General features: G+C 41.6%; 1 protein-coding gene and 1 non-coding gene across 26 annotated transcripts; one reads left to right on the top strand and one right to left on the bottom strand.

Moving 5' to 3' along the window:
• Nucleotides 1-20,837: 20,837 nt before the first annotated feature.
• Nucleotides 20,838-69,519, bottom strand: LOC124721282 (myosin heavy chain, muscle). 25 transcript variants are annotated; one of them, XM_047246183.1, is made up of 40 exons: nt 69,256-69,519; nt 67,654-67,797; nt 65,761-65,917; nt 64,625-64,652; nt 63,820-63,925; nt 63,638-63,730; nt 63,483-63,546; nt 63,287-63,385; nt 61,678-61,781; nt 59,301-59,438; nt 58,814-58,933; nt 58,330-58,479; nt 57,099-57,269; nt 52,570-52,749; nt 52,330-52,489; nt 50,380-50,432; nt 49,282-49,369; nt 48,046-48,163; nt 46,729-46,852; nt 43,548-43,684; nt 42,661-42,787; nt 39,994-40,203; nt 35,456-35,584; nt 35,087-35,230; nt 34,905-35,005; nt 34,402-34,603; nt 34,254-34,310; nt 32,706-32,959; nt 31,117-31,195; nt 29,950-30,195; nt 29,666-29,862; nt 29,169-29,518; nt 28,838-29,078; nt 27,046-27,187; nt 26,595-26,906; nt 25,553-25,720; nt 23,718-23,990; nt 23,424-23,576; nt 22,357-22,410; nt 20,838-21,253 (listed from the first exon to the last, which is right to left on the bottom strand). In XM_047246183.1, exons 1-39 carry the CDS (start codon nt 69,463-69,465, stop codon nt 22,372-22,374), a joined length of 5,868 nt encoding a protein of 1,955 aa, XP_047102139.1. In that variant the 5' UTR covers nt 69,466-69,519; the 3' UTR covers nt 20,838-21,253; nt 22,357-22,371. The 25 variants fall into 25 exon arrangements, with proteins under 25 accessions (XP_047102139.1, XP_047102140.1, XP_047102148.1 ...); XM_047246184.1 differs by having other exon boundaries at nt 22,369-22,410; XM_047246192.1 differs by lacking the exons at nt 22,357-22,410; nt 46,729-46,852; nt 67,654-67,797 and adding exons at nt 47,355-47,472; nt 67,887-68,030.
• Nucleotides 69,520-110,585: 41,066 nt separating this feature from the next.
• Trnas-cga lies at nt 110,586-110,660 on the top strand. Its single transcript has one exon. It is a non-coding gene; the product is annotated as a tRNA-Ser (tRNA).
• The last annotated feature ends 28,459 nt before the right edge of the window (nt 110,661-139,119 follow it).

Below are 139,119 nucleotides of genomic sequence, written 5' to 3'. Positions count from 1 at the left end.
CTCATGTGTTATGATTGCTTTCTGAAAGCGACGTGTGTTTCAAGAGTGTGGAATAAGGCCCATGTCCGCTCACAAAATGATCATACCTCAGCTGAGGTTGACATGACGCAGCTGTAACTGCTCCCTGATACTGGGGAAAAAGAAATAGACTTGACAGCTCTCATCACTCTCCTCCCACTCTTTTTGCCAAGTGTTCACACGCCAATTTTTTAGTTGGAGCCTATCCTCTATGTGCTACCCAATGATCTGAAACTCTCTCTCAGGTCTACCCATCTTCAACCAGTATGTTGCAGCCCAATATCTGATGGTTATATTGATCCAGTATATTCCGAACATCACATACAGTGAATTGACTGATGTAGTGCTTAACTCCCCAGATAGTCTAAGTAACTCACTCCTTGGTCCATGCATAATAGTGATTCTGTTCATAATGAGAGGGAGTCTATGTGCCCATTTAGAAGCTGCAAAGTTCAATACTGACTCAAAAAGTGCACAGTTGTACATTCTTATGAGTGTGAGTTTTATGTCTGTATTGTTTATTTTAATTGCCAGGTGTCTTTGTAGTGCACCTTAAAGCATTTGTACACTGATTTTTGTGCTGCTATGGAATTATTTAACTATGCCTAAAAAGTCTACAGAACAAAATGGGATTTTTTGTAAATCTTCTAGAATCAATGGACAAAATTCACTGTTGCATGTGATACACTGGTGACCATTACTAGATTCAGGTGGTATGGTCTAGCTGTATTTGTTTCATAGTGCTCAGTAGGGTCAGCACTCTTTCTTTCCTAAACTGCAGATCACAGAGTACTTATTCGTTTTCTACCCATCTCTACTCATTGAAAGATGTTTCTGATAAATCTCTGAAAATTTAATCTCATGGTTCATTGCCTTGCCCTACATATTGGCTGTTATGCTGAATTTAGCTTTGTTTTTCTAGATGACTCAGCTCTTTAAAGAATGATTTTAGATTAGAAGAGGATTTCATTTCATGCATGTTGGAACAGTGGACACAGACACCTCACATTCATTTAATGACACTGTCATGTTTGTGATGCAAAGACATATCCTAATAAGCAACATTAAGTATTAAGTGTAATTTCATGTTGTTTAGATAAGAATGGCCTGTATAATTATGGCCTGTATGACACAGATAAAGCAAAATCCATTAAGAGCTGAATGTGACTTTAATTTCATGTAAAGACTGGCAGCTATGCGGAATACAGAGAAATGATCCTACAAAAGTAAAAGTAATCATATTTTATCATAATAGTGCCATTTCATAGCTGAAACAGTATAGATAATGAAAGGATAAAGGTAACAAGTCTCCATACAGTTGAAGTGCCAAGTTGTCAATAGAGACAAGACAGAGAACTTTGCTAGCTTTCAGATGAATCCTTCTACAGAGCATATAGAATACATCTACATCTGCACAGCTTTTCCTTCTTTTCCCCCCAATCGTACACTTGATTAAGGAGTAGGATGTCAGAAAATTGAAAAAGATTGTGTCTGGAGTGATCTTTGAGATGTTGAAGGACAAGAGTTTCAGTTTGGAAGATAGGGAATAGATAATTATGGTTGCACAGCAACAGTATCCTGTGAAAGGAGCAAGAGAGTGCTATGGAGATTTGTTTCTCCTGTATTTGGTCAATGAGAGATAGGGAAGATTAATAGAAGAGAATTTTTATTGTCTGTTTGTGTATGTGTATTCTGTTAGCTCTGAAGAAGGATTCCTCTGAAAGCAGCAACATTCTTAGTCTCATTTCTGTGCCTATTGATGACTAGACACCTCAACTACACACACTGTTGTTACCTTTACTCCTCCTGTTATTTATATCCCATTGACATATTTATAATGCTAATAGTATGAAGTTAAATTGTACGGTGGTTTGTTGGTGGAAGGTAGAGAAACAGTCTGCCTAGAAATAAGGCTCATTAGGAATCACTTGTGCAAACTGTCAGCATAGAAGAGCCTATTGTTTCTATTGCAAACCATAGTTTAGGACAAGGTACATTCTACACTCTCAATGATTACATATCTGATCTCTGCATAAAAGTGTTCTATATGTATGTATTGGCTATACCTTAATCTTTCTGTCAGTTGTTTTACTAAAGGATTGTATTACTTGTCTTTTACTCAGAATCTCAATTAATAATAAACTTCTCTCTAAATTTACATTTACATGTGTACTCTGCAAGACCAAAGTGAAGTGCATAGTAGAGGGTATTTAGTACTGTACCAAATGTTAGGGTTTCATCCTGTTGTGTTGGGCTCAGAAAGAACAATAATTTGAATGTCTCTGTGTGCACCGTAATTAGACTCATCATGTCTTCATGGTCCCTGTGGGAATGACATGTAGGGGGCTCAGGAATATCTCTATTTTCTTCACTTAATAATAATTCTTGAAAGTTGGGATATAAGCTTTTGTGGAATAGTTGACATCTATCTGCATTCATTTGCCAGATCGAGTTTTTCAGCATTTCTGTGAGACACTCCTACTCGCCAAATGAGCCTGTGCCCATTTGTGTTGACCTTTGAACACATTCAGTATACCCTGTTAGTCTATTTGGTATAGGTCCCACACACCTGAGCAATAGTTCAAGACTGAACACACACGTGTTTTGTAAGAAGTCTGTTTTATAGACTGACTGCCTTTGCACAGTATTTTGCCAAGGAAACAGTCTGCCATCTGGTTTTCCTGCAACTGAACCTGTGTGATAATTCTGTTTCACATCCATACAAATTATTAGACCCAGGTGAAACTTCCTGGCAGATTAAAACTGTGTGCTGGACCGAGACTCGAACTTGGGACCTTTGCCTTTCTTGGGCAAGTGCTCTACCAACTGAGCTACCCAAGCACGACTCACGCCCCGTTCTCACAGCTTTACTTCCTCCAGTACCTCGTATCCTACCTTCCAAACTTTACACAAGCTCTCCTGCGAACCTTGCAGTACTAGTACTCCTGAAAGAAAGGAGATTGCGGAGACATGGCCTAGCCACAACGTAGGAGATGTTTCCAGAATGAGAGTTGATGGTTGATGGTGATTTCAATGTAGATTTTCTTGAAGACTCTCCCAATAAGAACTTATTTGAGGTAATAACACTATCGTATAACTTAATTCCCACTGTAAAGTTCCCCACTAGGGTAGCCAATTGCTCACAAACACCCATTGATAATATCTTTATAGAAAAGTCCAATGAACAAAATTATATTACAAAACCAATAGTCAGTGGCCTCTCAGGCCATAACATGCAGTTCCTTCTGTTAAATGTTAATACTGAACAGGATATAAAATCTGTTAAATCTGAGCTCAAGAGGGTAATCAATTAGCCAACAATTGATTATTTTAGGGCACTCCACAGAGAAATTCACTGGACTGATGCTTACAGTGCTCATGGTTTGAATGGAAAATATAACACTTTTGCTAATAAAGTACTTACCTTATTAGAACACTGTTTTCCCCAATAACTAACCAAGGTTAGAGCAAAGTCTGCAAAGAAGCCATGGATTGCTCAAGGAATAGGGGTATCTTGTAAAACAAAAGGAAAACTGTATCTGTCAATCCAAAACAGTTCTGATGTTGATTCTATAGCACATTACAAGAAATACTGCTAAATACTAAAGAGTGTAATATGAACATCAAAGCAAATATAGTACAAGGAAAAGATAGTCATATCAGATAACAAAATAAAGACAATATGGGATGTAGTGAAGGAGGAGACGGGTAGAACCAGACATGAAGAGGGACAAATAGCATTAAGAGTAAATGATACATTGGTGACAGATGTGTATATTGTTGCAGAACTTTTTAACAAACATTTTATAACTGTTACTGAAAAGATGGGGTTTTCAGGTTCTGTAGGTGCTACTATGGAATACCTCAGACCAGACATTTTAACTAACTTCCATAATATGAATTTGACCCTCACTACCCCAGCAGAAATAATGTCATCATAAAATCTTTAAAATCAAAAACATCTAGTGGGTATGATGAAATATCATCAAAGTTAAATAAAGAACGTGATTCTGAGTTAAGTAACATATTAAGCTATCTGTGTAACCAGTCATTTATCGGTGGAATATTTCCTGAATGGTTGAAATATGCTGAAGTTAAGCCACTGTTTAAGAATGGAGATAGCATTAAATTTCCGTCCAATTTCACTTTTGCCAGCATTCTGAAAAATTTTAGAAAAAGTAATGTACAGTCGGCTTTATAACCATCTTATCTCAAATAACATACTGTCAAAGTCGCAGTTCAGATTTCTAAAGGGTTCTGATATTGAGAAGGCTATCTGCACTTACTGTGAAAATGTGCTTAATTCATTAGACAAAAAATTGCAGGCAACTGGTATATTTTGTGATCTGTCAAAGGCATTTGACTGTGTAAATCACAATATCCTTTTAAGTAAATTATAATATTATGGTGTAAGAGGAAATGCTACAAAAAGGTTCAAATCTTATATCTATAGCAGGAAACAAATGGTGTTATTAGGAAAGAGACACGATTAAGCTATCAGGCATCATCCAACTGGGAACTAATTACATGTGGGGTCCCACAAGGTTCCATTTTAGGGTCCTTACTTTTTCTTGTGTATATCAATGACCTTTCATCAGTAACATTACCAGATTCCAAGTTCGTTTCATTTGTCGATGGTACAAACATAGCAATAAATAGCAAATGAAGTGTAGTCTTAGAAAGAACAGATAATAAAATATTTTTGGACATTAATCACTGGTTCCTAACCAATTCCTTGTCGCTAAACTTGAAAAAAAACACACTACATGTAGTTTAGAACTTGTAAGGGGTGTCCCATGAGTATATGCCTAACATATGATGATAAGCAGACAGAAGAAGTGGACAGTGTTAAATTCTTGGGATTACAGCTTGATAATAAATTCAACTGGGAGGAGCACACCACAGAACTGCTGAAGCATCTTAACAAATCTCTATTTGCAATTCGAATTGTGTCAGACATAGGGGATATAAAAATGTAAAAGCGGACATACTATGCTTACTTTCATTCCATAATGTCATATGAGATTATTTTTTGGGGTAATTCATCAAGCCAAGCTAAAGTTTTCTGGGCGCAAAAATGTGCAGTAAGAGTTATATGTGGTGTGAACTCAAGAACATCCTGCAGAAGTCTGTTTAGCGAACTAGGGATTCTAACTATTGCTTCCCAATATATTTATTCATTAATGAAATTTGTCATTAAAAATATATCACTTTTTCAAGCCAACAGCTCAATTCATGGAATCAATACTAGAAATACGAATAATCTTCACAAGGATTTAAAGTCACTTAGTCATGTACAAAAAGGCATGCATTATTCAGGAACACACATTTTCAGTAACTTGCCAGCAGCCATAAAAAGCTTAACAACCAATGAAATTCAGTTTAAGAGAAGCCTAAAGGATTTATTGGTCGCCAACTCATTCTACTCCATTGATGAATTTCTCAGTAGAACCAACGAACCAACTGATTTTGTGTGTGTGTGTGTGTGTGTGTGTGTGTGTGTGTGTGTGTGTGTGTGTGTGTGTGTGTACAATATAACTTCTGCACCATTTCAGTGCAGTAATGTGTTCACTGTAAATAAGTGTGTGTGTGTGTGTGTGTGTGTGTGTGTGTGTGTGTGTGTGTGTGTGTGGAGAGAGAGAGAGAGAGAGAGAGAGAGAGAGAGAAAGAGAGAGATCCACCTTCTGCACCATTTCAGTGCAGTAATGTGTTTCATTGTAAATAAGTATTGTAGTAGTTCTATTACATGTTTATTACCTTATAACCTTATAAATAAAAAGAAACTTTTGTATTTTAAATTCATTGCATTAGTGTTTGCAAAATGATTCTTTCATATAGTGTTCATTATGGAAGGTACATTAGCTTATTTGTTTCAGTTGTAAATATTTGTCATGTATTATTGTTTTTCTGACATGTTCTACATCCTGGAGGACCTCCTCACTGTGGATCAGTTGGAATGAAAGTAAATCTAATCTAATCTAATCTTAACTGACAATAATAAATATGCATCTGAAAGCAAGGTAGAGGCAGAAAGCTGTTACTAGTATAAAGCTAAACACTTCAAAGGTACATAAAATATACTAAATGTAGAGTATATTACTTTGAAATAAGTTACGTCAGCTTTACATAAAATTAAAGAATTCCATGATTAGTACAGATAATGGAACACACATATGTAATAGTCTTCAAGAGAAAAATAATTGACAGGCACAGAATTTACAGCTTGCAGAAGTTACAGCTTGTGCTGTACTTAATACTCTCACTCCACCATTTACTGCTCAATTCATCCTGTGCTTTTAACTTTTGAGAGAGTGGTGTTGTTATGATTTTTGGGGAAGCAGGAAACATGTTTCTCATGCTGGAGAGTTTCCAGTAGAGACACAGATGAGCCATGCATCTAAAAATAGTGTAGCAGAGCGCTCTCATTCGTATTCTGTATTAATAGTTCAGTGAGGGGCATTAATCGTAGCTGAATTCCTTAATAAAATGCCACATACAAAGACAGTAGAGCTTTCAGAAAGCAAGTAATTACTGAAAGAAGTGGACAGCTGAGCAACTTTGAGTGTTCCTCATTCTTAGCAACTGTTCATAGCACTGAATTTTGATAATATGTGGCCACAAATCCGGGTCATGAAATAGTATATTATTCTGATATGTGAATAAGAATCAAAGTTATGAGAGTGACATGTATTTATGACCTGTATTGACAGAGGCTGGGGCCTAGCTTGAGAGACATTATGTAGACTTCAGTGGGTCACAGAAACATGAATAACTCATTGGTGAACAGATCTTCTGAGGTGGCAGGAACAGCTAGTTGCATAGCATGTTTCTACCTGTTGGTGTCACTACAATGGTAGGCAGTAATGAGTCTATGACACTTTAGTTGTCTACATACCGTTAGTATTACTGTAAGTAGCAGTGGTTAGCTCCCTGGAAGTTTAGCAACCAGGTTGGTGCTAATGCCACTTATGATTGTCTCCAGATGTTTCCCAGAGACATTAGTTCTGTAGCAGGAAAAATGTTCCAAAATTGTCATTTCCTAGACTGATAGTGCATTGATTGGAAACATAGTCTACAATTCACCTCCAAAACATAATTGCGAATGGCAGATAGCAACCCAAGCAAAGTGGTGCAGTGGTTAGCACACTGAACTCCCATATGGGAGGAGGACAGTTCAAACCTGCATCTGGCCATCCGGATTTAAGTTTTTTGTGATTTCCCTAAATTGCTTCAGGGAAATGATGGGATGGTTCCTTTGAAAGGGCACAGCTGACTTCCTTGCCCATCCTTTCTAATCTGACAGGACTGATGACCTCGCTGATTGGTTCCCTCCCCTAAATCAACGAACCAATGGCAGATAGCAACATGAAATGTACAGATTGGGATATTTTTCTGCTACGGTCACTTGACACTTATGGTGTTAGGGCTAGGGGAGGAGGTGATGGGTTTTCATGAGTGAGACAGAATCTCAGGAATAGTTTGGGGGACTAAATTTTTGCAGGTACAGGTCAAATTTCTATGAAATATTGCAGACAGAAGAAGAAAAAACTGTGACAAGACTTTGGGTGCAAAGGAGAACAGTAGTATAAAGAGGTACTGGAATATAAAGAAAAAGTAGTGTGATTTATTTTTGGGAATTAGAAATCAAGAGAAAATAGTAATCATGAGTGCATAATAATAATAATAACAATAATGATTTGATAAGTTTAAAGTGCACTCAAGATATTGACACAAAAGGAGTTGGATGCCAACCCATGAAGTCAGCTAATTGTACAGTCAGTATTCTTGATCAATGGACAATATGTTGTGGTGTCACCGCCAGACACCACACTTGCTAGGTGGTAGCCTTTAAATCGGCCGCGGTCCGTTAGTATACGTCGGACCTGTGTGTCGCCACTATCAGTGATTGCAGACCGAGTGCCGCCACACGGCAGGTCCAGTCTAGACACCCTAGCACTCGCCCCAGTTGTACAGCCGACTTTGCTAGTGATGGTTCACTGACTCCATACGCTCTCATTTGCAGAGACGACAGTTTAGTATAGCCTTCAGCTACATCATTTGCTACGACCTAGCAAGGCGCCATATTCTTCAAGAATGTATTATTAACAGATAATGTTGTGAATCATGTACTGTCAAGAGCGACGTTCATCATTAATGGATTAAAGTTAAGTATCAAACTACTTACGTCCGTTTTCTGAACTCTTATTCCTTGTCATGTTCCAGACCTCAGGTCAGTATAGTTCTTCCCTCCTCACGCCAGCCTGCGTGAGCTAAAACGCGTGCATTTCAGCCTCCAGTTGTAACATGGTGTTGGCTGTTCTCCCAACACAACATATGTGAATTACAGTTGTAATATGAAATGTGAGTTAAGGAACTAGTTACAATGAAGAAATATGAGCAGAAGATCACTATGGTTCCAGACCAAAATACATGTATGGCACATAATCTGAAGGAAATGATACTTGAAACAATAACAAGATAAAAAATTAAAGTATAGCTGAATTTACTCCAATTAAAAATAATACTGTGATATAGCACTGCAGTGAAGGGAAAATAATTTAAATTTTAATTCAAATTAAACAATTGTTGCAAATAATGAGAATATTAACAGATGCTTCAGGAGAGCTTAAGAAATCTGGAAACTAACATGTTGTGTTGAAATAATTATAAGACATAAGAAGAAGCCATGCAAGGAAGACATAATGGATTAATCAACAATTAATTTATTCATTTCTAAATTAATAAATGACTGGAAATTGTAACAAAATATGAAAACAATCACAACCTAGTTGTTGAATTTTGCTGCTAACAAAGCTGCAAAGTACTGTAGAATGTCATAATATAGGCTAAGCAAAGCATTAAATCAAGAAAATAGTGGCTCTCAGAAAAAAAGCCATTATGTTGTTCATAATGTAACAAGTTTCAGGACAGAAAGTAGGTGCTCCAAATATTTCACCTTGTCCATGTGAAAATGAAACTATTAGTGCACGGTACCATTAGAGTTGTACAAATTATTTAATGACCACTTTGTGTTAATCCCTTGCAGCTTAAATAAAAATTTTCTTGGAAAGACAAGTTTAAAATATTATGATCCAACAGAGTTATGTCACATGCAGTTGCAGGAAACGTGCAGTTGCAAGAAACAAACTGGAAGGGCGACATTGACTCAATTACTAAATCATCAAAGAGTAAATATCTGAAGAGGTCGGATATACACTAATGGAAAAAATCACAATACCAAAAAAAAAAAATTAATGTAGAGTAATGAAGTTTTGGGAATACATTTTTCTCAGTAACATATTTCAGTGGTTAAGCTGGCAAGATCACAGTTTAATGTAATTGTGACATAAGCCATTGCAAATGTGAAATGCTAGTACATTAATAACTGGTGTAACCATGAGAATGTAGAGTGCAAATGGGCATGCATTATGTCGTACAGGTGGCGGATGTCAAGTTTGTGGGATGGAGTTCCATGACTGTTGCACTTGGATTGGTCAATACAGGGATGATTTATGCTGTTTGTGGCTGATGCTGGAGCTGTCATCCGATGATGTCCCATATGTGCTCAATTGGAGACAGAGCTGGTGATCAAGCAGATCAAGGCAACATGTTAACTCTCTGCAGAGCAAGTTGGTTACAACAGTGGTATGTGGGTAGGTGTTATCCTGTTGGGAAAAACTCCCCAGAATGATGGTCATGAATAGCAGTGCAATAGGTCGAATCACCAGACTAACATACAAATCTGCAGTCAGGATGCATGGGATAACCGTGAGAGTGCTTCTATTGTCATACAAAGTTGTTCCCCGGACCATAACTCCAGGTGTGGTCCAGTGTGTCTAGCATGCAGACAGATTGGGTACAGGTCTTCAACTGGCCTCCTTCCAACCTACATACAGCCATCACTGGCACCAAGGCAGAACTAGCTTTCATCAGAAAACACAACAAACCTCCACCCTGACCTGTAATGAGCTCTTGCTTCACACCACTGAGGTCACAAATGGTGGTTTTTGGGTCAGTAGAATGCACATTTCAGGGCATCTGGCTCAGAGCTGTCCTCAAAGTAGCCAATTAGTAATAGTTCGTTGTGTCACGGTGGTGCCAACCACTGCTCAGATTGCTGCTGCAGATGCAGTATAATTGACACAGCTGTATGCCAATTATGACAGCCTTCCCTCTCGATAGTGCCAGTTGGCTGTCCAGAGCCTGGTCTTCTGGCGACCAGGTATAGGTCACGTGACCACCACTCCGAGCAACTGTATGCAGTGGCTACATTCCTGCCAAGTTTTTCTCCAGTATCACAGAAGGAACATCTGGCTTCTCATAGCCCTATTACATGGCCTCATTCAAACTCAGTGAAGTGTCGATAATGGCATCTCTGTCACCTTAAAGGCTTTCTTGTCTGACATCAACTCACCATATCCAGTCTGAAAGATAACTAACTCTCATGACCATTACAGCACGTATTTAAAGGAACCTGATTTTCACCCTCATAGTGGTGTTAGTAGCACCACTTTTATGTGACTGGCATGACATTTAAATTGACATCATCTTTCAGGTGTAGATACATGCCCACCAGCTTTCATTTATTATTGCACAACTCCTTCTCAGTGCAGAAAAAATTTTTCCATCAGTGTATTATCAAGTAGCTTTATTGTGATCAGCACATCATACATTTGTGATGTAGTTAGTTACCTGTTCAATGTGTCTTTCAGGTCTAATCAGCTTCTAGACAGATTAATATATTCTATAGTGGTAAAGCTCTGTAATTTGGTTGCATGGCTGAACTGACCAACCACCATGTGATCCACTGCCAGTGGTGTCACTGGATGCAGAATGGAGGGGCGTGGGGTCAGCTCACTGTTCTCCTCATCATTGACAGCTTTTGTGACCTTGGAGTCACTATTTCTCACTCAAGCAGCTCCTCAATTGTCGTCACAAGGCTGAGTGCAAGCTGTTCCAGTCTGGCCACCAAGGAAAAACCTTTACAGTACTGGGAACAGAATATCGTTCCTCCAAATATCAGCTGACCACTGATCTATGGAGGCAGATTAATTTTTAGTATAATTACTTTATCAAATGAGGTAGTGTGACCAGTTACAGGTCACTTTCATTACTTCATTTTTTTAAGAATACATTTTGTAAATGAGTCATAATGTACCACAGCGTCAATTACTAATGTTAGATTTACAACATCGCTTTCAGAAAGGGGCAGCAACAGAAAATGCAATTTATTTTTCTCTTTGTGTGAAGTACTTTCAAGATTGAATGAGAAGTGGAGAATAATTTGTATCTCCATTGATTTAGGAAGACCTTAAATTACATTGGCTGTACTAGTATTTTTCCTGTGAGATGGAGTATTATGGACTTGTGTTTCTTTCATATATGGAAAGTAGAATGCTTTAAGGGCATTTTCCTGTTCAAGGAACAAGAAAGAAATATGAATCTGAGTGGGATGTTGCAAAAGGGGCCACATAGTTTCTTTAGGTTTCTGTTCTTGGTTCACTGTGTAGATATACATATCAATGATCTGTCAGCACCATAACATAGGATACAAATATTTCTTTCATTTGAGATTCAGACAACTGTCATTATGAAAGACATGGAACAGAAAGAATGTAAATTGTTTAGCAAATAGGGTGATTAGTAACATTAACAGGTGGCTTACTGAAAATGGATTGTCATTTATCTCCAATAAAACATGGTGCATAAAATGTTTGCTGAAGAACTCTCATTATAGTGATATTTCATTATGACTAGATGAAAGATTACTCAGTGGAACCAAATATTTGAAATCCTAATGGGAAAAAAATCCAAAGGTAAGTAGGTAGGTTACTGCAGTGCATATCACATCTGTGTTTATAAAGAGCACTGGTTTCATTCAGGTTTAGAACACTTTCAGATATGTTATGGCATTAAGTCAAATACCGGCACATGAGTTGAGAAAGATAGGACAGAGAGGGCTGTGACAAGATGTCAGCCAATTGCATGCTGACAGAACCCCTCTCCAGGACGACAATGCGACAGCCATGGCCTCTATGCAAAGAGGACATAAGCGCTGCACCGAACTGGTTGCGGCCCAGTCAAAGAGAAGCTTCAAGACTAGCAACCTGAATAGAAGCATCAACTGTATTACTTCACTTGTATTACGATTGTTCATACTGAAGAACTTTGCTTATTTTGCATATCACCCTTTGCTTGCGACACATCTGTGTAACACAAAGTTAAGTATTATAATTGCTCATTTTGTAATAAAATTCATTAATATGATTTGTTTGAATGCAGGTTTCCTAGACACCCCATTTTTGATGACTAGGCAGGATTTAATAAGATTTATTATGAAACTTCCTGGCAGATTAAAACTGTGTGCCCGACCGAGACTCGAACTCGGGACCTTTGCCTACTGGCAGAAGTAAAGCTGTGAGTACCGGGCGTGAGTCATGCTTCGGTAGCTCAGATGGTAGAGCACTTGCCCGCGAAAGGCAAAGGTCCCGAGTTTGAGTCTTGGTCGGGCACACAGTTTTAATCTGCCAGGAAGTTTCATATCAGCGCACACTCCGCTGCAGAGTGAAAATCTCATTCTGGTAAGATTTATTATAGTTGCAGCGCAACCCCTCAGTTGTGTGTGTCATGCTCAGCCTTCATCAGTCTCAATGAGGTAACCTGCAGAGGCTGTCACAGAACATATAACTGATGAGCTGCTGTGCAGCAACAATACATCTGAATATGTTCTATATGTGGATGAACCTGGCAGTTATTATAAACACAAATGGGACACTGAACTGCAATAAATAAATATTAGACTAGTAGTTGTCACACATGTATATCTTCACTTGACATTTTATCAAGTTGTAACAAAGATTAGGATTTTACATCCTGTTGATGGTGTCATTCGCCTGTGGGCTGAGGATGACATGGTGGCTGGTTGGTACTTTTGGGTCTTCATGGTCTGTTTGGGAAGAGATTGGTTTTAGTTAGTGATGGTGTCATTAGTAGAAATGGAAGAGAAATTTGAATATTACTAAAAGGGAGAACTAACTGGTCATGTATGTTAAAATAATTATACTGATGATACTTTAATTAATGTAGGGAAACCACAGGAAATGTAAACATGGATGGACAGATCGGGATTTGAACTGTGTTCCTCTTGAAGGTATCGCGTTTTGAAGCAACATTCATAAATGATATTCTCAGACCAGAAAAAGATGCTCAGAATGATCTGCAATCCCCAACAATTAATCTTTCCTTCCCATCCCATCTGATAAGTCTCCCCTGACCTGCAGTTCTGGGTGACTTTTCTGATTTTTACCCATTTTCCTAAACCTGACCAGTCCTTTTCCTTCACCCCTCTTCTTTCCTCTTCAGTCCTTCTGCCAGAAGAAGCAGTCACTGGTTCTGAAAGCTTGCAAACTTTTGTTACCTTTTATATGTGTGTTTTCCTGCCGCTGTTTGGTGAGTAGATATTTTACCTATCCATTATGTTAACCCTTGGATGCATGATGGGGGCCTTGCAGGCCTGGGAGTTAATTAATCACCCATTTAATTATATTAAAATCACATATAATTGAACCTTACTTTATGTAATCCTTAATAATAAATTTATGATTAAGAAACGCAATAAAGTTGTATTTAATGTTGCAAAGATTTTATGAAATCAGTGTTTTCTTAATGCTGTGCGCATAATGCATGAAGGGGACTGTTCAGGCCTGATGTAATCTAATGCTTGAGTGAGCACTGGCATTTGTTGCACAGGTCAGAATCCAGCAACAAAAATAATGGACTTACTACTCATTGTAGAAGCTGACCTTAAATGTGAAAGAAGTCGCTCTCATAGCTGATGTAAGTAATTGTGTTTGTTATTCTCTCTGTTTTCCTTTCTTCTCTCTTCCTCTGACAATGTAATTATTTGGACTCTCTTTCTAATCAAGGAACGTTTTTTTCTTACAGTATGGAATCATGCTGTACATCTCGAAAGATAGACCGTAATTCTGCTGTAAATACAGATGATCCAAATGCTTCAATGATTATTTCTGAATGGTTGGACAAATGTGAATCTAGTATTACTTCCTAAGATGAAACTGATCCTCCATATACACCTTCGTCAGACAGCTCAGTATCTGAAGAAAGTAGTAATGAATATTCTGATGTAAATGAAGTAAGCTTATCAACAAAAATCTGGCCCAGTAACAGACAGCAAATTCAAATGATGTAGCAAGTACACAACTGCCTGCAAACATTTTTATTGGGTGTGATGGGACTCAGTGGAGCAAAACACTGCCTCCTTCTAGCAGAACACTTATGCATAATATAATGAAAATTTTTCCAGGTCCTGTTAGGGGAAGTCACACACAAATACCAAAAGATGCTTGGAGTTACTTCATCACAAATAATATTGTGGATGAAATAGTTCATTGCACAAATCTGCAAGTACAATGCTCAGCAGCTAGAAAAGGTCAAACATGGCAGAAGCTGAGATGTTCCTATAAGCGAATTATTTCATGACTTCTGGCAACCCTGTTTATATGGCAACTTTTTCTATAAACAGGTTTGAAGAAATAAAGAGAGCCATAAGGTTCGATGATAGATGCCCTCCACAATCTAGGAGCCACGGCGATAATATGGCAGCTTTTTGCAATGTGTGGGAACTATTCATAAGCAACTGCAGGCAAAAGTTTCATCCAGGAGAGAGCTGCATAATACGAGGGCGGTTCAGAAAGTAACCTCCGATTGGTCACAGTGCGGGTTGTGGGGGGAGTAGCGACGCCATCTGTGCGTTCACGCACTCAACAGGTCAGTCGGCATCAAGCCGTGGTCGAGTGAACATCGTACCTGCGCTAGTTTAGTTTTTGTGGCAGTTTGAAATGTGTGCTGCAATAGAAAACCCCGCCAAATGTGAAGTGCGTGCTGTCATAAGGTTTTTTACAGCCAAAGGATATTCTGCAGCAGCTATTCATCGTGAGCTTTGTGCCGTGTACGGACCAAGAGTTATGAGTGAAGGAGTTGTCCGTGAATGGGTACGTTTATTTAAAAGTGGACGAGAAAACGTTCATGATGAAGAGAGGAGTGGTAGACCATCATTGGTGACTGACGAACTCGTTCAGACAGTTGATGCAAAAGTTCGTGAAAATCGACGTTTCTCAATGTCGGAGTTGTCTACTGGTTTTCCACAGATTTCTAAGACTCTCTTGTACGAGATAGTGACAGCAAGATTGGGTTACTGTAAGTTCTGTGCATGATGGGTGCCCAAAATTCTTACCGACCACCACAAAACTCAAAGAATGGCCTCTGCATTAGACTTTCTGTCACGTTATGAGGACGAAGGAGAACCATTGTTAAACAGAATCATGACGAAACCTGGATTAAGTACGTGAACCCTGAGACAAAAGAACAATCAAAGATGTGGGCACATTCAAATTCGCCTACCAAACCAAGAAAAGCCTCGCAAGATTTTTCTGCCAGAAAACTGATGGCAACGGTGTTTTGGGATGCCAAAGGGGTGTTGTTGGTTGAATTCATGGAACGTGGTACGACCATTAATCAAGACGTATACTGTGAAACAATAAAAAAGTTACGACGGGCTGTACAGAACAAACGCCGTGGTATGCTGACTTCCGGTATCGTTTTTTTGCACGATAACGCCTGTCCTCACTCTGCTCGCAGAACAACGGCCCTTCTTGAGTCCTTCAAGTGGGACGTTATCAACCATCCACCTTACAGCCCAGACCTGGCGCCAAGTGATTATCACCTCTTCATGCATTTGAAGAAATGGCTTGGGTCACAGCGGTTTGATGACGACGAAGAGCTCAAAGATGCGGTCACAGGCTGGCTCCAGGCACAAGCGGGTGATTTTTATGCAGAAGGAATTTCAAAGCTTGTGAAGAGATACGATAAGTGCCTGAATTGCTATGGAGACTATGTAGAAAAATAGTGCAAAGATGTAGTTGTAAGATGTATATATTAAAATATTTTTATTTAACTTGGTGTATTTTTTTAAATCAACCGGAGGTTACTTTCTGAACGGCCCTCGTAGATGAACAGCTAGTGTCTTTCAGAGGGCATTGTAAATTCCTACAGTTTTTTTCCAGCAAACCAGGAAAATATGGAATAAAGATATTCTGGCTCTGTGACTCTTTGACATCATATGCTATAGATTGGCTAGTGTACTCAGGAAAAACTCTAGATCACCCTTGTGCTAATAATTGCATCTCGTGTGGCCTGGCAAAGACACTCAGAGGGAGCTCAACCAACATCACAATGGACAACTACTTTACCAGAGTTTCTCTGTTTCAAAATATATTGAAGGATAAAATTACAGGAGTTGGCACTCTTCTTCATAACAAACCACAAATTCCACCTGAAATGAAATCATGTAAGACACAAGAGGTTTTATCTTCAACATTTGGATTCAGAGATGATTTGACTATTGTGAGCTACGTACCAAAGAAGAATAAGAGTGTGGTGCTGCTGCTAAGTTCCATGCATCATGACACCACAATTGACGAGATTCATAAAAAGAAGACACCAGAAATGATTCTATTTTATAACGAAACAAAATCAGTTTTAGATTCTCTTGATCAAAAGGTTTGTACATACACTTGCAAAAGACAGACAAGGAGATGGCCATTTGTGTTATGAGATAATGTAATGGATGTAGCAGCAATAAATGCTTTCTGTTTATTCACAAAACAAGATCCTGAATACCACAATGGAAAATCACATAAAAGGAGGCTTTTCTTGAAAGACTTGCCCCTACAAATTATTTGTTCACATATGGAGTCCAGAGCCAAAACTTGAAATTTGCAAAGAAATGTCATACAAGCATTGGTTAGATGTGGCAGCAAAAGGTGCCAGGAAATGGATATCAACCACCAAAGAAAAAGGCCCAGAAGAAAATGCTTTTTGTGCCCACATGACCTGAAATGGAAAACTGCTCAGTGTTGTTCAAAATGTTCTAACAATGTGTGCAATGAACATAGTGTGCTTGTTTGTGAAGCTTGTTTCCAGTAATGTGTAAAACTTAGGGACAGGCAGCCTAATCTTTATATGCTGTGTATCTCAATTTTGGAGTGCCCATGTTATATGCAACTTAGCCATTTTCTTTCTTTCTATTTTGTATGTGGATGCTTTATGCATACTGATTTGCATTGTACCTCTCCAATGTATAGTATTCATAGTTTATTTGAATATCAATAAAAGTTATTGTATACAATAATAATAAAATTAGTAATCATAAAATTAAAACTTATTCTACTGAAATTATTGTCCACACCTTTTCTTTAATATTTTTTAACTAAACTACCTACAGACATGTTTTATAACAGTAAGATTTCATAATAAATAATGTAACAAAGCTGGGGAATAATCAGATTTGTGGAAATCTGAATGGGGGCTTCTGAGGCCCCCATTAACGCCAGTCCGAACGCTCATGCATCCAAGGGTTAAACAAACAATTTAGAATGAAATAAATCTTCTGTAACTGTTATACACTGCTCTGCAGGTTTCATTATCAACAGACTTTGGGTAGGACTTATAGATGGCAGTGATACATCAAAGATTGTCAATTTCAGTTTCAAAGGCTTACTTCCAGTACAGTTATATGTATATAGTCCTTCACGGTGCTATACTACACACACGTGTATACTATTACAAATTTCTTCTTTTTTAATCCCTCCTCTCTAAATTGTATATGTAGTAACACGGTCCATGACTTTGACACAAATGGTTGCCCAGAACCTAAATAAATAAATGAAAGTAGGTAGCATGATGACAATAATGTTGTTAACAATATGACAATTGATATCAATAAATGAGGCAAGCAGAGTTATGGTACAATTTAAATAATTTAGGAGTAAAACGGACCACTCCACCTCTTCCCATCCTTGCACATCACACATGTGCGTGCCTGCCCACACACACACACACACACACACACACACACACACACACACACACACACCTTTGCAGCTACACTGTGTCGACTGAACACACAATGCTAGGATTGCAGTTAGGTAGGTTGAGTGGGGTGTGGGGTAGTGTCAGATGAAGTAGGTTGTGACAGAAAGAGGCTGGAAGTGGGAGGATGGGTTGGGGAGTCATAGCTGGCAGCTCTGAGGGAGGCAGCAGATGCACAGGATAGGAATATGACACACAGGCACCGGTGTTGGTGCAGCACCCAACCATGATTACATGAAATCATGGTTTGGGAAGGTGTTACTGGACAGAGGAAGGGGAGACTGTTGGGTAGCTGGTGCTGAGGAAAGGGTCCAGATGGCTTGGCTGTGAAGCTGCCATTGGACTAGAGAATGTTGTGTTCAGCAGCATGTTCTGGCACTGGATGGTCAAGTCTGTTGACTCTATTTCCTCGTGTGTGTGTGTGTGTGTGTGTGTGTGTGTGTGTGTGTGTGTGTGTGTGTGTGTGTGTGTACAGACTGTAAAATTTAAAAACTTGCATAGCATGAATTAAGACAGCTCTCATACAGATTTTTTGTCAGGTACAAATTTGAGAATTTGTGAGAAGAGTATTGAACAGTATAATGTATATGGATTTTAAATTCGTGGATCTCCTTCTATGAGATATTTTGTATATTCCTTATGGGGGGCATTTCTTATATTTACCCTAAAATATTATCCAGTGGCAAGTGAAGTTCACAGCTACAGAATATAGATAATTAATAACACAAAGTAAGGGAGTAAGGGAGTAAATGGTTTTAAGTGAAGAAACACCTGTTCATGGATACTGAACAATGGAAAGTAAAAGGTAAGGTTGGAATTTAACATACCATTGTTATTGGTTTAAACAGAGATGAAGCACAGTCTTGTATTGGACTAGAATGGGGAAATTTGTCAGTTGTGTCCTTTTTAAGGAATTATTCTGGCATTTTTCTCATGCTCCTTAGAGAAACTATGGAAGAACTGAGTCAGATTACTCAGATAGGAATTTTATCGTTACATCTTATGAATATGAAGCCAAAGTCTTAATCATTGCACCACAACATCCAGTTACTGAAAAGTGCAAGAACATAGTTGTGTGTCATTTTCTTGAAATCCAGTATTACCTATACAGAATACAGTGATACACTGTATGTTGCCTATGCATGTACCATGCTGAGATGTGGATCATCACAGCAGAAACAATGAAACAGCAGTAGTGGTCAGATTGGTCCTTTGTATGAAGCTTCCGTCATTCCAACAGGGTCACATGGCATAGTGTAATAACTGTACATGCCTTTGTGAATAGTTAACAGTCATTTGTAACATACCAAAGGCTAAATTTATGCTGAAATCTACAGCTACATACATTCTCCACAAGCCACATTATGGTGTGCAGTGGAGAGTACCTTGTACAACTACTAGTCATTTCCTTTTCTGTTCCTCTCACAAACAGAGTACAGGGTCCTTATACAAAATGTATGTTGGCAGCAGAAGAATCATTCTGTAGTCAGCCTCAAATGTCGGTTCTCTAAATTTTCCCAATGATGCCCCTTGAAAAGAATGTCACCTTCCCTCCAGTAATTCCGATTTGAGTTCCCGAAGCATCTCCATAATACTTGCATGTTGTTTGAACCTTCTGGTAACAAATCTAGCAGCTAGCCTCTGTGATGCTTCAATGTCTTTCTTTAATCCTTCCTGGTACAGATCACAAACACTCAAAAGGAACTCAGCAATGGGTTGCACTAGTGTCCTACATGCTGTCTCCCTCACAGATAAACCACACTTTCCTAAAAGTCTCCCAATAAATCAAAGTTGACCAATCACCTTTCCTACTACAATCCTTATATGCTCATTCCATTTCAAATTGCTTTGCAACATTATGCCTAGATATTTAATCAATGTGATTGGATTGTTTGGGGGAAGAGACCAAACAGCGAGGTCATCGGTCTCATCGGATTAGGGAAGGATGGGGAAGGAAGTCGGCCGTGCCCTTTCAAAGGAACCATCCCAGCATTTGCCTGGAGCGAATTAGGGAAATCACGGAAAACCTAAATCAGGATGGCCGGACGCGGGATTGAACCGTCGTCCTCCCGAATGCGAGTCCAGTGTGCTACCACTGCGCCACCTCGCTCGGTCTAATCAATGTGACTTTGTCAAGCAGCACACTGCTAATACTGTACTTGAAGGTTATGGGTTTGTTTCTCCTACTCATCTGCATTAACTTACATTTTTCTACATTTATTGCTAACTGTGATTCATCTTGCTAACTAGAAATTTTGTCTAAGTCATCTTGTATCCTCCTACAGTCACTCAATGAGGACACCTTCCCATCCACCACATCATTAGCAGCCATAGACTGTTGCTTACCCTGTGTGCCTGCTCATTTATGTATATAGAAAATAAAAATGGTGGCCTGTTGATAGCCCAGAAGTGACCAGTCCAGTGCAGCTGTGTTAGCATAAATGTGTGTGTCTATTTTGGAAGAAGGCTTTCTCACCAAAAGCTTATGTGTTTAGTAGTCTTTTTTTTTGTGCCCATCTGCAACTCAACATCTTTGCTTTGGTGAACAGCAATCCATCCTTTTCATAATATTTCATTAACCTTGAAATATTCAAGACATATTGTATTTGTAGCTGGTTGTGGAATGAGTTTTGCATGTAAGACCTTAATAGAAAATGTTTCATTGTGTGTGTATTTGAATTTATTTTGAATTTATATTTACTGAAGTCTTCTGTCTTTCTTTGCATGTTTACTTTACTAAAAACCAACTGAGTGTGAATATAAGTTTTGATATTGGCACAGATAACTTTTGTCTTACACTCTTCAAAGTTAAGTTGCTACGATAAAGGGTACAGGTAGTGATAATTTTTCTACAAATAAGAATGCTCACAGAATAGCAAAATTAGTTCTTTATTGGTTCCTTGAGTAGCCACGTACATTAAGTGATCAGTCACACAAGTTAGTCGAGCCAGGGACCAGAATCGAACGAAGAATTAGGGCTGATTTGAACGTGTCTGCTTCTTTGGCAAAGGTCTGGCTCACTAGTATGACAATCTCACTTATCCCACGTGACACGATGATAATATGGAATAAGTATACATATACATATACGAGCAAGTATACATATATATAGCTTAAATATATTTATTGACAAACAAAATATAAAATAAAATATTTTCAAGCTTCCATCATATAACTGCATGGCACTCCCAAATGCTGGTCATTAGAATTCGCCTTCAGGATGGAGGTCGAATCGTGGTGGGAAGGCGTTGCCATCCAGTTGCGGCCTGATGGCGGGCCGGTGTGGCTGCAACATAAGACATCTACGTCAGCACTGCGTACACAACTTTCTATTTTATTAGTTGATGCTAGCATCATTTACGCTTTTTCATTGTACTGAGGGGAGCAACTTTCACTCCAGAAAGCAGAGTTGTGATACACAAATCTGTTGATTATTTGAAAGACTTTGTTTAAGATGTCAATGTATTTAATTTTGTAGACTTTCTGTATTTTACTGCAGAAGAAACTACTAACACACTGCAGCTATTTAAACTCTCATACACAATCAGTCTCTGCAAGACCTTACATCTTATGTCTTTCATCCATTAATGAACCACATTCTTGTGCTTTTGTATATTTGGTCATAAGTGTAAAACAGGAGCCCAGAAACAGCTTCCAAGAATGTCAAAATAAGGAACCAACAAACTGCACACCACAGCATACACTGTTACAAAAAGTCGTCAGGTTATAGGCATTCCGTGAAGGGATAAGTGTGGAGCAATATTCTCTGTAAAAATATAGCGTTTTTGGAAACTTTTTATTGGCTTCAGTAATTTGAAAGTAACAGGCATCTGGGACGAAAAAGAACTGAGAAACCAGTGAGTCAGTTCAAGAGAGTGAATGGTCAATGCCATTCCAAAAGAGAGAACGTTTTATATAGTTGTACTGAAGCCATTCTGTTCCAACGTATCACTGTACTGTTTAGGAAAACACCACTTTAAGCATTTCTGTACAAAGCAATCATTCACACCACACGTAAAACTATAGTCGCTTTCCAAGCAAACTCGAAGTCTCAGGTGTCCTCGAAGGCCATGCTTTATGTAAACCATTTTCAGGCAATATCGGTCATGCGAACGGGGAAGGCACAATTAAAACGACTGCGTAGCTCTCCGCAGCAATACCGAGTCTGAGGTATGCGAGAAATTTCTCAGTGAGTGCAAAAAATATAAGATTTTTCACTCGTGTTGAGATATTTGCAGAAGGATGATGCACGTCTCACGTGCGTATTGTGGGAAGACACGAGGAGTCATGCTGAGCCTGGGGAATGTCACTAGGGCCGCTTGCCTGATGCGTGACACGAGCATTCAGGAAGGACACACAACCAACACAAGAGCGCTTACAAGCACTTACAAGGTAGCCCACCGTTTACTCGGCAGCAGGAATCTTGCGACCCTTGGCCGCTGGCTGCAGAACAAAAACAAACTCCATTCTAGCACTTCCCAAAATACTGCATTTTTTATATATTACTAAATATGAAAAATAAAACGAGATGTTTACCGTTGATTTAAATTTTGTTTAAAGTAGTCTTAAGAGCATACAAGATTTTTTTATCTTAAAACATTGTGCAATCCTACGAAATATTTATAAAGTGCTGTATCTTCGATAATTTAGTAATGACTTAAGATACCACTATTACTTCTATTGCCACTGAAAGCTGTTCTTTCATTTTCTCTCCTGCCAAGTTTGGTTCCACGAGGAACAACATAACGTACAACTATTTTCTAATTCAGTAGCCTATTTGTAGATTTGAGGGCAGTAACCTGTTTACGAAAATTTCTAAGTTAGTTTCCACGAGATTTTACGGGTCTATTTGCTAGTGCCTATCAGTTTAGAATTTCCAAGACTATGCCTACAGTCGAGCTCCTGACGAAACTTCCCCCCTCTGCCTGCGGTGCAATTTCAAATAGATCCCACACAATTACTCGAGCAGTATTCTTTCAGTAAATCGAAGCCTGCCATTTTATTTATCTGCAACTTATTCTGTATGATTGACGACTGACGGCTTACACAGTTCTATGCTTCTAGATGTGTGATGACGATGATGATGATGAATCCCATACTCCTTTACCCATTGCTTTTCTCCGACCCTGATGGGGGTGAATGATGATGATGAAGACGACACAACACCCAGTCATCTCGAGGCAGGAAAAAAAAAAATCTATGACCACGGCGGGAACCGTACCCAGGACCCCCTAGTCGGGAATCGAGAACGCTACCGCGAGACCACACACTGCGCGCTCTGCCTGACTACTAAACTATATTACTTTGGTCTAAGTACTCGCTGCCGATGTTTTGATCGAAGTCTTACTGGATATTATTATAATGTTCTCAGGTAAATAACTGCGCCATCTGCATGCAATCTGAGATTGCGACGAATCTCCCTGAAGTCACTGATCAACGAAATGAAGTGTACTCACGGGTGGGCTGAGTGCACGAGCGGCGGAACCCCCGCGGCCCTTGGCACGGTACTTAGCGATGGCCTGCTCAGCCAAGTCTGCGCGCTCTTCCGCTTCCTCCAGTTCCTGCTGTGCCTTGCGGAACTTGGCCAAGTTCAGGGCTGCAATCTCCTCCTGCAACACACGTCACCGTCTCATACTCCTGCGTTTGGACAGCTGTTTGCAGGATAAGAAAATCTTTTCGTTTAAAATTAAGTTCGAGACAGTTGCGAGAGGCTAAACAGATTTGACAGGGTGTGCAAATTTGCTACTTACGGCTTCTTCTATCTGCCTCTTGTAGGTCTTGATCTTCTGCTGCAGCTTGTCGACCAGGTCCTGCATGCGCTCGTGGTTCTTGCGGTCCTCCTCTGCCTGGAAGCTGAGCTCCTTGATGCGGCGCTCGCTCTTGCGCAGGTTCTTCTGTGCGTCCGCGTGCCTCCTCTGTTCGCCGTCCAGTTCGTTCTCCAGTTCCCGTACGCGCTGTTCCAGTTTCTGGATTGCCTTCTTGCCACCCTTGAGAGCGTTCGCCTCGGCTTCGTCCAATCGTACCTGCAGACGAGTTCCACAACCTTTGTTAGTCTCCTCGGGAAAATTCTATAATGTCGAGAACGAGAACAATTTAAATTTGACTGCCTTAACGAACCTCAGGGAAGATCAGTTTGGATTCCGTGGAACACGTGACGCAATACTGAACCTACGACTTATCTTAGAAGAAAGATTAAGAAAAGGCAAACCTACGTTTCTAGCATTTGTAGACTTAGAGAAAGCTTTTGACAATGTTGATTGGAATACTCTCTTTGAAATTCTGAAGGTGGCAGGGATAAAATACAGGGAGCGGAAGGCTATTTACAATCTGTACAGAAACCAGATGGCAGTTATAAGAGTCGAGGGACATGAAAGGGGAGCAGTGGTTTGGAAGGGAGTGAGACAGGGTTGTAGCCTATCCCCGATGTTATTCAATCTGTATATTGAGCAAGCAGTAAAGGAAACAAAAGAAAAGTTCGGAGTAGGTATTAAAATTCATGGAGAAGAAATAAAAACTTTGAGGTTCGCCGATGACATTGTAATTCTGTCAGAGACAGCAAAGGACTTGGAAGACCAGTTGAACGGAATGGACAGTGTCTTGAAAGGAGGGTAAAAGATGAAAATCAACAAAAGCAAAACGAGGATAATGGAATGTAGTTGAATTAAGTCGGGTGAGGCTGAGGGAATTAGATTAGGAAATGAGACACTTAAAGTAGTGAAGGAGTTTCGCTATTTGGGGAGCAAAATAACTGATGATGGTCGAAGTAGAGAGGATATAAAATGTAGACTGGCAATGGCAAGGAAAGCGTTTCTCAAGAAGAGAAATTTATTAAGATTGAGTATAGATTTAAGTGTCAGGAAGTCATTTCTGAAAGTATTTGTATGGAGTGTAGCCATGTATGGAAGTGAAACATGGACGATAACTAGTATGGACAAGAAGAGAATAGAAGCTTTCGAAATGTGGTGCTACAGAAGAATGCTGAAGATTAGATGGGTAGATCACGTAACTAATGAGGAGGTATTGAATAGGATTGGGGAGAAGAGAAGTTTGTGGCACAACTTGACTAGAAGAAGGGATCGGTTGGTAGGACATGTTCTGAGGCATCAAGGGATCACAAATTTAGCATTGGAGGGCAGCGTGGAGGGTAAAAATCGTAGAGGGAGACCAAGAGATGAATACACTAAACAGATTCAGAAGGATGTAGGTTGCAGTAGGTACTGGAAGATGAAGAAACTTGCACCGGATAGGGTAGCATGGAGAGCTGCATCAAACCAGTCTCAGGACTGAAGACCACAACAACAACAACGGAGCTATTTACAATCGGAGAGGTGAGAAATGGAGTTGACGCCTAAAATGAAGTTGCTTTCTATATATCCGTATAAAAAAAAGAAAGAAAATTGGGAGCTTTCTCGTGAAACTCTAGTGATACATAGGGACAATATTTACGGAGTTCTGTTTGAGCAACAGAAAACGTCCACAAAAATACTGAAGCTATGTACAAGGAAGTTATGAAGGCAGACGCGGTTGGAGCTACCGCTGGACGGACAAACAGGTACCAGTGGGCCAGAGAGCCTGCGACTCGTACCTGGAGTTCCTTGATCTGCTGCTCGAGGGCTTTCCTCAGCTTCTCCTGCGTCTGCGCGTGGTCCTGTTCGGCACGGAGCTCGTCAGCCAATCGCGCTGCGTCCACCATCGCCTTCTTCGCCTTCTCCTCGGAGTTCTTGGCCTCGTTCAGCAGCTCGTCCAGGTCAGACTGCGGGCAAAAAATCCAGTCAATGTAGCTTCGTATTTCTTACAAGTCACTCAGCTCTTTCACGATTTACTAATGCACTCTTTTACAGGATATTCGAGAAAAGAATATACCCTCACGACTAGTTGCTTGGTTGGCAAAATATCTGTGTAGATCTCGGGGATATTTTTCTCGGAAAACAGTTTAACTGATGTCTCTGGTTAACTGAGATGCTCGATAGCCTAAGACAGGATAAGTTTGTCAAATGCTCGTACCAAAATTCTGAATTGCATTCAGTGTGTGTCGTTACTCTGTGTGTCGTTCCAACAAGTAGTACAGTAATAAGTTACGGCCTGTAGAAATCTTTCTTAGTTCTGAAGTACACCCCTGTAGTGAATTCTTTCTTTGGCTTGTGCCTTTTTCCCGCAATGACACAGGGTCGGCAAGGTTAATCGGATTTGCCGCCACCCTGTACCCCCCGGGACGGAATTAGTGTACCCCAACTGTCTGTGTCTAGTGCAGTCCATGGAATAGTGCGAATGTGTTCAGATGTTTGGGAGCCGTGTAACAGAGGCGGGACGTGGGGACCAGCCCGGTATTCACCGAGTAGGATGTGGAAAACCGCCTAAAAACCACATCCAGGCTGGCCGGCACACCGGCTGCCGGGCGAATTCGAGCCGGGGCCTGCGCGCCTACCCGAGTCCAGGAAGCAGCGAATTAGCGCTCTCGGCTAACCTGGCGGGTGCATCCCTGTAGTGAATATAAAGGTGAAAACAACGACAGTTCTTGGTGAGAGAAAAGTAGTACGATATCTGTAGGCGAAGGCAGTTTACTGTCTATGTAATATTCCACTGAAGATCGGTTGGCCAAGTTAATCTGTGTAGGCAGTGCTACTTACGTGCAGGGTCTGCAGCTCGGACTCGAGCTTGCGCTTGGCGGCGGAGATGGAGGTGTTCTGCGCGGACAGCTCGTTGAGCTGCTCGTGCGCGTCGCTGAGCTCCTGTTCGGCCTGTCGGCGGCCGCGGTCGGCCTGCTCCAGCAGAGTGCGTGACTCTTCCAGCTCGTTCTGCAGCGCATTGGCGCGCCTCTCAGAGATGCCCAGCAGCTCCCTGGCGTCGTCGCGGGCTCGCTGCTCCTCCTCCAGGGCGGTCTGGATGTCCTTCAGCTGCTGCTGGTATCTCTTGATGTTCTTCTGCGCCTCAGCGTTGGCCTACGGAAACGGACAGGCAGCGATGTACTAGCGCTCGACCCCGTAGCTAATGCAATGGCTCCCTGAACAATTTCTCTGATGCAGTACTCGATATTAGTGACATCTGCGTCGGGACGTTGGATAAAAGAGGTATAATTACCTTGTTGGCGTGGTCCAGAGCAATCTCCAGCTCATTGATGTCGGCCTCGAGCTTCTTCTTCATACGCAGAGCTTCAGCCTTGCCCTTTGCTTCAGCCTCCAAGCTGGCTTGCATGGAGTCGAGAGCACGCTGGTGGTTCTTCCTGTGGGAGAACATCGAACATCGAGTTTTCAGTACACCTGATCACTGATTCCCAAAAAAGTGGTCTATGGATAAGAGAGTGGGGTGTAAACAAAGGCATTTCTAGTGCTCTGTCGAGAAAGAGCAGAAGTATATATATATATATATATATATATATATATATATATATATATATATATATATATATATATATATATAGTAGCTGAATGCGAGAATATTCGATCACTGCAAAAAGTGGAGTACAGTCTAGATTGCGACGTCCAAGGGCGCTGCCGGGCGGTAAGCAGTCTGTTACCGAGAATTCGTAGGGGAAATTCTTAGATAGGATGCCGCCATACTGAGTTGGGCTGGGCTCGTTATCTTTAGATTAGATTAGTACTTGTTCCATAGATCATGAATACGACACTTCGTAATGATGTGGAACGTGTCAGATTAATAAAAGGTGTTTAGACAAGATATTACATTAGACAAAATATTACATGACACTCACCCACTTACTATATCCAGAAATTCATCTAATGAATAGAAGGAGTTGCCATTAAGAAATTCATTTAATTTCCTTTTAAATGCTATATGGCTATCTGTCAGGCTTTTGATGCTATTAGGTAAGTGACCAAAGACTTTTGTGGCAGCATTATTTACCCCCTTCTGAGCCAAAGTTAGATTTAACCTTGAGTAGTGAAGATCATCCTTTCTCCTAGTGTTGTAGCCATGTACACTGCTATTACTTTTGAATTCGTTCGAATTGTTAATAACAAATTTCATAAGTGAATATATATATTGTGAGGCTACAGTGAAGATTTCTAGCTCTTTAAATAAGTGTCTGCAGGATGATCTTGGATGAGCTCCAGCAACTATTCTGATTACACGCTTTTTTTGCAATGAACACTCTTTAACTCAGTGATGAGTTACCCCAGAATATGATGCCATACGAAAGCAGAGAATGAAAATAGGCGCGGTAAGCTAATTTACTCAGATGTATATCGCAAAAATTTGCAATAATCCTAATAGCATAAGTAGCTGAACTCAAACGTTTCAGTAGATCCTCAGTGTGTTTTTTCCAGTTCAACCCCTCATCTTATCTATAATGATGCCATAATCACCCCCACATTCCCATCTATCATTGCTAAACGACTCTAAGTAGCTCTACTCAGATCGATCTCTGCTATTCCTGTTGTTTTCACAACCGCCTGGACGTCCTCAGCTAAGAGTCATAATCACTTCCTTTTTCTGGCGTCCAGTTACGCTCTATTTCACTATAGCTAATTCAATACACCCGAGGCTCTACCGCAGCTGTGTTAATAGCATAGCATTACTTTTACAATTTGCAGTGCTCTGTCTGGATACAGCAGAATGAAGTACAAACTGTTAAAGAATATATACTTAGCCCCTTAATGGTTCAAAAATGGTTCAAATGGCTCTGAGCACTATGCGACTTAACTTCTGAGGTCATTCGCCTAGAACTTAGAACTAATTAAACCTGACTAACCTAGGACATCACACACATCCATGCCCGAGGCAGGATTCGAACCTGCGACTGGAGCGGTCGCTCGGCTCCAGACTGTAGCGCCTAGAACCGCGCGGCCACTCCGGCCGGCCCTTAATGGAATGGGCTTGGAAATTCGATATGCCTACGTGTTGCTAATATTACCTTGTGTTCTCGAATTCTTCCTCCTTCTCCTGGATGCGGCGGTCGATCTCTTGGCGCACCTGCGACAGTTCCAGCTGCGAGCGCAGCACCTTGTTCTCCTCCTGCTCCAGGGCGGCTTCGGCCTCCTCCAGAGCTGCCTGCAGCTCGTCCTTCTCGGCCTCCAGTCGCTTCCTTGCCTTCTCGATCTCGTGAATGTTGCGGCCACCCTCGCCGATCTGGTCCAGCAGATCTTTCACCTCGTCTGCAAGCAAGCACAGACAATGCCCGCGTTACGAAATGTAACGAGATTTTGAAAGTGATGGTGACGGTGCCGCATTCTGATGTCACTTACCGGCCAAGTTCTTGTTCTCGCGACGCACTGCCTCCAGCTGCTCCTGGCCCTCCTCGTACGCTCCCTTGAGACGGAAGAGTTCGGTCGAGTAGTTGCGGCATTCCTTCTGGCTGGCGTCCAGCTCGGCAGCCAAGTCATCGACCTTGAGCTTCCATTCGCCAATGATCTTGTCGAAGGCCTTCTGCTTCTTCTCGGCGGCGTTGGCCAGGGCAGTAGCGCGGTCGACCTCCAGTTGCAGGTCTTCGACCTCAGTGGACAGACGCTGCTTGGTCTTCTCGAGAGCGACGACCTTCTGGTTCAGTGACTCGATGGTCTCCTCGGCCTCAGCAAGACGGGCCTGCAGCTTACGCCTGCACAAATAGTTGTACAACGGTTAGCTACTCAGTAATGTGAATGTGTTGTAGTATTTACAGCATAACACTTTAGTAGTATCTCCCGAGGTCTGCTGGTTTCAAAATGGAGAGTTTCTGGCGATGGCAGCAGCTGTAGGTACTTACTTGGCTTCCTCGAGCTCTTCGGCGCGAGCCACACCTTCGGACTCGTACTTGGAGCGCCACAGTTGTGCCTCGGCGTTGGCCTTGGACAGCTGCCTCTGGATGTCAGCCTTGGCTTCGGCTTCCTCTTCCAGCTGCTCGCGTACGTTGTCCAGGTCGTGCTCCAGGTTGCGGAACTTGCCCAGCAGTGTAGCGCGCTCCTGTAAAGTATAAAAGGAGTTCTTGTAAATACCGACTGCTCGTCAGTAGAGGGCTGTTTCTTTGCTCGATTTAGTAAATGTGCTGACCCTAGATTCCTCGTCCGCCAGACGCTTGGTGTCCTCGAGCTGCGTGGTGAGCGAGATCTTCAGCTTGCTCAGCTGCGACACCTGCGACTCGGCTTCCTCCAACTGTCGCAGGAGGTCGGAGTTCTCGATGGACAGCTTCTTCTTGGCGGCATCGAAGTCGTTGAGCGTGCGGTTGGATTCGTCCAGCTTGCCCTGGACTTCGTTGAGCTGGTGCTGCAGTTGCTTGGCAACCTTCTCTGCGGCGGCCTGGGCAAATGTGAACACGGTGAGTTTCTACTGCTTCCTATTTCATATATTAACTGGTCAAGCTATATTGATTTTAAGCATATTAAAATGCCGCTTGAGAGTTTCGGTAAAACTGTGTCGAATAAAAAGCAGTATCAACCTTTCATACAGAAATGCTGTTAAGACACCTAGAGTAAACCAACAGCTGTGAGTGAGCAAGATGTTATCGCTCATCAAACTCCTTGTTATTGAACATATTTAGTTTTGTATAAAATTTTTATTAAATTATAGCTGCAACAATTGTTATGAAACACTCTTGTTACTTAGATTACGGCTTTGTGTTTTAACTGCGGCATTTGTTACGAAACGCTTTTGTTACAAACATCGTAATATTGTTCCTATAAAGTAGAGGTATGTCTGGAACATGTAAAAGATAAAGGATATTTAGCTGGTTATAAACATGTTAGTGACGACCACACAACACGTACACGAAATAGGACACAACAACAAACAAATGAGTCGCTTAATACACAGGTATTAGATAGGATGTTACCACATATGTTGTTGCATATCATAGCAAAGCCACTTGAGCGTCGTTCATTATTTTTTCAGTATTTAGCGGAATTAGCTTATTAATCAAATTTCAGCCGCTTTTTCGGTGTTTACATTTCCTTTGAGGCAGTAGCCGTAAAATTTTGTAATAACTTTTGTTTTCTGATACATTTAAGCAGTTCGCTTTTACACAAGGATTGTAACAAATAATACTGTGAAATTAATTGTTTAACCCTTCTGAGAGAGAATACGGGCTACTGCAGTAGAGTTGAAAGTTTCAGCCGTCTCAAAGGAAAGAAGCACGAAACGTGCGAAATTGTGCCGGCAACGATTAGCAATGGAAGCCTTTTGTTATAGCTTGCTTTCAGCCAACCGACATTGACTGGATACCTTCTCGTTGGACAAGTGGTCGACTCCCGCTCGTAGGTCGTTCAGCTCTGAGGCGAACTGAGCTTTGTCCTTTTCGGCTCTGCGGAGCATTAAGAACAAGAAGAAGAGGTCAGCACACTGCTAGGGAAAAGTTTTCGGGGCTGGGCGAGGGTCCGCGATTCACGGGGACACTCGCCCACCGCCGGGTCGGGAGGGGCTCCTAAGGGGACAGAACAGAACAGGGGACATGCTGGGCTCAGCGAAGGCAGGGGGTTTACCTTGTCACGGGCCAAGCCGTCAATGGCGCCGCGCACGTTGTTCAGCTCATTGATAGCTGCAGAGCGGTCATGCTCAGCCCTGTGGATTGAAAAGTCATCTTCATCTCATTCCTTACACTATTTCCCTCCAATACTCCAGTACAAGGCCACTTTATGCTGTTTTCTAACAGGCAATCTCAACGAAATTTTAAGACAGGAACATCCAAATTTTCTTTTAATATGTGTACCCATATACTTGTCTAATTGCAAAGAATATTGAAACTGATGCCAATTAAAAATTTTAACTTTTACATTACGGATGTTTCTAACTTATAGTCTGAAAAAACATTTGAAGTCCTGTCACGAAATATTTCTAGAACTATGAGGCCCTCATCCCGTGGAATTTCCTCCTTTGTAACAACACAAGTATTCCACAGTTCTGTTAAAATACATTTCTTAAGCGTGTTTTTTTTCTTAATTTTCAAATTTAATGTACTACTCTGAAATAATAATAACAAAGCTTTATATACGGCAAATGCAATTTACCTGTCTATGTAACAATATCTGATGCAAATTTTTTATTGTAATAATCCCCAACTTGTGTACTTCAGATGTGTATCATCATAAAAAAGTTCTGAGCACCGAAAGAATGTAAAATTTTTATCACAGGGCACTGAACAAAAAACTAGTATTAAATTTACATTTCGAGCCCCAGAAACTGTGGAGAACCGAGTAAAAGGAACGAACATGTTACACATATTTAGTCAATAATAGCAAGATATTGAAGTTACAAGTAAACTGAAACTTCCTAGCAGATTGAAACTGTGTGCCGGACCGAGACTCGAACTGGGGACCTTTGCCTTTCGCGGGCAAGTGCTCTACCGACTGAGCTACCCAAGCACGACTCACGCCCCGTCCTCACACCTTTAATTCCGCCAGTACCTCGTCCAGGCTGTGGCTAAGCCATGTCTCCGCAATATCCTTTCTTTCAGGAGTGCTAGTTCTGCAAGGTTCGCAGGAGAGCTTCTGTAAAGTTTGGAAGGTAGGAGACGAGGTACTGACGGAATTAAAGCTGTGAGGACGGGGCGTGAGTCATGCTTGGATAGCTCAGTCGGTAGAGCACTTGCCCGCGAAAGGCAAAGGTCCAGAGTTCTAGTCTCGGTCCGGCACACAGTTTTAATCTGCCAGGAAGTTTCATATCAGCGCACACCCCGCTGTAGAGTGAAAATTTCATTCTAGTTACAAGTAAACTGTTCTAGAGAATTATCTTGTACTCTCAAGGTGAGATAGTAAATGATGCTGTACTTCCAAGTAGGGAAATGATAAATGTACGAATGAGCTGAGTGTACTGACTTGGCCTTGAGCTTGTTGAGCTGGTCGATCTGCTCTCCCATCTCGGCGACGGCGTCGTTGTGCTTCTTGCGCAGGTTGGCGAGCGTGCCCTCGTGCTGGATGTTGGCCTCCTCCAGGTCGCGGCGCAGCTTGCTCAGCTCGGCTTCGCGCTTCTTGTTGAGCTCGATCTGCGCGGAGGTGGCACCGCCGGCTTCCTCGAGGCGTTCTCCCAGCTCCTCCAGTTCTCGGGCCAGGTCGGCGCGCTGCTTCTCAGCCTGCGCACGCCACAAACGCACTTTTCGTGGGCCAGATCGGGCTCTCGGGAACCATTGATAGAACAAAATTATAGTAACCGACGCGGTAGTACACTTGCACATCAAGGTACGTTGTCGTTTCTAGTTTTATGAGGCAGCTAAAAAAATTAAAAAATGAAAAAAATCGCGGAAGGTAGCGATGCGATAGGAGACTGCTGGCAGAGTATGACTTATCTACGAGGTATGAAACTTACAAAGTCTCATCACGTCCCATATTCGATTAATTCGAATATTCCGGATCCCCGAGAAAGCCAAAAGTATCTGCACACCTTTCTGCACGATTATTCTTTTAATACCAGTGTATTACATAGATGTCTAGAGAACTCGCCTGTAAGCTACTGCAGGGAGGTATTGCACGCGTAAAACGATTCCTGAAATTTGGAAACTCGTCTTCAGCGTGGAAAATTAAATGGTACTGCTGCTACCATTGTAAAGGCTCACTTCATGTTAACTGGAGTATAAAATACTAAAACGCGTTTGGAGATATTCGGCACGATGGTTCTTTTCCACTTTCAGTCCATGAAGGGAACATGCTACTGTTCCTTAATGAAATATGGAACTCTTGTCTGGAAGTTAGTACGAAGATAGATGTGCTGAGGAATTACACTTCTTTGCAATAACCAGCTTCACAATGCGTCTAATCTAAGAAATTTAAAGTGTGGTGTCACCGCCAGACACCACACTTGCTAGGTGGTAGCCTTTAAATCGGCCGCGGTCCGTTAGTATACGTCGGACCCGCGTGTCGCCACTGTCAGTGATTGCAGACCGAGCGCCGCCACACGGCAGGTCTAGAGAGACTTCCTAGCACTCGCCCCAGTTGTACAGCCGACTTTGCTAGCGATGGTTCACTGACAAATTACGCTCTCATTTGCCGAGACGATAGTTAGCATAGCCTTCAGCTACGTCATTTGCTACGACCTAGCAAGGCGCCATTATCTTTTGCTATTTATCTTGTGATGCATGTACCGTCAGACCGATGTTCACCAATTACGGATTAAAGTTAAGTATTCCAGAAGCTACGTACTTTTTTTACTAGACTCAACTCCTTTAACTGTTCCAGACCTCACGCCAGCCTGCGTGAGCTTAAACGCGTGCCTTTCGGTTATCTCATAGTGGCTTGGCTGTCTTGCCAAGTCACAACATAAAGCACCAATATTCGTTCTAAGACCATCGTCGGAACCATATCTATACTATCATTTTCTTAAAAGTGTTATTCGAATTCAAATAATAGCACGATGTAAGCGGCGCTACTCACCTTAGCTCTCGCTTGGCGTTCAGCTTCGACTTCTTCCTCGAGCTCCTCGATGCGGGCCTGCAACGAGAAATTTCAAATTGAACACCCACTCCGTTGGACGTCACTGTTATGCGCAGCGGAAATTGTGGTTGCATTCGCGAAGCTGTACCTGCAGTTCCTTGATCTGTTTCTGCAGTTTGGACACGAGAGACTGTTCATCTTCGAGCTTAGCAGCCAACGACGAGATCTCCTTGTCCTTGCGCTGGATGGTCTGCTCGAGTTCCTTCTTGTTACGCTCGAGGTCGGCCACGGCTTCCTGGGTCAGCTTCAGGTCACCCTCAACCTTTCGCTTGGCCTTCTCAACGTCGCCACTGTGAACACGTAGTGGTACAGGTTAAAAAAAATTCCTCAGGGCGCTGTAGCCTGCACGACTGAGTTTTGTTCTCAGATTCAGGTTTAGAACTGAAGTGACGGATTTCGGTTTAATTTGTGTTTCCTTACAGAAATGTAACACGAAAAACTGCTACGAATTCACATTACTATCATTTCTGGAATGCTAGTTTTTCGATTAATTTGGAATACTCGTCAGGCGCGGAGGAACGGCATAATTTTTGGCATGCAGACTAATCGTTACATAGTACTTGGAGAGCTGCTGATCGCTTTGCAACTCACCGAAGTTTCTTCTCACGCTCCAGAGAGTCCTCCAGTTCGTCCAGCGTCTGCTCGAGCTTGGCCTTCACCTTGTTCAAGTGGTTCACCTTGTCTTCAGCAGCCTACGGCAGAAAGCAGGCGGTTACTCGCAATGACTCGCACTCGGAAGCACCACTGTAGGCAGGACAGGCGTGGCCGCTTACCTGCAACTCCTCAGCAGTCTTCTGGTTGATGTCGCCCTGGTTCTTCTTCTCCTTGTTCAGCTTGTTGATCAGCTCGTCCTGGTGGGCGATCTCGTCGTTGAGGTTGCGGATCTGGTGGTCCTTGGTGGCCTTGTCTTGCTCAGACTGAAAGCGTCCACGTAATTTTTAGTGTATTCGCTCGAGTCCTACTCAGCTACTGTTGAAGCTTTAACAATGCTTTTGGAAAGTTGAATTCGGATTATTGAGAAAGCGTTAAAATTTGTTGTCGTTTGAATTTGAGTGCCTAAAGCGCGCAGTGATGTGATATCTGTTACAGAATGGAAACGTCGTCTAAATTGCAATAAAGTAGCTCAAGTACCGGACGATTACCTTTTGGACGGCGAGTTCGAGGTCCTCGACATCCTTCTTGAGGCCAGAGATCTCCTGCTCGAGCTTCTTCTTGGACTGGAAGAGCTGGTTGCGTGCATCTTCCTCCTGCTGGAGACGGTCTTGTGTGTCCTACGGCAGAGAAAAGCCAGTCAGGCCGAGCTTCACGGACCACCCTCCAAAGCAGTCCGCAACTGGACAATATTTTATAAGTATCGTACACATCTCAGCTGTTTTAATTACTAGTGCTAATTCGTGCTAGAGGTGCGTAACCATTTAAGACGAGGACAGCAGAGGCGTGGGTGATATTTCGCGAAGGTGGCCATTAAAAAAAATAGTTGAACCGATTCCAGGCACGCCTCGTGTGCTGGCGAGTCCTTCCCTCACATCGTTAACACTCCATCATAGATGACGCTCGTGGATCGCTTCCAGAGGACGTTTATAAACAGGGTGAAGGCGCGGCGGCGAGAATATCGTCCCATTTTCTTTGATTTGATATTTCCTGTCGTGCGAGGCAGTAGACGGAAGAGGCGCGCCTGCTGTGCTGGCACACGGCTGCCCCCGAGCTATTCCTAGCGCGCACTGGTTCCCGTCACTCATAACGGGCCTCGCAGTAGCTCCCTATCTCACATCTCACTGGCTCCCTCAACAATCAACTGTTGAGAATCCCCACCACATTGGTTGAGGTCCAAGGATTGCGTCTGATGTCCCTTTCTACTCACAGCCAGTCAATTGTTCTGCCTTGCGTTTCGCGTTTCATTTTTTTTTTTGCCCGTAGCTAAACCTCCTTCTCTCCTGTACGCTCCCTGCTACGTTTGTAACAATCGTGCCATTCTACTGCCGCATCGTGTTTTAATTTACTCCCGACAGACAGCCGCATACCTGAGCTATACCAGGCTGGAAGAAAATAAATATATGAACGACATAAATTCAGCCGGCGTGGAGGTGCAGCATTTACAGCACGGACTGGACTATTTCCGATGGAGCAGTGATTCACGACGGAGCTGTTTACGTGCGCTATTTCTGCTCCTGGAGCCGTGAGTCAGGGCGCGAGCGTCTCGTGCGGCCGCAGCGTCTAGACTTTGTTCTCCGGCACCCGCTCCTTTCACATAAATATTTGGAGCTTCATCAGACATGTGATACTGTACAAACTATTGTCGGCATTTGTCCGTATCCCTTCTTCTATTTTCAAGCGTAACGTCTCCGATTTCGCCGCTTCTGATAGACGCACACATATTTTTCATGTTTTTTTGATACCAGTTCACAGATGTAGTCCATATTAGCAGCGGCCCAGATTCGAACCCGGCTCATTTTCGGAAGGAACCAGGTGAATGCTCAGTGTTCAAATGGTTCAAATCGCTCTGATCACTATGCGACTTAACTTCTGAGGTCATCAGTCGCCTAGAACTTAGAACTAATTAAACCTAACTAACCTAAGGACATCACACACATCCATGCCCGAGGCGGGATTCGAACCTGCGACCGTAGCGGTCGCTCGGCTCCAGACTGTAGCGCCTAGAACCGCACGGCCACTCCGGCCGACAATGCTCAGTGTAATCCTGCTAGACCAGTGTAAGCGTAAAATGCCCCTTTTGATACAGTCAACGTCTACTTGAACACAAGCTACTCCTTTGTTAAAAAATGTATGTAAAAAATGTACAAGCTGAAAAGTTTCCTAATATTTCGGAAATTACACAATTACACAAAAACAGTTATGACTTCTGACTTCACGGAAAAGCTTATTCTTAAAATATCAGGAGTGGATGTTGCTAGAAGAGTCACCGAACATATTACTTCATCTCATATTTATGCTACGCAGTGACAAAGGGACTTAATGATACCCTACATGCCTTCAACCACACCCTGTACACTCGCTTGCGAACATAGGGTGTGGCATACACGAGCATTTTAGGAAGGAAAGAAAACTTTTAATGAAATTAACGTAGAATTGTGCAGGCGTACCGAGATACTGTAAAACACTTTACTCGAGACTAGTTTCACATTTAGAAAGCAATTTGTTACTGACCAGAAATCATAGCATAGGCTGGACAGAAATAAAGAATGCGGAAATTTTGTAGTTGGGATTTGCAGTATTGAGGACGCGATGGGAATTGTACGGTTACTTTATTTTTCTTAAGCTGATTATTTTATTCGTGTTTCGTGATAGTGGTTCCACCTTCCCAAATAACGTTATAGTGGGAACCGTTTCCGAGAGGCACAACCAGCGAACGGTCTAAGTGCTTATATCCGTTTCGACTGGCTGGCCGGTTCCGGTTTCCACCACGCTGCCACGCACTACTCAAGTGTAACCCGAGACTGACTCAGGTGCTTCTCGAAATAGCCAATGGCTGACGGCCAGCTTACCTACCCCAGTATCGAGTTTCACGTACCAAACAAAGTTTCTCTGAATACGACTTTTTAAATCAATTTTTCCCTCCATTTCCTCTTTTTTAAAAAAAGTGCGCATATTGTGGACTACTGACACGAATCTTCGGAAATACTAAACTGTAACTCCGATAACTCATACCCCGAAAGAATAATATTTCTTCCGCACTAACGTAGATTTACCTGAAGAGGCCTTTACGTTCTGGAGAAAATAAACTGTATATTTTCACAAGGCTGACACTTTGTTGAACGATGCCAGGATTGGAGCTTATCGCTTGGGCGCGGATTGTGTATTTCTGTTTGCCTGAAGGTCTGTTTGACGAGGGGGAGCTGGCACTGTCTAATGTCAGACGGTTCGTTTACCTTCTGAATGTATAAATCTGCTAGGAACAGGTTAAAAGGAAAGCACCTTACTAATTTTGTAAATCGGACACGCCCAGAAATTTTGCCTGAAGAAAGTGCACCAGTTCTGCTTAGAACTGCTTTTCAGTATTACAGTCGAAACAGAAGCTTTAAAGAGTTTGAGGCTTAGACTTGTGTCGTCCCTGGAAAGATGTCTCGTCGTCGATTTGACCACCTTCGCTGAAATACTGTTACATAGAACTGCTGTTTATTTAGCTACAGACGTTTTGCACTAATGCATGCGTTGTCAGATCCATTGAAGAATAGCAATGAATGAGGCAAAGACTGTAGCTATATGGCACTCTTATCCACCCTGTTGGCAAGCAATGGCTAGTCCTACTGCCAAGTAATTTAACAGCTGTTGTAAAGTCTACGGCTGAAAGGTGTCGCTGTCCACTTTACTTGTTGTTATTCTCACCAGTTAACTGAAAGTCATTTCACGAGATATAACATATAAAATTAATTTCTACAGTACTTTTGACGGCGGGTGCAGTTTTGAAAAAATATAGTTTCTAAACTACAGTTTGATTACAACATATCGTGAGTGTATGGTATAAATTGTCACATGTAATGCAACTAATGTAAAGGGAATACTTTCTGGAACTGTGGGATTCGTAGCTTCGACTCGAAACCGACTTCTCGGTGCCTTGTTCCGCACCTAAGATTGACATTTACAGATGCACTCTGATACGCCGTTGTTAGTAAGATTTTCATAGTGTCATATTGAGAGTTTGGTGCTGTTCGTATAACATGACGCTTCATTTACTCGACTGTTACTTAAGTGATTCTTGAATCTGTCTTTATGCCTGCATAATAGGTATCCAGAGGTTAACGACAGCGCCTTCTTCCCTACTGGACTTAAATCCCTTTTTATTTTTGTTGGAACAGAGACATTGCAGCTGCCTAATTGAACCTACCAGATTAGACGCATAATCGAATGAGCTATTAGAGTGCGTGTTCTGTTGCTGTTTCGAAATTATCCGAATTGCTATCACTCTTTTGAGAACTGAGACTCGGTTTCTCCTCTGGTGTTTTAAGAAAAATCTAATGAGTTGTATGATGTGTATGTGAAACACCAGGAGATTTCTGGAATCAAGTGGGCTTTTTATATTTGTTGGAACAGAGACATTGCAGCTGCCTGATTGAACCTACCAGATAAGACACTTAATCGAATGAGTAATTAGAGTTCGTGTTCTGTTGCTGTTTCGAAATTATCCGAATTGATCTCACTCTTTTGAGAACTGAGACTCGGTTTGTCCTCTAGTGTTATAAGAAAAATCTAGTGAGTTGTATGATGTGTACGTGAAACACCAGAAGATTTCTGGAATCGAGTGACCTGTCAGTTTCATAAAAATTCTCGACAAATGCTTTCTTACAGTAAATAAGTGACTAAATGCGCTTATTCCCTTCGGAGTGAAGAAAGTATCGCACCCCTTCATTTCCACTATTCTTAAAAATTGAGTTGAGCTTTATTGGTTTCTGCACAATGTCAGTCCTACCCGCTACTAATTTCGACTAGTGTGTGTGAATCTGAAGAAGATCGCAAAGTAACAGTGATATTCGTTGCTGTTTGATGACTGCTGTCTTGACGCCATGGCATACGGCCTGATGTTGTGTATCCAGCGTGAAGATTCGGATAAAAAAACATATTTGTTCCGAAAGCCTGTTCTGGAATATAACTCTTTCACCGGTGCAAGTGTAGTCGCCCTGTGTTCAGTGGGTCCCTGTGCCTACGAGAAAAGCGAAGTACTCACCCTGAGCTGAGACTCGAGGTCCGCCTTCTGGGCCTGCAGCTTGTTGGCGCGCTCCTGGACCTCACCCAGAGAGCCCTTCTCTCCTTCCAGCTGGGCGAGTAGCGCCGTCTTCTCCTCCAGCAGCTTGGCGTTGAGGGACTCAACTTCCTTGCGCGCCTTCTCTTCCCGCTCGAAGGCCTCCTGTGCCTTCTGTGCTTTCTCCTCGAGTTTCTGCAAACCACAGTCAGGAGTGTCAAGGGGGTCCATGTCTGGGAGCGTCGGCTGGGGCAGTGTTCGGTTCGGGTGGCTAGCGAGGACTGAGGCCCGCTGGAGCGCGCTGCTCGCTGTTCGCCGGGGGGCAGGCCTGCGTGGGCGCCGCGCTGGCACGCGCTCAAATAAAAATACATATTCCTGGAAGCCGTGGGCCGTGTGGGGAGCAACGAGGAATCAGGCTGGAGGGGAGGTTCATATTTAGCTGGCAACACCTAAAAATGTGGCTCGTGTGTGGGTTGCGGGATGGTCCAAGTGGCCCACGAGATATGTGCGGTGATATCCAGAAATAGGATGCCACGTTACCTTTCCGTTATCCTTCGCAAACACGGGAACATTCCGCCGTGTTTAACGGATTAGCGAGTGACTAGAACCTCACCTGCGAATAACTCGACAGGAATCGAGAGCTCCACTGGAATTGAGCCTCTCTGCAGAAAGCAATTTCACTTGCCCGCTGGAATGGGAGATGGCGATCTGAGACACTGATTTCTCAATTATAACATCTGCTCCCCGATAAAACATTTAATTCTCGGCGGAGTGTTAGCGGGAGTGAACCTTTCCGAAAGATTGAAATGTGTGCCGGTCAGGGGCTCGAACATGGAGCCTGTTGTGGTAGACAGATGTCCGTGAGTTTTAGACGGCTTACAGGGTGATAGACACTCCTAGTCGAGTCCTAGTGCTGCACGAACTTCTGTCCTCTCCAAAAACTTCACTTACGCCGATGCTTCTGGGCAGCATATTCACCTAAACGATAGAATGCGTAATAGTGGTAGTGAAACACATGACTTCGAGAAATAGTAAATTTTTAAATTACTCTCTCTGAGACTATGTCAGAAGTGGAGGACATGTTGAAAATCGGGCGGTCTTTTTTTCAGACGTTACATTTCGGAGATAACAGTAGGCATTTGGTGGCAAGAGCAGAATACGATGCGTGGAACAGTGAGAGCGAGGTGAATCTCACAGTCTTATAACAGTTCGAGACCCTAACGGAACCGTAATGGCGATCTGAGACACTGATTTCTCAATTATAACATCTGCTCCCCGATAGAACATTTAATTCTCGGCGGAGTGTTTGCGGGAATGAACCTTTTCGAAAGATTGAAATGTATGCCGGTCAGGGGTTCGAACTTGGAGCCCGTTGTGGTAGACAGATACTTTTGATCTGTCCGTGAGTTTTACAGCTTACAGGCTGATAGACATTCCTAGTCGAGTCCTAGTGCTGCACGAACTTCTGCCCTCTCCAAAAACGTCACTTACGCCGATGCGTCTGGGCAGCATATTCACCTAAACGATAGAATGCGTAATAGTGGTATTGAAACATATGACTTCGAGAAATACTAATTTTTTTTAATCACCCTCTCTTAGACCATATCAAAAGTGGAGGATGTGTTGAAAATCGGACGGTCTTTTTTTCAGACGCTACATTTCGGAGGTAACAGTAGACATTTTGTGGCAAAAGCAGGATACGATGCATGGACCAGTGAGAGCGAGGTGAATCTCACAGTCTTACAACAGTTCGAGACCCTAATGGAACCGCAATGGCAGAGTTTTAGTCATCGATCGGAATGGGAAGTACGAATAACTTGCAATGATACTTAAATTATGTTTTTTGGGGCCCCCATCGTCCATTTTCATCAGTTTCTACATCACCGGTTTGTACAGTTTCTTTGCGACGTGAAATACAAAATGTTTTAATCACCCTCTCTTAGACTATATCAAAAGTGGAGGACATGTTGAAAATTGGACGGTCTTTTTTTCAGACGTTACATTTCGGAGGTAGCAGTAGGCATTTTGTGGCAAAAGCAGAATACGATGCGTGGACCAGTGAGAGCGAGGTGAATCTCACAGTCTTATAACAGTTCGAGACCCTTATGGAACCGTAATGGCAGAGTTTTAGTCATCGGGCGGAATTGGAAGTAGGAATAACTTGCAATGATACTTAAATTATATTTTTTGGGGCCCACGTCGTCCATTTTCGTCAGTTTTTACATCACCGGTTTCCACAGTTTCTTTGCGACGAGAAAATTTCTCCCCGTGAGTATGCCACAGCTGTCGTGCTTCCAGAAATAGCATGTGAAGAATTACAAGAAAAGATGGAAAGTGCATTTACTGGTTACGAGATCGAGAGAAAGCAATAGGACAGAACTGAACTTTGATTCTCTTTTAGGCATTGTGCATTCCAATGGGTAATGGCTTGTAATGAAAGGACGGAGTGGAAAGCAACGTCAGCATCACGTTCAGAGACGTTGCTCGAATCGTAATTGGAAGAAGACAGATTTGAAGTTAAAATAAGTAGAGCGACTAAGTGATACATGAAACAGGGAGATCAGATAGTGGTACAATAAGTACCCTCCGCCACACACCGTAAGGTGGCTCGCGGAGTATAGATGTAGATGTAGATGTAGATGGAGGACGTACCTTAATCTCATCCTCTATGCGCGTGACGTTGAGCAGAGGCTTGACCTTCTGCCACAACTTCCACCATGGCCAGGTGCGGAGCTGCAGGTACTTGCGCAGGTTGCGCTGTACCACTTGGAGGGCCACTCTGCCAACACACACACACAAACCGCAATTGTATAGTAGAAAATCACAAAACGCAACAACTCTTCACACAAATTAACAGTGTTAGAGCCTAGCCAACGTCGTACCATTTAATAGTTGAAATACAGAGTAATGTTTATTACTCAATATCTCAAGCCAAGTTACTACTTCTCGGTGGTGGAACGGACTATAATCAATTGCTTCAAAGATATTTCACGGTTGGCTGTGCTTCGAGTGACCGCACGTATAGAAACCTCTTACTAGGGAATAAAACATCTATTCTGTAGCGAAAACCAAAACTGTTAATGGCAGAAGTTTCTAATCGAACAGAAAAGCGAGTATGTAACATTGAAATAAAAATGCACTGGAATAAAGCGCATGACTAATTTATGTGTGAAGTGTTATGAATGCTATTTAATTCAGTTTTCGGCCAATTAAATAGACACTTGTTACTGGCTACTAGGTGATTCTGAGAGTATTTACTAATGTGACTTCATCTGACTTTAAAATGTATAATATATTTATTTTAAGTTTTGCAGAATTTTTCAGAGAATGTGAAGTAATTGAAACATCTCACATCACAACCCAGTCTTTCCTAACTGACAAGTATTTAACTAGTTTTTCCCCACAAATAATTTGGTAAAAAGCACATTCCAAGCTGTACTGAAAATAATAATTTAACTCTGAGGTATAACTGGGACACTAATAGCAACTTGAGGAAAACTACACTATTAGGAGCTGTCAAGTAGGTAGTGTTGGCTCACCTCTGTTCCTGGAGCTTCTTGTACTCCTTCCTTGCCAGGTAACCTCTGATCCAGGCCTGCATCCAACTGATGATCTTGCCAAGACGCTCGTCTCGCAACTCTTCCATCTGACCCAGGATTCCAGCTCTGAAGAACACCTATAAACAGTGGTTCGTTCTAACCACGAACTGTCGGCGGAAGGAATTGTCTCCTAATACCCCTTGTGGCGCAAATTTGTGCTTTATTTTGCTGCCATAGCCCTGTTTCATCATCATGTTCGTTTTTATTTCATAGTACGGTGAAACAGTGATCCAACAATTGTTATTAAAACATGAAACGCGTTTTGTTCTCTGACCAAAAAAATAGTGAAAATTTTGCCCTGTTCTCCATGACTGTAATATAAATCGTGTTAGAAAGCCCTTCTTCCCTCCCTATTCGACCACTGCTTCTGACAAGAGAACCTCCCCATCGCACCCCTCTCAGATTTAGTTATAAGTTGGCACAGTGGATAGGCCTTGAAAAAGTGAACACAGATCAATCGAGAAAACAGGAAGAAGTTGTGTGGAACTATGAAAAAAATTAGTAAAATATACAAACTGAGTAGTGCATGCGCAAGATAAGCCATCAAGAAAAATGTGACCTCGGGAGCGCCGTGGTTCCGTGGTTAGCGTGCGTAGCTGCGGAACGAGAGGTCCTAGGTTCAAGTCTTCCCTCGACTGAAAATTTTATTTTCGCTAAGTTATGATCTGTCCGTTCGTTCATTGACGTCTCTGTTCACTGCAATAAGTTTAGTGTCCATGTTTTGCGACCGCACCGCAAAACCGTGCGATTAGTAGACGAAAGGACGTGCCTCTCCAATGGGAACCGAAAACATTTGATGGAAAGGTCATAGGTCAACCGATTCCTCCACAGGAAAACACGTCTGATATATTCTATACGACACTGGTGACGGCATGTGCGTCACATGACAGGAATATGTTGTCGACCCACCTAACTTGTACATGGGTAAAAAGATTCTTCTACCTTGCCCGATTTAGGTTTTCTTGTGGATGTGATAATCACTCGCAAAAAAGTGATGAAAACACAAGAGTTTGTCACATAAACTGAAAATAAAAAATTAAACTTTTCACTCGAGGGAAGAATTGAACCTAGGATCTCTCGTTCCGTAGCTGCTCTCGCTAACCACAGGACCACGGCGCTCCTTGACTCCCATTGTCCTTGATGTTGCCTATCTTCGCATGGACTACTCAGTTTGTATATTTTACTAATTTTTTTCATAGTTCCACACAACTTCTTCCTGTTTTCTCGATTGATCTGTGTTCAGTTTTTCAAGCCCTATCCACTGTGCCAACTTATAACTAAATCTGTGGGGGGTGCGATGGGGAGGTTCCCTTGTGAGGTGAGGATACGCAGTGAAATTGCGCCCTGAAACTCCTTTCCGTGTGCACGGTCACAGCTGAAATATGCGTTTTCTCGTTTATTTGTTTCATGAGCTCTTTGTTAAATGCTACCAGAAAAATAATTTTGTACGTTGGCGAAGTCACGAAAATGGAGCAGCGTGATATGAACCGGGGTCTCTAAACTCACAGCTGCTCCGTAGATAAAAGACCAGAAATTTGGAATAGCCTGTCAGATATGAAGAGTATTAGAATATTTTTAGTAATCTGTTCGTCTTTAGATCTGTCCTAGGTAAGTATACCGCAGAATTAGTCTCTGCTACTTGTAATAAGGTTGATACACTTCAAATCATATGTCTTTACTTAAAGCTCATTTGATGTATTTGATACCTGAAGTGGTATTACTACGCCTCCAAAAGCTATAACGAAGAGATTAGCAGCACCTATGTACCGAAAAACTGCATTAATTATCATGCAGAAACACCATGCACAAACGAAAACTATGTGCCTAAAACAGATTCTGGGGAATAATAAGAAGCTGTTAAAACAAACTCTGGAAAGCGCGTTAATGAAAATTATGAAGCCATACCTCAATTTACCTCAATTGATTGAATAGAAAATGGTGAATGGGTTTCATTGCAAATACGATATGAATATCATCTGCATAGCAAAGTGGAACTGCTGTACCCGAACTACCGAAATATTTTGTTAAGAGAAGCTTCGTTAGCAAGTTGTCTTACTCCATAGATATAATTCAACAATTGTAACCAGCCGTCAATTAGTTGAGAGGAAGATACTTATTACCTCAAATCATGAAATTTAATGTAAGTTAACAGGCACTTATTAGGTAACAGAACAGACATACAGATAAAAGCAAATGCAGTTCCTGTTATACGACAACGACTTGAAAGCTTTTAATATTGTCTAACTTAGGCCGGTTACAAGATATAGAAGGCATTCAGCCATTTACTTCACAGTGTACTATTACGAGCAAAGTTTGCTCATTTCAGTTAAGCTGTATTTCGTTGGACAGAACTGTGAGAGGCTGATGTCTGCCATCCATACCTTTGTTTTACCCATTCGATACTGCTCAGCGTCCATATTCACGTGGTCCAGGATGACTTGCGTCGCCTTCTCGGCTGCCATTGGCTCTTTGACAAGATGTGCGCAGAGGATTTTGTATCTGGAGATGCAACACGGTGGATATAGCATGGGCCCAAGTCGTGGTTGGGTTTCACCGTGTGTATAGGATAAGCAGGTTCCTCAGCTTGTCAGGGACTAAGACCAACAAATTTGTCGAAGAGCATAATTTATGACAACAGAGGCAATTTTCCTCTTTAGTATCTAATGTCTGGTAAATAAATGTGATCCAATTTGCTTTCCAGCACTGAGTCCCGTGACAAAAACTGGGAACCAGCCTCTTTAAGGTAAGGATAAGGCAACATCTACTTTATTTACACATCTAAAAAACTGCAAGTTTCTTCTTTCAGTAACAAAACACACACACATAAATTAACCCACTGTCACTGGTGGGTTTGCTTTAGGAACGAAGGGATGCAGTCCAGATATTAGAACATTTATACAATTGCAACTAGATAAAAAGTAACACATAAAATAGGGTTTTATGTTTTCACTGGTGGCCCAATGTCTTCATAGGCTTCAGTGATTCGGCACACAGATCACACATCACAGAGAATCGGAGAAGATATTTGCTTCAGAATTTGCTACAAGTACTTAGTTTGATGTCCTCGTGAAAGTAAAATGTTAGCAAGCTCATATCTTCCCCGATTTTTAAGGTTACATGCCTTGGTGTGACCCAAACGGTAAGACTCGGTGTCAAGGTTCACAGCATCCAGAATTGTCTGGGCCATCTTCTTTGGGTCGTCTCCTTTAAGAGCATCCACGGCTTGGGGAGCTAGAATCTTGTATCTAGCGTGTTCCAGAGTAAAAAAATACACAAAAGTTACATTTTGTCCCAGAACTGTGTAAAATTTGGGGATTATGTAATAAACTACGTCTCCAGTGTCTCGTTTGCTGCAGGTCATATGCGGGTTCTGGGGAAACAGCAAAAAGGGAAGAAACAAGCTATGTTGTTACCAATAACATCGAAGCCGTAGTTGGCGGTTTTCGATGTTACGCTTAAGAGGAGTTGAAAATGATTCCTGAGTTTCAGTCAGGTTATCATTTCAAACAGAAAACTGTTTTTCTATATTATTGATAGTTGAAGTTCGGGTAATACAGGCAAGGCAGGGAAAAAAGAAAATCCATGGTCCAATCGGTTTTTGCGTTGCAAAGAAGGGAGCTTCTGACGTCACCAGGAAAAAATCAAAATTCCTTTCATCGGTGACGTTAAAAAATTGGAAGTAAATGCACCGGGACCACCTGGTTTTGTCTCGTGGGTGGTTCCGTGATGTTTTAAAATAATCCTTGCCTTGGTGTGTCCAATACGGTAACTGTCGGGGTCAAGACCGACTGATTCCAAACACTTAGCAGCAGCGTTCTTGGGTTCCTTCTCAGCCTGCATGATGGCAGGGGCAAGAATCATATAGCTTGGGGAAAAAATATACACATTATCACAGATAACCCAGTTACCGTTTCATTCTAACAACTTACATAACTTACACTCTAACGTGAATTTATTAAACTTCATATACTTCAGTTCATTATTCTTGTTATAAATACAAATGAAAGTTTTTTAAAAAAAATCTGTTATTGAAAAATCCATGTACATTATCTTCTTCTACACGAAGCTGTAGAATCATACTTGTAAGAAAAGACACCTTAAATAAGCATAATGCATGTGCTAAAGCAGCTAGTTTATTACACAGGTTGCTAGATTTTTTAATTATCATTGCTAATTTTCTGTAGACATCGTTTAATAGAGTTCTGCTGTAGTAATGAATATAGTTCGTCATGAATAATTAATATAGTTCGTAAAATCACTGTAAATATGTAGAATATGAAAGTTCCATTCAAAACTACTAAGACTGAGACAGGCACATGATGAAAATTTTCAATGATTTGGTTTAAGAGTTTATCAGATTAAAAAAGTTGAATGCTTTTGATCTTGACTGTGAATGTTTTTTATGTGTTTATACTAGGTTCTCCTTCTAAGAACTTACCGGAGCTTGAAGTCAGGATAGACCATCCTGTTGGGGAATCCCTTTCGGCAAATACGGATACCCTCAAGTACACCGTTACAGGTGAGCTGGTGCATTACCAGGTGAGAGTCAATCAGACCTGCGAACACAAAGAGAACAGTGGTCCGTGCGTAACAGTCAAGCGTTCACAACTTACAAGGGAACATCCCCATCGCACCCCCTCAGAAAGTTGGCACAGTGGATAGGCCTTGAAAAACTGAACACAGATCAATCGAGAAAACAGGAAGAAGTTGTGTGGAACTATGAAAAAATAAGCAAAATATACAAACTGGGTCGTCCAGGCGTAAGATAGGCAATATTAAGGGAAATGTGACGCGCAGAGCGCCGCGGTCCCGTGGTTAGCGTGAACAGCTGCGGAACGAGAGGTCCTTGGTTCAAATCTGCCCTCGACTGAAAATTTTGCTTTCTTTATTTTCGCAAAGTTATGATCTGTCCGTTCGTTCATTGACGTCTCTGTTCACTGTAATAAGTTTAGTGTCTGTGTTTTGCGACCGCACCGCAAAACCGTGTGATTAGTTGATGAAAGGACGTGCCTCTCCAATGGGAACCGAAAACATTTGACCTCAAGGTCATAGGTCAACCGATTCCTCCACAGGAAAACACGTCTGATATTTTGTATACGACACTGGTGACAGCATGTGCGTCACATGACAGGAATATGTAGTCGACCCACCTAACTAGTACACCTGGCGAATGGGTGAAAAGATTCTTCTACCTTGCCCGATTTAGGTTTTCTTGTGGATGTAATAATCACTCTAAAAAAAGTGATGAAAACATAAGAGTTTTTCACATAAACTGAAAATAAAAAGTTAAAATTTTCGGTCGAGGGAAGATTTGAACCGAAGACCTCTCGTTCTGCAGCTGTTTTGCCCTTAATGTTGCCTATCTTACGCATGGACGACCCAGTTTGTATATTTTGCTTATTTTTTCATAGTTCCACACAACTTCTTCCTGTTTTCTCGATCGATCTGTGTTCAGTTTTTCAATGCATATCCACTGTGCCAACTTATAACTAAATCTGAGGGGGGTGCGATGGGGATGTTCCCTTGTTAGTGTCTCGTTTGTAGCCAGGAAATATCCTTTTACAAAATTGCTTTGCTATTAACTGGATCAGTTGTATTTTTCATTGTATCTGTTCGTGAATGGTACATGTTTTCGTTTGTGTAGAGGTACTGCTTCGAAGCTCCGTGTACTGACCTGGCTGCTTCAACTCGTTGGGGATGATACAACGCACGAAGTGAGGCTGCGTGCTCCTCAGGGTGGTCATCAAGTTGTTCAGTTGCTCCTGTGGAACCATAACAATCTTTTAAAATGCCATTCTACGTTTCACACTCTTTCTGAACATGTCACGTTTACAAACTCTCCTACACCCCTCAACAAGATTTTAACTCCACAGAACAGTGGTATAAAAAGGAAATTTTTCAGAGCTGTAGAAAATATTTCGTACTTTTAATGTTTAGTTCTGCTACAGTGGAAAATAACTGCCAAATCCTTCTTATTCAGTAATTTAGGAGAGGTTACAGAAAAAAGTTTCTTCCATTCGGAGATAGCTAGTATGTTACAACTGTGGGAAACGTTTCTATACCACTGTCACCCAAAGAAAGTGTAATAGGTTCATATTCTGTTAGTATTTTCAGACACCCAGTTATCAAATAATTAGATCAGTTAGTAAATTTCTTATTAGACACTACAATAGCCACTAGTGTTGGTGGCAACAATAAAATCCAGTTCTGGCAAGGAACTTTTACGTAAAGACTAAGGTATTCTTTCTACAGTTGTTACCCGTCCCTTCTGGTAATAGATGGTCTTAAGTTCGTAAACACCCCATATGCACAAAAATGATCAATATCGGTAATTAATGAGTGAAATAAAAAATGCACAGATCCTTAGAACTTAAGAGTTAGCGAGACTGTTGAGAGATTAGCGTTAGTGGAGGAGCGAGGCAGAGAAGCAGTTAGAGGTCACCGTGTTTGGTGCTGGCCGGTGGTGGTTTCATGCTGTCGCCAGTCCTTGTCCTGGAAGACGGCGCGCTACAAACTACGTAACACAACACACGGCCGTCAGGGTGGGACTCTGCCGATGATCCGGCGTTGCCCGCTCGCAACGTCTCGGGCTAACGCCGTATCTCAATGGCAACTTCCCAAGCTACGGCCACACGTAAAGTAAAAATCGTTACTGAACACTTCATTGTCTTAAAAAGGGCTGTGGGTGAAATCACAATATCCAGACAACTCCCATAAGCGTCGCCTGTTGGGCGACAGCTTACAGGAGCTGGAAAGTGGGGAATTGACGCACCTTGTAGGACGAAGACACGGTGGCGAAACCACCACCCTTCTTTCCACGTCCACCTATTGAACAATAAAGCGATAGTTGCGAGTTTTAGTACAGGCGCGAGAAAATAAACAGAACAATTTGCATACATTATACATAGAAATGCACTTAAACAGTGATGTAAAAAGCTGTGAGTATGTATGTACATATAACCGACCTGTAAGACACAACGCAAAATTGTTACAAGGAAAAGGAAGTATATCGACAGCAGCATTAGAGCAAGTGGCCCTTAAGAGAGACAGAACAAATAAATGCTGTAGCTTACGATCTGCAAAAATAAAATAACGACAAGAGTGTGTTAGGCGGCAGGCAAGTAGCCGCGCTGTAAGAGATGCGAGATGAGGCTGTGGAAGTACAGTCTACAAGAGGTGTAAGTTGTGTGACGGTCACGTCTTGGTTTTACCCTGTGTTTCATGGAGACGGACTGGAATGAAGAACCCAGGTGCCGCTTCGTGCCAGCAGCTGCAAACATATGTAACACTGCAGGATTTGACAACTTACTTTTTGTCTTGAGAAAAATAAAGAGAACGTGTACCTTTGTAGATCATTCTCTGCAAATATTCTTAGAGAGAATTCTCCTAAACATAGAGCAATTAAATGAGAATTTAGAGCTCACAATTTGTCAATGAAGTTGCTTGTTCATAAATATTTTGTGTAGTAAAATGTAGTTTGTAGTTCTAGAGCTATAGCTCCTTAATGTGTGACGCATTTAAAATCGAAAAGGAGATCATATGTACATAGAAATTTTGATTCGTGTTATGTGTGGGAGTGTGTGTGTGTGTGTGTGTGTGTGTGTGTGTGTGTTTTGCGTCATCCATTTATAGCTGAAAGAAATAGTATGCTGTCTACAGGAAATTTTCAGTTTCAGTTTTAGAATGTGTTTCGTCTTTGAGCTCCAAAGCAAAATACATGTATGAACGAATATCTTCAGAGCCAAAATTACTTGCCATCTGAGTTTTATTTTTAACGCGAAATAGTGAAATGGAAGACGAGAAATCCTGTGCTCTTGTGACTTTCAAAAGCTATTGTCATAACTGAAACTAAAAAACAAACAAAAAATAAAGACCAGACATGTAAGGTACTGCGGGTAAGAAAGAACTAACGGATGGCCTTTCCATATCAGTGTCCGAGAGATCGTGACCCGTTTATCACTCACATGAGATGCTAGGCTTGGTTGATTTCACTATTCTTCAGGGACGGCTGATTTCGCCACAGACTGAGAATTTGTGTCACTACAGTCAGAAAAGCAAAAAAAAAAAAAAAAAAAAAAAATGGCTCTGAGCACTATGGGACTTAACATCTATGGTCATCAGTCCCCTAGAACTTAGAACTACGTAAACCTAACTAACCTAAGGACATCACACAACACCCAGTCATCACGAGGCAGAGAAAATCCCTGACCCCACCGGGAATCGAACATGGGAACCCGGGCGTGGGAAGCGAGAACGCTACCGCACGACCACGAGCTGCGGACTCAGAAAAGCAAGTAGAGGCATCTAGCGCAATAGAAAATGTCAATTACGATTGATAGTTCGGAAAGTTATAGTCCCATAGCCCCAAGGGAAACCCACGTAGCGCTTTGGTTTTTTTTTTTTTTTTTTTTTTTAATCTCGTGACATCTCAGAAATTTTCCATTTAGTGCGCCAGTAGACTTTGATAAATGTGTAGTTGATCGACTCTAGATGCATTCGATGAAATCCAATTCAACTTAGGCCGAATACAGTAAACGATTACACAAGCACTTCGCTCCGATGATGGCAGCCGCCTTCCTGGGGTGGTATCTAATGAAAATTTCTTCACTCCGACAGCCACACACACTTAAGAATATGAGAGGAATGAATTTCCTCGCTTTGCGCAAGAAAATACTTGCGATTATATTCCATAAGTAGTTGTAGGAAATACATGTTCTCTTACCCTTGCCACCACCAGCGGCTTCAGCACCGCCAGACTGTCCAGGATGGTCGGCGAAAATCTCTACCAGCAGCTTGTTAGCGGATTTCTTGAACTGGTCGACGACGGTGTCGTTCAGGGGGTCCTTGTTCTTCTCAAGCCACCCTGTGATGTTGTAGGACACCTGGCGAAGCAGAGGACCGTCAGTAAGTGTTTGGCCGCGCACAGATTCGGGTGCTCGAGTCCGCTGACTGCGTGACTTACCGTTCCGGCGTAGTGAGCAATGGCAAAGTGGGCAGCGGGCTGACCGGGCTTTGGCGGCTTCGGCTTCATGAAGTTGGGAGACTTGCCCAAGTGGTTGTTCATCAGCTTCTCCTCAAAGGTCTTGTCTGTCGCCTTGGGGAACATAGACTCTTCCTCCAGGATTGACAGGATACCCATAGGCTGTGCACACAGAGAGACTTGCTTTGGCATTGCCCTTCTCCTCACGAATCAGCGAAAGAAAGCTGCTCGAATGAATCGGCACAAAAGAGTGCGCAGTAATCTCTGTTCCTTAGTCGAAAATTTGCATGTGCAAAGTAAGAAAACATTACGACCTTACAAGCAATTTTCTTTCGCTGATGAATACATTCACTTTGCAGAACTACAACCGCAGAAGAAATTTTAATGTTTTACTTAACTGATCACTTCATTTACTTCAAATAGGGAACATTTCTTAAGCATATAAAGTATTAACTTTTTATTTCGACAATAATGATCTTAATTACACGTGAAGAAATGAACATTTGCGATGGTTATATCTCAAGAAAAATATTCAGTAATACTGCAAATTCTATTAGCCGAAGAACTACTTGAGGCGCTTTATCATGCACTCAAGCAGGCTGCCTGTCATACTTAAAGATTAGTTACTTGCATTAAATAAAATGCGATACAAATACTAGCATCGTGAATGATAGCAATAGCGTTCTTAAATGTTCCCTTAGAAATAGAACTTCTGAGATATCCATACAACGGCACACAGCGCAGCGTTAGCTTACTACCAACTGAAGCTTACCTCTGGACGATGGCAGGTGACTTTCCGAAGGTAACAGGGAGTGCTGAACTTTATTGAAACACTTTCACAAAAAAAATAAGTTTAAAGATTCATTTTTGAGATTCAGGGTCAGAACTGAGTGAAAGGGAAGAGCAATCAATTAATTGGTATGTACTGAAAATTCTGTGAACAGATTCCAAAATAAAAACAGGAAAAGATAAACAAACAGTCCAGAAGTTTCATTTACTTTTCTCATTATCTTTCATTTGTGTCTTTACTTAGTGTTTCAGCAATATTGGACATGCGAACTGGGAGCAGCTCTTGCATGAGTTGCGGGCCCAGAAAAAGTCACATTTTGTTTATTTGCCATGATACTCAGCATGTTACATTAGTAGCCTACACTACGCATACCAAGATGCAAATACACACAGAAGGTCTACACAAGGACAGGGTAGAGCATTCGATGTCCGCCAGCGATTCATTTTGTGTTAAATGCGATAACCAGCTCTTTGGTTGGTGACTTGTTACTTTCGTCACTGTCGTTTGCACCTGAAACTTTAGATGACATGATCATGAGAAGTATATAAAATATTGTTTTCATTGCAGTCAAATCATAAAAAGTGTGGAAACCGGTTCGAAGATTTTCTATTCTAATGCAGTTCGTTTAACGTTGAACGTTTAGACACTGCAGTCTACTTTTGGCATGTGAGTAGTGTAGTTAGTGAAGAAACACTACGATTCCCCTCTGGTTCCCTTTCATCGAAATGCAGTTTGTTAGCACTACTCCGAGGTGCGGCATTGAGGAACCTGCGTTTTGACGTTATTACGATTCCGTCAAAGTGTAGCGTATGCATGTGAGAGATGCAGTGCATTCAAATCTACTTCGGTAAGCAAAATTTTAACTGCAAAATTTATGGAATATATAACGACATTAGCGGTTCGTAAATTAACATCTTTCTTCTACGTAGCAATAGATAATATAGTTACAACCTGTTTTGATATGTCTCCCAACAATGATAATAAAATTTTTCTGTTAAGCTGTGTTAACTATTTCTTTGTTTAATCGAAATATTTATTTTTTTAATCACCTGCCTCTATAAAAAATATCATCCACGCGTTTTAATTTTTCTTTATTCCGAAGCTTTTGATCTGAAGAAGGATACAATATTAAACGAATTGAAACCCGAAGGAGTACGATATATATTCCATATAAGAGCCTGTCAGTAAGTCCTACTCTGACGTTTGAAGCTCATAAATGATAGGACTACCTTTTCTATAAGGTCAATGGTCTCCTGGAGGTCCAGCCCGAAATCAATGAAGACCCAGGGAATTCCTTCTCTCTCGTACTCTTCTTGCTCGAGAATGAACATGTGGTGATTGAAATACTGCTGCAGTTTCTCGTTCGTGAAATTCACGCAAAGTTGATTAAATCCGTTCTGCTGCATTCGGTCACAGAGGAGAAGGTGCAGGTAACAGTGAGACAAACAGTGGAAGATACACAATAACTGTGACACTGACATTCACAATAGTCCAGGAAGGGTGCTGAATCGGCCGTCCTTCTGATCGTCCCAGTGCTGAACACAGAGATGTTTGAGAATTCTGGGACAATCTGTACTTGCCGGTACAGCACTCCTAGCAAGATTAGTGATTAACGTCGAGAGCACACTGAAGCATGACGCCACAGACAGAGCTGAAAGAGAGTCTCACAGAACAGTTCTATCACATCAATACATAAACAAACAGCGTTAGTAACACGACAATGGCAGGGCGCTTCGTACAACTTGGCACGGTTTTGCGACTTACACCGAGGCAATAATCACTGGCGACTCGTAAACGTTTTCGAGCACCGAAACAAGTTGAACGAAACGCTCTATGTGCCAACTGTTAGGGGGATGTGTCCTTAAATGCCCCCTGGTTCTACCTTCTCAATGAGATCTATGCAAGCTTGAAGGTCCATGCCAAAATCAATAAAGGTCCACTCGATGCCCTCTCGCTGGTACTCTTCTTGCTCGAGCACGAACATGTGATGATTGAAGAACTGCTGCAATTTCTCGTTGGTGAAGTTGATGCACAGCTGCTCGAAGCTATTGAACTATGGGGGGTACAAGGTTAGAAACACAAGTTCCAAGGGAAAAGACAATTAAGAGGACATGCGATGCACACAACACTGACACACAATATGGAACTCTCCATCACCTCCTTCTCTCTTCAAATCTCGCGTGTCCTTTTGTTTGGACCGAGATAGTATTTCGATAGTAACAAACAGTCGCCTTAGTGAAATATCTCCTTTTGGCGAACGTTTTTAGTGCTACGATAAAAAAAAGAGAAGAGCTGTGTGGAGGCAATAGATCGACCAATGCGTGCGAAAAATTCCGGTTGTTTGGGTTCTTGGGATAACACTGAAAAACAAACGAAAACAAACATCAATCGACATGGAGTCATGGTTGGAACACATCCGAAGCTAACCTTCCTGTGCACCCTGCTGCGTCTTGTGGCGGCTTTACGCAGGTATACGTCACACATTTTGTGCAATCAGGTTACCTTCTCAATGAGTTCAATGCAAGCTTGCAGATCCATGCCAAAGTCAATGAATGCCCACTCGATGCCTTCGGTTTTGTACTCTTCTTGCTCGAGCACGAACATATGGTGGTTGAAGAACTGTTGCAGCTTCTCGTTGGTGAAGTTGATGCACAGCTGCTCGAAGCTATTGAACTAAGGGCCGGGGTACACACAGTTAGAAACACTGTGTCCAGTTCCGATGGCACAGGTTTTAAACGGAACGTGCAACACATGGGTACATAAATATCTTTCAGTCTCCACTGACTACGGGTAAAACGGCCGTCGGCAATTTTGTTACAGGTCTCGTGCTGTTTAACTGTCTGGTTTGCTGACTGCCGAGGCCGATTACGTGTGTGTGTGGAGACTGCAAGACACACAAAAGAACAAGGAAACCATCGAGCTGCTCTTCAACGGTTCCCGGAAATACAATGTGGTCCCGCTCGGTCTCAGAGAGGGGTTCTGCAAAAGAACAACACAGAGGACACGGAGACGGCTGCTGTGGCTGCGAGCCGTTCACCTACAGGCAGGGGGTTACCTTCTCAATAAGTTCAATGCAAGCTTGCAGGTCCATGCCAAAGTCAATGAAAGTCCAGACGATTCCCTCAGTCTTGTATTCTTCCTGCTCCAGTACAAACATGTGGTGGTTGAAGAACTGCTGCAGCTTCTCGTTGGTAAAGTTGATGCAGAGTTGCTCGAAGCCGTTAAACTGTGTTTCATACAAAGGCGCATTACAGCAGGTGCAATAAGCAGAAATGTTAGAGCTGCATGCTTCACAGCAGTGTTAGAGCCAGTCCTTTGTTACTGACACGTGTGAGTGGGTTTGAGCCTCGCTTGCTACGCGTTTACTACATACCTTTCTGCTTTCAGAGCAGAGCTGGGATTATCTTGCGGCTAACATTGCAAGCCTTAGACCAAATAGCTGTAACATCCCGGCTTTTGAATGTCCACTAACTGTACTTTCATTAAGATGGCCTAGCACTGCAAACACCTACACTCGAATTCAGCGAGGTAGGAATTCGTAACATTCGACAAAACAATGTAAGTCAATGATCTACTACCACGTATTCTGACTACTATTGCAGTTATGTGAGTGAGTCAGATAAAGCTTCTTGTTTGTTTGGACGGACAAAAGCCGAGTTGTCTTGTTAAGCATAATTCGTCTGAGGCAAAGTTTAGTTCAGCAATCTGCAGCTAGTTCTACCTTCTCTATAAGCTCTATGCAAGCTAGCAAGTCCATGCCAAAGTCAATGAACGCCCAGTTGATTCCTTCAGCCTTGTACTCTTCCTGCTCCAGCACAAACATGTGGTGGTTGAAAAACTGTTGCAGTTTCTCGTTGGTGAAGTTTATACACAGTTGCTCGAAGCCGTTGTACTATAAAACATGCGTCATGTTAAAACACATTCACTACGAACTATGTATATGTAGTCGTTAGTAGTTTAATTCTAATAGTGAATAGAAGCCGAATTATATACAGCTGATTGCTTACGGTTAGAGCTTTGTACATTCTGTATTTTGATTTTTACATATATACAGAAGTTGGTTTGAAGTGCGCTTTTCACTGAACGTTAAATTGATAACATTGACTAAAGATTACTAAGTATGAGTGACATTATGCACAAAAAAGTAAGAACTATGTACAGTGGTCTACTTATTATTTAATAGGCAACTGTTAGATATAAGTACTTATTACACATTAACTTTAAATTTGCTTAGCTTCCAAAGTAGCTAATGACAAAACGTTAAAATAATAACGTTGAATACTACTACTACAACAGAAGGATTTGTTTATACAAATGATTAAAACAAGTTTGTTCATTTCTGTTGTGACAAGTGTTAAAGCTTTAAGCAGAAGCTGACTGCTCATACGTGGCACATAAAAGAATTAATTTCAGCTATCCAAGTACAGCGTATAATTTCTCTCTAAATGCAGAAGCATATAAGGAAACAATGAAGAACAAACAATGTACAAGAGACACAAAATAAATCTTTAAAAATGGCTCCAGGAACGTAATGGTGAATCTGCTAGAACATATATGACATACTGAACAAAGAAACTGCACCAAGAGCACCTGTAATTAAACTTGTTTTGTGAGAAGTAATGAATTGAGTTAACAAAATGTTCATATGAATCAATAATAAATAGTATACTACGTCTCCTCCCACTTTAAAAATTATGTAATACATAACGTTAAAATCTATGTGTAGCTAGGAGTGGGCGCTTTATTCATGAAGGAAATGGTTTTCTGGCAATATAAATTTATTAATATATTAAGAACTTTTTATGTACGTAATTGATGTAAAAATGAAGAAATAAAATCAGTATAAAGGTCAAGTGACTATTTGTAATGACTATAATCAAGATCCACAATGTGAAATAGCGCCCATTGTTCCAGAAATGAGTGAATGTATAAAAATGCATATTTAAACTTACGTCGAAAATCTCGAAACCGGCAATATCCAGTACACCAATGAAGTGCTGCCTCTTCTGCTTAGTGTCCAGTGTCTCGTTACACTTCTTCACAAGCCACTTGAACAGCCTGTCGAACATGGCCTTGGACATGGCACCTACGGAGTAGGCGACCTGTAACACAGACGGGCTCTCTAGACATGGTACACAAAATATCGCGGACGTAACACAGATGAACTTTACTTCTCCATTCGCCGTTCCCTTTAACCTTGGCAATCAATTACCGGGGCTGAATGCAAGGTACAAGTAAAAGAACTATAGTGTCGTTCTAGGGAACTGCATATAGAAATACATTTTAAAATATCAACCAAAGAAGTGTGCTCTTAAAGAAATTGCAGACTTCGAAATATGTTAAACTGAGTTTTTTTGTTTTTTTGTTTCTAAAACGATTCAAGCTGTGTTACTATAGCTGAATGTACGAAAAATGTAGGTGTTGATTAAAGCTCACCTGGTCCTTGTTCCTACCCTGGGTGACGAACTCGTTTCCGACCTTGATCCTTGGTTTCAGCAAGTTCTTGTACAAGTCCTCAGCGCTGGTCATCAGCAACTTGGCGACGCGCTCACCTTCCTGCATCAAGAAAACATTGCTTAGCGGTCAGTGAAGGTCGCTGGCAGACTGTAGTAGAAAAGTGGACACTGAAATCTTAATATGCGATTGTTGTTGGCTTTTGTAGGCAGAAAATCTCATAAATACCGCTTCTGTCAAATGTTCTCTAATTAGTCTCAAACAAACTTTTTAACATTAAAGAGCAGATTACAGCTAAAATTAAGTTCATTTTGAAAAGCAACTTGTCAGTTTATGGACGATAAACTAAGTGAAGCCAATGATGGGCAGGTTGTTTTTACCGTGGCAAATAATGAGAATTCTATGACCCGAAAATTGCTGCGAGAAGGAAACAAGATAAGATGTTGTAGGCAGGAAGTGAGGTACTTACAACTGTGCCGTCGGCCTCAGCCTGCTCTTCTCGGCCGCGCTGCTTGAATTTCATGCCACCCATGTGCATGACGGCAGCTGTGATCTTGTACACGTCGTTCTTCTCCTCTTGGGTGAAACCCAGCACATCGAAGGCTTCCTACAACCCGCACAAGCACACTTAGACTGCGAGCGATATACGGCGCCCCTGCCAGGATCCCTTTGTCGAGATCGTCACAGGGAGCACAGTCAAAACCATTTGGCCGATATTTGATTTAGTAAAAATTTTCGAACTGAGACAGCTTTAAATCACAACGAGACTGTATGAACAGACATTAATTTGGAAAAAAATTACGTTTATCTTTTTTACAAAGAATCGCTACGAAGAAACATTTCTATCGTTTAAAAAATACAGTAAACAAAAGATATAAATATCTAAAAACACTAGTTTTTGATGAAGCATAATGACAGATATGCCATTAGCAACATGACACCATCAGTTCATGCAGTTAGCTCGTACTTACCAAGTAACAAACAGATGTTGCGTTTTCGTGTCTCAAGTCGTGTTACATCCAGTGTTCAATGCTTCATAGTGTTATTTGGATGTCAATTGTCTACAACATTGCTACTTCAAGATGTTAGAGGTATCTTTTCTACGAGTGGCGTGGAATTTAATACAATTTTCAAATAGTGAAAGGGTCGCAAATGTAGTCTTTTAAACAGTTCTTTGGTACGGGAGCGTGTCGACACACAACCCGATGTACGAGATGCTCACAGTCCAGCTCGGAGAAGAGCCGCTGAAGCTGCAGGAACGGCTGTGTCAGTGGTTCCACGCAGCTAGTACTGGGCATAAGGTTAGTATACGAGGCGAAGGGCGTTAAAGTCGGCGGCATGGTTCGTGCACTCGAGGGGTGCAATTGCCAATGGTAGGGTACACATGTAGGGTAATGTTCCACCGAAACATAGAATAATGTGCAGCGAGACACTCGAACCACCGAGTCCGCCACTGGGAGGACAGGGCGAATACATCGGGTAACGTGGGCAACTTACGTCGGTCAACTGCATTTCCTCTCCATCATCGACGTTGGGGATGGTAATCTTACCCTGGGAGACGTTGTAGTAGTCATAGATGTTGTCGCTCAATAAGCAAATGTCTGTGAGAAGAACATTCTGGCGTTTAGCGTCAACGTGTTACACTCTGCCTCTCTCCACTGCGCGCTAGAGAGCCCTTTCAATTTTACGGCGTCTCCAAAATAACTGCGAGCATTCCTCATTTGTTGCTAGTAAGTACGTACATCGCACTTGTAAACAATCTTTAATTTCAGCATTGTTACTTTACGTCCGTGCCAGCTTTTCAACATAGAAGAATATCGTCACAGTTATTTTGTGCGCATAGTGGAGAGAGTATACACAGTTAAAAGAGAATAAGGGATGAGATGAATTAAAACAGCAATTTATAATGTATATGTACAAGAGAAACAATTAAACTCGAGTTACTAAGTCGGGTAGAGCCTAAAAAGAACGTTTCGGCATTGCCGCGAGTGGCAAAAATGGAGGCTTTGCCATACTGCAAGCTGCTTCCTCGTGAAAATGAGAGAAAAAAAAGCGAGTTAGTTGTGTAAGCGCAGCAAACAATTACCCTACTGAGACACGCCGTAGAGCAGCTGAGATATTACGATTCCTTTGGAATCTCGTTGGTATGTTTAGTATATTTTTCCTTAGCGAGATCTGTAAGTACAGTAATTTCGTGTCTGGTCCATCTAAGAACGTTTCTCTTCTCAGAGTCAGCCGTCAACCGTCAAGCGTAATTCCGTCAGTTGTTAGAGTTAGTCACAAAAAAAACCACACATGCGTCAGGTTTAATGTCCATAATATCTAGATGAGTTAATAGCGAGGCGTTATTTATTCCCGAGAACCGGGTAAGAGCTTTGGGTTATGACAACAGCGAAATCCAGTATGCGGCAAGCCGATGTTCCGAACAGTACGTGACGAATTCCTACTAGCATTTGTTCATTGCGCCATTAAACTGTTCGTAAAATTATTGAGTAAGCACCAAGATGAAATTCAACCACTTTTACTCAGAAGAAATAAGCTACGTTATAACTGCGATTAACTAAGCGTAAGTTCACATACATTTCGGTATGTGAGGTAACCGTAAGTTCTAAAATGAAATTCCAAAGGCGTATTAGCAATTAAGTATTCATTTCCCTTCAAATCTTTCAGAATTATTTCAATGGATGTAGCTCTTGCTAAATTTTTAAAAAATAGAGGCCACGATACTGTTTCAAATTTCAATTTTAAAATCTGCGGGTCTTCACTTCAATGGAATTACTCACGTACTGCTCAGTAACAGAGAAGCGCTGTTTCTAGACAGACTCAACTTCTGCGATCAGACTTACATCGGTAATCTGCATTTCCTCTCCATCATCTACACCGGGAATAGAGGTCTTTCCTTGTGAGACGAAGTGATAGTCATTGATGTCGTTGGAAAGGAGACAGATTTCTGTAGGGAGGTCACAGATCGTTCAGTTCAAAATACGACTGTGAAAATGTTATGGTCACACACACCAACAGTCCTGTTCGTTGTGCTGTCCAAGAGCACAGCGAACATGTTGGCTAGTGTTATCAGTAAAACAAATGTTATATAAAATATAGGTTTGAGAAAATTGTGGTATTATGATAAATCTTAGATTGGTAGAGTAGAAATGTGGTCTCAGACACCAGTTAATACGGGACTGATTAGAGGGGTATAAGACGGCAGGGTGTCCAAAGGGGTGACTGTGTCTTTCGTGACACTCTTGTATTGGGAAGGGTATTCACGGGCCTTGGCTCAGCAAGCTTTGTAATAAATTCGCCCTCAGTAGGGTAGGATGTGCCCTTACAGCATGCCCCGGTCTGCAGGGCAACTTACATCCGTAAATTGAAGTTCCTCTCCATCATCCACACCAGGAATAGTTGTCTTGCCTTGGGACACGTAGTAATAGTCTTGGATATTGTCGGTGAGGAGACACATTTCTGTTGAGTTGGGAGAGAATGCATTATCATAAGGTACACAAAAGAAACACATAGTCTTGTTCCTCCGTTGCAGCTATTGTTTCTACCTGATACTATATGCGCCTTCTAGAGACTCGAATCTACTGTCAACTGCTGAATGAAGTCGCACTTAAAACAAAAAATAACCATTATGACACTCATTCTCTTAAAGTTCTCGATTTTTAGAAAAAAGGCAATTTCTGTAAATAGTGCACTTTTTAATGAGGGCAATTAAGAAGTGATATTACTTTCATTTTATTACTGTAGTGAAAGACAGTTCAAACACTCACAATTTTTTAACCTTGATTATTACGCGATTGTAATCATTCCCTCACCCGGCGACATGGAAAAAACAGGTTATATTCAATAAAAATGTTTGTAATCAAGAATAATTGAATAGTGAAGAGACGGAGACCGAATGAAAGCAAGATATTTCAACGTTCAGTTTTAATTACACTTAGCTCTATTAGATGGTTCAAATGGCTCTGAGCACTATGGGACTCAACTGCTGAGGTCATTAGTCCCCTAGAACTTAGAACTAGTTAAACCTAACTAACCTACGGACATCACAAACATCCATGCCCGAGGCAGGGTTCGAACCTGCGACCGTAGCGGTCTTGCGGTTCCAGACTGCAGCGCCTTTAACCGCACGGCCACTTCGGCCGGCTAGCTCTATTAGAGTTCAATTCAGTACAGTATCACTTAAATGTTTTTGAAGTATATGGATTGATGGCTTAATTACACTTAGCTCTATTAGAGTTCAATTAAGTACAGTATCACTTAAATGTTTTAGAAGTATATGGCTTGATGGCTTAATTACACTTAGCTCTATTAGAGTTCAATTCAGTACAGTATCACTTATTATGTTTTTGAAGTATATGGCTTGAATACGTTTTTACTGTTAAAGTATACCATTTTAAATAGCAAATGTTGTAATATATCTATCTGAGGAGTTTAACGGAAACTCATACGTACCCTTCAGGCCAGGGACAGCGCCGGACATCATCTGATAGAAGATGTGGTATGAACGCTCCAAGGGCTGCTGTGAGATGACACGGGCCTTCTCCAGCAGATCTGTGGAAGTTAGTGATTAGTTATTATCCGCTGCTATAATTAGGTAAATCGAGACCTGTCTCTAAACCTCTCGGCAAATGCCCAAGGCGTAACTTACATGTTTCAATATCAGCTCCAGCCAGTTTTCCAGAAGGACCGAAGTGAATTCTGATGAATTTACCCTGTTCGAGAGATAGAGACACAGTTATCAGTCAGCTGTTTTTCCGTAAAAGTAGAAAATATTCGTTAAGAGCTAAAATGGAATAAACTTACGAATCGCGAGGAGTTGTCATTTCGCACGGTCTTGGCGTTACCGAACGCCTCAAGTACCGGGTTAGTTTGCACGACCTGGTCCTCCAGAGTGCCCTGCAAACAGACAATAACAGGTTGACATTTTAGCGGCCGTACGACTCAGAAGAAGCGAGAACGTAGGTCAAAGGATGGTCTTGCTTTACCTTCTTCGAAGACTGCTGTTCATCTTTCTTCGAGCTGGCACCGACGGTGGCGAAGTACGAAATTACTTTCTTCGTGTTTTCAGTTTTTCCTGCTCCAGACTCTCCTCTGTGGATGACAAGAAGAAAAAAAAAATATGTTACATTCTTCGGCAGGGAAAATACGTACACAGTTTTTTTTTCCTTGTATTTGATCTTAAGGAATTAAAAACACATCCGTTGACTGACTGAATATGAGTCTGTGTGTTATTCAAAACTGCACACAAAATAGCAGCTTTGGAGGATTTTACATACAACAAGACAATAACAAAATAGGTGTCCATTCTATGGTAACGTGAGATTCTTGGGACTTAGCTACACTTTTCTGCATAATATTTGGTTGCTGCTGCGGGAAACATTATCAGAGGCTATGGGGACAAATGTCACAGTTCTTGCACGTTTACTGCTGCGAAAACATGTTTCATTTAAACTTTTCACTGCAGAATTAGCGAGAACTGAAGTGAAACGTGGAAAAGAAACATATTTTCCGAGCAGTATACTTAGAAGGAATTGAACCTTAATCTCCACAGGCTCTGAAGGTCTGTCATGTAGCAGAAAACTAAACGTTCGATGAAAAGTATGTCTAAGACCGTAGCAGAAGTCCCAGAATCCAGCCGTGAAAATTCACATTGTTTAATTAATTCATTGCAAGCAATCAGTTCATTGCATAGAACTACAATTCATTTGAAAGTTACTGCTTGACGGTATGTTTGCTTCTTGATAAAGCTTGTAAAGTGTTGTTGTGTTGGAAATAATAAAAGATACTTACGTGATCAACATAGACTGGTTTTCACGGTCTGTAAAATAGAACGAAAAAAGGAAAAAGTTAGAACATATTTACAGACTTTTACTCAGTTTTACATCTAGTATTTCCTACTGTACTTTGGGTCTGTTATACGAGTAGACTATTAAAATGCTTAATGGAATGAGCAGATATCTCGAGAAAAAACAACGAACGTAAAATTAGAGAGATTCGAGTCTACACGTAAGCTTAGCAACAAATGTTCCTCCTTGGAACAAGTAAAGGGCGAAGTGACACATATACAAAATACACTCCACCACACAGCGCAAGATGTAGCAGTGAAAGTGGCTCATTAATAATTATTACAATGTTTTGAGATTCGAGTTATCTATTTCAGAAAGTATGGCATGACATGTGGCTAGGTACTCTGTAGATAGCTGTTCTACTTATTCCATTCAGTGTGAGAAATACATAGCGTACTAGTAACTACAGACTTTGTTTTTTGCTGTTGTTGCCATGAAATTACTAGCATAGAGAGAGTATCATTTGTCGGAAGCAGCCTCAGCCTTCCAAGATTATGCAAGTCTGGCGCACGACAGCTTGGTAAGAAATAGCAGGATTGATTCTGCATTCAGGGAGTATAGGATACGAAATGTATATTGCACTACTCTTGTTTTGTGTGAAAGAGCGTAGAGTCTCCAGTATGGGACGCTATGACACCAGAAATTAAGTTTTGTTTCGTGTGCTACGTGAGCGACGCTTTTGCTTAATGAAAATGCATTGTGTTTTAGCTAAGACATACGACGCTATACTCGCGTGATACATATTAACAATTGTTCAGCATGCCAGAAAACACCTACGTCGACAAATGAACGCAAAAGCGATGTTCTAAGCTTATTAAATGGTCAAAACTTATGTTTTAATTGCTTATGAGTTTAAGTTAAAACCTTCACTGGAAACTCATCTCTTTTACACAAATGGAACTGATGTATGTTCTCCAGATTAATATACAGAATTTAGTTCTTACGACTACGTAGGGAGTGTATACTATCTTCACATGCGAGAGAAATACTTTGAATTTGGAAACTAGTTGGCGTGCTGCTAAGTATCTGCGTAAAGTACATAGACTAAAGCTATGGTGAATAGAGAAATTATATACTTACTGGTCAACATGTTGACGTAGGCGCCGTCAGAAATGGCAAAGATGTGGGGTGGCACTTCATTACGCCTCTTGCCTCGGTAAAGCTTGGCGCAGCGGTTGGTGTAGACAGGGAAGCGCTTGTAGGGGTTGATAGCCACACAGAAGAGGCCGGAGTAGGTCTGCACATGGAAAGTACAAACTCAGCTCCTCAGTTGCTTTCAGACACACATATGTACACATATCCTACCCTGTTTCAGTTAAACTCTTAGTGTTCTATGCTGCGTAACGAGGCAACATGTAGGATAATGTGGGAGGTAGTGTGTCCCCAGAGTACGGGCAACATATTGTACTCCATTTAATGGAATATCCTATTGTTTTGCTTTGGGCTAAAAAGTTTTGCCAATACGAGAAGTATTTTTTCTACAAAACATGAGAAGATAAATATTTAACGAGTTCAGGCAACTCGAATGTTTTGATGTGCCACAATCAATACTACACCCTCCTTAACAAATTACTGTTAGTTTGTATGGCATAATAGAAAGTGAATATAAAATATTTAAAGAACGTAATGTGCAATATTTTGTGGAAATGACGCAATAACCCAAATACTAACACGTCATCTTGTTTTAGAAATCTACCTTCCACATCACATGCTTCATATAAAGTATACAGTAATAAAAGGAAGAAGAAGGAACTTTCTATATTGGTAGTAAAAAATGTAGGTCTAAAAGAAGTTTAAAAAAAGTTTGTTGAAAAGGGTGATGAGTTATGTATGCTATGGTTTCAAGAAATCCTCATGAACCTGAAACTTTTCTAAAACGAATTTTGTTCAACCGGTGGGAGCTTCACTACTACCTCCAAGAACACAATAGTTTTTTTACTGCTCAAAATATTCATTAACGCTTTGTGGTAACTTATATGTTCATAGTACTGTGAAAATTAAACGTAATTTGTAGAAAGAAGTCTCACAACAAACATGTAACAAAACCAAACAAAACACAAAAAGTCTAAACTCTAAATTGAAACTCATATTGTCAGAAGGTGCAGACACTAACATCATAACGTGCATTAACATAAATAGCCAGTGCCGTCCAAACAGTCTGGTATTTGAGGCGCTGAATATAGCCACATTTAACAACAGAAGGACTAGAAGCGCAACTGCCACACTGAAACCCGAGTGGTTCCGCAAGGTGACAGGGACGCTTCATATGGCACAAAAGACATTAATACACGGGAACTAAAATTGAAGTAACTGCCCCGTGTCTTTACGGGCGCTGCTTCACAAAGATAGGGAGACATACTCATAAAAACCGAGTATTCTTCTTTAAAAGAAAGGGATAAACATTCAAACATTTAAAGTCTCCGCTTACACACACGAGAACAAAAACAAGTGTTCTAGCAGTAGAACACGAAAGTGTTGTTATTAGAAAGGATTCATGTGAAAGGAACAACAACAGAGCCACGTTTCCAGTGTCTTACTGTTGGCTGCAAACAAACAAACATTATCAGTTCTTCCAGAGCACTCATCCAATCCTTCACCGATACACACGGAAGAACCGTGTCTTAAGTATACTGCATCGGTTGTAGCAAGACTTCAATAGTACTATTGCTATCAGTGAAGGTTGGTTGAAAGCTCGGAAGATATTCATCGACAGTAAATCTTATACGCGGAACAGTCGACGGTCGATGTGCGCTGCTCCGGCCACCAAATTCACACCACAGTTGCGTTCTGCTGCCCAGCTATGATGGGGTTAGCCAAAACGCAATTCCGGGAAACGGCTAGGATTTGTCGTGGGGCAAGACAAACGTACAGGTAGTCTGGGAAATCGGAAGAGCGTGCGTCTGTGCACGGAGATCTCTTCGTTGCATGCTCCATGTGCAGGATAGGGTTAAACAGCAGAGGTTACCGACTTACGTAAATGAGCTTATGGTAGTATCGTTGCTTCAGGTTATGCAAGACTGAAGCGTCATTAAGATATGTCAAGTTGGACATATCCTCGCATTTCTCATACTTAGGGGGGTTTACTTGAGAAACCTGTTCCTTCTTGAAGTTCTTCTCCTGTTGGCGAGAGAGAAAGACAAAAACACAAGATGAGTTACAAGAAAAAGAAAGCAAAAAGCGCCCCCCGATGGGGAGGCGCCACTTACATAAATGAGCTTGCAGTAGTACCGCTGCCGGAGGTTGTGCAAAACAGCGGCTTCGTTCAAATACGTCAGGTCAGCCATGTCCTCCACCTTCTCGAACTTTGGCGGATTCACCTGAGATAGCTGATCCTTCTTGAGGACTTTCTCCTAACGCAAAATAGTTTTCTCATGGGATAACATTCATGACAAATTTTAATGCGGCCTGAAGCATGACAGAACTGCAAACTGTACCTGCGTTACGCTTCATAACAACAACAGTGAAGAGACATGTTTTGTCCGGTATTGTCTTAAATTTGAAACCACGTATGTTACACAGATGCATCACTTCGTAAAGCTGAAAACTATTAGTGAAAGTTTTGAAGTGAAATCTAGCTACTATATTCCTTAGAGTCATTGGTGCACAAAGATGGGAAACAAAAGCCTTCATACATTTGATGTTTATTGTACAATACGGCACGAACAGTATATATTTTGAACGAGTTTTACCGTCAGTTTGGTTCTACAATATATGTATTTTACAAAAATAATTCATTTACGAAATCTTCTCGGGATATCAGCCTAGGGCAGTATCGTCTTGTAGCAACGTGTCAACGAGTTTCATACTCGTTATCGTCATTTTTTAAGATAACGAATATAAAACTCGCTGAAATTGTGCTACAAGATGTCACTGCTCTCGGCTGATATCCCGAGAAGATTTCGTCAGTGAATCAGTTTTGTCTCAAACAATACACAACGTGTAGAAAAGTATTTATTTACAAGCATATTTCAAAGATTTTCAGCAAAAGTAAGTCAGTTCTGTCTTGCTGCAGTGCATTACCAAGCCGGAGCAAAGAAGAAAACAATTTGCAGGACAAAATAATTTATTTATAACTTTAAATAATGACGCATTATTCCGCAAATGTAATTTAGCGTACGTGTGAACGTGCGTTAGGAAAAGCTTCGCATCGAGGCATAACGTGTTGCCTGCATTCAGGGCACAGTGAACGACCACATTGTGAGAAGACCGTGCACTGCAACTAGAAGGGATAGTCGTCGAATGAAGCTGTTGGACTGCATATCACGAGACCATTCACGGTGACGTGATATGCGAACAGTCCCTCATTGTCACTCAACGATGCGCCAGTTTCAATGGTCACTAGCTGTGCCACGAATGCAAGCAATACATGTTGCCTGTATATGAAGCTTGCTCTGAATGAAACGTAAGATCCAGTAAATTACGTTAAAAGGTGACTTTTTCTGTTTTATGTAGAAACAAATAGTCAAAGAAATATATATGGAAACTGAAATGGCCGGTGCCATGTCTGAGAATAAATCTGAATTGATTTCAGTGAGTTGTACAATAGTTTTTAGGAGATAGCAGCGTTGTACGTACCTCGCCACCAGGCAGCGTGACCGTTACCAGGTCGCCCTTAGTTGCCTTGATCTCTCCCAGCACGTAACCCTCCTTCTCGTCGGGTACCCAACATGCCTTCTTCGCATCGTAAGGTTTGGTTTGGTCGATGCGCTTCTGTTCCAGAGAGACGAACAGGTAGGGGGTGGGGTCGGGGTCCTCCCCCTCCGTCTTCTTTGGCATACCAGGCATTTTGAGAGAGCGGCGGACCGGCTAACAGACACGTGGAACAGCCCTGGAGCCTTCCTGCAACACCACAATAAACACTCACAGTCACTGCAATTTGGTCGACTCCAGAATAAATCTGAAAGCATCAACTTTGTCTCATTGCACTTTGTTAGCGAACATGAGGGAATCCTTGAAAGAAACTCTCTTTCCTATCTCAGCAGTGTAAATCCTTCTGGTAGTGCAACAATAGAATCTTAGAAGTTAGCGGAGCTAACAGTAGCCTCGCAGTAGTTCACACTAACGTAGCACTATTGACTTGCTTCCTACGCAGAATGTCTTCAGAAACCTGTTAGTACAGACAAATTAAACTGATATTAGGTTGGTTTTTTTAATATGCATCATTCTGTCTCCTTTATTCTGCTCTGAGCTAGCCAGTGTGGAATATCCGCTAGGTTTTCGAGATGTCGCGTGGAGAGTCTATGGTCTAGCACTGAGACTGCTCATGGAATGGATGTAAGTCGTGAAGTAACTACACAACTCACACGTTACGGTTCCCATCAGGGAATATTTTATTTCCTGAACATCAAATTTAAGATCTCCTTATTAAGGTGAAATGCCTCCACGAGGGCGCAAACACGAGATAAGTATCCTGTAGAAGGTTCTTTATAAGATGCTCTCGTAGTTGTTGGGAACACTTGTGAGTTACATCAGCCGGGCAACGCAGGACAACGTTTAATGGTTGGCAGGCGTGGGCCCTTCCAAGTAACAAGTGGTCTAGAGTGCTGCCAAAATGCTCTCTTTCACATGTTGAAGGAAGTTTTCATAGCGATGAAGAACAGACGACAGCATATGCTCATCGCTCAGGCTTCTCTTCCTCATTATTCCCATCACAATGACGCATACGGGATGACAGCTGTAGGAACATTAAATTCCGTACCACGCAATGAAATGCGTTCAGACAGCGTCCAAACAATGGAGAGCATTGTCTCCGATCCTAACTATACGGTTTTAATTCACAGTTGTGACCAGTGCATGTTTGTCTTTGCAAGTAGTGCATAGCAACGCGTAAACCAATTATTTCGGACCGAGGCGGGCAAACAGAGAGAGGAAGTTAACAGTACGAAAGTTTAAAAATAATAACTTTCATGATTGTGTCATTCTTCGACCTCAGTGCTATGCATACGCAAAGAGCAACGGCAGGGACCAGATTTTTCGGTGAAAGGTTGCCGTCTCACATCCTGGACCGACCCTCTACGAGGATCCCGATATTAGTTTTGTGGCAACTATGATCTAATTGGTATAAAGCTTGAACAATTACCCAAATGGGTTAAGACAGTTGATCAAGAGCGCCAGAGCAAATAGAGGATAATCCACGAGGTTTCTTCCGTGCATTGTGCATCTATAACACATGACCGAACCGGGCGATACGTCTATAAAAAATAAATAAAACTGGAAATAAGAGTTAAATAGTGGCGCAGCTGCGATAAATTGCTCCAGTGATTCTCGCGCTTAGCGTAGCTTCAAAGTGTGGACTAATGATACAAGAAACGCTGTTTTAGTCGTAATGCTTCCATGATAATAACGGGTCTACGTAGCTGGTGGATGGGGGAAAGGAGCGAAGCGGAATCACCAGTGGGACAGAGACACGATTAGCAAAACATGACATAGGCAGACGAATTAGACATATCGATATGTATTATTTACTAGAAATTTTATGAGTCTCGATAGCTATAAAACCCAGTAGCAACTAGATAACCGGTTTCGGTTGACCAGCAACTATCTTCTGATCTTACCAAGACAGGACACTTAAATTTACTGAAGTAAAACTACGTTATCTCTTTTAGCAGAACAGAATCGTATTTGTCACACTGTCAACATATCTCCGTGCTAATTCAATGAAGGCACGTCGACAGTGTGACAGATACGCTTCCGTTCGAATAAACAAGATAACGTAGTTACATCAGTTCTTATGTACTCCGCCTTCACATGATTTGAAGACGGTCGGTCAACCGAAGACGGTTATCTAGTTACTATTGGATCATACTGCGATCGAGGCTATTAAAATTTATAATAGAGACAACGATGTTTGCAAAATGGGGGCAGTGACAGTACCTATCAGCAGCAAGCAGCAGTCGTACTGACTGAGCCGCGGTCGTCAGTCGCTTTAAATTGAGGGCACGTTTTCCCCTTCTCCCGTGCGCCAAATATCGGGTAGCGCAGAGGAATGCGCGGCAGTGACACTGAATTTCCCGGAAAAATGTAGGCGTGTTGGCGTGAGGCGGTGTGGGCGTGCGGTGTGCGGCCAGTATAAATAGCGGCGCCTGCGGTGTTGGCTTTCGGCCGCCTTGTTGGGCTGACGTGGGTATGCGCACTTTTGTTTGCGCTATTTCTGGGCGCGGCCGGGAGCGCACTGCGCAGGTGCCAGTTGCGCCGTCGCGGCCCCAATGTATTTATCCCTTCACACCTCACCTCTTCGCCCGTCACACCAATTGACTTGCCAATCTTTATATATAGATGTATTACGTTACGCGACGCGTTTCTAGACGAGAGGTCCTCAGTCCATTTCGGGCGCCGCGCCTATAGTCGCTTTCCGTCGAGAGTTTTTTGTTTTCGTGGCGCCGATATCTGCGGCGCAGAGGGCGCGCAGGTCGAACCTTTCGAGCGCACTCGATACCTCAGTCGACTCTGAGGAACGCCAGTTCCATCGTTTCCACAGGCAACAGTTATTTCCATTTTTATGTTGCACGCAAAACTCCAGCAAGGCACACTGACGTTAATGCGAATTTAATACCGCGTGTTGTATTTATTTTGCTTAAATTACAAACTGAATTATCTCTGGATCAAACAAAAAATCTTCGAGCTCTTCGCCATATTCAGTTTTCAAAGAAATTTCTAAGTGAGATTTACCAGAGCTACCACGCAGCAATTTACTTATCCACAATGAATATATACATATATATGTAACACACAATTTCATCTCTACTACAGAGTAGCTGTAATTATTCCCATAACAGATAACATTTGCCTACCTGTTGTGATACGTGGCGTACTAATTATTCAACGTTTGTGACTCTGTGTTGCATAGCACTGACGAAGTGTTCGAAAACTGTCCGTAGCAATGAATCGATTCGCGCCAACGATGAGACATCGATTACAAGCGCACAAATGCCACGGTTAGTAGCCGTTTCTAATATAAGTAAAAGTCTTGCACTTGTAAGAGGACATTAATATAGCTAGAAAATCACTGCAAATCCGCCCAGCAGTGCCAAATATAATTCCTCGCAATCAGTCAACATATTACATCTTCAGATATCCCTCGACAGGATGAAACCAGAAACTAATTAGCAGTTAAATATTTTCGCTTATATAAACAAGCAGTATTTTTCTTTCCTATGTACACGTCTTAGTTTAACATTACAACCACCAGAAAACTGGTAACTACCATTCTCAATTTCAAAATTATTCTACATCAGCGAGTGAATGGATAACAACAGTTTGTCCGTTGATCTTGGCATGATATCTGCAGATTAATTTGTAAAAAAGAACCGCAGTGTACTTTCGTGGTTTCTGTACCCTCGTATGTGCCTTAAGTTTGGCCTTATTCCCAAAATGTTTCCCCGTTTCGAAAACGATAAGAATCGCAGTTGTGCGCTTCACCATGACCAAAGTCATAGTACAATACAACCTTCTGGTTTTCTGGAATATGGAACGGCTAATTGCTCGTACGCTCGTGGCTGGGAGAAAAATGACATCCCATGTATCTTATTGTCATTTGCTGCTAGAAGGCGATTAAAATCCTTTTGGTGACCTATCGGAACTATATTGAACAGTGAAGTTAACCATTGTGGTTCTGAAGACCGAATAAAATTCTGGGTGAGAAACGAAACGAGTGACAATAGAAGCGGAAGATAAAACGTCTTTCGATCGACGAAGTATACTAAAGTCGAATGCTACATCATGTCACCTCTCGCTTTAGGCCAACATATTGATCTCTGAAAGCACTGAGGTGAACACTAACAACTTAATAAGCTTCGGAGTTACTACGTATTTCACAATAAAACTGTATCATGTCTACGTAATTAAAACGTTACACAAATAGGCAATCTGCACACCGAAACATTTTTGTATTATTTGTCTCTCCTAATTTGTCAATTAAGAAATGTTTTTGATGAATTATAATTATTACTCACATATTACATGCTTTCATTAACTGGGATCGATTCTATATAACTCCAAAAATCGGTTTCATTCACTAAGATACTCATGATGAAATGACCTAGGTTGCTTCTCAATTACTCTAACATGCCCACAAGTGGTATTTATTGCATGAGATGCAAAAACGTGAAGAAACTATTACTAAGGGCGCTAATGTCGCTGCTATAAACGATATCTCATTCATACTCAACTGTGAGGAAACCAACTCAGTCTTCGTATTTAACCAGATTCTCGAATTTCAGACTAACATTCCTGTATAAACAAAAAAGAGCTTGACGTTGGGTGAAAAATCTGCCTAAGTGTATTGTTTTACCTGAATATGTCTCCCATTACTTAAGAAAATAACAACATCATTGTACCAACTATCTCAGCTTCGTGTGTAGCTGCATTATAAATAACGTGAGTGGAACGGAGAAACAAGTTTATTGGAGAAAAATGCGTCTGCCCTTGTCGCAACACTGGGAAGAAATATAGTATCGAGGCGCTGAATTATCTCGAGTTTAAAAACCAAAACTGCAAGGTGCTAAAAATGACGTCCAAACCTTCGAGATCTCTATTAGTTCATCTCATCAACATTAATACTAAGACTTCAAACATCAAGTTCGCGTAATCTGTAGTGGTTGATGAATCTCATTCACTTCATTAAAAAACACCGCGATGACACGCAAATTGATCTCCTTACTTTCTGTGTGTGTGTGTGTGTGTGTGTGTGCGACTGTGTGTGTGTGTGTGTGTGTGTGTGTGTGTGTGTCACAGTGATAGTAGTAGACAAAATTAAAAACCTATACAAAAGTTTATAACACACAAATAACACATCAAACAGCACTGTCACTTTGCACTGTTGCCTTGTATTTACACATAATGTTAAAAACGTTATAATGCATGCGACATATAAACAGTGGGTCAGTTAGCCATTTCATTAAGGAGGAATGTCAGCGACAATTTTTTGGCAAAAGAAACTGCAATGACATACACATTACAATAACCTGTCATCTTCACACGGTATCTTATTTCATTAAACTTTTTTGTGGGTTAGGTTTGTTAATAATATAACAATATTTTCAACATTGTTAAGGATTTCGCCCAGCTTCCATGTCAAATTACTGGAGTGAAGACACTTTGTAATCCAAGCTGGCGAGATCTTTTTAATCAGTGCCTGTCTAATGAAGACACTTATGTAAAAGTTGTTATAGATGAAGTGAAAGTTGCAGAATTATTAGTTACACGATGATAATGAAGCAGACTCTACGTATAGCGAGAGCTAGGAAGTGTGATGTTGCGTGGGGCACACAGCACTCGGATCACGTTGGTAGCACTGGGGTCCGAGTAGAACACTGAATATCCTCCGATGCTTCCCTCCGCAGAGCACACAGACAGACACACACACACCAAACAGCAATCACCTGGCAGCACTTGTTACACTTACGTTCGAAAGCTGTTCTGTCGGCAGGGCCTAGTATGCGAGCGCCTATAAAGCTCTGCAACGTGATCCCGGGATAGAACGAGCGCGCTGATTGGCTGGCGGCGCCGTCCAATGGCAGGCGTTCTTTTAGGTGGGGGTAAGGGTCTGCCTTTTTTGGCGCAATGGTATAGCCGAGCGCATGTTGGGGGCCCCAGGGACTCCTTCCCAACTGAAAATACCGCCGAGAGAACGAGTTAGTCATACCGAAAGGCATTGTGGCGGAACTGATTGCCCACATCGCTATTGTCTTACTGCGATACCAGCCGGCAGTGAGGCGCCCGGCGTCTCGCTAGCAAGGTTGGAGTTTACACTGTTCTGAGACCAACTTGCTGTCGGGGTTGGAACCAGTCAAAGTTGAGACCAACCCCGTCTCTGCCTCCTCGCACTGTAGAATCAATTTCATAAAATCATATTAATCAAAAAATTCTTACCAGAATTTTCTTTTTTTGTTGTGTGGTAGTGACTAATTGACATTAAAAATGTTCCTCAGTTTAAGTTCTGTTGCAATTAGCCTACATGTAATTATGGGTGAAAAATGAAGACTCTTACATGATTTGCGTTATTGCTCCATGAATGAATATTGCCCTATGTAGGTGAAAATTTTCTTTAATTGAAGCTGCTAGTCGAAACTACAGTTGCATATCAGTTTCTTGACTTAACGTGGAGCAACTTTAAGGCGGCGTCGTTGTTGTTGGAGCGTGAGAGAAGCGGCGCGTAAATCGTATGATGGTGCGTGCGTCAGCCAACAGGTGGCACTGGCTACCTCCTGTGGCGCACCCAAAACTCATTCCCAGGTCGCGAAAATGTCTCACATATTGACGTACGATATCGGTATTTTATGTCTCCGGTTCATAGCAGTCTCAGAGAAGCACATCTAATGTCTAAATACATCGTAAAAGTTCATGTTAGAATATATACATATGTACAAGCTGATTTCTTTTGTGGAGTGTAGTACGCCTCCTACAGCTGTAGGCCTACATAATCGTATTTCAGTTTGGTGAGATGGACTTTCTTTTTAACTGGCAGAAAACTGTGTGGTAATGGAAGTGCTGCAAGAACTTAGTCGGTCCGAAAGAAGTGTACTGTAGTTCCCAAAATAGGGAAAAACCATTCATAACAGTGCGTTTAAAAAAGTGATTTGATGGCTTCTTAAATTAGTTGATCGAGCATTGTAATGAATTGTAAAGATTCGAATGTGTAAATTATCGTCTGTTAAATTTGGAAATAGTGAAATGTGAGGCCTTTGATCTCTCAATACAACCAGCAAGCTTGTAAATACATTTTAGCTAAAAGCAGGATAACATTGCAAATTTTGTAATTGTATTATGTACCATACTGATTTTCTGGGAATTCTGGATGGAAGATCAATGCAACTCGCTTCTGGCATTGTCAGAACACTGCAACATACAACCCTTCTCACAGACGCTGGCACATGGACTTTCTACAAAGCATCCTTTCTAGCAGCGATTTAGTTGACAGAAATCTCAAATAAACCATACATTAACTTTTTCCCTGTTAGTGTTCACTTTTCGAGTTTAATGGCCGTATGTAACTAATAATTCTTCGTAAATTAAAATGTGTAAACAGATGATTAAAAAAAATGAACCAAAAAATTAATTTTTTGCGAACGAGACAAAAAAGTAGTAAAGAAGGCGGTGTTTTCCACTTGGGCTTTATATTTTTTAGTTACACAACTAGTCGACAGGGTTTGACAGACGGTTGTTGCACTTAAGGCGGGTAAAAACTCTTTCACTCCTTGACTACACTAACTATCTGTGAAACCACCCCGAATAGTATCACACCAAGTCGGTTCGCTGCCATTTTCATGCTCTGGGAAAATACATGAAAGCAGCAATTAATTGCGTAACTGAGTCCGATGTTGCCTTCATTCAACAGATTTATGGCTATGGAAACAAGTATATATCCAACACTTTATTGGAGCTATAAGCAACTTCTTAAATACTCAGAAGTATTAACCTATCATTATAAAGAATGAGATTCTAGAGTTTACAGTATCTACGAAATTCTAAATCTGAACGGCCCCTTGGAGATTGTACATCGATAGTCCAGAATACGAAACCAGTGAGTTAACAACTTCGACACCTAGTTCTATGACGTTATTCAGAACTATCCCAGATAACGGCAGTATAGAAGATTTAAAGCTCAGAAATTTTTGGTGACAAAACCGATTCTTCTTCAAAAAAATGTCTGATGTTTCGCTTTGATCTTTGATAAAGGGAAACAGATTATGCTCTGTGCTGTCATTGCATAGACCGTTGGTGACGTATAGCTAATGTCTGGGTGTTAGGAAATAGGCTGCCTGTAAGCACTGGTTCCTATTTAAGACACATTCACTCCTCTTGTTATATTTAGTCTTAACATCTCCCAACGGCTCATTTCTTACAAACGCGAAGCTTCGAATTTCTCCTAAGCTACTGACAGGTTCTGGTTGCCACGTTATATCTTCCTTGGCTATTTTTTTACAAAAATGCCTTTTGAAATTGATTTGAGAATCGTTGAAGATAACGAAACGTGGAAATGTTATGTCAAGCGTACTTCCTTCGTGGCTTATAGCAGACTATGACATAGTAGCTTACTGTGAAGTTTTCACGAATCATTTGTAGAATTCCACTACACGTATACGACAATGTTGCACGTCTGAACGTCGATAGAACACAAAAGAACGAATTTTCTACTTATGGTACGTTCCTAGTGCTACTGTATGTACATCATATGGTACTAGGAGACAGAACGAGGAATGTAATGGATAAATGGTTATTAAGGTTTTTAGATAGTTAAAGTTTTAATAAAAAAACATTGATCGTACACTTGTACTCCAGAGTAGCGTCTAAGCTCAAAAGGTTGAATGGGTACACAGTATTCCCTCTAGACCAGCGGTAGATGAAAGTGTGTCAAATTTTCACGTTTGATCCTCACTGTAATTCGCTGAATTTGCAACGTCAAGGTTATAGATCTTCCCCAAGTCATGAAAAACTCGCGATGCCTTCACGTTATTGTACACAAGTATCGTAAACAACATCTGAAGAATTCCAGTTTTTAAACCCAAAGTGAAAATGAGCCCTTTCGCTGCACTTATTATGATTTTCATCTTTGGCAGTGCTCTTGGTACGTGAAAATTTGAAAGGCGCACGATGGACTGGAAGCCATTTTGAAGACACTGGAGTTCTCAAAGATAATTTCAGAACTTCCTCAAAGTCGTCTGCACCGAGAAAAAATCTTGTGTGTTCCCAGTTGATCGAAGCATTTTTGAACCTGAAATACCTGAAGCGGCACTCCTTGAACCTCTATTGAAATAAAGCTGACCACTGTTCAGTTAACAGACTAGCGAAGGAGATTAGAAATAGGTTCGAAAAACTTTAAAGCGTGGAAACTTATAAGGTGATATGTTTTCACACTTCTCTTGTTGCCAACAAGAAAGCATTTCCAGTGAAAGAATGTTAAGGAAGGACTCGAAGGTGAATAAAACACGTTGTAATTATAGAAGTAACTAAGTCAACGACTGGCTGCGTATCTTAATGGAGAGAACGGGTAAGTATCGAATGCGATGCTGAAAAGCGCTTGGAATAAACAGAGTTCGCATGTTCTTGCTTTGTATCCATTCAGTCATTCAGTTCGAAATCAGGCTCTCGCGGTACCTAATTTTCGCATAAAACCTAGCAGAGATACATGAGGAAGAAGGAAGATAGTTCGATCAAAGAAGACATGGACAGAACAAAGGCGTCAGTTTCCATTATCGCAACTATGATGTGTGCTCAGACTTACGGACATTGCTTCGGAGGCGTGTGAGCCATTGACAAATTATTTGTAGCGGCATATTGGCAAATATAGCCCATTAATAATAGAAGAATATGGGATTAACTTGCAAGTGTCACCTGACGAAAAAAGTGATGTGGAAGAAGAAAGATGCTAAATGAAGTAGAACGATCTTTGCGAGAACAGAATGGATGCCACACTTCGCTAAAGTAAAGTAGAACCAGTGAGTGAGTGAGCGAACTTGTCTAGTCATTGCCGGTACAAGCCATTTCAGATTGGGTGGCTTATATGTCAGACATCCCAAGTGTGACTACCTTGTGTAAGTGACTGTAACAAGTGTGCTGGGTAATGTTGTGTAAGCGCGTTTATGGTGAAAAGAAATAGGAAAGGGTGGAGCCCGGTGCTGGCATATAGTGTGTTCATCTTGAAAGCACCAAGACAGCTTAACGTCCCCAGCCGAGTACGGATCGCCATGAATGGCGTCACATGATCTCGCTTCATGAACCACTGCGGAGAGATTTGGAATTCCAGCTAGGGTTTTAGCACAGCGTCTAGCGACCAGGAACTTCACGTCGCAACTTCTCTTCCTCTTGCTGTCCGAACAAACGCAATGATAATATTTTCGTCCTTGGGATTTGAACCACCTAACTGGAAGTCGAATGTCACCACACAAATAGTTCAAATGGCTCTAAGCATCGGAGGTCTTCAGTCCCCTAGATTTAAAACTACGTAAACCTAACTAACCTAAAGACATCACACACATCCATGCCCGAGGCAGGATTCGAACCTGCGACCGTAGCAGCCGCGTGGTTCCGGACTGAAGCGCCTAGAACAGCTCGGACACATTGCGTTCAGACAAACTGTGTGCACTCTGCATGCTAAAAATGCTGACATATGATCAAAAACTAGATGAACGGAGTGGCACAGTCATTCTCGCACATCCTCAAGAAGAGTTAACGATTTTCGAGACTCCACATTGACTGACGATGGAAGTTGGCAGCTCACTACATATCTGAGGATATACGATAATCGCGAAATCGCTGAGAGAACCGTGGGAACTCCTGTACGACGTTGGTATGAAGAAGCTCCCTCCAATATATATATATCGTCCACTCATTTTTTCAAACTTGGAGTAAGCTTCTTCATACCAAAGTCGTACAGGAGTTCCCACGGTTCTCTCAGCGATTTCGCGATTCAAACTTGGATATATATCATCCACTCATTTTTTCAAACTTGGAAAGAGCTTATATATATATATATATATATATATATATATATATATATATATATATATATATATATATATATATATAAACAGGCACAAAAGTGATATGAAAATATAGTACTTGGGAAAAATTTTCTGTGGTTTGGAATATTAGTTTTCGGATAACCCTCGTGCTCACGTCATGTAACAATAATTAATTTTCGCACATCGGTAGAGACGGACAGTGACCTGGAGGCTCGTATCTACGAATAGATAAGCTAGTGTGGCCCTTTGGCAGCTGTTAGCGTCCAGTACTAGTGAAATCGGTGAGCTCAGGAGTTATGTTACATTCAATGGACTCTTTTTTAGCACAAGAAATCAAGTGAGAGTGACGAATTGTGCCGGCCGAAGTGGCCGAGCGGTTCTAGGCGCTTCAGCCTGGAACCGCGTGACCGCTACGGTCGCAGGTTCGAATCCTGCCTCGGGCATGGATGTGTGTGATGTCCTTAGATTAGTTAGGTTTAAGTAGTTCTAAGTTCTAGGGGACTGATGACATCCGATGTTAAGTCCCACAGTGCTCCGAGGCATTTGAATCATTTTGACAAATTGTGAGTGAAGAAGATGAGTCAGCCAATTTACTTCTGAGATGATGTGGGGGATCAAACAAATAATGTATGCGGCACTTGTGTAAGAGTCACTGCAAAAGAAGTTTTTGTACGAGTTGTGGGTGTGATTTGGGGCTGCAAGTGGTTCTTACATAAATCACTATTAGTATCCGCTGGGGCTAGGTTAATTTAAACTAGGAGTAATCTTGCGAGCGACCTGAATCCCTGTGAGAACTCCTCCCTTCCCCTGCCTGCTCGTTATCCGGTAACAACATTTCTTACGAGTGCTCAGAAAGCGTATGACATTGCGAATCTGGAAGTATGTAGTAACTGTAACATAGAGTGCTCACATCTAATTATTTTTCAGCAACAACGACAAAACTATCGCAAATCGTTATACTTGTAAGCATCCATCATTTACCTTTGAGTATAAATTCGAAATAACTGAAGGTGCCACAAACACGGGACGCAAGTGGCAAGGCAATCATACGGCAGATTACCTGGGAGCATTTGCGAGAACGATGGAATTTTTACGATAGGCGTCGTCACCCAAGTTCTCGTGCATGTAATTATTGAGTATTTCGGCGGCTGGAACTGTAATTTCTTTTTTGTAATTGATGGAAATGAGATGCTTCAAAGACTATCAACACAAATGACATCGATTTTGTTTGGTCAGCATTCGAATTTTAACACAAAATTTTAGTAGCTCCTGATATGAGGCACTGTATCAAAATCGAGATGCTAAGCGTAAAAAATCCAATCATACTGATAAACCATAAATGTGTCCCGGACAAGATACCGAGATGCGTGGCACGGGGTTACCATTTGGGAGGAAGACGGTTAAAATACCCGGCCAGCTATCCAGATTAAGGCTTTCGGTGATTTCTCTAAATCAGTGCAGGAAAATGCCGGGACCGTTCGTTTGAAAAGGGCACGGTCGATCGGCTGATTTCCTCCCACATCCTTTCGTAAGCTGTCGCTAATGACCTAGCTGTCGACGGGACGTTAAACTCTAATCATCCCTCCTTGCGTAAATCGCTTAAAGCGAGTCTCAGAAGTGTTCCTTTGATAAGGCTTCTTACTATTTTCTTCTCTACGTGGACATTGTACGCTGTTTCCCCCCTGCCATCTGTGGACAGTAGTCTTGTAGTCGAGACAGAGAAGCGTGCCTCACCTACCAAGTGAAGGGTTCATCTTGTCACAACTTCCTCACCACTCTTGTAAATCAATCTCTTCCCGCAACTCGACGGTGAATGAAATGAAAGATCAGATCCTGGGACATGGCTCCCTCAGCGCTTCCAAAGATTGAATTTAGAGGAAACCGAAGATCTCACTAATCATGCAGAAACAAGTCTTCCAGTCTTACAGCGTAATCCTTATATTTTCTGATAGAGTATCCCACAGTGTCTTATCTCGTTTAAGTGTAAGCATCGGTATCACAGAACTTACGAAGAAAACAATGGGATGAGTAGCCGAGAATATAGGGTATCTCACGTTGGACTACAAGCTTGGGATCCGGCTCGTAAAGAGAAAATCGAGGATTTCAATGTGTTCGTCATGCGCCTGCTTCAGTATTACTTCTTTCGGAAAGAGCGGGCGTGAAGAAACGGTTAAAAACATTGCAAATAATGGAAAGTTTTTCAGTAGAAATTTTGTTTAGATCGTGCCTTCATTTCGTTAGCTAATTTATCTACAGCAACTGGAGAGTACACACAGAAAACATAAGACGTCATTATGGATATAAATCAAATTTATTCGATATATCTTTATAAAAAAAATTTCTGCTTGAGGAAACTATCGTATGCTTACAAAAATCTAGAGGAATAACAGATCAACACAAATTATATGATTTTTTTTCTAGACGTTTTATTCAGGTTGTGTGTGAAAATTTATCCAATTTGTTGCGCATTATCAGTATTATAGTAATTATTATTATGAAGCTCTAAGACATTTCCAGTGTTCACTATTCGTTCCAGGAGGCTTAGTTTCACTTTATGAACAAAACTCATCCAGAAACGTGGCAGTTTATCTCCGGCGAAGTCACTGATCTGTTTTCTTATTTAATAAACAGAACAGTCCAGACCAAGTTTTATTAACTGTTAAATCATACACAAAACATTAGAACGATGGGACGAGTAACCAAGAATACGAAGCTTGTCACGTTCGGCTACAAGTTAAACTGTTAATAAAACGTAACCTAGGCTGTTTGCTTCATAAAAAAATGCATTTAGCTGTCTGTGTTGCATATAACTTACATAGCCCAGCAGCTAGCAACATAAACGAATTGGTGCAGTGCTGGACTCGCATTCAGGAGGACGACGGCTCGATGGTTCAAATCTACATCCGATGAACCTGATTTAGATTTTCCGTGGTTTACCTAAACCGCTCCAGGCAATTCCGGGATAGTTCCTTTGAAATGTCACGGCCGATTTCTTTCGCCATTCTGGAATCATTCTGAACTTGTGCTCTGTCTCTAATGACCTCCATGTAGACGGGACGTTAATCCCTAATCTTCCTTCTTTCCTGTCTTTAGTGATACAGTGGCGTGCTAGTGCTGCCCGAGAGTCATACTGTGAGCCATGTGAATTCACCAGTCATCTGATAAAGTGCGAGAGAGCATGATACAACAGACGAGGAAATAATAAGATTGAATGTCAAATAAGGAGGAAATATAGCTGCAGTCATGCTAACAGTTGTCTGTTACCTTACCATTTGAGCTAAAAAAATGTCTAGTATCCAAGCAAAGACATTTTTCTTCAATTAAATAAAAACGTCTTCTCAAAAAATTATTTCCGTTGTAGAAGTAATTGAGGCCTCAGAAAAACAGCTTTCCTCTAAAAAGGAATTTGAAGAATTCGCTTCTGCAATATTGAAGGGAGGCTCGGCGATGCGCTATGAAGTAATTTTTCATAATTTGGAGACTCTAAGAGTAAAATTAATACCTAAATGTTGCGCAGAAACCTTTTATAGATTACATGGAAATAATCTTCACAATAGTTACGAGCAATTTCGTAGTATAAAGATGTGAAGGAAAATATTTCATTGTTTGATGGCAGTTGCTCCAGTTGAGGACGTTAACTTCAAGGTGTTAAGAAATATAAAGGGAATAAATCTCCGTGAAGTACTCTAGCTAAACTGCGGTGTATTCTAAATTGGATTTACTGTGATTCCACAGGTCACTGATATCTTGTACCAGTCTGTAGTAATAAATATATGATAATATTCGAATGCAAAGCTGAGTCTGCATTAGGTAATAGTAATGGTTAAGGAAATGAATCTTACCATTAAGAAGTAAATGCTTTATCAGATGGTAAAAGTTTCTATCGCGGCCCAGAAATACACGAATTGTGTAAGAGCCTTGTTGGTGTGTCGCATACGAGTTGGAGGTTATGTAAGCACGCAGAATACGTACATTCAGATACTCCAATCTTACATTTTTTCAAGATTCTGGAACCACTGAATTGCAATACAGCAATATTTCAAAGGTATGAAATAAGTCGCAATAATCACTATACGTGATAATGGATTCGAGTAGCATTAGTGGTCTAGTCTTTTAAAAAACATTTCGATTCAATTTAATGATTTTAACACCTTGTAAATAAATGAAAGAAATGTTAGCGGTACATTTACTGATGTTAGTAATAATGTTATACTGCTCGTGAAAGACGGTGTGATTAGGAAGAAGATCGATGGACGATTAATCAGCGGCTGACGTCTTAAAGAATTCTCGTTCGGTATTTTTGGTTTTTGTTCTTTCGCTTTCATTATACAAGGGAAGCAAGAGATTCCACTTCATGGACGTTCTGATAAAAAAAAGAAAGAACAGAAGAAGAAGAAAAAGGTCGAACACGTTGCGTGGCTGATTCAGCGTGTGTATATTAGGACTAGTTATCTGAACAGTTCCAGAGAACAGTTAGCTGGTGATCTGCGAGTGATGGAGAGCGTTGAGATTTGAGACGTGCGAACAGAGGTAGACAGCCTTACTGCATTTCGGCAGTAGACTTATTTACCTAAGTTATATTTGGCGACTGACGGGCCAGAAAGCCGAGAGCGACGGGCCTGACGCAGTTATAGTTTGCGACATCTGGAAGGTTACAAAAAACGATTGCATCTCCAGGCGAATTAAAATTAAGTATTTACGTTTCTCTATCGTCGCTCGCTTTTCGCCTCCAAAGAGAAATTTGCCTTAATTAAGTACCAAGTGGCGTCTATCTACCCGCACAGGCTTGGGTATGAACTGTGACTGTTTCTAATACTGTTGTTTCATTTAGTCGGTCTCGGTTTTCATTGGCTTATATTACGGTCATCTAACGAGTCACTATGCAGATCTCTTACAGAACTCAGGCAAAAACAATAAAAAAACATAGAAAGCAAGGGATGTGTGATAGCATAATCAAATAAGTAGGCCATTACATTATAAGTCTCTAAACATCTATGATGCGTCTCTGTACAAACTGAAAGGTGTATGCCGTAATGAAGCCTTACTATCTAGGGTTTACCACACATATCTTTCAATTGTGCTGCAACTCGCCAAAAATGGAACCTACAAGATAACGCACACCTTGGTTAAGGCAGTGTACTCAAGTACAAATTGTTTTATTGTTCACTGAGAGAACGTTGCACTGCTTTGAGAATGGGTCTGTATTGTAAGCTACAAATCTGATGAGGGTGTATATGTAAAGGGTTGAAGGAGTTGAACAATGGCCTGCGCGAAGTTGGCGCGAATCGTCTCGATCGTCCGGTTTAACGAAAAGAATATCATTTATGACTGCTCACATTTTCTGGGAAATGTGACACCATACTATGCAGTAGATTCAAAATAGGCAAAGTAAATAAGCTTTTGCGTTTCAGTCTCAGTGAAAGCGAAGATCATTCGAGAGAGCAGAACTCAGTTTCTGCACAGTCCATCGAGGCTTTTTATCTGCTTTCACTTCTAGGAATTTAAAATGTTCAACGTTGTGGATTACCCAATCTTTCTGTTTCAGAAAGTGTGCGCACTTTGCTTTGTAACAAATGATGCATATAATACTGTTAGCTGCTTCGGATACAACCGATTGACACGTATTCCTTCTTCGTCCTTCCAGTTTCAGGATCTGAAAACTTTCTCTGCGACAACTTCGAATAGTTTTGGTAATATGGAATCTGTTTAACTGACTTTTCTTCCGATTCTAGGTTCCTTGCTATCCTAACAGAGACTAATGGAAGGTGTTGCATTCATTTGTTCTGACATAGTTTGACTGTTTGTGCAGATTCGCTTGCAACTGAATAATAAGCTTTATTAAAATCAATGAATCGCACGCGACGTCACAATTCATACATGATGTCCCGTTCTATCATTCCGTTCACTACGTTGCGCTATATCCACTTCGAAAGGTATCTTCTTCCTTTGTTTCATTATATATTTTTTTGTGTGATTGGCTATTGTTTTAATGAATGTCATCTACACTACCGAAAGGAAGCTGACAGGTCTGTCTAGTGCGTACTATAACCAGCAGAGCAATCTAAAAATGAAATCGATCCAGTAAAGACGGGTCCGGCAATGAGCTGTTAGCGAGACGATTACCAGAAATACTGTCCTGGTCAGAACTTTTCTTTCCGTTTAACTGGGTTCGAATTTCACTCACGGACTGCTAGAACAAGAAGAAAGATACTTGTGGCCGTTTACTGTACACTCGCACTTGGTGTTCCACGAGTCGTCCACGCAATACGAGTCGTCCATCTCTTAATTGAGTTACGAATTCTTTCAAACACTCCCGGCTCACCTCGTAAATCGTGACAAGACTGCACAATTCGCTGCTCCAGTTTTTCAACCGTATCAAACGAACTGTTCCACACTTCTCTTCTGAGGTGATCCCAGACAGAAAAATTCAGATGATTAAGGTCAGGTGATCTTGGAGGCCAACGTACAAGCCCTGTTCGGCCTATCTATCTTGGAAACATGGTCCGTAGTGGCACGTTTGATGTCCTGTTACGTCAGCAGGAAAATACTCCAGCGCCGCATCAGACATGTACCACAGTCCCCAACCTTGTGGAGAGATAACTAACAATGCTTCTACATCTTTCTCTCTGTTATTAGCAACTGTGCAATCTTCCCTCTAAACTGATGAAATCTGACGTCTACACAACATAAACTTCTGTTTCGCTTCCTCCACATCCTAATTGTTTCCAGTTGCACCTTTTGTCAAGTTATAATTGTACCTTTTCACAGTCTCTCGAAAAAATTTCGGAGAGTCCTGTGTAGTTCAAAATGTTGTACCATGTTCCTGTTATTATTTACTATGAAGCCTTACTTTCACTTTAGCAGTTGCATTGTTCTGTTTGAGACTTCCTTTTCGTTTTCCATTGTCATATCTGCAACATATTTTGGTGTTTGCATAATTACCTATGTTAGATAACTGCTCTTTTCGTGTACGGTTGAATCATCTTCATTTTCTATCATACTAAAGATGCTGAATAATTTCATCAGATAGACCTCTCTCTCTTAATACGTATTGTCATACTCACACTTCTGATTTCCTGTCTGATGAGTTCGTTTCATTCTACCTTTGCACTTATTTTTAGTCTGCATTTTATCAGTCTATTAAGATCTGCAAGTCTAAAGCACATCAGGACTTCCACGTCTTCTACAATTTATTTGCATTTTTTCAATGAAATATTGACAATTTCACTTTTAGTTCTATTTCCTCCTTACCATGTATACTTGCTACTTGTTTTGTTCTGGAAGAATGTGTTAAATACAAGCACGTTCTTTTTTTCTGCAAACGCTAATAATTTACAACCTGTGTCATTTCTGTTATCATATCTAAAGTTCCCCACTCAAGAATCAGTTTTCTATTTACGTCCTACTTTTCCCTATTATCCCACATTATCGCTCTGTTGTTTCTGCTGCAGTATCTAAAGTTCCTCGCTGATGAATTATATTTTAGTTTTTGTTTTATTTTTGCACTAAGATCCACCATTATCATCCTGTTGTGGGATTTGCCACTATTTGTTAGTTTATGTATCTCGTCGTAGAAATCTTCTACCTACATGTGAGTACGCTGGTGCAGTCTTGAATGGCTTTCATGGAATACTAACAGTTTATTTTTAATACAAGTATTGATGTTCTTTCTGAGACTCTCACAATCATAGTAATATTACTTTTAACGTTATTGAAACTTTACTGACAGATTAAAACTGTGTGCTGGACTGAGACTCCAACTCGGGACCTCTGCCTTTCGCGGGAAAGTGCTCTAGTTCTGCAAGTTTCGCAGGAGAGCTTCTGTGAAATTTGGAAGATAGGAGACGAGGTACTGGCGGAATTAAAGCTGTGTGGAGGGGTCGCGAGTCGTGCTTGGATAGTTCCGTTTGTAGTACACTTGCCCGTGAAAGGCAAACTTCCCGAGTTCGAGTCTCGGTCCGGCACACAGTTTTAGTCTGCCAGGAAAGTTTCATATCAGCGCACACTCCACTGGAGAGTGAAAATTTCATTCTTTAATGTTATTGTTTAGAATAAAACCTACACCTAAATTTTCATACTTATGAGTTCTCCTGTAATAGAACAGATGTTCTGAACTGTATTTTGTCTCGATTTTTTCACCACCGTGTTGAGGCTTCTGCCATACCCCATTTGATGTTTTCACTACTGTTAGAAATTAACTAACCCATCTTCACTTTTTAAATTTCTAGAATTTACTTTCGCTAGATAAAAATTGGTAGTTTACTATCCCTAGATAAAAAAGGAATTGATACAGTTGGGTTGCTAAGGTCCATGTTGTCGTTTATTTATTCATTCGTCGCATAGCAAGGTGCAGACCAAGAAATAACGAAAGTGTCTCAAAGCGTAAAACTAATGCCTCACATTCCTCAATCCATCACTCCCAACAGTCGGATACTGCCGTCTCAAGAACTCGCATGTGGCAGTAAGGGGACGTGTCTGTTTGGCTGATGTGGCTGACGATGGGGCTAACGACAGCTACTCGATTGTTCTAAAATAGAGTTCATACACATGTGAGCAAATCCTCGATCTCACGTGGACTTAATTAAACGTGCGGGGAAACCCGAACAGGAAGAGAAATCAAAATAGATCAGCAGCACCTGGCGACCTGCCGCAAAAAAAGAGAGGGAATTAACGGGTTGCTACCATAACTGACTCAGGAAATTTGAGACTATGAAAACATCTGTTTGGAAATAAGTTTTTTTCTAACATTAAGCTCTTTCTCTTTTGTGAATTTATTATATGAAATACTGTAAATAATTGTTGACCTGACAGGGTTACAGCATAATAAAATAAGAGTATATATGCGACCGAACTTCGGTTGAAGTACACTTACCTACCGTTAAATTTGGTAGTTGTTGCCCGATGGTGTGTATAGCAGTTTCGTGGTGTTCAGTTTGTTCTATTGTTACTCTCCAAACATAAGTTACTACGAATGATTGCGTAGATATATTGTGATTCACCATGGCTGAACTTAAGGATGCTTCTCGAATGTTCATTCATTCGACTTATGCGTTATCCAGCAGCTGTAGTAACAGTTTGAGAGAGAATACAATGTAGGTTTCTTCGCCTGCCGTCGCTGATCGAACAGAGTGGTATGTGATACAAATCTGTTGGTAAATAATTTACGTACTGCAATGAACCAGTCTGCTGTGGAGAACCGCAGTAGCACATTAGACTAATCTGGTAGCCGAATTCATAAACAGGAACTGCAGACGTAGCACTCTGCTACCCTGCAAAATCTGAATGATCAAAATTTATACCAACTCGGCTATCCAGACACAAATACCTATGAATCGACTTCAACAATCGCACCGTAATGTGGCTACCTATGTCACGTGAAAGAATAATAATAATAATACTTCCCAGAATGAGATTTTCACTCCGCAGCGGAGTGTGCGCTGGTATGAAGCTTCCTGGCAGATTAAAATTGTGTGCCGGACCGAGACTCGAACTCGGGACCTTTGCTTTTCGCGGGCAAGTGCTCTACCAACTGAGTTACCCAAGCACGAGTCAGGCCCTGTCCTCACAGCTTCACAGTTGGAAGGTAGGAGACGAGGTACTGGCAGAAGTAAAGCTGTGAGGACGGGCCGTGAGTCGTGCTTGGGTAGCTGAGTTGGTAGAGCACTTGCCCCCGAAAGGCAAAGGTCCCGAGTTCGAGTCTCGGTCCGGCACACAATTTTAATCTGCCAGGAAATTTCATAATAATAATTACTTTACGTATCTTATGTACACATTACCCATGAGCAAAAGTTATTGTGAGATAGATAGGGAAATCCAGTAGTAGTTGATTTACCTCCAGAAATCGAAAAGCATCCGAAATGTCTACATCTACATGTGCCACACACCCAACGGTGTGTCGCGGAGGGCACTTTACGTTCAACTGTCATTACCTCCCTTTCGTGTTCCAGTCGCGTATGGTTCGCGGGAAGAACGACTGCCGGAAAGCCTCCGTGCGCGCTCGAATCTCTCTAATTTTATATTCGTGAACTCCTCGGGAGGTATAAGTAGGGGGAAGCAATATATTCGATACCTCATCCAGAAACGCACCCTCTCGAAACCTGGACAGCAAGCTACACCGCGATGCAGAGCGCCTCTCTTGCAGAGTCTGCCACTTGAGTTTGCTAAACATCTCCGTAACGCTATCAGGCTTACCAAATAACCCTGTGACGAAACGCGCCGCCCTTCTTTGGATCTTCTCTATCTTCTCTGTCAACCAGACCTGGTACGGATCCCACTCTGATGAGCAATACTCAAGTAAGGTCGAACGAGTGTTTTGTAAGCCACCTCCTTTGTTGATGGACTACATTTTCTAGGGACTCTCCCAATGAATCTAAACCTGGCACCCGCCTTACCAACAATTAATTTTATATGATCATTTCACTTCAAATCGTTCCGTACGCATACTCCCAGATATTTTACAGAAGTAACTGCTACCAGTGTTTGTTCCGCTATCATATAATCATACAATAAAGGATCCTTCTCTCTGTGTATTCGCAATACATTACATTTGTCTATGTTAAGGGTCAGTTGCCACTCCCTGCACCAAGTGCCTATCCGCTGCAGATCTTCCTGCATTTCGCTGCAATTTTCTAATGCTGCAACTTCTCTGTATATGTCCAGTGATGTGAAAGATATGTATGGAGCAAACTGGTGCAGTGCTTAAGGTGTTGGAGTTGCTGAGTTCAGTTTCTTGTCTGGGTATCCTGACATATGGTTCCCGCCGTTTCCCAAAACACATAAGACTACTGTTAGGTTAGTTAATTCGAAAGAGCCACGGTATATTCGACGGCCAATAATTTTCCATCACAGCGGCCGCTTTGTCTGTAAGGACATCGCTTTTGAACTCTAACGTTCCTTACTGCCCGCACGTCCAATCAACTGACCGTAGAGGTGAAGTGGTTAAGACAATAGGAGCGATATTTGAAGGAACGAGGCTCAAATTCTCCATCCGTCTCGATGTAGTTTCTTTCCGCAATTGTCCATAAATAATGCCAGACGAATTTCGAGATGTGTCGTTCAACAACCGGAAGACTATTTTCATCCTGAATTCTCTTCCTCCTGATCTACAGCTCCGTCTCCAATCGCTTTGACGGCCAGAAGATCTTAAATACTAAGATCACAGTTTTTTGTATCATTCTTAAGAAATAAAACCACTTCTTACTACTTTATTCTATGCGGGTGATCCTTGTTAAATAACCTGTAATTCGTAATTCAGCTGTCAGTCTCCTGTAACTAACAGAACAGAGTGTGTTGATTAGGTGGTTGAAACGCTAGCCTCGTATTCAGCTGATGATTCGTATTTGGGTAAATTGGGTCAACGTCACGCCTGGCAATCCAGATACATTTTTTTCCGCAGTTTTTAGAGATCTGTGAGAGTGAATGCAGATGCAGTTCCCTTGAAAAGATGACGACGGATTTCCTTCGCCACCCTTATCCTATACGCGCATGTGATCCCTGTCTAATGACCTTGTTGTCGACGGGCTCATAAACTAACGTACACCGTAAAAAACTGTCTCCAAATATTCGTTCAGACTCTGATATTAATGTTCCTCGTGGTTTCCCTAAAAGATTTCCATTGAAGATCCGAATAATTATCTTAACAAAGCCACGTCCAAATTCTTTCCTCATTTAACTAATTTACACTCCTACTATTTACCTCCTAGAACAACTTAGATTCCTGCAAAGCGTAAATACGAACTTTTTTTTTTTACTGATGTGAAATTTCGCAAAAAGACATAAAATGAGTGGCCAGAAGTCGCGGGAAGGATTTTCGCATTTGAAGATGTGGCTTGTGCAACGCTAGAATGCTGCGGCTAGGTGTTGCGTATAGTGCGAGCGTAGAATCTGGGAGTCGCCGCCGATTTCAGTTTTGGGTGTCAGGAATCTATTTCTACCGCGTGAGAGAAATGCACCGCAGCAACCGACGCTACCAAACTCGTATACAACGAAATGTAATATAGGACAACATTCTTGGCAGTTCTGGTAAAAAATGATAATGGTGTCGGGTCTTCCTTAATTCAGTGAAAAACCTCATGGCAGAAGTTCATTTTAAGTGCTGTTTGGGAGTCTCACATAAAATTATAAAAGAACAATGGATACCTGCAGCAATAAGAAAGTATGAAGTTCTATCAGAAGGAACAAACCAGGATAAGAATGAAAAACTGAAATGTTTCTGTTCTATCGTGGTATCGTGGTAATAATATGTATTGCACATATATTATCATAGAAAAGCTACACGGGAGCTTACAGCGTAATTCATGACTGAATTTTGTTGCTCTCTTTAGTAGTTAGCGCGCTTTTTTTCGAGATAGCTGACAGATTAAATCTGTTTGGGGCCCGAATCTGGATGTTAGCCTAAGCAATTAACTTCGTACATAGCACTTTCCTCGGTCTTTTCCTTTGCTTGTGATGAATCCCGAGCCGTCGACCAGTTAGCCATTTCTCACATACTGCCTTTCCCCTCCTCATAGCCAAAGCAGCCTTTGTGTTTTATATGCTGTTCAGTGTACTATTCTTTCCCTGCTAAATATGCCTCATCGCCGGCCGGTGTGGCCGTGCGGTTCTAGGCGCTTAAGTCTGGAACTGCGTTACCGCTACGGTCGCAGGTTCGAATCCTGCCTCGGGCATGGATGTGTGTGATGTCCTTAGGTTAGTTAGGTTTAAGTAGTTCTAACTTCTAGGGGACTGATGACCACAGATGTTAAGTCCCATAGTGCTCAGAGCCATTTGAACCATTTTTTTTTATGCCTCATCGTGCCGTCATGTCTAAATAGATTCCCCATTCACGCACGTCTCCTTCTAGCTCAAATGTCCAACAGATCATCTTCCACTTCCTATCGAGTGAGTACATCTTCGTTGATTATCATATTTACTACATGTATCACTAACGTTATTCGCTATCACTACATCTATAATTTTTTTTTTTGTTTCTTCACCATTTTCTTCTTCTTGTTGATAGTCTGTTTTAGTTGGTGTGCTGTATTATTAATTTTCATTTTTATCCCAGTCACCATCTGTTATCTCACATCCCAACCCGCTGAATTCTTCTATGTTACTGAGAAGGATATTGTTCAAAGCTACCTGTACTAGTGTCTTAGTTTTGGTCACAATTTCCGATTGTGTCATGTTGATGTCATCTGCATTTTCTCAAATGAAGCTATATTGTCTTCAAAAGAAATCTGAAAGTGAAAGTTGTTTTAAACATGTAATGTATAATTAGATGTAACTAAACACTGGGTCTTTGTTCGACGAATGGAAAACAACAGAGCACCTGGCTCCGTAAGAAAATCTTCTCACTATTTCTCCGTTACACGAGCACAAACCTGCACCGATTTTTTTTATATACGTAATGCAATACAGACAAAGTCGTTCTGCGAGCGTAACACTTATAAAAATTTAGAAATCAGCACGATATTAAACTAAAACTAGGTAGGAGAGACGTAAACAGGGCCAGTATGCTCCGAATTGTCTCGTACAGATTTTCATTCTGTTACCACGACATAATTTTAGTGAGTGCACGAAGTAGTGATTTCCAGAACAGTTGTTAAACATTTAATGTAGATCGTATTCTTCACGTAAAAAACTGAGGCTTTTAGACATTTTGACATGTGATTCTGAGGGAAAAGATACGTTATTGTAATATTTAGAATAGTTTCTTTCATATTATATAAAGTACAGACTTCGTCATTCTGAACTCGGTTTGGTAAGTGAGCAGGGTAATAATTTGCTTACGGGTTTTTAATCACAGTGAAATCTATACAACAGGATCCACAAAACCTTGTTCTTCATTACCTGTCCTCTTATCTGCGGTTTTCCACCCGCTTTGCAACTGTTTCGTTCTGTCTGACGCGGAAGAACAGGCATATCATTCTTCTAACTGAAATTACGGCAGCATAGTTTTTCAGTACGTTCTTTGATCGTTGTTAAATGCCTGTGGTATTCCTAAAACTCTTCAGCGTTTAATTTTAGTTTTTGATATCACAGTGAAGTATGAGAACCAAATAAAAATTCATTCAAGTTTCCAACAAATGAAAAAATGTCCGAGCTTAATCTGTGTTTGCTGCATTTTTTCTCTTGTAGTAAGTTATGAGGGTGAGGAACCATTTGACTGGCAGGATCAGTACATTTTAGTTTTTCATTTTTTCGAACTAGGGAATGTATAGCGACATGAGGCTGTTCACCCTTCACTTTACATAGTAGGCCAAGACCTAGATAACGTCACTGCTGACTATTACGATGTACACCACCACTAACAGTAACCGTAACTAGAAAACGAGCAAGGATGCATTAATAAATAGCAACTACAGGAACTCGGTTTAAGAGTTATTAGATTTAAAAGGACGAAATTCAATTAGGATTTTAAAATGCGTGCTCCAAACAGAGACGAGAAGCGCAATCGTTAAATACTGTATATTTCCATCTGAAAGTGAAAATGTTCGGTATCTCACACTCCATTGCCGGCCGTGGTGACCGATTGGTTCTAGGCGCTTCAGTCTGGAACCGCGTGACCGCTACGGCTGCAGGTTCGAATCCTGCCTTGGGCATGGATGTGTGTGATGTCCTTAGGTTAGTTAGGTTTAAGTAGTTTTAAGTTCTAGAGGACTGATGACCTCAGATGTTAAGTCCCATAGTGCTCAGAGCCATTTGAACACTCCATATCTCACTGCAAGGATTCTTATCTGTTATTGTTTGTTTTATGTACTGTTATATTAAACAAGTGACTGCCTGAATGCACAATGAACTGCAGTTAAATAATCTCCAAAGCTCTATGAAGTAAAAAGTTTGATCCAGAAATTAACTCTCCATGTTCGGGTTTAATGCTGTCTAATGACATAATTATGCTATAGATTATGTTGTACATCTTCATTTAACGAGCTTTTTCATGGTTACGGAACCACTTCAAAGGTGTTCCCGGGCGGCAAGCAGAAACAGTCATATAAAAAGTCTCGGTTTCATAAAAGCTAATATAGAGGTGACCTCAACAGTAAAAAATTATACGATGTTTGCATATTTTAAACATAGAATAAAAATATTACAAACTTTGCTGAATAAACATATACTGCTTACGGTCACCCATCAATTGGCCCATTATTTTCCTCCGTCATTGAGTAACAATAATAATAACTGCGTACGGCTCAACGGCCTGATGCAAGTGTTTCAACTGGACGCAATTTAGGGAATTTGGTTTTCCCTAACCTTTCCTAGTTATCCAACAGGGAAAAGGAGACTTACTGTTCGATGAGGAATCCGAACGACGGGTCGTTTGTGGCGAACATACCTATCGTTGAGAGGTGAATGCTACATTAAAGGGAGCCCGAATTATTCCGTGGTCCAACCAGGTTTTGACCCCTCGACCTTCCGGATTCCAAGTAAGCGCTTTACTGCTAGGCCACCAGGCTCGACAGTGACTAATTGGTGTGAAAATTTAGTATCTCACTTTCTTATTTTGCTTGTGTGTCTCTGTCTAGTACAAGTTATTCTATTGGATGTCACTACGGTGGCACACGTGTCTTACCTGTCACATGTGTGTCTGTATCGTGTGATGATTTCTTGTACAGCGCAATGTTGCGTACGTATTGTTACGGACGAAGGGATGAAAAGGGCGAAGCGAGGGGAACGCAGTGAGAGCACATAGTCTACTCCTCCCTAATAACTCCAAGGGGGCCCTGAGAATAATGTCCCAAACCGATGGACGGGTCCCCGTCAATAGCTATAAATGGCCACATGCTGTGTTCCATCAGATACGCCAGAGTTAGTTAGTTAGTTAGTTAGTTACGTGTTCCATTGATCAATAGCACGGAAAAACCGTTTATGATGTGGAACGTGTCAAATGCACAAGAAATTCGGACAGGAAACAAGTTTCTTCCTTTTTTACATTATAGTGTTATACATAAATATTTCTATTATCTATCCCACTCCATTAAATGGCACAAAATGCATATACTATATCTCCAGATTTATTTACTCATAGTCAAGAATTCGTCTATGTTATAGTAGGAGTTGTCAAGGAGGTATGATTTCAATTTCTTTTTGAAACTATTACTGCTGTCAGTCAGACATTTTATTTCATCTGGTAATTAATCAAAAAGTTTTATAGCAGCATATTTTACCCCTTTTTGTGCCAAGGATAGGTTAAGTAAAGAATAGTGTAGGTCTTTCTTTTTTCTGGTATCGTAATCATGAATGTCGCTGTTTATTTTAAACTGGTCCATGTTGTTGAGAAAAAAAACCATTACTGAGTAAATGTACTATGAAGTAGTTGAAAGAATTCCTAACCTTTTAAACAGATGCCTACAAGATGAGCGACTATGAACACCACACATTATTCTAACTACTTTCTTTTGAGTAGTGAATACCTTTTGCCTAAGTGTTGAGTTGCCCCAGAATATCATTCCGCATGACATCAGAGAGTTGAAGTATGCAAAGTATGTTAGCTTACTAATTTCTACACTCTCAAAATTGGAAATTATTCTGATCGCAAAAGTTGCTGAACCTAGTCGCTTTAGGAGATCCAAAATATGACTTTTCCAATTAAGATTCTCATTGAGATCGAACCTTTTGGAACACCAAATGTAATTTCAACCCAGTTAGATGAAGTGGCAAACTCCTTTGAATCACTTGAAGCATATAAATAGACTTTCTGCTTCCTGTACTGTAGATATGACTTAAACCACCCATATGCTGCTCCATTTACACCACAGAATTGTAATTTCCCTAACATAATGTCATGGTTCACACAATCAAATGCTTTGGATAAGTCACAGAATATTCCTACTGGTGACATTTTACTATTTAAAGACTCTATTATGTGGACAGTGAAATTGTATATTGCTGTCCCAGTGGAACAGCATTTCTGAAAGCCGAACTGTGATTTACTAAGTATCCCGTTACTGTGGAAATGGCTAACCACTCTTGAGTACATTACTTTCTTAAAGACTTTTGAAAATGCAGAGATGTTTAGAACTGAATAAATACAACTATCTAGGCGCTACAACCTGGAACCGCGCGACCGCTACGGTCGCAGGTTCGAATCCTGCCTCGGGCATGGATGTATGTGATGTCCTTAGGTTAGTTAGGTTTAAGTAGTTCTAAGTTCTAGGGGACTGATGACCTCAGAAGTTAAGTCCCATAGTGCTCAGAGCCAATACCATTGTCTGAAGGTCCGGTAGTTAAGAGTCTTATGTCTTCTCCTCTTGCTGTCTAAATGTTGCTGATGAAACTTTGTTCCACCACCTGCAATCGAACCTGCTATCAGCAGATAGAGGACCAGCGGAGAAGTGTTACTTCTAATCCTCGCTTACGGAGGTACAAAAGACATTTGCTTGTAGCACTATAAGCAATTCGTGGCTATTGTTTCACTCTCTTTCGATGGGTCTATCACAGTGCTGCAGTGCCTCTGGCAAAGAACGTGTATCTCGTATACATTTTGTCTTTGTTAGTAGCATAGCAAATAAGAATTTCTGACGATTCGAGGTTTGCTGAGAGATTTGAAGCCCTCAGCTTCAATATTCGCGGTGCTGAAGCTATCTGTTCAAAATGGCTCTGAGCACTATGGGACTCAACTGCTGAGGTCATTAGTCCCCTAGAACTTAGAACTAGTTAAACCTAAGGACAACACAAACATCCATGCCCGAGGCAGGATTCGAACCTGCGACCGTAGCGGTCTTGCGGTTCCAGACTGCAGCGCCTTTAACCGCACGGCCACTTCGGCCGGCAAGCTACCTGTGACTATCCAGTGATGTGCACGTTTTGGAAGAGTACTTACGGGCTTTGGTAGAGACGAATATCAACGACACATCGTCCGCGGCTCGTGGTCTTACGGTAGCGTTCTCGCTTCCCGCGCATTGGGTTCTGGGTTCGATTCCCGGCGGGGTCAGGGATTTTCTCTGCGGCGAGATGAATGGGTGTTGTGTTTCATTCATCATCATTTCATCCTCATTCACTCGCACGTCGCCGTAGTGCCGTTAAAGAACTTGTGGAGCGGCGGTCGAACCGCCCCGCGAGGTATCTCCCGGCCACCAATGCCATACGCTCATTATTAATAACACATCGACAATTTTCGTAGTTTGAACGGCATATTATTCAAATGAATGTACGGACACAAGGGACTTGAGATCTATGTAGCGTTCAGAAGATTCGTGGTTTGATTTCAAAGTCTTTTCGAGGACATTAGAGACGGACTATTAAATCGGTTGGCGAATGATGCACGAATGTAGAGGCCGATGATTGTTTTAAGCAACAATCCAGACGTTTGCCTGAAAATTTTAAGCGAAGCGCAAAAAAGCCTAAAATAGAATGGTCGGTCTGGGATTCAAATTCCACTCCTCCCGCATTCGAGTCTGCTACGTCACGTATGTCGATACCACAATCCGAAAACGGGAATGTGTGCCAAGGGTTATACCGGCGGCAAATGGAGGCGTCGGCCCGAGCGAGGTGAGGGCCGTGTGGCCCGGCGGGCTGCCAGCCCGGGTCTGCTCGGCGCCAAGCCCAAAGTAGCGCCTCAGCTGTTCTTCCGCGGGACCACTAACACGTCGGGAGCGTCGGATCGCGAACGCTGCGCTCTGTGGAGAGCCTACAGGCAGCTCTGACACCTCCGGTTGCTGTCTCCACAATCGCGAGTCGTACGGCTGTCTAGGGCTACGGGACGAGAGATCTAGGCGGATCATATTCCGCGATTTTATGCCATAATTTCCGGCCAGTTGGGTTGCAGTGCTCATCTACATCTACTATTCTCAGCTGCGCGGCACAGAGTTACGAATTTTCAGGAACATTCGGTACAGGTCCTTTCTATCCCCCAGGTTGCAAAAAACGAGCTTATAGAATATCGAGTATCTACATTAACGCCTATACCCCTCGAGCCACCTTATAGAGTGCAGCGAAGGGTACTTTGAGTAGCAACGCTTCACTCAAGAAAAGTGTTTGAGGAGAGCGTTTGTCTAAAGCCTCTGCGCGAGTTCGAATCTCTCTGATTTGGCTCCCGTGGCCTTTACGCGAGACATACGTGGGAGAAAACTATATTCACTACTGGCCATTAAAATTGCTACACCACGAAGATGACGTGCTACAGACGCGAAATTTAACCGACAGGAAGAAGATGCTGTGATATGCAAATGTTTAGCTTTTCGGAGCATTCACACAAGGTTGGCGCCGGTGGCGACACCTACAACGTGCTGACATGAGGAAAGTTTCCAACCGATTTCTCATACACAAACAGCAGTTGACCGGCGTTGCCTGGTGAAACGTTGTTGAGATGCCTCGTGTAAGTAGGAGAAATGCGTACCATCACGTTTCCGACTTTGAAAAAGGTCGGGTTGTAGCCAATCGCGATTGCGGTTTATCGTATCGCGACATTGCTGCTCGCGTTGGTCGAGATCCAATGGCTGTTAGCAGAATATGGAATCGGTGGGTTCAGGAGGGCAATATGGAACGCCGTGCTAGATCCCAACGGCCTCGTATACTAGCAGTCGAGGTGACAGGCATCTTATCCGCATGACTGTAACGGATCGTGCAGCCACGTCTCGATCCCTGAGCCAACAGATGGGGACGTTTGCAAGACAACAACCATCTGCAAGAACAGTTCGACAACGTTTGCAGCAGCATGGACTATCAGCTCGGAGACCATGGCTGCGGTTACCCTTGACGCTGCATCACAGACAGGAGCGCCTACGATGGTGTATTCACCGACGAACCTGGGTGCACGAATGGCAAAACGTCATTTTTTCGGATGAATCCAGGTTCTGTTGACAGCATCATGATGGTCGCATCCCTGTTTGGCGACATCACGGTGAACGCACATTGGAAGCGTGTATTCGTCATCGCCATACTGGCTTATCACCCGGCGTGATGGTATTGGTTACACGTCTCGGTCTCCTCTTGTTCGCAGTGATGGCACTTTCAACAGTGGACGTTACATTTCAGATGTGTTACGAACCGAGGCTCCACCCTTCATTCGATCCCTGCGATACGCTACATTTCAGCAGGATAATACACGACCGCGTGCTACAGGTCCTGTACGGGCATTTCTGGATACAGAAAATGTTCGACTGCTGCACTGGCCAGCACATTCTCCAGATCTATCACCAATTGAAAACGTCTGGACAATGGTGGCTCAGCAACTGGCTAGTCACAATACGCCAGTCACTACTCTTGATGAACTGTGGTATCGTGCTGGATCTGCGTGGGCAGCTGTACCTGTACACGCCATCCAAGCTCTGTTTGACTCAATGCCCAGACGTATCAAGGCCGTTATTACGGCCAGAGGTGGTTGTTCTGGGTACTGATTTCTCAGGATCTATGCACCCAAATTGCGTGAAAATGTAATCACATGACAGTTCTGGTATAATATATTTGTCCAATGAATACCCGTTTATAATTTGCATATCTTCTTGGTGTAGCAATTTCAATGGCCAGTAGTGTATTTGTTGACTCTTCGAGGGATGCACACTCTCGGAATTTTAACAGTGAACCACATCTTATTGCACAACGACTCTCTTGCTGCTTCTGTCTCTGGATCGCGAACACTGATGCTGATGTTGTTTCCACTCAATGTTGTGCTTATCTGGGAAGACGAACAGATAGAAAAAGTTTGGTGAAGATCGGTGCGCTTTGTGAAGGGTTTACACGTACTTTTAGTGTCCCGTGTATAAAAGGACCGGTCCGACAGTCTACCCCTCGGCTGTCCTCTCCACAGAAGTGAATCGTACGACTCACTAGGACTACTGAGCCACCAGCCACGTAATGCTACAACTGGCTAAACGAGAGCTTCAGCGGTCGCGCGGTTCCAGATCGTAGCGCCTAGAACCGCTAGGCCACATCGGCCGGCGGAGGCCAGTTGAAGGCCTGTAACTGACCTACATGTGTTCTAGACACACTGGGCCTACACCTGAAGTTATGGTTTGAGGTGTGATTTCATACGACAGCTGGAGCACTCTTGTGGCTATCCCACGCACCCTGCCTGCAAATTTGTACCACAAGTTGATGATACGATCTGTTGCGCTGCCATTCATGAACAGGATTCCAGGTGTGTTTCCCAAGAGGATAACGATAGCCCACATACCGCTGTTATAACCCAGCATGCTCTACAAAGTGTCGACATTTTGCCTTGGCCTGCTCGACCACCAGCCTGTCTCCAGTCGAGTAATTATGGGACCCTGGACGACAATCCAGCGTCACCCACAAAAAACATTAATCTTCCCCGCATTGACCGACCAAGTACAACAGGCATGAAAATCCATCCAACAAAGTGACAACACAATGCATGCGTGTTTGCATGCTTGCATTCAAGATAGTGGCGGTTACACGCGTTATTAATATATCAGCATTTCACATATGCAATGACTGATCTCGCACTTACACTACTGGCCATTAAAACTGCTACACGTTAGCCGACAGGAAGAAGATGCAGTGATATGCAAATGATTAGCTTTCCAGAGCATTCACGCAAGGTTGACGCCGGTGGCGACACCTACAACGTGCTGACATAAGGAAAGTTTCCAATCGATTTCGCATACACAAACAGCAGTTGACCGGCGTTGCCTGGTGAAACGTTGTTGTGATGCCTCGTGTGAGGAGGAGAAATGCGTACCATCACGTTCCCGACTTTGATAAAGGTCGGATTGTAGCCTATCGCGATTGCGGTTTATCGTATCGCGACATTGCTGCTCGCGTTGCTCGAGATCCACTGACTGTTAGCAGAATATGGAATCGGTGGGTTCAGGAGTGTAATACGGAACGCCGTGCTGGATCCCAACGGCCTCGTATCACTAGCAGTCGAGATGACGGGCATCTTACCCGCATGGCTGTAACGGATCGTGCAGCCACGTCTCGATTCCTGAGTCAACAGATAGGGACGTTTGCAAGACAACAACCATCTGCACGAACAGTTCGGCGACGTTTGTAGCAGCATGGACTATCAGCTCGGATACCATGGCTGCGGTTAGCCTTGACGCTGCAACACAGACACGAGCGCCTGCGATGGTGTATTCAACGACGAACCTGGGTGCACGAATGGCAAAACGTCGTTTTTTCGGATAAATCCAGGTTATGTTTACAGCATTATGATAGTCGCATCCGTGTTTGGCGACATCGCGGTGAACGCACATTGGAAGCGTGTATTCGTTATTGCCATACTGGCGTATCACCCGGCGTGATGGTGTGGTGTGCCATTGGTTACACGTCTCGGTCACCTCTTGTTCGTATTGACGACACTTTCAACAGTGGACGTTACATGTCAGATGTGTTACGACCCGTGGCTCTACCCTTCATTCGATCCCTGCGAAACCCTAAATTTCAGCAGGATAATGCACGACCGCCTGTTGCAGGTCCTGTACGGGCCTTTCTGGATACAGAAAATGTTCGACTGCTGCCCTGGCCAGCACATTCTCCAGATCCCTCCCAATTGAAAACGTCTGGTCAATGGTGGCCAAGCAACTGGCTCGTCACAATACGCCAGTCACTAATCTTGATGAATTGTGGTATCGTGTTGAAGCTGCATGGGCAGCTGTACCTGTACGCGCCATCCAAGCTCTGTTTGACTCAATGCCCAGGCGTATCAAAGCCATTATTACGGCCAGAGGTGGTTGTTCTGGCTACTGATTTCTCAGGATCTATGCACCCAAACTGCGTGAAAACGTAATCAAATGTCAGTTCTAGTATAATATATTTGTCCAACGGATATCCGTTTATCATCTTGGTCTAGCAATTTTAATGGCCAGTAATTTCATTACTGTACGTTAATTATTTTTTGTGGAGCGAATTTTTTGCGTCCGTGTGTTATTCCAAAGTTTTTACTGAGTACGAATTTTATAACATCAGTTGTAATGAATATAGATGTATTGCTCTATTGTGATATACGAAAATTTGTGCTGGACGAGGACTGGAACGAGAATCTCCCACTTATCGCTAGAGGTCGCGTTAACCGTTCGGCTATCCGTGCACGCTCCCCTGCCCGAACCAAATCTCGATATGTCACTGTCCGCATCCTTATATCGTAGACCTACGTACGTCCACCTTTAAGCTCGCCTTACCCGATTCGCAGTCAGGGAGAATGTCACTACAAGGAATCAAGACGGCTTATGATAACTACAAATGATTTGATGCCCAGCAGCTATATTAACTATCATTCCAAATTATTTGCTGAAAGCCGGCCGAAGTGGCCGTGCGGTTAAAGGCGCTGCAGTCTGGAACCACAAGACCGCTACGGTCGCAGGTTCGAATCCTGCCTCGGGCATGGATGTTTGTGATGTCCTTAGGTTAGTTAGGTTTAACTAGTTCTAAGTTCTAGGGGACTAATGACCTCAGCAGTTGAGTCCCATAGTGCTCAGAGCCATTTGAACCATTTGCTGAAAGCGAATTTCGTGACAGTAGCTGGCAGTGTCATTCTCCTCGACTGGGAATCAAGTAACGTTGCGTTATTAAAGGAAAACGTACGGAAGACTACGATATTAGGATGTGGACAGTCACATATTGAGGTATGGATCGGACCGGGGAGCGTGCACGGGTAACCGAAATTGTTAAGGCGACCGCTCGCAATTACGGGGAAATCCGGGTTGAAGTCTCGTTCCCTCACAAATTTTCATATGTCACAATTGGGTAATACATCGATACCTACCGCAGATGACATCACGAAATTCGCGTTCTGCGAATAGTTTGGAAGTATCTTAAAGTGGCATCTGCGATTGATTATATGTGGTCGGTCCACTGTCTTTCGCTCTGTACGCATACTCCCAAATATTAAATGGGTGTGACTGTTTTCCAGTGATTATTCGGCAATCGTGTAGTCATAAAATGACGGGTTTTCTGTCTGCTTGTGAGGAATATGTTACCTATCATGCTTATCAGGTTTGAGGCTGTGCTGAGGCCTTTCTAGAGCACAGAAGTTAGCACGTCTTTATGTACAGTTCGAGGGATATGTAAATCACATGATGGACAATGTCAAATCTCAATGATGCTGCTGTTGTATAGAAGGAAGTGGTAATGCCTAAAAATTGTAGTGAAGTGCACGAATACCAGCTGAGGAGCTATGCATCATGCAGGAACTGGCCGTTGACCCTCGATGTAAGATAATGTAATGTATTGTCTGTAAATAATTAAAAAGAATCATTGTTGTTTGTTCATACAATTGACGATTTATCACTGGGAACAGTCACAACTGAGATGACCACGAAAACAAGTTGAAGGGAACGCAGGTCTCACCTTAAGATTTATTGGAAGAAAATTCATCCACAATAGAGGTAACTTACAAGATCTTCTTTCTATCGATTCTTGGGTATTGCCTATCGCTCTTGAAACCTTGTCACGGAGTATTAATAGAAAGAGCAGAAAAGACATAAAATGAGCTGGAAGTTTCATTTAGTCAGGGTGAGCGAGCCGTTAAACTGCAGTGGCAGACGACACAACCATGTGTACTTGCGGAGAAGCTTCCTATCAAAATTCCCAGAATAGGCAGCCAAAGTAATTCTTTATCGCACAAATAACTCACGAAATGATGACGATTAGAGAAATTCTATCTACACTGCCGTCCTACAGCCCTGTTTCGGATGGCAGATGGTGCGCGGGAAGTGACACTCCTTCGTAAGTGGTCGATTTTTTTCTAATTTTGCTGTCACGATCATTCCACAAAAAGTATTTTGGAGAACATAGTATATTACAAGGAAGGTCAGCGTTGGCCGTAATATTGATGGTTTTGATGGCAAAATTGATTTTCAATCATATATTGATCATCTTCAGTGCTGTGGTGTACAGATTAAACTCTCAGCCACTGGTGTCAAGTTATTATCAGTAATCAAAGCTAAGAAACGATCACGATTGATTGTGATCGTTTCTTAGCTTTGGTACTTCCGCTTGGGGTACTTCCGCAATTACATTCACGTGTGTCGATTTTGTTCCGTTAAGAGCGATGTATTGAGTTCTATCAGTAAGGAGGTGCTGGATCCATTCGCAAATCTGGTCCGATATTCGGTAATACCGCATTTTTTTCACCAAATTACGGTGTGAAACTGTATCAAATGCCGTACTGAAGGCAAGGGACACGGTATAAATCTGGGCGCCTTTGTCTACAGCCCTCTGCATCTCACCGACAAACAGAGCGAGCTGAAGTTTCGAAAGATCTTTGTCTGCGGAATCCATGTTGATTTTTACAGAGGAGTCATAATAAGTGAACATCAAACATCTACCATATTTCGCAACAGAACGACGACAGTAATACAAACCTATAATTACATACATCTCTCCTACTGACGTTCATGAAAATGGGAATGTCCTTCACTTTTTTTTTGTAGTCGCTAGGTACGCTTTTGTAGCTCCAAAGACCTGCAGTAAATTATTACTAGAAGGGGAGTAAATTTTTTCGCAAACTTTGTAGAATCTTACAGGTACCTCTTCTGTTACAGATGCCTTTCCACTATTAAACGATTTTAGTTGCGTTTCTATTCCGAGGTAGTTTCGGGAAACCGAATTCAATATTTCGGCTTCCTCTCTGTCATGTTCCGTTTCGTTGTCAGTATGGTCAATGAGCGTCTGAACAGACGATTTCTATCCTCTTACAGACTTTATATAAGATCAAAATTGTTTGGGGTTCTTAGCCAGATCGGTTTGCGAAACTATGGTTTTCATTTGTAGCTGTTCTTATTGCTCTCCTTACACTCGTTTTCTATTTGTTCACCTTTTGTTTGTCAGTTAGGCTTTGACTTGCCATAAATGAAGGCCTCTTTGCTTCCGTAGCAACTTTCTAACACCGCTATTAAACCACGGTGGGTACTTCCCATCCCTTAAAACCTTATTCGGATGATACTTGTCTATGGCATACCGTTCTGGTTATTGCTAGCAGGTTCTCTAGCTGCTGAAGGAAGTTTTCGGAGAAGACATTCAGAATAATGTCACATAAACCCCTGTCTCTGGTATCATTTTGGATCGTATGGCTCTCTAATTCTATAGATGGCAAACTGAAGTCTCCCCAAATAAAAATAGCATTATCAGGGATCTTATTCACATTATTCACTGAGAAGTGACTTGGAGAACAGGTTGTAGCTCAAAGCTAACGTTACCAGCCGAGAGAGCGACTCCGATACTACCGTCTAATGACGGCCTACGTCTTACGTAAAGAACGAAGCAGTGGGCGGCCAGCCAGTACATGAGGGGTGGTCGTGAACACAGTTAGCCTCGTTACGCAAACACAAAAGACTTTTGCATAAAATAGCATTGTTAGTAAGATAACAGTAAATAACATGTAGATCAGCAGTGAACGTATCTCAGTTCTACTACTCAGTTGTCGATACGCAGAGTCATCAACGACAGTGACTTACACTCCATAACATACAGGGTGGTCCATTCATCGTGACCGGGCCAAATATCTCACGAAATAAGCGTCAAACGAAAAAACTACAAAGTACGAAACTTGTCTGGCTTGAAGTGGGAAACCAGATGGTACTATGGTTGGCCCACTAGATGGCGGTGCTATTGGTCAAACCGGTATCAGCTGCGTTTTTTAAAAATAGGAACCCATATTTTTTATTACATATTCGTGTAGTACGTAAAGAAATATGAATTTGTTAGTTGGACCACTTTTTTCGCTTTGTGATAGATGGCGCTGTAGTAGTCACAAACATATGGCTCACAATTTTAGACGAACAGCTGGTAACCAGTAGGTTTTTTAAATTAAAATACAGAACGCAGGTACGTCTGAACATTTTATTTCGGTGGTTCCAGTGTGATACATGTACCTTTGTGAACTTTTCATTTCTGAGAAAGCATGCTGTAACAGCGTGCCGGCCGGAGTGGCCGAGCGGTTCTAGGCGCTACAGTCTGGAACCGCGCGACCGCTACGGTCGTAGGTTCGAATTCTGCCTCGGGCATGGATGTGTGTGATGTCCTTAGGTTATTTAGGTTTAAGTAGTTCTAAGTTCTAGAGGACCGATGACCTCAGATATTAAGTCTCTTAGTGCTCAGAGCCATTTGAACCATTTTTGTAACAGCGTGATTACCTGTAAATATCTCACTAATGCAATAAATGCTCAAAATGATGTCCGTTAACCTCAATGCATTTGGCAATACGTGTAACGACAGTCCTCTCAACAGCGAGTAGTTCGTCTTCCGTAATGTTCACACATGCACTGACAATGCGCTGACGCATGTTTTCAGGCGTTGTCGGTGGATCACGATAGCAAATATCCTTCAATTTTCCCCACAGAAAGAAATCCGGGGACGACAGATCCGGTGAACGTGTGGGCCATGGTATGGTGCTTTGACCACTAATCCACCTGTCACGAAATATGCTATTCAATACCGCATCAACCGCACGCGAGCTATGTGCCGGACATCCATCATGTTGGAAGTGCATCGCCATTTTGTCATGCAGTGGATTGGATTGGTTGGGGGAGGAGACCAGACAGCGAGGTCATCGGTCTCATCGGATTAGGGAAGGACGCGGAAGGAAGCTGGCCGTGCCCTTTCAAAGGAACCATCCCGGCATTTGCCTGGAGCGATATAGGGAAATCACGGGAAACCTAAATCAGGATGGCCGGACGCGGGATTGAACCGTCGTCCTCCCGAATGCGAGTGCAGTGTGCTAGCCACTGCGCCACCTCGCTCGGTGTCATGCAGTGAAACATCTTGTAGTGACATAGGTAGAACATTACGTAGGAAATCCGCATACAGTGCACCATTTAAATTGCCATCGATAAAATGGGGGCCAATTATCTTTCCTCCCATAATGGTGCATCATGCATTAACCCGCCAAGGTCGCTGACGTTCCACTTGTCGCAGCCATCGTGAATTTTCCGTTGCCCAATAGTGCATATTATGACGGTTTACGTTACCTCTGTTGGTGAATCACGCTTCGTCGCTAAATAGAACGTGTGCAAAAAATCTGTCATCGTCCCATAATTTCTCTTGTGTCCAGTGGCAGAACTGTACACGACGTTCAAAGTCGTCGCCATGCAATTCCTGGTGCATAGAAATAATGGTACTGGTGCAATCGATGTTGATGTAGCATTCTCAACACCGAAGTTTTTGAGAGTCCCGATTCTCGTGCAATTTGTCTGCTACTGATGTGCGGATTAGCCGCGACAGCAGTAAAACACCTACTTGGGTATCATCATTTGTTGCAGGTCGTGGTTGGCGTTTCACATGTGGCTGAATACTTCCTGTTTCCTTAAATAACGTAACTATCCGGCGAATGGTCCGGACACTTGGATGATGTCGTCCAGGATACCGAGCAGCATACACAGCACACACCCATTGGGCATTTTGGTCACAATAGCCATACATTAACACGATATCGACCTTTTCCACAATTGGTAAACGGTCCATTTTAACACGGGTAATGTATCACGAAGCAAATACCGTTCGCACTGGCGGAATGTTACGTGATACCAGGTACTTATACGTTTGTGACTATTACAGCGCCACCCATCACGAAGCGAAAAAAGTGTTACATAGCACACGCCCATTGGGCATTTTGATCACAATAGCCATACATTAACACGATATCGACCTTTTCCGCAATTGGTAAACGGTCCATTTTAACACGGGTAATGTATCACGAAGTAAATACCGTTCGCACTGGCGGAATGTTACGTGATACCAGGTACTTATACGTTTGTGACTATTACAGCGCCACCCATCACGAAGCGAAAAAAGTGTTACATAGCACACGCCCATTGGGCATTTTGATCACAATAGCCATACATTAACACGATATCGACCTTTTCCGCAATTGGTAAACGGTCCATTTTAACATGGGTAATGTATCACGAAGCAAATACCGTTCGCACTGGCGGAATGTTACGTGATACCAGGTACTTATACGTTTGTGACTATTACAGCGCCACCCATCACGAAGCGAAAAAAGTGTTACATAGCACACGCCCATTGGGCATTTTGATCACAATAGCCATACATTAACACGATATCGACCTTTTCCGCAATTGGTAAACGGTCCATTTTAACACGGGTAATGTATCACGAAGCAAATACCGTTCGCACTGGCGGAATGTTACGTGATACCAGGTACTTATACGTTTGTGACTATTACAGCGCCACCCATCACGAAGCGAAAAAAGTGTTACATAGCACACGCCCATTTGGCATTTTGATCACAATAGCCATACATTAACACGATATCGACCTTTTCTGCAATTGGTAAATGGTCCATTTTAACACGGGTAATGTATCACGAAGCAAATACCGTTCGCACTGGCGGAATGTTACGTGATACCAGGTACTTATACGTTTGTGACTATTACAGGGCCACCCACCACGAAGCGAAAAAAGTGTTACATAGCACACGCCCATTGGGCATTTTGATCACAATAGCCATACATTAACACGATATCGACCTTTTCCGCAGTTGGTAAACGGTCCATTTTAACACGGGTAATGTATCACGAAGCAAATACCGTTCGCACTGGCGGAATGTTACGTGATACCAGGTACTTATACATTTGTGACTATTACAGCGCCACCCATCACGAAGCGAAAAAAGTGTTACATAGCACACGCCCATTGGGCATTTTGATCACAATAGCCACACATTAACACGATATCGACCTTTTCCGCAATTGGTAAACGGTCCATTTTAACACGGGTAATGTATCACGAAGCAAATACCGTTCGCACTGGCGGAATGTTACGTGATACCAGGTACTTATACGTTTGTGACTATTACAGCGCCACCCATCACGAAGCAAAAAAAGTGTTACATAGCACACGTCCATTGGGCATTTTGATCACAATAGCCATACATTAACACGATATCGACCTTTTCCGCAATTGGTAAACGGTCCATTTTAACACGGGTAATGTATCACGAAGCAAATACCGTACGCACTGGCGAAATGTTACGTGATACCAGGTACTTATACGTTTGTGACTATTACAGCGCCACCCATCACGAAGCGAAAAAAGTGCTACATAGCACACGCCCATTGGGTATTTTGATCACAATAGCCATACATTAACACGATATCGACCTTTTCCGCTATTGGTAAACGGTCCATTTTAACACGGGTAATGTATCACGAAGCAAATACCGTTCGCACTGGCGGAATGTTACGTGATACCAGGTACTTATACGTTTGTGACTATTACAGCGCCACCCATCACAAAGCGAAAAAAGTGGTCCAACTAAAACGTTCATGTTTCTTTACGTACTACACGAAAATGTAATAAAAATTGGGGGTTCCTATTTTAAAAAAACGCAGTTGATATCCGTTTGACCTATGACCTTGCCTTTCGCGTGCAAGTGCTGTACCATCTGAGCTACCGAAGCACGACTCACGCCTTGTCCTCACAGCTGTACTTCTGCCAGTATCTCGTCTTCTACATTCCAAACTTTACAGAAGCTCTCCTGCTAAGGTAGGAGACGAGACACTGGCAGAAGTAAAGCTGTGAGTACCGGCCGTGAGTTGTGCCTCGGTAGCTCAGATGGTAGAGCACTTGCCCTCGAAAGGCAAAGGTCCCGAGTTCGAGTCTCGGTCGGGCACACAGTTTTAATCTGCCAGGAAGTTTCACACATGAACGAGTCGGATTTTGGTAAGTTTGACCGGCAGCTTACGCTTCTTCCTTTCGGTCACTGGTGGCCACTCAAAAAAGTCAAATTAATTTTCAGTAGGTTTCAATGAATAGTTTTACTGATTCTCATCATTTTCAATTTATTCTTCAGTTACTGTAACGGCCAGTACTTCCCTGGAGAGCGTTTATGAGGGGCATTGTCTGTTGCTTGACATAGGCCGAAATGAACATATTTTGAAACTTCCTGGCAGATTATAACTGTGTGCCGGACCGAGACTCGAACTCGGGACCTTAGCCTTCCGCGGGCAAGTGCTCTACCAACTGAGCACTTGCCCGCCGAAGGCAAAGGTCCCGAGTTCGAGTCTCGGTTCGGCACAAAGTTTTAATCTCCCAGGAAGTTTCATATCAGCGCACACTCCGCTGGAGAGTGAAAATCTCATTCTGTGAACATATTTTATTCAGTATAGTGATGACAGTTCATGATTTAACACGATTCAGTCCCGTTTTTGGTAGATGTTCCACGTCACTTGGGGACGGTCTCCATCTAGTTTTCATTAGAGTTTTTAATCAACGATCAGTTCTATTCTTTCTTTTTTAGACATGGTATTCATTATAGATGATGGTTTTTTATCAGTTGGTGATGGTTTTTTATCAGTTGAGGAGGGCTGAGAGCTCTGGCTAGCCACGCCAACAGTTACTCTGCGGCATTCTGTTTTATTTATTTTATTTTGCGTATGGCAATACAGCGATAATACACTCCTGGAAATTGAAATAAGAACACCGTGAATTCATTGTCCCAGGAAGGGGAAACTTTATTGACACATTCCTGGGGTCAGATACATCACATGATCACACTAACAGAACCACAGGCACATAGACACAGGCAACAGAGCATGCACAATGTCGGCACTAGTACAGTGTATATCCACCTTTCGCAGCAATGCAGGCTGCTATTCTCCCATGGAGACGATCGTAGAGATGCTGGATGTAGTCCTGTGGAACGGCTTGCCATGCCATTTCCACCTGGCGCCTCAGTTGGACCAGCGTTCGTGCTGGACGTGCAGACCGCGTGAGACGACGCTTCATCCAGTCCCAAACATGCTCAATGGGGGACAGATCCGGAGATCTTGCTGGGCAGGGTAGTTGACTTACACCTTCTAGAGCACGTTGGGTGGCACGGGATACATGCGGACGTGCATTGTCCTGTTGGAACAGCAAGTTCCCTTGCCGGTCTAGGAATGGTAGAACGATGGGTTCGATGACGGTTTGGATGTACCGTGCACTATTCAGTGTCCCCTCGACCATCACCAATGGTGTACGGCCAGTGTAGGAGATCGCTCCCCACACCATGATGCCGGGTGTTGGCCCTGTGTGCCTCGGTCGTATGCAGTCCTGATTGTGGCGCTCACCTGCACGGCGCCAAACACGCATACGACCACCATTGGCACCAAGGCAGAAGCGACTCTCATCGCTGAAGACGACACGTCTCCATTCGTCCCTCCATTCACGCCTGTCGCGACACCACTGGAGGCGGGCTGCACGATGTTGGGGCGTGAGCGGAAGACGGCCTAACGGTGTGCGGGACCGTAGCCCAGCTTCATGGAGACGGTTGCGAATGGTCCTCGCCGATACCCCAGGAGCAACAGTGTCCCTAATTTGCTGGGAAGTGGCGGTGCGGTCCCCTACGGCACTGCGTAGGATCCTACGGTCTTGGCGTGCATCCGTGCGTCGCTGCGGTCCGGTCCCAGGTCGACGGGCACGTGCACCTTCCGCCGACCACTGGCGACAACATCGATGTACTGTGGAGACCTCACGCCCCACGTGTTGAGCAATTCGGCGGTACGTCCACCCGGCCTCCCGCATGCCCACTATACGCCCTCGCTCAAAATCCGTCAACTGCACATACGGTTCACGTCCACGCTGTCGCGGCATGCTACCAGTGTTAAAGACTGCGATGGAGCTCCGTATGCCACGGCAAACTGGCTGACACTGACGGCGGCGGTGCACAAATACTGCGCAGCTAGCGCCATTCGACGGCCAACACCGCGGTTCCTGGTGTGTCCGCTGTGCCGTGCGTGTGATCATTGCTTGTACAGCCCTCTCGCAGTGTCCGGAGCAAGTGTGGTGGGTCTGACACACCGGTGTCAATGTGTTCTTTTTTCCATTTCCAGGAGTGTATTTTATGTAAGTACAACAATATGTAAACGAAATGTATAAAACAAAACAATGTGTAAATAGTACATGTGTAAAAAACAAGCAATAGCACAAAAGGATAAAGTACAAACACTCAAGACAAAATAACTACACGTTAAAAGCTTGGCAAGCCTGACTAGAAGCTCATTCATATATTTAAAGCTCAATATCTAGATTGCACAGCCAATCCAAAGCAGAGGTCCAGCTTTTCTTCTTACACCATATGGCATAGCATTTATAAGTAACGTTCAATTGGTATGATTACGAATCGTATTTATTAAAAATGTATGAGCCCGTTCCTGTGTGATCCACACCTAATTTCCTAACTTGAAGAGTAATATTTTCTTCCAGGTTTAAGTCTAGTCATACAGTACTTTAAAATATCTCAGATAACTTCAGTTCCTCGTTATCAAAGCTTTAATTAAAAAAAAAAGTATTCTGTGCAGATATACAGCAGAAGATGCAACTTCAAAGTCGCGAAGCCGGTTATGTGGGTCTATATCTGATTTCAATAAATACAGCGACAACGGACATTTCGACAGTTCATTCAATTTTATATTTAATAATTTTAACATCTGTGTTAAAGAAATTTACTGTATGAATTGTCAATCAATCGTGTATAAATGGAGTTGAATGCAGAGAGCCCTCAGTAAGACATCGATCTGCAGAGTAATTCCCCCTTTAAATGTTAAATTCTTTTACGTTAAAACTATCCAGGATTTTTACATTGTTTTGCTTAGAAGAGTTACCGTGTCTCCACAATGAGGTTGCAAGCGTGATATCAATGTTTCGATCAACATTTGTGCGTGGAAGGATATTTTCGATTATGAAACCAAATAAGTCACGATAACACGGCAACCTGTGTGGCAAAAATCTGGGAAAATGTCTGAGTCCGTCCATATGCCGATAATTTGTGCCCAATATAAATTTTATTATTTCTTCAACACGCCAAAAATAAGTAAATAATACTAAAATGTTTTTTGTTTATGAGGAACATGAAATATGAAACAACGCTAAATGTGGCACTTCTACAGATCCCGTTCTATTGTCCCCTTCAAGCTCAGACAGATTGGCGTGATAGAGGTGGAAATGAGAGAGACTGGCACACCATGCACGAGCACCAAGCACTGCATGCTAGCTGAATTCTTGGCTGTGTCTGGTGTAATCGTACTAAACAGTGACACATTCACTATGAAACTAAACTTGAGACACAATGTGTGGAAATTAAAATCTCATAGCAGGAGTTTAAATGTTCCCCACAATACGTGTAAGAGAAAAATTTGCTTCGTCAACCTGTAGCAAGATGCAAGGCCAGATATCATCAACTTCAACCGTTATGAGAAAATGAAGAGCGAAATCAACATTTTTTTTGTGCCTTCTGTTATACCAGCTGGATATAGATGGATCTTACAAGGCTTCTTTTTTTTTTTTGATTTTGGACGTTTTGAAGCACCTTAGAACCAGGAATGTTTAACTGACGTGACAGCTGAAGAGTACTGTTTGACAGTTGTTGGCTGTGTGTGCCTACATAAAAGTAGTGTGCGTGGTAATAGTGTAACGTTATTACTGAAACGTTCTGCTGCTGCTTACCACCGATCGATGTATGGTATGCCATAAGTATGGTAAAATGTTGTGAATGATTAGAATGTGTGCTCTGAAGTGTACCGCTGGGCTGTTCTGAATAACGGTCTACTCTATCAACGGAATGGTCCAATTCGACATGTCGAAGCGGTCCTCAATTTTTTTATATTTGAAGAAACCACTGAAACAAACATAGTGGAAAAATTTTAGCTGCTAAGACACACTGACTGCATTAAAAAATGTTGAAAACTGCCAAATTCGTAGCTCACCATGTGGCCACAGGAATATACCCTCCTGCTGTAGCTGTAGCAGACAGGGCACATATCCGTGGTTGACGGCACATTCGTAAACAGAGAACATGCACAACGTGAACGTATTTTATAAACCGAATTTAAGTTTCCGTTGATCGTTTCTCTGACAACTGTTTACAGTTTATATTCGCTCGAATGTGCAACTCATTTAACAAGTGCCTTTGGAGTATAGTGTTAACAATGTAGATACAACTGAACTAATTTTCCTTGTAATTTCTTCGTATATGCTTACTAATAGCGTCTTTCTTTATGCAGGTTGCAGAGTTTCACGTTAATGTGGAATCCAGTTAATGTTTTCAACCTTGCAAAGATGAAATATGACAAACATGGTATGCAATCGAAACCCTTCTTTCACCTGGAGACCTGCATGTTTGGCATTTATTAGTTAATTTCGTGGACATTCATTCAAATGATGTTGCCATTTCGTTAGAAATTGTGGAAACGTTAGCAGAGACAGGAAATAACTCGGACCATTCCGTGAATTGTGGTTCAAACGATGATTGTTGTGCTAATCAAAATCCAGAACAAAAATACAGCACCATACGAACCGAAAGAAAACATGTAGGCTCCACAATAATATCGTTTAGTGACACATGGAAGGCCGTAAATTTTCTGGTTCAACGAAGGAGGGAGAAAATGCTTAAACTTAAACAATGTGCAAAGCAGGTTTCGTTTCGTAAAACAAGAACATGAATTTTATAAATGAGACAAAGATTTACACGAAGTACGAAAGATGCACGAACATGAATCTCACAAAAGCGTGAAAGAAAAACTATTCGAAAGACTTAGAACTGCTCATGCGAAATCTGCGAGACTGGGCCCTCTGAACTGCAAGTGAGATGAATATAACTGATTACCAGCCTTCTCCGAGCTGGTTAAATAGACTCAGGACATTATATGGAATAGAAAGGCGCAAAATTACCTAGTTTAGTTCAAGTAGACATGTAGAGGAGATGTCATTAATAGGTAATATTAGAAAGAAATTAGAAGCTTCTTGTCATCCTGTAAAATGTTTTGTATAAAGCCAATCAGTCAGGTTTCATGTAAGACCTGCGTGCAAACCACACTTTATCATTTCGAATGGATTAATGTTTTCACAGGTCCATATCTGTCTTTAATAACATCAAGGCAAATTAGGACCAAATTTATAAAAAGGACTGTTTACTTGTAAAAATATTGTAATCTTGAAAAATTGGAGGCAACAATTTTCAATGTTACATACGAAAAGTCTTCTTACCATTTGCAGAAAATTATTCATTGCTTTTGTTGGATTCTTAGTCTGGACATAACATCTCTGTCTGTAGGAGGACGAGGAAAAGATTGTATATTAATTAGGATTCCACCCAGAGCTAATAGTGTGATTCAGCCTGTCGATAAAAAATATTTCAACAACGTAAAGCAATTTTCAGAAAATTGTCGGACAGTATAATTTCCGATAGCTCTTCGCCATTTCAGGTTTATCGACGTAACGATACTGTTAAACTTCAGTCATTTCTACATCGTCAATTTGCATCACCACATTTTACGAATTTCATCAGGCATGCCTGGTACGCAGCACCATAGGCAGAACAACACCACCGGAAATTTCTTGTTCCATTCCAGCTGTGAGTAAATAAAACTAATAATGAGTGTGAAGTGCCTGAATGCATTAATTTTTCTTTTATCGGGTGTGGCTAGTGTATGGAAAATACTTTTTTTCGTTATCCAGCAGGCACTTCGCAATTTTTTAATGACTACAGGGAATAAACGAGTAACTGTTTCATTTTAGTAAAATATACATTGTTCAAAAATTATTATAAGACCTGTGCTACAGGAATTGTTTTAAAATATTTCATGTCCGCTAATGAACGTCCGGATTGATGGAAGTCGCCTGTAATGTAACATCATACGCTGCCCTTACTTTCTTTTCTCTGGTAGTTACTTGTGTAAGCTGTTCTTCTTGCGGTAGAACTGACTAACTTTAACACTAAAAAAAAAATTACTTGTAGAGATCGTTAGCAGTTAAAATTTGGACAGTGCATTTCTTTCGGTGTGTTCTTCCTGCGTGATCGTCAGTATCGCTCCAGAGAGAACTGCAGAAACGTACGTAATGTAGTGTTGGGTATTAGCACACAATTTAATGGCTGCAAATGTTCACATTCATAATTTCTGCTACTGGAATTATGACCAGTTAAATATTTCTCTAGTGTGTCCAAGTAATTTTGGTTATAAAGCACACTGCCGAAGACATGGTTTCTCGGTTTTATGTAAAGATTTAAATTATCTCCTAGGCTATAATACCAAAGGAACTGCTCTGTAAAGGCAATCGATAACGAAAAATAAGTAACTGGTCATTAGTATTTCCAGCCGGGTGTATCAGTGTCTAAGCATTCATGCTTAAAGCCTTACCGACGTAATTCGTCTTCAGCGATGACCAAAGTTTGCATCCCCGTCACCAGTAATACGTTTATTTAATTGGGCACTACATGTCATGTCACAATATTTTCTCTGAGGCGTGTAGTTTTTCTGGGTTTATGCTAACCGAGAGACATCCGCAACGCGCCGTATCCGTGTCACTAGACTGAGACCGACGGCTTGCGACAAAGAAAAAAATTAGCTGCTCATTTCGCAGCTGTCGGTCGTAGCTCAGTGGTGTTCCACTGGGCACGAAGTGTGGCGCCTCCCGTAATTTAGCCCAGTCTAGCTGCCACAGCTGCTTATATAATAAACGCTATCTTATTTATCGACGCTCACTGGGTGCACATAAATCGTGTCACTTTGATATCTGCTATGTATTAAGAAAATACTAGCAGTCTTTCTGAGGAATACAAGGATCATCGCCTCACTAGGGAAAGTTATACGTATATATAGAAACTTTGCACCGGTCGTCGCCCCAAAAGATACGACACTGAGCCAAACGTTTCCAGCATTTATAGCAGTGACACTTGCAGTCTTTCTGAGGAATACAAGGATCATCGCCTCACTAGGGAAAGTTATACGTATATATAGAAACTTTGCACCGGTCGTCGCCCCAAAAGATACGACACTGAGCCAAACGTTTCCAGCATTTATAGCAGTGACACTTGTAACGGTTCTTTATTTACAAGACCATTACGGCACTCCAACCCCAGTTCTCGATACCAGCAACATCGTACTACTTTTCTGCGAAGTAACAGACATATTTTTGTGACAATATTCACATTTGGTTTTATTAATGTATAGGTACTCCGACGTGTCGATATATTACAGTGATATGGTTCTTGTGTGTATTCATTTCTGTGAGACTGTGATAATCTTTGACTTACTTGTAACCGTTTTGGCGCGAATGCGCACAGAGCAGTCTTTGTTTCACGTTGCAGAAGTTAAGTTGTTATTTCGCTTTGTAAAAGAACAGTCAAGTCTTGTGTTTGGTTAAAGTGGAAATTAAATATATGAAGACTGATACAAAACTGTTTTCTTGATGATGTGACAATTAAGAAGAAGTATTTGTGAATTTACAAGAAGTTTAATAAAAATGTGGATCGTGAACACCAAGTCAAAAATTATTCCTACCATACCATCGTCCTGATCTGGGATTGTTTTATCATTAAGAATTTCCTGAAAAACGCATTTGTTAGGTCTTCAAATACTGCTAAAATAAAGCTCTGGACCATCTAGCAGTCAAAGTGGAATCACCCCAGAATCAACAAGACGAGCCATAACAACTTCGACGAAATCTACGTGGGAATCCATTCAAGATAAGTGCCAAAATTAATGACATTTTTACAGTGACTTCATTATTTCCATTCTGACGATACCGTTCACAGTCAATAACTTTGTTGTTGCCCGATTAAGCGAACATATGCTGTGTGAGCAACATTATTAATCTGATTTCTAACCTACTTTGCAAGTGGTGGTATTGTTAGACACTGCAAAGAAATAGGATCGTATAGTTCTTCACGAAAGATTCAGATATTAAGAGTAATTGTGTAAAAGAGTTCAAAAATTAGACAGGGAATAGGAAATGATTCACAGATTATTTAGAGAGGAGCTTTAGTGTTTTGAACATAAACATATCTTCTGGCATTAAGGACTGTTCACAATATTATAAACTTATTTCGACTTTGTTTCGCTTGACTCATTTCTTAGTAATGTAGGGAGTTAACCACGTATATTTACTTATGCATAACTGCGTAACAGTAAACATTTTTTATTTCTAATTTGTCGGCCATCGGAACATGCCCAACAGGCATCTCAACACCGGAAATTTTATGTTACGAGTCACAGTCTGTTTTGACAATTCAAAGTAGACATTAGTACCACGTCACGAGTTTAGATAGGTTTAACAAAGGACTGATTCTAACACAAAATAAGTCTTACAACCACAGTATACTGAAATGAGTAAACAAGACGAAAATGGAGCACAGGATATACAGAGGTAGTATGCTACAAAAATCCTACTGGTAACACAATAAGAAATGATAAACCACTCTTGGTAAACATTTGGAATATTCCGAATTCAGTCTGTATTAATGACTACATACCTAGATTAACAATAAAATTATCTTTTGTATGTCCTGCAAGAATTGTTTCAAATTATGCGAATAGAGGAGTGAATGTTTATGCAGATCTATGAGAACCATCTAGACAGAACAGAAGAACACTTTACAAGAACTAGCATTCAGTATTGCAGCCAAATGTCTAGTTGCACCAGTATTCAGACAAATATATGTAGGTGATACACAGCGAAATATATTTAGAGGCTGAGCGTTCCATATTCTGCTAGGCAGCAAGTGGTAGTATAGTTACTTAATTGTGCTTTGGTTTTCTGCTGGTGTTCTAATTACCAAGAGCAGTAGATTAGCAGCCCAGGGAGCTACACTATGTGATCAACAGTATCCGGACACCCCCAAAAACATATGTTTTTCATATTAGGTGCGTTGTGCTGCCACCTCCTGCCGGGTACTCCATACCAGCGACCTCAGTAGCCATTATACATCGTGAGAGAGCAGGATGGGGCGCTCTGCAGAATTCACGGGCTTCGAACGTGGTCAGGTGATTGGGTGTCACTCGTGTCATACGTCTGTACGCGAGATTTCCATATTCCTAAACATCACTAGGTCCACTGTTTCAGACGTTATTATGAAGTGGAAACGTGAAGGGACACATACAACTCCAAAGCGTGCAGGCCGACCTCGTCTGTTGACTGACAGAGACCGCCGACGGTTGTAATGTGTAATAGGCAGACATCTATCCAGACCATCACACAGGAATTCCAAACTGCATCAGGATCCACTGCAAGTACTACGACAGTTAGGCGGGAGGTGGTCGAGTGGATGCTCATAAGCCACACATCACACCGGTAAATGCCAAAGGACGCCTCGTTTGGTGTAAGGAGCGTAAACATTGGACGATTGAACAGTGGAAAAACGTTGTGTGGAGTGACGAATCACGGTACACAATGTGGCGATCCGATGGCATGGTGTGGGTATGGCGGATACCTGGTGGACGTCATCTGCCAGCATGTGTAGTGCCAACAGTAAAATTTGGAGGCGATGGTGTTATGGTGTGGTCGTGTTTTTAATGGAGGGGTCTAGCACCCCTTGTTGTTTTGCGTGGCACTATCACAGCACAGGCCTACACTGATGTTTTAAACACCTTCTTGCTTCCCACTGGTAAAGAGCAATTTGGGGATGGTGACTGCATCTTTCAACACAATCGAGCGCCTGTTCATAATGCACGAAAATAACATCCCTGTAATGGACTGGTCCGCACAGAGTCCTGACCTGAATCATATAGAACACCTTTGGGATGTTTTGGAAAGCTGACTACGTGCCAGGACTCATCGACCGACATCGATACCTGTCCTCAGTGCAGCACTCTGTGAAGAAGGGGCTGTCATTCCCAAAGAAACCTTCCAGCACCTCTTGGTGTTGTAGGTTGAATTAGAGCGTAGTGACTGCCTTTGGTAGTAGATGTCTGCGACCTTTCCTATTGCCAGACCGAGGACAACCGCTTTCTGAGCATGGGTATAAAGTCAGTGAGAGGGAGTTTATTATATTTAATTGCTCCATGCAGAGATGCCTGTTAGTAGTAAGTGGTTACGTTCAGTGCACTAAAGATTTTTTAATGATCATACCCACCCAACCTCAAAAATAAAATATAAAAAATTAAATCAATAAAAAGTAAATATAAAAATTGAAAAACCTGTTAAATTATAATCTGTATAAGTATGACTAATCTGTGGGATGAATTTAAATTTGACATATATGTTGATAGAAATAATGAGTCAAGAGAGAAACAATTTGAATGTAATATTTACAAAGAATATTGTAAACCATCTTTAATGACAGAACATTTGAAAGTCAGTACCATACTGACACTATTAATGTATTAAAGCAAATTTATGGAAAAGAATACGAAATGAGATTTAACGGTTATGATGAAACTGATATAGAAATATGGGAGGATATAGAAAACTCAGATTCTCTCGTTTTTATGACTGTAAAAAAAAGCATCGATTTGTAATTTACCAATAAGTAATTCACAAAAATAATGCAAAATTATATTAAAGCCTATTCATTATTTTTAATACTTTCTCGCTCAGTAATTAGAGATTTGGAAAGTAGAGAATACAGTAAAAATCAACTAATAAATTCATATCATTGACATAAGAAATGTGGTATGAATTTTATTCTTACATTAGAAGATATAGAAGAATTATTTTCATCTTATTAAATAATAAATAAGTTTTAATATCCATAAGGTACTGTCTCATAAGTTTCTAGAACTACTCTTTTATCATACTGAAATGAGAATTCTTTCTTAGCCAGCATATTAACTAAATTTTTAGTATTAACGTCTCCAGTAATCTGACTGTATTCTACTTGTATCTTTTCCTTCCCTTCACTCTCAATTGATCTTATCGTAGATTCACCATGCAGATTTTGAATGTTTTTATAGTTTAAAGACACTCCCTTTACCTTCATCTCTGTTTTTTTAATCATTTATCTCATAATAACAGCTTTTCGGACCATTCAAAGCCTAATCTGTTATCCAGTTGTTTCCTAATTCATCAGTCCATTCGCCTAACATACAACATGTTTCCTCAGTATTTTCACCATTATCGATGTATACTATACTATCTGTATCGTAATATATAACAGATTCTCCTAGTTTATCTAACGTATTATACAATCTAAGCCTAGCACTCGATGTAGTGAATGCTGATATAAAAATATTTGTAGCTGTATTATTTTCACATAATAATCCTTGAAATTGTACTTCATCTGAACCATATTGTCATTAAGAAAATTTATATCAGTATTATCTAATCGGTCATCCAATAGTATCTCGTAAAATCGCTGTAAATTTGTTACATATTCGGTTTGACTCATATGTTGCCTTTGTTCAAATTTACCCCATAATGAATGAAGACATATCTTAGCAACAGATCGTTTTCCTGGATTTTCGACTATTCTATCAGGATCTAAGTCAATATCTAATTTCTCTTTAACTGTTTTGATAAACTCTTCATCCGTTTCAAAATCATGTGGACTGGTTTCTAATTTTATTTTCATAAAATATTTCATATAATTTTTAAACAACATCTTGCTTTTATTTCTAAAATCTCATACTTTGTAGACATCTAAAATTTTATGTTCTTTTTCCAGAGGTAACATCACTTTATCAGTTGTCCTATGTCCAATAAAACTTCTTTCATCATCATTGTGATTACATTTATCTACTTTTTCTTGAGCACATTTAACACACAAAAGAAACAACAGTTTTTCATTTCTTCTTACTGGTAAAACAAGATGATACAATCCATTAGGTGGTACTACTTTACATTGTATTAAACTATGTCAATGTTTAGAGTAATATCCTGGTCTATATATTTTTCTCTAATGTTATACAGGATAAAAATATAAAATCGCTCAGTAGGATAAAGCTACATAATCAATATATTTTATTTTTGTGCTCTGTTAACGCACAACTAACACTGCCGCAAAACAAAAACCCTATATACGAGGGTCGTTTTCTTTTCAACCTCCGATCGCTTAGTATAGAAACTTCACGAGCGGCAGAAAATGGACATGCGCTGTGGGCTACTGCGCAACTCTCGCACTACACACTCCGCCATTTCCGATCTCAAGGCATCAGTCTCCGTTGCACTACAGCCACGTAAACATGGCTGCCGTCATTGTTGCTTCGGCCAAGTGTGAATTACGAAGTGTAATTCGATTTCTGCAAGCAGAAGGGAATAGTGCAGCAAAAATTCATCGGAGAATGAGCCAAGTGTACAGTGATAACTTCATGACTGATGGTGTCGTGCGTGAATGGTGCCGAACGTTTAAAGATGGCCGAAATGACGTGCATGATAAAGGGGGCCAAAGACGCAAGTCTGTCGTTACAGCCGACCTTGCTGAACGAGTTGACAGAATAGTTAGAGAAAATCGTAGGTTCACCATAACTGCTTTGGCTATGGAAATTCCGGAAGTTTCAAGATCTATCGTACACTCTATCGTTACTGAACATTTAGGCTAGAAAAAACTTTCTGCTCATTGGGTTCCAAAAATGTTGACAGACGGCCACAAAAGTCACCGAATGGCGTCAGCTTTGAATTCCCTTAACCGTTATCATGATGAAGGAGAGAACTTTTTGAAATCAATTGTTACTGGAGATGAAACTTGGATCCCATACGACACACTGGAAACAAAAGACAATGGATGCATCCAAATTCACCAAACAAATCAAAAAATTCAAACAAATATTCAACAATACAAAGGTTATGGGTATCGTGTTGTGGGACCAAAAAGGTGTGTTGCTTGTAGAGTTTATGCAGCCCAGAACCACTGTCAGTGCAGCTGCTTATTGTGAAACTTTACAACGTTTGGGGAGAGCCATTCAAAACAAACAAAGAGGAGTGGTGACTTCAGGAATTGTGTTGATCCATGATAATACTCGTCCACACACTGCTGGCGCAACCCAACGGCTCCTTGAACAATTTCAATCGGACATTTTCGATCACCCGCCGTACAGTCCTGACCTGGCACCCAGCGACTTTCACCTTTTCTCTGAACTGAAGACGTGGCTAGGAAGGCAGCACTTTCAAACCAACGAAGATTTTCAAAACAGCATCAATGCTCATTTGAAATCATTGGCGGCAACATTTTTTGAAGAGGGTATTGCAAAGCTTGCCCACAGGTATGATAAATGTCTTAATGTTTTCCGTGATTATGTTGAAAAGTAACCATAAGCGTACAAAATTTTTGGTAATAAAATAGTTTTCTATGAACTTGTTATTTATTTATAGCCTGTCGGAGGTTGAAAAACGACGGGTACAGTTTGGCAGTGATATTTACAGCGTTACTGAATGCCCGACTTTGCACGTTGCCAAGCGCCAATCTAGCTATAAGCACGAGCCTTTCGATGCTGTACGGATCTACATCAGCCAGCGTACTTGGAGGCAGTTCGCACTCCAACGAACTCACATACTAAATTAACAACTGCGTGCAACGGATTTAACGATATCAAACGGGTTGCCCTAGATGGTGTCGGGGTTGACACAAACGTAAAAGATTTAGTACAAGGGAAGAAGGAATTCACTAACTACTGGATTAAAATCTCAGCCCAACTTTATCTAAGTTTATTATAAATATTCACTGTGTGCACTGATGAAAAATATTATTTAAAGGCAAGAAAACATTTTATTAGCTTTGTAATTACACCCTGGATACGAAAAAAAACATTTACTGTAAGAAAATACACAGAAGTTACACACAAGCCAAGAATAAAGATATTGACAGCAGAGTCATGGAGCAGCACATAAATAGAGACGTCATGGAATTTTTTCTTTTCTTTTAACACTTCCTCCAAAAGAAAAGATCATGAAATTATTGCTTTGTCTCTTGCATGCCAATTTCTGAACATAGAAAATTAAATCGAACTCGTTCAAGAGGTTTCGTCAAAATATCTGCCAACTGATTGTGTCCATCAATGTGTTCCAAGAAAATCTCACCGTTCAGATATGTTTCACGAACATAGAAATGTCGGACCTCTATATGTTTAGAACGTCGATGATATTCTGGACTTTTTGCCAACTTCAATGCACTAGCATTGTCAATGTAAAGAACTGGAGGCTGCCCCGACATTTCCACTAATTCTGATAGCAGACGACGTAACCAAACTAACTCTTTTGCTCCTTCACTAGCTGCAATTATTTCCGCCTCGGTTGTGGATGTGGCCACTACTTTCTGCAACTGACTTGTCCATGACACTGCACCACCTGAGTACTTTGCAAGAATTCCAGTTGTTGAGCGCCTTGTCCGGTTATCACCTGCGAAATCTGCATCAGCGTAAATCTTTAACTCTTCTTTTTTATTATATACAATTCCAAAATTTAAGGTCCCTTTCAAATACCGGAAAATGCGCTTTACTCTATTCCAGTCTTCAGTGGTTGGTTTCTCCATAGCTCGAGCAGCTTTATTGACTGCAAAAGTGATGTCTGGACGAGTTACTGTTGAAAGGTACATGAGACAACCAATTGCTTCACGGTAGGGTACAGATGACGAAACTTCTTCGTTTTGATTATTGTCCTCACGTCCAATAGGAGTTGAGATTGTATTGCATTCTGCCATTCGAAATCTTTGCAGAATTTCTTCTGTGTATTTCTCTTGACTTATCATTATTGCTCCATCTTCATATTGCTTTATTTTTATGCCAAGAAAATTGTCAAGACTGCCAGTTGTCACTTCGAATTCGTGTTGTAAAACATCCATAAAAACAGCAATTTCTTTCTTGTTACTGCCGACAATCAGGCCATCATCAACGTAGATTGCCACATAAAGGCTATTTCCATTTTGTCTACGATAAAATAGGCATGGGTCTGCATCACTGTTTGAAAAACCAGCTTTCTTCATGAACTCAACAAAACGTTTGTTCCAGCAACGTGGCGCTTGCTTCAACCCATAAAGACCTTTTTTTAAGAAACATACTCGGCCTGTACCATCTTCGAAACCTTCTGGTTGTTCCATATATACTTCATCTTCAAGTATTCCATTCAAAAAAGCTGTTTTTACATCGAATTGTTCTAGCAGCATTTTCTTTGAAGCAGCTACAGCCAACAGAGTTCGTATGGTGTCATAACGTGCCACAGGGCTAAAGGCGTCGTCATAATCAATTCCTGCTTTCTGAATACAGCCTTTTGCAACCAATCTGGCATTAAAGGGAGTACCTCCATTGACTGCGACCTTTCGCCGTAGAACCCAGCGGTTTTGCAATACTTTGGCAACCAGCACCCAGTATTGTTTTCCTTAAGTGATTGAAGTTCTTCACTTATAGCTTGCATCCATTCTTCCTTCTCGTTTGACTGCAATATTTCTGAAAAACAGTTTGGATCTTTGTATCCAAGTGCATCAACTTTTGTTGCCATACAAAATTCACCACTTTCCATCCAGGTTGGTTTTCTTCGTTGTCTTTTATTCTTCTGTTTCTCTTCATTAGAAGATTCAGCAGCTTCTGCTTTTAGAAATTCTGTTAATTCTTTATTTTCTTCAGATTCACTCGACTCTTGACTTTCTCTAGAATCGAGAGTGCCAATTTTTTCTTGAGTTTGGCTTCCTCCAGAAGTGTACAGCCTAGGAGATTTACATTGGTCATCTTTAGATGAATTCGGATCATTAAATTCTTCCCGAGGGACTTCAAATTCAACATGATCACTATGTAAATCACAAATAATTTCTGGCTTAAATTTTACATCGTGACTCAACACCACTTTTCTTTTAGATGGGATCCAAACTCTGAACCCATCTTTGTCATTAACATATCCAACAAGTCGTCCAAAAATTGCCTTATCATCAAACTTGGAACGGAATTGTTTGTTAATGTGAACATAGCAGCCTGTACCAAAAATTCTGGGTTGATCAAGTCGTCCTACTAGTCGATTAAACCATAGTTCATAAGGGGTTTTATTTTCAACTGAAGATTTTCCAGTACGATTTATTAGGTAGACTGCTGTGTTACATGCCTCTGCCCACAACCCTTTAGGTAATTTACTCGGATTTAGCATTGACCGGGCAGCTTCAACAATGGTCCTATTTTCCCGTTCAGCCACACCATTTTGTTCAGGAGTGTAAGGAGGAGGAATCAGTAGCTCTATTCCCCTGTCTGCAAGCAGTTCACTGACATTCTTATTGTTAAATTCTTTGCCACCATCACATCTAAATTGTTTGACAACATGTCCATTAGTTCGTGCTTCATTTAAAAACTGCTTAAGCACAGTACACACTTCGCTTTTGTGTCTTAAAAAGAAAATTCGACGAAATTTACTAAAATCGTCTTTGAAACATACATAATAATGCTTGCCTCCAAAAGATTTCGTGCTCATTGGTCCATTTACATCCGCGTGGATTAATTCACCAGTACTGGTAGCGCGTATTGTTCGTGTTTTGAATGGCAGCCTATGCCTCTTTCCAACCGCACAGCCGTCACAAAATTCACTCTTGGCATCTTCCACATTAATGTTCATTCCTTTTAAAATATTCTTCACATGTTGTTTATTCTGATGACCAAACCTTTCATGGTACACTTGCAATGTTTCGGATGAAGTCATCAAGCTCATACGATTCATTTTTGCATTTCTAACAACACGCATGTTCAACACATAAAGTCCATTTTTCACATAACCTGTCATAACAATATTGCCACTGACTTGTTTTCGAACACAGACATTATTATAACTAAAATTAGTACTGCAGCCTCTGCAGGCAATGGCTCTCACAGAGAACACATTAGCACTTGCATCAGGGGCGTATAAAACATTGTCCATTCTAGCATTGCACCATTTATTGTTTCGTCGGATTTGGATGTAAACTGTTCCTTGACCGTACGCGCACATTTTCACATTTTGTTTTCCCAATGAAATTACTTGAGGAACATCAAATTCACTATACGAAACAAAATACTGTTTGTTGGGAGTGATATGATTTGTAGCGCCACTGTCGCAATACCATTTATTTGGGTCACTGTGATTACTGGTACACATACCCATAGCGTATGAAGTAAATGCAGCGTGTTCACTGTCTCGCTTCTTCTCTTTTCTTTTATTGCTGTCACGAGTGTTCTGTGGACACTCTGCTGCCCAGTGACCTAATTGTTTGCATTTATTACACGGAAACTTTTGTTTTAATTGTGACTTCGTCATCTTTACTTGTTGATTACTTGTTTGCCGTTTTCTTGTTTTAGAAACGACAAAAGCTGCACTTCCATTAACGTCTTGTTCACGCAGTTCAATAGTACAGAGTTTTTCAATCAATAAATTCAAGCTTTGCTTTTCTGTCGGTATCGTATCCCAGAGATCCTTAAAATTGTCGTAGTCTTTTCCCAGTGTAGACAAAATTCGACCATTTAAGATTCTTTCAGATAGCGTATTTTCTTCATGTTTTGATAATTCATCGTTCAGGTCCACAAATAACTTTTGCAGTTTGGCCACATGTGCACTAATATCTTCCGATTCATCACGTTTAACACGGAAAAATGTTTCAATCAACATATTCAAACGCTGAGTACTGCTACGTTCAAATCGGGCGCGTAATTTTTCCCAGATTTCTTTAGCATTCTTGCACGTTAAGACGAGTTCTGCAACATGTTTACTTAGCGCACTTGCTATAAGACTTGCTGCCTTTGCGTCGTCCTTGTGCCATTCCACGTACGCTCCTTTTTGTTCACTTGTCGCATCTTGCGGCAACTCTACACGTTCACGTGTACCGTTAATAATATCTTCTAGTCCATATGAACGTAGCACCATAGAAATATACCATTTCCATTTGGCCCAGTCGTCAGGTCCTTCAAGCTTATCAATGCTGACCTTATAATCGCCGCTAGCAGTCATGTTTCTCTACAGACATACGCTCATTTCAAATATTGTTTTAATTAAACTGTGTTGTTTGCCTTTACACGTGTACTGGGCCCATAACCTGATGAAAAATATTATTTAAAGGCAAGAAAACATTTTATTAGCTTTGTAATTACACCCTGGATACGAAAAAAAAACATTTACTGTAAGAAAATACACAGAAGTTACACACAAGCCAAGAATAAAGATATTGACAGCAGAGTCATGGAGCAGCACATAAATAGAGACGTCAAGGAATTTTTTCTTTTCTTTTAACATGCACAACTCAAAACATAACATTCACTTGGATCAAGTTGCCTTCCATTAGGTATGTGGGTCCACTCAACGATTGTGATATGACTTTCAAATGCTAGAGCGCAGCAATCAGTCGTCCTTTTCTTCCAGGTTTTATTAGACAAATATAGATTTTGGCCAGTGCCTAGCCATTATCAATGCACTATTTCATAATATCAATGCATGTCCTAGTACTGAGTAATCTCGAACGAACTGTGACAGAATCCTGAACAACAGGGGACTGATGTACTAGGATATGCACTGATACTATGAAATGGTACATTGATAATGACTAGGCACTAGCAGAAATCTAGATTTGCCTAATAAAATCTGAAAGAAAAGGACGACTGATTGGCGTGCCCTATCATTTGAAAATTAATATGGATCTTAACTGAGCACAGAAGAAAGCAAGATTTAATTATACAAATGAGATTAAAAAAGCACTGATTAACTTGACAATGTTCTCGGAAAAGGAATCGGGGACTTTAGATATAATGAATACCCTAACAACTTAATCACCTGAAATATAGCCACAGGTGGTTGGGTCGGGTTGTTTGGGGAAGGAGACCAGACAGCGAGGTCATCGGTATCGTCGGATTAGGGAAGGACGGGGAAGGAAGACGGCCGTGCCCTTTGAAAGGAACCATCCCAGCATTTGCCTGGAGCGATTTAGGGAAATCACGGAAAACCTAAATCAGGATGGCCGGACGCGGGATTGAACCGCAGTCCTCCCGAATGCGAGTCCAGTGTCTAACCACTGCGGCCACAGGTGGATACACAGTGATTGTAAGATCGCACTGAATGGTAAAAGGAACACAAACATGCAGCTACTTCTCCTGGATTAGTCATGTATGAGCCCTCATGAATTAGGTGCCAAAAAACGCCTAACTTCACCCCTCCCTAACCAGCAGATGTCGCCAGTTAATCTCACCATAACTGTTGTATAGGAATGCGAGATGCGTAGGTTGGTGATGGCTGCCACTACCACTCGTCAGACAAAGTACAGGCTACACAAGTCCACTCACTGCTGCAATCCGGCACTGAAATTTTTGGTCTCCAGTCTTAGCTCTGAATCTGTGTAATGCCTTGCATCCTACTCAAAACGTCCTCTCTGCACCCTGCTCTGTAAAGAGACGGTGTCACAGAGCACAATCTTCAAATAAAAAGGTGCTCAAAATTATGGCCAATGACGTAATTGTTAAGGCACTGCCTGTTCTGCCAGAAAAGAAATGGTGTAAAAACTTATCCAATCAGAAGGCTACCCACCGACGCCCTTCATAGAACATTCTATGTCAGTTTCCTACATCATTCATGTCTTGTTCAGTCCAACAATCCGTGGTTTTCCCACGTACAAAATATCCTCAACTTCAGCTCCTAGTCCCCCACTGTAGAGCATTTTTTAAGAATGCTCAATAAGAGCATACACTACTGGCCATTAAAATTGCTACACCAGGAAGAAATGTAGCTGATAAACGGGTATTCATTGGACAAATATATTACGCTACAGCTGACATGTGATTACATTTTTACGCAGTTTGGGTGCATAGATCCTGATAAATCAGTACCCAGAACAACGACTTCTGACCGTAATAATGGCCTTGATACGCCTGGGCATTGAGTCAAACAGAGCTTTGATAGCGTGTACAGGTACAGCTGCCCATACAGCTTCAACACGAGAACACAGTTCAAGCCGGCCGGTGTGGCCGTGCGGTTCTAGGTGCTTCAGTTTGGAACCGCGTGACCGCTACGGTCGCAGGTTCGAATCCTGCCTCGGGCATGGGTGTGTGTGATGTCCTTAGGTTAGTTAGGCTTAAGTAGTTCTAAGTTCTAGGGGACTGACGACCTCAGATGTTAAGTCCCATAGTGCTCATGCCATTTGAACCATTTTTGAACCAGATTTCATCAAGAGTAGTGACTGGCGTATTGTGACGAGCCATTTGCTCGGCCACCATTGACCAGACGCTTTCAGTTGGTGAGTGATCTGGAGAATGTGCTGACCAGGGCAGCAGTCGAACATTTTCTGCATCCAGAAAGGCCCGTGCAGGACCTGCAACATGCGGTCGTGCATTATCCTGCAGGGATCGAATCAAGGGAAGAGCCACGGGTCGTAACACATCTGAAATGTAACGTCCACTGTTCCAAGTGCCGTCAGTGCGAACAAGAGGTTACCGAGATGTGTAACCAATGGCACCCCTTATCATCACGCCGGGTGATACGCCAGTTTGGCGATGACGAATACACGCTTCCAATGTGCATTCATCGCGATGTCGCCAAACACGGATGTGGCCATCATGATGCTGTAAACAGAACGTGGATTCATCCGACAAAATGACGTTTTGCTAATCGTGCACCCAGATTCGTCGTTGAGTACACCATCGCAGGCGCTCCTCTCTGTGATGCAGCGTCAAGGGTAACCGCAGCCATGGTCTCCGAGCTGATGGTCCATGCTGCTGCAAACGTCGTCGAACTGTTCGTGCAGATGGTTGTCTTGCAAACGTCCCCATCTGTTGACACACAGATCGAGACGTGGCTGCACGATCCGTTACAGCCATGCGGATAAGTTGCCTGTCATCTCGACTGTAAGTGATACGAGGCCGTTGGGATCCAGCGCGGCGTTCCGTGTTACCCTCCTGAACCCACCGATTCGATATTCTGCCAACAGTCATTGAATCCCGACCAACGCGAGCAGGAATGTCGCGATACGATAAACCGCAATCGCGATAGGCTACAATTCGACCTTTATCAAAGTCGGAACGTGACGGTACGCATTTCTCCTCCTTACACGAGGTATCACAACAACGTTTCACCAGGCAACGCCGATCAACTGCTGTTTGTGTATGAGAAATCGGTTGGAAACTTTCCTCATGTCAGCACGTTGTAGGTGTCGCCACCGGCGCCAGCCTTGTGTGAATGCTCTGGAAAGCTAATGATTTGCATATCACAGCATCTTCATCCTGTCAGTTAAATTTCGCGTCTGTAGCACGTCATCTTCGTCGTATAGCAATTTTATTGGCCGCTAGTGTAGATAGGAAAATATGGCTTGATCCCTAGAATCACAGACATCATTACAACGATTAGCAACCAGTATAAACTGGGCAGTAGAAACATTACTCTGATTGTGATTAACGGAATTTACGGATTAAAATGGCATGTGTCCGGTCAGCAATGGACAGACATGTCTCAACGTTAAATTGTTAACTTGCACAATACTACTGTGTGGGTAGACGATAAACTGCGTTGACGAAGTGATTAGAAATAACCAAAAGGTCAGTATGAACATACGGGCTGGGATATTTTGTGACCAGATCATTGGACCATCTCTAATGCCAAGCTGACCGACAGGGCTGATTTACATAATTTATTTTGGAGATGTTCTTCTTACCCTATTGTATGAGGTACCACTACGAGATCATTAGGTGATGTGGAAGCAAAATGTAGGATGTCTAGACGTTTTGGTATAAATGCTCGGAATCACCTGGACCCCACATACCAGTAGTGATAGACTGGTAGAGGGGTACATGTTCTGTGTACCTACGGTCCTTGGAACTTACAGTTCTTCTCTGTTTTCTGTGGTAATTTTCTATATAGCATGTATACCTCTTCATTCATTAAACGAAGTTATTTTACTTTTTAAAACAGAAACTAGAGGGGGTACTTTAAAAATATTTCATGTCTAGTAATTTCAGTGAAACTTTAGAAACAATATCAGTTCAATAACAAGCGAAAATTAATGAGGAAGTACTATATTTCAGTTGAAATGAAGATAAACGATTATTAATAAAAAATCTCTGTCTAGAGAAAATGTCATTCCGGAGCATTCATGTGGGGGAACTATACGTTTTGTCGCAGCATAACTGCTACTGATAGCTCGGAGACAGTTCTATGCAATAATTTTGTGATACCTAAAATAATATTTTCCGCTGTTGTCATCAAACGCAAGGACTACTACAAAAAAGAAAATTAAAGTTTGGAACGTGATATAAGACTCTACTACTTCGTCTATTTAGTTGAAAGTATGATCGTGGAAGTCAGGATACAACAAAAGCTTGCAAAAGGATTCTTATTTTGTTTTGACTAGAGTCACATATAAAAATATATATTACCTGTACCAGTATTTCCTTCATTAAATAAGCAGTTTTAGTGCACATAGTTTTATAAACCACACATTCTCATCAATTCCTTACCGTATCTGAAGCAATCATGTTACTGATAATGAAACGAAAACGTGTAAATTTGTTTTCTTGTCTTAACACTACGAAACGTTGGATTCAATTATGTCGACTAATTTCAGGTATTACCGTTAGCGAGCAACTCGTCTTTACGCCTAAGACGCCTACTGCGAAAGAAGTGAGATAACAGTGTGGGCCATTGGATACCGCTCCTGGCAAGGGAACCGCGTGACTCAGGCGTGCGCCATCACCCAGGAATTTCGTTGAATACTTCGCATGTCTCTGGCATTACGTTCACCTGAGACCTCAGGCACCGCATGGAATTATTTCTGCATCCGCAGTAAGTGAAGATTAAGACTACCATTCAAAGGCATTATCTTTAACAACGCAATGGACAATTAAGTAGTGACAAAGAGTTAAATGTCGTGCTGTATACTATTGGTCTCTAATGGACTGAGTTGCAATAGCGTTTACATTGAGAGTTGGCACACCAGTCTCTCACGTTAACAACATTGTCAATCAGATCAATATGCATATTTTAGGTCATGATCTGGTGGTCTCCAGTACTATAATTGGCATGTGTGCTTTATGATTTTTTTACATGAGGAAATTGTGGGCAGAATATTCATATAACTGCATGTGTAACCTGTAGAGAACTTGTACCCGAGGGGCTGTAGTGGAGAGAGAGATGGATTGTGGGCCATAAATACTGAGTATAGCTACCAGACTGTGTGAGTGATTCTGGGAAAGAGCACTCTGTGGATCGTATCTGCAGAGGGACTTTTGGGCGTAGCGCTATCCTCCTTCTGTTTAGGGTCAGACAGGAGGGCGCTGGTTTGCAAAACATTTTAACTGGGCCATATGGCAGTTCGTCGTAAAGGTGCCCAGTTGGCGGAAAGTATGTGGAGAAAGCCATTTATGAGAGAATGCTCTAAACCGAGCCTTCGTTCAAACGGTGGAAAGGTCATAAAACTTCATGGGTTCTCGTGTTACAAGCTGGGACCATACGGAGAGAGCGGCTGAAGTATGTGTTTAGTGAAGGCAAGATTGTACTCCCCCCGACGCCAGAAAGTCGCCGGGTTCTTTTAGCGAGCGGCAAAAACATATATGTTCCACGGGCAAGACTATCTGGGAAGCTTAATAGCCTTCTTTCAGGAGTTGGAAATGGCCTGGTAAGATTAGATCTCTCCGTAAATGAGGGACTGTAGTCCCGTCTAGGAAGACTTCTTTCTTTTTTGCCCAAACATGGCCATACTTACCGTGAGAATGGCGCCTTCCTAGTCTAAAATCTCCATTTTTCAGACAAGAGATTTTGGAGTAGCTAATTCGCTCCTCTCAGGATATCCAAAGTGGAGGCTTGCACACCCAGCGTCGGAACCTCGGCTCTGTGTCTTGGTTGGCTACCAGGCAAAAAGAGCGGTCAAGAGGGCTAGTCAGTGAGTAGAGGGTAGTTCGATTGGTTTGTACAATGTAGGGGCAGTTTCGGTTTTGCTAATTCCGCTCCCGTAACGAGGCTTGGTGGAAAGTGGTTGTGATTCTCGCCTTCTTCGTCTTCTGATCCTCCCCTGGCGGAGAACTTCAGGTTTTTTCCTAGTGGGCGAGACTTGTGGTTTGTATCTCGTGTTGAACTAAGTGCCAGTGGCAGTTTCCAACTGTACCGACAGTGGAACAGCATGTCATCTCAGACATATCATGTGTCACAAGGATGAACTTACTCGTTCTGCGTCGACCGTCTGATGTTTGACAATTCCAGCACGCACCGTCGTAAAAGGTATCAACTATTAATGTATTTCGGTTGTCAAGTATATGTACTACGCGTTATAACTCACAGGAACTGCTAGCTACAAGGTAAACTACTGACAGCAATAGATATTTCACTGAATACGGTTAGCCCCTTGGTAAAAATTTTGGTTGAACTTATTTCCAGCTATAGTCAGTTTCCCGTACCTATAACGATTTGAGCTTCTGTGGTTTCTGTTAGCTCTTGGAGCTATGGTTCTTCTCCATTGCCCTACGGAAATTTACAATTACAATGCCGATTGTTGCTAGGTCTACCTTCCTGTATTTTCCCTGCACCATTTTACATTAACGCCCTTTCTGTAGTTTCTATGATTCAGCAGATAGATCAACAATGTTCCTAATTTTAGAGGGTATGAGTTTGGACACAAAATCCAGGGAGCTGATTAAACAAATCTTAACCTACACTATATCCAAGGTCAAGTTCAGAGAAAAGTTTGCAGATTCCCTCAAGCTTATAAGATGAGCCAGAAAGGAAGACGGAATGGCCTCTTTGTTCTTGAACTGTGTCCTTGATAAGATGAGCAGGGAATAGTAACGCACAAATGAAAGGGGTGGATGACATACGACTGGGATGCAAGAAAGAAGGCTTACAAAGAAAACGTCTGGCATTCACAGATGATGTTGTGATATTTTCGGAATCATTAGCAGAGGTGACTAATCCAACAACTCGGCTCCAGAGACAAGCGGCTAAAGCAGATTTACAGATCTATAACAGATCTATATAACGGGCATCAAGACAGCTCCTAGAGGGATGAAAATAGACAGAAGGAATGTTTGAAAGGTGGGGAGATTTAAATACCTGGGAGAATGGATAGAAACTGGTCTTACAGAAAAGAAGATATGGGAGTGCAAATAAGAGAGATGATTTGACTTAAAAATCAGTATCGCTATAAACATTTAAAATAAGAACAATCGTTCATCAATGTACTATTAATACATTACGAGTCAATGATATTCCCTGCAGCAGATAGGCTGAACCCAGTAACAACAGGATTAGTTAGAGGACCAGAACTTGTGATAAAAAGGATTCTTATGAGAACTTGTGGAAAAAAGGATTCTTAGGAGTTCCTCTAAGACCAAGAGACGGTCAATATGGAATACGAGCGAGCTAAGAACTGTATACCCAGATAGAGAGAATCTTGAACACCACAAGGAAAAACAGGACTATGGTCCTTCAAAACATCCTTAAAATCCACTAAGGAGGCTGACACAGAGAATGCAGTTTCTTGTGAACAAGAAAATCAAAGTACGCCAGATCTAAGAGGTACAGAAGGATCTGGAAGAAACTGGAATATTGGAAACAGAGATTGGCAATAGAGCACACCATCTTTCAAATAAAAAATTGAGGCATAGCTTTCCAGGACAGAATTACACCCAGGACAAAACCATCATGGATAAAAGAGCGAAGAAGGTTACAAAGTATGAGAATGAAAGAATAATGGACAAGGGTAAAAACCTGAAGAAATGAAGACGATCCGAAATAACTTTGATTCCAGCAGACCGAAACGAAAATAAATAGTAAAAAGGAGAAGTATAGGTTAATATTGAGCTGATGTCGAGGAAATTAGAAATGGAACTTAAGCTTGCTCTGTGCAAGCAGGGGATTGAAATCGTCCGTGCCCTCATTGAACACTTATCCCCCATTCGCCTAGACTGATTTACGAAAACCTCGGAGACATTAACCCGTGTGTTTGACCGGTACTGAGAATCCTCTCCTGCCGAATGTTAGGTCGGAATTCCAGTCACTGTGTTACCTAGCTCGTTGACAGAAATTACAACAAAGAGAAGGTACAAAAAAGAAAAATAAGAAGAGGCAGACACAGCATAATGTTTAATACAGAGGTCTTTATATCAAATTTGTGTGTTTTTAACCACTAGGATATGTCCTGTATTATAAAACCCGCTAAACTTCGATATGTACTGTAACAGTTACAAATGTGAAATTGTAAAGAAAGTAAAAACACGGGTAAGCACGTTTTCTCAACTAATTTCAATGATGAAATCTTTTCGGATTATCATTCCTGTAACATTTTTATCTTGACGCAGTGTAGCGACAAGTTTCCCACACATCATCTTCAAACGGGAAAGTTCACATGTGAGAAACTTGATTGTATTCAGCCAATAAAACGCTTTTATTCAAGCAATGATTCTAGAGTATTTCATCAAACATAATACAGAAATCAAAAGTTCAACGACCACAGTTACAATGAGGTAAAGTAACCTAGTGGGCTACGAATTCTAACAGTTATGAAATTAAATACTACTGGTACATATATACTTACGGAAAAAATCGCAACACTTAGAAGAAGGTGTGCAACATAAGCGAAAGTTGGTAGGCGTTTCGCGTCCGTTGCATAAGTGGCGCTAGTAGCATCAAAATGAGAATGCAAATCAAGTTTGCTTAAAATACACGCTGTTAACGGTCATGAGCATTAGTTACCACTGACAAGGGGAGGCTACGACGTTTGGAACGCGGATTTACTGCAAACTTCGTACACTCGTAGTACTCCATTAGGACAACAAAATGTGAAAGCAGTAGAGCGTACTTCTCAAGCGTTCTTGAGAAAATCGGAAGATAATTTCGGTCGTCAAATACATATGCCTGTGCGTGACCATTTTTCCGTGAAGAACCGGCAGCCGAGTGGTTTTTGTTATAGGATAAAGAGTGGCGGTGGCACTTAAGTTTCTTTTTTAGTTCCATTTTCCTAAGGGGCTTAAAAAAAATTGGAAAATAAAGTGGTTAGCGTTCAAGCTCCGTAATCGCTGGGTCGCCGGATCAAGTCACGCTCGTAGGTTTTTTTTTTTATTTCTAACACATTCTTTACTATTTGTATTACAATTGATGTAATGGGAAAAATACGTGTAATCGGATGAACTTTTATTAAATTTACAATGTTATTTGGCAGTCTACAAATTTTTATTATCACAAATTATATAATATTCATAACTACCGACTAGTAAACAGCCAAACTCATAAAGTGATACTGAAAATGCATGATTGTCCGTGATTTGAGAAATCCCTTATCCCTGGAAGGAGCCCCAAACGACTTGTTACCTCCAAGTTTTGACCGGCACAGACGGCTTTCGAAAGATGTAGAATTAATCGTCGCCTTGACATTACAAGTTGCGGGATAGTATTTTTCGTAAGAACATGAAAAACAAAGTTAAACGGCACCAGATGCATTGAATAAATGCTATGTTTCCGCACACGCAAGGTCTTTTGAGGTTTTCCGTGGAAAAACAAACCTCGTTAACATGATCAAAAACCTCTCTTTCAGCCGATAATTTGGAAGCAAACCATCCATAACGCAGCATTTCCTTAAATATTGGCGCTGATCATTGATCATGCAGTATCGAGTGTATTTTAATAGTGTCTTCAAGAGAAGCAATTTCTCGTTCTCTTTCGATTAAATACGAACAATTTTGAAGACACGGACAAGCATACATTTTCAGTATCACTTAATGCGTTTGGTCGTTTACTAGTCTGTAGTTATGAATATTATATTATTTGTGATAATAAAAATTTGTAGACTGCGAAATAACATTGTAAATTTAATAAAAGTTCATCCGGTTACACGTATTTTTCCCCTTACATCAATTGTAATATAACTAGTAAAGAAAATGACTGTGTTAGAAATAAAAAAAAACTTACGAGCGGGACTCGATCCAACGACCCAGCGATTACGTAGCTTGAACGGTAACCTGTCGGCTGCCCGTGCTTCACGGTAAAAATCAGGTGTATGTATTTGACGACCGAAATGATCTTGCGATTTTCCCAATAACGCTTGACAAGTACGCGCTACTGCTCACACATTTTGTTATCCTAATGAAGTACTACGAGTGTACGAAGTTTGCAGTAAAACCGCGTTCCAAACGTCGTGGCCTCCCCTTGTGAGTTGGGTGTGGTGAGTTGTTACTCAAGACTGTCTTTAAGGCGACAAAGACACCAGTATCAACACCTCAGTGAGTTTGAACGAGGTCGTGTAATAGGGCTGTGGGAAGCTGAATATGCCTTCTGCGATACTGCAGAGAGTCTTGGCAGGAATGTAGCCACTGTAAATGATTGATGTTGGTGGTGTTCACGAGAATGTACGGTCTGAAGAAGACCCGGCATTTAACGGCCACGTGGCACTATCGAGAGGGAAAACGATCGTTACGGCGTATGGCTCTGGAGCTTCGTACTGCATCTAGAGCAGCAATATGAGCAGCAGGTGGCACCACAGTGACACAAA

Source organism: Schistocerca piceifrons, chromosome X (genome assembly GCF_021461385.2).
Source record: "Schistocerca piceifrons isolate TAMUIC-IGC-003096 chromosome X, iqSchPice1.1, whole genome shotgun sequence".
NCBI lineage: Eukaryota > Metazoa > Arthropoda > Insecta > Orthoptera > Acrididae > Schistocerca > Schistocerca piceifrons.
Note: the sequence above shows the minus strand (reverse complement) of the source record. Positions and strands in the feature narration are given on the sequence as shown.

Coding starts and splice junctions, on each gene's coding strand:
- LOC124721282 (XM_047246175.1), bottom strand. CDS start 69,465: ATGCCTGGTATGCCAAAGAAGACGGAGGGGGAGGACCCCGACCCCACC. Junction 34,604..34,904: donor GAGCGTGAGAAGAAACTTCG/GTGAGTTGCAAA, acceptor ACGTGTTCACAG/TGGCGACGTTGAGAAGGCCA. Junction 29,079..29,168: donor CGAGAACAAGAACTTGGCCG/GTAAGTGACATC, acceptor GCTTGCTTGCAG/ACGAGGTGAAAGATCTGCTG.